The sequence below is a fragment of the Brassica napus genome, chromosome C5 (assembly GCF_020379485.1).
Source record: "Brassica napus cultivar Da-Ae chromosome C5, Da-Ae, whole genome shotgun sequence".
NCBI classification, from domain to species: domain Eukaryota; kingdom Viridiplantae; phylum Streptophyta; class Magnoliopsida; order Brassicales; family Brassicaceae; genus Brassica; species Brassica napus.
Genome location: NC_063448.1, coordinates 42489726 through 42611621, shown reverse-complemented (window position 1 = coordinate 42611621; position 121896 = coordinate 42489726). Strand labels below are relative to the sequence as shown.

Sequence of the window (121896 nt, the reverse complement as noted above, 5' to 3'; positions counted from 1 at the left end):
CCGACTACCCGGTTGACCGAACATCTGCGAGTAGTGAGCAGTACGCTGGTTTAAATTTCTAAATTAAAATCAAGAGTAAAAAAAAAATTATGAACAATATTAACTACTTAATTAATAAAATTACGAAACCTAAATTTTCTAAACTAATTTCCTAAACTAAATTCCCTAAACTAACCACCTAATCTAAATTCCCTAAACTACTTAGAGAGGAATGAGAGACTTACCATGGCGAGAGGAAATAGAGAGGCTGTAGAGAGGAAATAGAGAGGAAATGCAGAGGGCTGCGGTTTCGCCTATATATAGGATTAGGTTTCGTCGAAGATTCGTCGCAAAATGACGAGGAAAGACAGAGGCCCGTCTTTCGTTTCGTCGCAAGGCCCACGCAAATTAACGAGGAAATACAGAGGCCCGTGTTTTTTTTGCGAGGAAATACAGAGGCCCGTGTTTTATTTTACGTCGTTCTTGCGACGATTTTTGTTTTTATCATCGACATTACGTGCAAATAGCGAGGCTTTTTTTGCTAACCCCTAAAATCTTAAACCCCAAACCTCAAACCCTATCTTTCTTATCTCCAAACCTCAAACCCTATCTTTCTTATATTTCTTATCTTATACTTCATATATTTCTAACCCTTTAACTTCAATATATATATTTTTTTGAATTTGAAAGGTTTAATACGTTGAAAAACTATTTTACAAATTTTGAATTTGACATATCACACAACAAATCAAACACACTCTACAAATCAAATATGAAAGGTTTAAAAACAAAAAAAAAAGAGAAGAAGATATTTGAATACAAATGATGTAGATTTATGTGGGCTACACTTACGTATCTCGTCATATGTGTTTCCAATATCTTTCTTCTTTTTTTTTTTTAAGTTTATATAAAATAGAAAATAATTTTTTTTTAGTTTATATGAAGTAGGATGGGGAGTTTTAGGGTTTGCACATTTGGGGTTTAGGGATTTGGGTTTCATTTTAGTTTAGGGTTTATATTTACCGACGAATTAACGACGAAAAGTAAAATAAAAAAGCGGACCTCGCTCATAAGCTGTTGAAGACGACGTTTTGATCTTACGTGGAATAAGCGAGGTCCGCTTTTTTAATTATAAAGCGTCTCTTATTCCACGTAAGTTCACGAGGCTATTACGACGTTTACTGTTACCGTGGAATATGCGAGGTAATGTATTATAAATCGTCGTAAAATTCCCTTGAGGTAACGTGGAAAGTACGACGACTGTCTCTAAACCCCTAAAACGAAACCCCAAACCCCAAACCACATCTTCTTTATCTTCTACTTCATATATCAAACACTTCTATCCTTTAACCTCAAGCAATTCATTCTAATCCAAACCGAAAATTATAAAAACACAATTCCTTTACTTATAATTAATGTCGATATCTTATTTATAAATAAAATCCCATTATCTTTAATTATATATAATAAATCAAACTCATACAAATATCAAATACATTAATCGGATTCATCGACATTCTCGTCATCACTTGAAACATCATCATTTTCATGAAACTCGTCTTCAACAGCTTCCTCCGTGGGATCTTCGGTAAGATCTTCATACTCGTGATTATGCGGATCAATGAGAAGGATGTCATCAATTTCTTGTTCAGGTTCATGAACTTCATTTATTTGTTCTTCTTGCAATGGTGGTTCTTCTCCTATGATGATTCGTCCTCGAGGTGTAACTTTGATCACGGCTAACCAATTTATACCCGACTCTCTCATCCGAGGGTATGGAAGGAAGCTAACTTGGTCTGCTTGTGAAGCTAAGATGAAGGGCTCGAATTTGTTGTACCTCCGGCCACCGTTGACATCTACTACACCGAATTTGTTCAACCGAACACCTCTATTGACGACGGGGTCGAACCATTCACACTTGAAGAGGACGCATTTTAGCTTCAATATCCCTGGGAATTCGACTTCAATAATCTCCGTCAAGATTCCGTAGAAATCTGTTTCTCCTTTCACACAAATTCCATAGTTACTGGTTGCCCGCTGTTTACCATACTCATATGTGTGAAAAGTATAGCCTCGTGTGAAATACATCTGTGATGTGGTGACCTTTACAAGTGGAGATTGAATTACTTCGTGTAACCACTTAGGATAATCTGCATCGTCGTCATAATCAACCTATTTAAAAATAAAAAGAACGTTGAAATACAAATCATTCATGTATGAAAATTTTAAAAGTATTTGATTAATACCTGATTCTTCAACCACTTAACAAAGTGTTGATCTTTTCTTTTGTCTACGTCACTTGTGGATATACCAGGAAATGTTTCTTCGACTTGTGAAACAAACATGCTGTAAAATCACATTTTACATGAATTAATCTCTCTCAATTATATAATGTATACTCAATTTAAGTTACCTTTCAAAATAACGCATCAATGGATCCTCGCAATTGAGTAGAATATAGGTGTGTGCACTATGAGCGTCTTCTTCACTCGACCACCAAACCTGTTTTGATTTCCCACCAAGTCGTCCAATCTGGCTAAAGATTTCTGGAACACCAACAACTGCATATGTGGGCGCAACGCCACCATCATCATATCTTCTTGGAGCTCTTCTTCGGGTACGTACTTTTGACGCAAAGTAGTACGATGTGAAGTGAGAAACTTCTTCTGTCAAACTTCCAGCAATTATAGAACCTTCAACTTTGGCGAGGTTCTTTGCTTTTCCCTTCAAATATTTCATGGCTCGCTCGTACTGATACATCCATCCGTAATGTACCGGTCCACGAAGCAATGCCTCATATGGGAGGTGGATAGCTAGATGCTCCATCACGTCAAAAAAGCCTGGAGGAAATATCTTCTCCAAGTTGCACAATAAGATAGGAATGTTCTCCTGAAGCTGTTCTACGACTTCTTCTTTAAGAGTGCGTGTGCTCAAATCCCTGAAAAATGCTCCAATGCCTATTCCAAAAACAATTAAACACATTGTTAGTCAAATACTATTATTGTAAACTAAACCAATTTAATATTATTGTCCTATTGTAAACTACCTGCAAGTGCTTCATGTACGTTTGTTGGAAGTAGCTCCGCAAATGCAAATGGCAGAAGTCGTTGCATAAAGACATGACAATCATGACTCTTCATCCCGGAGAACTTTTGACCCTTTTCAACACATCTTGAAAGATTTGAAACATACCCATCAGGGAACTTCACTTCTGATGCCACCCAATTGAACAAAACCGACTTTTTTTCTGAAGACAATCTAAAAATTGGAACGGGAACTTGGCCATTGCTTTTTATATGTAACTCACTTCTTGAGCAAATATCCGGCAAGTCCAACCTCGATTTTATGTTGTCTTTTGTCTTCCCTGGGACATTCAATATTGTATTCATGATGTTCTCAAAGAAATTCTTCTCTATATGCATCACATCAAGGTTGTGGCGCAGAAGAAGATCCTTCCAATATGGTAACTCCCAAAATATACTCTTCTTGTGCCAGTTGTGATGAACACCGTAAGAATCAGGCATATTACGAGGGACATGCCAATTACCACCCCAGCGAACTGTTTCGTTAGCTCCGTGATAGTCGATTTGCGCTTCAATTTGTTCTCCAGTTAGATATGGAGGAGGAGTGTCTCTCACAACCTTTTTGTGCCTAAACAAATTCTTGTTTCTTCGGTACGGATGGCCAACTGGAAGAAATCGACGGTGACAATCGAACCAACTTGTCTTTCTACCATTCTTCAGTTGAAATGCATCTGTCGTTCCATTACAATATGGACAAGCTAATCTCCCATGTGTAGTCCATCCAGACAACATCCCATAGGCAGGAAAGTCACTTATGGTCCACAAAAGCATAGCTCGCATCGTAAAATTCTTCTTCGTTGAGCAGTCATACGTCCTCACCCCTGTTGACCACAAATCCTTCAACTCTTTTATCAGTGGTTGTAGGAAAACATCAAGTGACCTTTTTGGATGCTTCGGACCGGGTATTAATATGGTCAAGAATAAAAACTCCCGTTGCATGCACATCTCCGGTGGCAGGTTGTATGGCGTAAGAAAGACTGGCCACAATGAATATTGTCTCCCTGACATTCCAAATGGACTAAATCCATCTGTGCATAATCCGAGGTACACATTCCGGCTATTGCTAGCGAAATTCGGATGTACTTTGTTAAAATGTTTCCAGGCTCTTGCATCTGATGGATGAGTCATCTCACCATCCGTCTGAGTATGCTCGGCATGCCACCTCATCTTTCCAGCAGTCTGCTCCGATTGGTACAATCTTTTCAATCTATCTGTAATTGGTAGGTACCACATCCTTTGGTACGGTACCCTATTACGTCCCCTTCCTTGCGGCTTGAATCGTGGTTTCTTGCAGAATCGACATTCTTCCAACTTCTCATCATCTCCCCAGTAGATCATGCAGTTGTCGATGCAAACATCTATCATCTCCGAAGGCAACCCAAGACTATAAACCAGTTTCTGAATCTCATAATAAGAATCAGCAGACTCATTGTCTTCCGGCAAATACTCTTTAAATAAATCTGCCCATTCGTTCATGCAACTTTCAGGTAGATTGTGATCAGTTTTAATATTCATCATTCTAGCAGCCAATGACAATTTAGAGAGACCTTCTCTACAACCACTGTAAAGTGGTTGATTTGCCGCATCTAACATTTCATAAAACTTTTTTGAATCTATGTTAGGTTCTTCATCTTCATCATCATGAGCTACGAATGCATCAGTTACCATATCATGAACCCTATCATAATCTACCATCGGCTGATCCTCCTGATGGTAACTATGTGCATTATGCAATTGATGATCAACCGGTTCTTCTTGAAAGTTGCTATTACTACTACTAGCTTCATTCTGATCATAACTATAACCTTCTCCATGTTGAAACCAGATATAATAATTTGGCGTGAAACCTCTATTTACTAAATGCTTCCAAACATTTTCACGATTTGCCAACTTTGAATTGTTACATTTCCTACAAGGACAGAATATTTTACCGCTTTCTTGGGCGAGCGGTGTAGAATCTGCTTGATGCATAAAACGCTCCAACCCAGCAAGATATTCTTTCGTCACTCTCCCGTTAGCATCTCTATGCATATACATCCACCTCCGCAACTCGAAAATATTTCCCAAGCCCGACATTTTTTTCACGTTTTTTTTTCTTGTTGGTGTGCTTAAAATTATGTTCAAACCTCCATATTTATAGAAAATTTTCGAATCTGGTAGTTGAATTTTGTTAGGAATTTACGACGAAATATTAGGTTGGTTGCAAAAAAAACGTGTTAAGTTGGAAGATTTCTCGTTCTTTCCTCGTAAGTTATTTCCTCGTAAAAATCATGCTAATCTTACGACGAATTTGCGACGAAACACATTTTTCTCGGAATAACCACGTCAACTTACGACGATTTTACGAGGAATCGCTTTACTCGGTATTTTACAAGGCCGTTACGAGGAAACTTTATTTCCTCGCAATTTCATCGTTAAGTCAACGTAATTTCACGAGGATTAGTTTTCCTCGTTAAATTTCCTTGCTAAAACTGTGTTTTCTTGTAGTGAAAATGACACGGTCGATTTTCGATGGTCGATCCGAAGTTCTCAGAATACTTCCGATCGTCTTAGACCAACAACCAAAGAACTCCTATCGGATATCACTATAGGCTTTTCAACCCGACAAAGCAATACCCGATAGTTAGTTCGTCCGGACAAGGACTAATATCATATGAAACCCATACTTTAAAAAATATACTTTATATATCATTCAAAAGTATCTTACAAAATTTGTTATAAATTAACCTCGAGGTCTTCGGTCAACAAATCTTATAAATAAAAAAATATCAAAATGACTTTACAAGGATAATAAAACTACCGCTGGCTAATGATGTTCCTTCCCGTCTTCATGTAAGGTCTCACGCCTATTGGTTACCTGCATCATAAATGAGTCATGAGTAACTAGTTTACTCAGTGAGCCTAGTCCCGTACCTCAACGTACATTAATAATATCTCAAACAATCAACTCCATTTGTATGCAGTGGAAATATATTCCATAACTAATAAAAATACATATAAAAGACCTATCATTCCATCGATGTGAATCTTATCTTAAACATCACCTCCATGACACCCGCCATTCACTCATACATATAATATATATATATATATATGTATAAACTAAACCCGGAAAACCACCAAGGCTAACCGAGCCTAGCGGGTAAATAAATATAACCATCATCTCCATTAGATATTCCAAGATCGAACATCTAACGTTGCATGCAGTTACACGGCCTCCAGGGTGCGACCCATCATCGTGTCTCCGTGACCTTGTTCCTTATCGCATGACCAATTCACGGTAATGAGGGACTATCAGGAGAGTGAGTATACAGTAAGACTTCACATGAATTATTCTTACATACTTAATTATATACATATATAAATTAGTACTTGAGAACAAGTACTAAGGCTCGGGATGAACCTCAAAGAATAAATCATAATAATTCTTAAGTGTTTACCTCACATTTCAAAATATATAAAAGACTTACTTATCAATCAAGCATAATAAGTAATTTCAATCAAGCAACACTCAATCCTAAGCTCACTTCTCTTCCCTGATTTTTTTCCTGAATTTTCCATGAATTTTCACTGATTTTTCTCTGATTCTTTTCTCTCTTTCTCTCAGAATATTTCTCTGGTTTTGCTTACTGATCCAGGATGTCCAGAGGAGAGAAGAAGATATTTTATAGGTTAAAGAGTTACTTCAGATGAAGGTTTCACTCAGAACAAAGCAAGGAAAAGAGTAGACAGGTGGTGACCAGCTTCATCACTATCAGCAGCGAAGCAGCTCTCCTTTCCCTCACATGAAAAAAGCTGCAACAGCTGGAGCGAGTAGCTTGTGACTTGCACATGACTGACTTATCCAACATGTACACATGCAGCTTGTGACGTACACATGATAATTTAAATAAAGCAAGCAGTCAGGCAACACAAGACATGCACATGATTCGCAAGCGGCTGAAAGTATTCCCGGTCAGTTCTTGATCAAATGTTTCCCGTCCATCGATTTTCGTCTCGCTTTTATATAAACCCTTACAGCTTGAATAAAACTCGACCATAATAATTAAAACTCGACCAGAACTATCAAAAGTAGGTATTTCAGCCACAAGACAGTTCCGTCGAAACATTAATTCACCGGACCGGTTTTTTATTTTCAATTCTGGTCGAACCAACTCCAAACTGTTCGAGCGGAATTTTTCTCTACCAAAATCTTATCCACTCGTGAGGGTCCTTACATTGCCAGAACTAGATGCTCAGTTATGTCTCTCCCAGAAAGAAACAACACTTTATATCAGAATTTTCTTTTCAAGTAAAGCTCAAAAATCATATTGTCAGAAGATAAAAAGTAAAGCCCAAAATATTACTTTTAGAAGTGGAAGGGTACTTCGAGAGACACCAAAGTTGAAACTCTTTCTGGTATTGTGCGGTACATATATCTTGTGATGATGTGGAATTTCTAATCCCTAATAATAAGATTGATGAAGATCTTTGCATTCTGTGATTTTTATATTGCTAGCTATAGAATGGATGTTCCCTGACAGGAGTTGAGCCAAATTATATATACGTTATTTTCAGTCTGTGTCAGCTTGATTTGAATATTGTTCGTTTGAAATATGAGGAGGACTAGTCAGCACCACTAGCTTTCCATCTCTCTCCATAATCTTGAATAGTATGATTGATATTCCCAAAAACAGTAGAAGCAAGCAGGCAAAATAAATCAACCTTCTCAATATGCAACAATAACCACCTGAGCTAGTGAGCATTAACATTAATTACACCAGCTCCGGTCGTCTATCTAAAGCCTAATATTTTGTCATTGTAGTCATCTTCTCCGATAGCTATGGTTGGTTGTTTTGCATTTTTTTCCATAGATGGAATGGATAAACCTGAAGAAAAAGACATACTTTGAGAGGTACTTTGAAATATTCCCATGATAAATGTAACCACCACCACCTTATTATCAACCAAACAAAGATGCTTCAACTTTTAGTTTTACATTACAAACACGAGGCAACAAACACAACAGTTAGGTATTAAGAATAAAGAATCAACATTACTGTCATGCAACAATTTCATAATAATCTGGAGTCTTCCTACGCAATCTAAAGCATCTCACTCTAACTATATAAGTCTCACTAATCTCTGCTCTATGCACTTCATTCACAAATAAAACATAAAAAAATGAAGAGTCACTACACAAAGACCGTTTCTGCTGTATTTCTCTTGTTTTGTCTCTTCATCACGTCTGGCTCTTCAAGTTCCTTCATACGGCAAGTCACTGATGACTTCAACACAAACTTGCAACGTAAGCAAACTCCTTTTCTCTTAGATTTATCCAATATTGAAGAAAAATCTATTTATATCTTATAGTTTGTGTGTGTTTGAGTCTTTTAGACTGTATTTTAAAACATTGCGACACATTTCTGTCTCAAAACAGTTGAGGATGGAGATGGACCAGACCCAATCCAGGGAGAAGCTCATTACTTGCCTAAACATGTTCAAGATGGAGATGAACCAGATCCAGTCCAGGGAGAAGAGCATTACTTACATAATCATGACCAAGAGATCTCCTCACGTGACTATAAAGTCTCAGCTTCAAACGCAGTAGTGAAGGGTCTCAGAAGTCGTCCTCCATCTTCTTACTCTCTAAAGATGGAGTCGTTCAACACCCTACTTAAGTCAAAATACTCAGAGAGATATGTATCTCGTCCTTTCTCGGCCGCTGGCTATAACTGGTATATACTTTTTGCTGTATGATCTTTAATTATTCACTCAAAACTAAATTATATATACTTAAAACCATCTCAAAAACCAAAACAGGACACTTGTTGTGTACCCGAACGGGAACAAGAATGATAAAGGTTCAGGGTACCTCTCACTTTACGCAGCCATAGACAACTCCACTCTCGCTCCACATGAAGAAGTTTACGTTGATCTCAGGTTTTACGTCTTCAACAAGAAAGAGAAGAAGTACTTTACCATCCAAGGTTTTTTTACTAATAATTTTTTTGTTAATTTAACAAGAAAGATGCTATTATGTGCGCTAATATGTATCAAAATTATGTTTTTTGTTACTGAAGATACCGATGTATGGAGATATAATATCTTCAAAACGATGTGGGGGTTCTCTCAGGTTCTCCCTGGTTATACATTTAAAAGTCCCTATAATGGATACCTCTACGATGGAGATCACTGCGAGTTTGGTGTTGATGTGACCATTCCCACTGTCTTTCAAACATCAGAACTTTTCACTGTTGCTAACAATTTCAAAACCCCGACATTCACCTGGAGACTTCTGAAGTTCTCCACGTTGCTCGGAGATACTTACTTCTCTGATGTGTTCTCCATTGGAGGAAGACGTTGGTGAGTTTGGCATTATTTCAAAATAAATGCTCTTTTGAATTAGTTGAAGTATAGTGATATAGTATATAGTGTTGATTCTCGAAATGCGACTTAAATCTCAATGCACAAGTATGGTATTTTTTTTAGGATTAGAAAAAGTATTTGATAAATAAAATGGAAAAAAGAAATAGCAGATTTTGAAGTAGTAAATACGGATCTAATTGATTGAAAATTATTATTTCACATGATCAATATACAAACTTTAAAACAAGTATTCGCTTTAATGTGTTTTTCTCTATTAATTTCTTTGTTTTCTATGTGATTAATTCGCGTTTATCCTCGACATATAGTATAACAAGTATTCTTCTGTAATAAGGAATATACAAGTGAATCCAAGTGGTCGTGACAAGGGAAAGGGAAAAGCTTTGTCCATGTATCTTATAGTTAATCCTAACGAGGAACTCAGACCCTATGAGAGAATTTATGTTCGAGCCAAGCTTCGAGTTCTTAACAAATTCAAATTCAGAAACGTCGAAAGGCAAAGTAATTAAGCAGATGATTATATTTATATATATCTACACATATTAATAGCTATGGACTACTAATCAGTGCTTTTTTATGTGATATTTTGGTAGTTGACAATTGGTTCAGTCATCGGGAAACTGGACGTGCATATGGTTGGGGTTCTAGTGAATTTGTCACTCTCTCCGATCTCAGAGATTCATCAAAGGGGTTCCTTGTTGATGATAAGTTGACTGTTCAAGTCGTGATTGAAGCTGTTTCTACAACCAAGTACTTTCCTAGTTAAGACTTAAGAGTGTCTCTAACCACGTACGGACCTGCAACTACATGTGCTTGCTTTGTTATCAACCACCCACCTAAGTAATAATAAGTCAATTAATATTCAAAAGAATAATACTCGTGATAAAAAGTCAGTGTATGCGTTTCAATAAATGAGTTTGTATTAATAAGTCAGTGTATGCGTTTCAATAAATGAACGTGTATATTCTCAATCTATCAAAAACATCATCTCTTTTCTTTATGCACCAAGGAGTTTACCGCAACTTAAAATACGAAGCACGCCGAAAATTGGAACTAAAGTTATATTAATATTGGAATTCAAATGCTCCTTGCAATTCTTTGACTGAAGAAAAAATAGCAACAAAATGGAAAAGCACTATTTTTAAAAAAAATTACTTGTGTTCAAGCAAAGATCGTTACAAAATATACATAGCAATGGCGACAACAAATCGAATCTGATTCTACAAAATCTGAATGATTTCTCTTATTGGAGAATCTAATAATATTATCTAAAGGCTTCTCAACAGTATTACAATCTTTCTATGTTTGACGTGGGAGAGACGTTTCATCTTCTGTCTGTTTGTTCGCTTTGCTCAGGAGACATTTTCATTTTTATTTATCACAAATTTTTTTTAAAAAAATTACGAGATGTTGAAACTAATAAAACTTCGAATTCCAACATCAGATGGAACCAAAGTCGATGATAATCTGACAAATATTGTACTCAATACTTATTAAGTCAACAGCACAGGAAAGTCCTAAAATAAAACACTTAAAATCAATCACTTATTCTTGATTAAAGGTAGTAGGGGGGTTTAGGGTTTTGCAACCAACCTAATGGTTGATACGATAAAGCCCCCAAAACCATGGTTTCCTCTTATTTGTTCTCACAATTTCCGAATCTAAAACCCTTCCTGGAGATTTGATGGAGTTCTAGAGTGTAGCAATACACTCAATCTCGATCTTGGCGTTAAGTGGCAAAGCTGCGACTTGGTACGTGGATCGTGCTGGAGAAGGAGCAGGGAAGTCTGCACCAGAAAAAAGGTAAAATGGTTCAAAATGCTTCCCACCAGTTATATAATGCCGTTTTAAGAACACTAATGAATCTTATGAATGAACTCACATTTGGCGTAAATCTCGTTCACCTTCTTGAAGTCACCCAAGTCAGCAAGCCTGTACAAGAGAAACCAAAGAGATAAGTTTTGTTTTAGATTCAACACTCATGATTCTGTTGAGTAGAACGTACATGATCGTTGTCTTCACCACGGAGGAGTAATCAACACCACTAGCTTTCAGTATCTCCCCCATGTTCTTGAGTATCTTCGATATTCCAAATAAAAACCAAATAATAGAAGCAATCAGACAATATCAGGAGAGGAAAACAGAGAAACTCAAACCTCGCTACAGGTACACACTAAAAGTGAATCTGAAGACTAAAATATACCAAATGAAACAGTTCAAAAGTAAACAAGCTCACAAGTTCCAGAGGCTTCTTCCAGTGTGGCGAAGGTAAAGATTAAACTAAGCTTCAGTTAGGCACACTAGTTACTTTTCATTCATATTTTCACACTTCAATTTGTCAAACAAAAAACATCTAAAACAACCTAACATCTCCTTTTACTCTGGATAGATCACCCAAACACAAAAAAAAATTAGTGTAAACAAAAGCAATCTTTGTAAAGACAATGATGACAGTTTAGAAGCAACTTCACCTGCTCAGTCTGATCTTCAACGTTGTCCGAAACAAACTTTCCAGTCTAGTACACACACAGAGAACAAAAAAAAAAAAAAGAAGAGAACTTAGAACCCATAGTATTGGTTAATTTTCATTTTGCAGGTAAATATAATTCAAAGCCGTGAAACAGACCTCAGGTATAAGACCAAGAACACCGGAAACGAAAACGAGATTGTTGGCTTTGATGGCCTGAGAGTATGGTCCCAAAGCAGCTGGTGCTTTCTCTGTCGCCACAACTTCCTTCTTCTCTGCATTTTTTTTTTACAAAATTCAGCACTGTCAATAACTCTCATTATCCTCCTAAAAACCCCACACACAACATCACACACTGTCTATACTTACCAAACTTAAAAAAAAAAAAAAAAAACTAAAACACTGAAAAGCTTTAAGACCCAATCCTAATAAACAGATGAGTTCAGCATAATCGATATCAAAATCAAAACTTTCGATCGGGGCAATCATCAAAAATCAAAACTTTAGCAAATGCCACCAATAATTGGAAACTTTCAAGCCAATCGGAGAGAAGAGAAGAGAGATAGATATACCAGAAGCGGAAGCTGAGACACTGAGAGAAGCGAAAGGAGGAGATCTCGAAGACATTCGGAAGAGAGAAACACCAGCGAGTGTTGCGCAGCCTGCACCGGCGGCGAACAATGGAGAGCGAGTGGAGCGAAGGGCGGCGGAGAGGTCGAGAGTTGGAGAGTTTATGGATCTGAAGACGGACCAAGTCATTTCACTCTCTCTCTCTCTCTCTCTCTCTGTCAAGAGGTACAAGAGAATGGTAGGTGAAGGAGGAGGAGACTTTAAGCTAATAATGTCCGAAGCGATGGGGATTTTAAGCAGATGATACTCGTGCTCCTCCTGGTCCTTTTGTCTACCCAAAACATTTTTTTACATTTCCGACTTTACCCTTAGTTAGGTACACGTATTACTGAGCAAGTGAGAATAATAATAAGGCTTTTTATTAATACAACTGGATAATAATTTTTTAAATTATGGAGTTTGAACCCACTAGACTATGAAGCCCATATCTATCTTTCCCCATGAGTTTATCCATAATGTGTTATTTACTTCCAATTTTTAAAAAACATCTTACATGGAATTTTTGTTCATTTGGCATGTTAACTCTGACACGAACGCATTTGGTATTATCGAGTTGGATTAGACCACTAAATTGTCGGATCTGAATTTACAAATTTTCCGATTAATATTAAGGAATAGCAGTATCGCATGTTACTAGATTATCATGTAAATTGTCTTGACTAAGGTCCAAGTGGAATGATGTGAGAAATGTTTTAGCATATTTTTACATGGAATTGCTTAGGAAAATACATATTTAATTATGTAAAAATGTTATGCAAGATGGTCTCTACAAATGGGGCAACTGACTTGCCTAAGGAACCACTCATCTATGCATTTCATATGAAACGTGTGGCCACATCTCTCTAGCTTTCTTCCCACTTGTCCTTCTTCCCAATCCTACGCACCAATCAATTAATATAAGTACGTATATGATGATGGCAATATGATTACATTTAATAACGTACGTCCTCATTTGTAAATGTTTTTGGTTACAAATCACTACCTGTAAGCAAATCGAACAACTCGAAGTTGTTTGATGATCACCTGAACAACTGAAGTAAAACGTGGGGATGTCCTTGATAGAGTTCACCGATAACACTTTTGGTTCTTGGTCATAGTGGTACATGTCTGATATCTCCAAATAACTTGTGTCCAGTCCTATTATCTGCAATAGTTGTTTTGATCTTTTAATCTTGTTTTTAAAAATAAAAAAAAACTCAACTTTCTTGGAATTAAATTGAGATGGCGACACAATGAACTAGTACAAACTATTATATTAGACATGGTCAAGTTTCACAGCGGAAATTAAAACTAAAATGTTATAGAAAATGGACTACTTACTTGCCATTGATATGCTTTGAGCACAGCTGGTCTAACCAATCCCATGATGGCTTTCCCATTCATTATTCTCCTCATTAAAGCATTAACCTGCTCAGATTTTCTTATTATTGTCACCAAACTAGTGTTACCAAAGCATATGATTGATTAGCTTTTAATTGGTTATATATAGAATGACAATAACCTTGGACAAAGACTGATCACCATGTAGCATTAGTCCAAAGAGTTGGACCGCGGTGATAACTCCAGCTACAACTCCTAGCAAACCGCCTCGAATAAATCCAATATCTGTGGTGTGACCTTCCGTGGCTCCTGCAATGGCGGCAACCACAACACTAACTGCATCAAAAAGAAAAATAGTGGCAATTAGTGGTCTTATAAAATTGTCAGACATAAGAATGTGGATAAAACCTTGCCATGTGATATGTTAAACAATACACTAGTAAAAGGAAAGTGTCTTTTGTAAAAGAATGTATAGAATTTAAGATGTAGGGAATCCATAGAGGAGATAACTTATTGAATTCAATTAAGGTAGGCATGAATACATAGTGGCTGTGGCCATATCACACCAAATTTGGACCCCCACCATCTTATGTACACTATGAATTAATAAGCTTATTGTACTGTACATTCTGGTGTTTGTTTATTTTTCTGTCAACTGAAATCTTAGTAAATCAAATTTCAAATAGGTTGTCTTCTCTGCCTCGACAACAAGTCATTTAGGTGAAAACTTTAAAGCGACGGAAATGAAAACAAAAATGCCGACTTTCAGATGGTGTCTGGAAAGAAAAAAAAATGCTTTACGATTGAACGCTCTAGAAAGCTTGAGAAGATATTATTAATGCTTTTATCACAGGAGTACTGTTAATATTTTTTTTTGCAAGTAATCTTATAATGTAGTTTAGTAAAAAAATCTTATAATGTAGTTAAGCAAAAAGATGTAACCTTATAATGTACCTAACGAAATGATTTTTACGTTTTATCTTTATAAGTATGTTAAACTAATGGGCATATATGCCGAAGAACAAAAATATAACAAACCATAAAATGAAGATAAGCTGAATTAAAATATATCAAATTAAGATAACTTGTATAATTACCAGACGCAAGAATGAGGATGAATAACCCCAAGAAAGCTCTTTTTATCGTTCTAATTAACATGATGCAAACCGTGCTAAGAATACAAAAGGGAACATCGTCTGTGAACTTTAGAAGAATCATCTGAGCAATGCACATGAAGAACTAACTTTTTATTTATTTTTATTTTATGTGAACTAGTTTATGCCATAAACTTTATGGGGTGAGAGTGGAGTGGATAGTGAGAAGAAGAGCAATTTATAGAGATTAAAAAAGGAGGAAGGACAAGGATTTGCATTTAAGAAGCTAACCTACCCATACTCATAATCATACATTGCATAGAGCGTATCTATTGGTGCATGCATGAATTCGCCCACAGAGTCTTAAAGTTTAAATAAGAGAATTAAATGGAGAATTTAATGCAGCCTTTGAAAAATGAATGGGAAGGTATGGGATAAGCTTGTCATACTCGGGGTGATATATATACAATTTTGTTTTACAGAAAATAGTGAGTAAAATGCAAAAAAATTAAACTTATATAATTTGTGTAACTTCGTACATACAAAATTATTGTATTTTAATTATTGTATATTTTTATTACCAAAAAATATATATTGTATTTTGCAAACGAAGCTTACACACATGACAATGTATGTAATTAACATCTAAGGAATCAGAAATTTCATACACGATATATCAGTCGGTTATTGTATATTTTGATTACCAAAAAAAAAAATTTATTGTATTTTGCAAACGAAGCTTATACACATGACAATATATGTACTTGTCATTTAAGGAATCAGAAATTTCATACACGGTATATTAATTAGTTGGTTTCTATATGTATAGTTAGGAATCTGATATGGGAATACATTTAAACTAATATATTTTTTTAAATGATATAATAAATGATAATGATATAATGAATAGGGGTTAATGACATATGTCGTAATTTTTCTATTAAATAAATAATTGTTTAGAATGTGGTATAAGAAAGCTCGAAGTGTTGACACATAAACATAATGACAAACTTGTTAATAATACATAAAATTAAGGTTGTTTTTTAAAAATATTTCTGTTTAATAATAAGTGGATAGATGTGAAAATGAGTTGTTGTTTTTTAATTTGCCAAATCAGATCAAGAGTCCCTTCTTTAAAAACAATCATGGTTAAATTCTTACAGTGCTGTTGCATGTATAAAAGAAAAAATAAAGTTTTTTACCAATGGGTTTTGAAATTGGCATTAGTCAATCTTATTATACTAATTTTTATTTTATTTTTCAAATGTAATGTAACAACAGTAAAAATTGTAAAAGAACACACATATATATATATATATATATATATATATATATATATATATATATATATCTCCAAAACATTTTGAATATTGATACTCTTATGAATATAAGTTTATTTTTATGACATTGCATGTATCTAAAACCAACTAAAAATATTATACACACCAAGTTAAAGATGTTACCCACTGCGTACTGTACAAGTAAATGTAGAAAATGCAAGTTCAAAGCCCTAATTGGTAAAACTTCAGCTGAATCTGGAGTAAATGTTTTTTCATCCGTAACATTAGGCCTGGACATTTCAGATATCAGTTCGGTTGGGTTCGGGTATTTCGGGTTTCAGGTAGTTCGGATAGGGGGCTAGAGGATCCATTTACTACTTGATATATTTTCGGTTCGGTTCGGATAGTTTCGGGTTCGGTTCAGTTCGGATACTAAATGTAAAAACCAGAAAATACCCGAAAAAATTTGGTTCTCATTTGGATCCGGTTCGGGTTCGGGTAGTTCGGATAATTTAGATAAAATATCGTTATTTAGGGTAAAATATCAAATAATTAGGATGATTTAGATAAAAAAAATTGGATATTTCGGATTACTTTGGATATTTTGGATAAAACTATTCGGATAGTTTCAGATATTTTCGGGTAGTTCGGATACTTTATAATAATTTAGTTATCCTTAACTATTTTCAGATACTTTTAATAGAATTTTAAATAAAAAATATATATTTAGTTATGTTATATGTATATATAATTAATATTTTTATATATTCGGGTATCCGTTCGGTTTTCGGTTCGGTTCCGGTATCAGTTCGGTTATTTTGGATATAAAAATATAGGAACCGTTCGGATATTTGAAGGTATTGGTCCGGTTCCGGTTTCAGGTATTTCGGTTCGGTTCTGGTTATTTTGCCCATGCCTACGTAACATTATTGTTATATGTGTTATTCAGTCACACCCATAATCTTTTTTCTTGCCTTCTTGGAACTTTGGGCTAGAGCTAGAGACAACATGAACCTGATTAACCGCATTATAAATAAGTAATTGTCTGATAAAGTTCGATGTCATCATTTGGTTGTTTCTTCATGTTATTATCTACAGGAAAAGTGTATAGAGATATAGTTGGGAGTGCATACTATGTTGCCCCTGAAGTCTTACGTCGTAGATACGAGATAGAAGTTGATATATGGAGTGCTGGAATCATATTAAACATGGCTGCCACGGTTTTTAGGAAGGTAATAGGATATTCTATCTCTCTATCTGTCTCTTGTGCACTCGCTTTTGATTGCATAAAACAGCTGATATGTAAAATATACAGAAACCAAGAAAGGAATATTTGATGCTATATTGGAAGGCCAACCTTGGCCGTCAATCTCCTATAGTGCCAAAGATTGGTTGCCTAGAATGTTGACTGCTGATCTAAAAAGGCGGATTTCTGCTGCAGTTCTTCGTAAGTAACCCTGTGAAGGATATATAATCTTGAAACATTATTGTTATGTTTTTTTTTAGGTTGGTACATTATGTAGACGCCGGAAAACCGGACTGACATAAACGAAAAAATAAAAGCGATGTTAAGGAAATAGACGAATGTAAAAAACGAATACAAGAACCATAAGAAATCGTATTCGCAAAGAGACATGGAGTCGAGATATGATCTATTTCCTTAACTCAAAATATTCGCTCCATTAGTGAGACGGGACAGTACGAATATAGAGTCCCAGGATACAACCATGGCAGACGAATCACGCCTCACTCGTGATCGTCCTATCGAACTATAAACTCTACGAAACACTCTCGTATTTACGACTTACGCTAAGGGATTTTTGCTGTTGGTTCGATGCGAAAAAATTTTATCCATGAAGGAAGAGGAGAGACGATAATTAAAGAGACGGAGAAGACCCACTTCCCGCAACAGCTGCTGCACGTGGGCGAGAATCTCGCGGAGATCGAGGAAAGTTGAGTTCCGAAACTTCTTCCTCAAGACTCTCTCTTATCTCGTTTAAAACTTTCGAGAGGATAAAATGCATGACGTTTTTATTTTCTAAACAAACTACTTGTCGTTTTCAATAAGAATATTCTTATTGGGCCGGAGGCCCTCCACCAAGACCCAAGACCCAAGACCCAAGTTCAAGCCCGAGCCGGACGGCGGCGGCGGCGCGCGCGTGGGGAGCTATCTCTTCCTCTAAGCCGTTTGAAACAAGGTAAGTGTAATAACTTATATATACAACTCATCCTCAGCTCTTGTAAGCGATGTGGGATGTTTCCCAATCCTTCATTAACTTATGCCATTAGGCTTTGATTACATTGGCCCATTGGCCCATTTCTTTTCACACTTTAATTAAACCCATTTGGTTTAAATTGATCCAACAATCCCCCACATGAATAGAAATGACTCTTCTAAACATATGCAGACTAAATGCAGACTCGATATTCTCTATAAACTATACTTATTCTAATCCTGACTAGACTAGACAGACTTATCGAGAGTGTTTACGAAAAATTCACTGTGTTTGAGTTGGTGGCATTTTTAAGCCTTGAACCACTCATAGTTAATATCTTTCGGGTTTACTTTACCAGAAGGTGAACATGATGTCTTGAACCAAACGGTGTTTTATGTAAACCGAGACAACATGCATAACGCAGCTTCATTTTCTCGTAGAACTTAGTTCTCTATTGTGTTCATTTTGGCCATGAACTATTCCTGGTTTTCATGAGTGAACTTAGAGAATATAGTCTTGCATTCATTCTCCTAGAAACAGCCTCATTTCACACTCATTAGGTGATTAACCATGAAAAGTATTGAGTAATACTCCGCTTAGAAGCTATGGAATCATTAAAAGCTTATGCTTATCCTTCACACATTTGTTAGCACTTTTATCATCTTAGGAGCTGAGAAGAGACTACTTTGTCTCAAGTGCTTTGGTTAGATTCTGCTTGATTTTGTTTTCCCTTTGAACCTACGTCTTGGGATCTCCAGTCATGATAGGTAGGGTTGTAATCAAGCATCCTCATTCGTTATAGGCTTTAAACCCATTCCTTTTGATGATTTAGCAACAACATCTCGTGGCAAACCTTTAGTAAATGGATCCGCTAGGTTGTCAGCCGATTTGATGTAGTATATTGTGATTACACCAGTTGAGATAAGTTGTCTAATGGTTTTATGTCGTCTTCTGATGTGATGAGACTTACCATTGTAGAGATTATTCTGAGCCCGAGCTATAGCTGATTGACTATCACAGTGTATGCGTATAGCTGGCACAGGTTTCTCCCACATAGGAATATCTTCCAAAAAAATTCTAAGCCATTCAGCTTCTTCTGCTGCTTTGTCTAAGGCTATGAACTCAGATTCCATGGTTAATCTGGCTAACACTGTTTGTTTGGTAGATTTCCATGATATTGCTGCTCCTCCTAGTGTAAAGACATATCCACTCGTGGATTTTGAGTTTTTAGAATCTGATATCTAGTTAGCATCACTGTATCCTTCTAAAACTGCTGGTTCTTTACCATAGTGAAGCCCAAAATCTTTGGTATAGCGCTAGTAATTGAGTACCCTCGTTATAGCTTTCCAGTGTGTATGACCTGGATTACTTGTATATCGACTAAGTACGTTTACTGCATGCGCTAGATCTGGTCTTGTACAATTGGTCAAGTACATGAGACTTCCGATCACACGTGCATACTCGTTTTGTGAAACCGCTTCACCTAAATTCTTTGTCAAGTGCATTTGGGGATCTAACGGAGTTTTGCCGTACTATTAGAGTAATTTTTAAATCTCTTTAATATTGTTTGAGCATAATGAGATTGGGTTAAGATAATTCCGTTTGAATTTCTTGTGACTTTAACCCCGAGAATTACATCTGCTAATCTCAACTCTTTCATCTCAAATGTCCCTTTGAGCATGTTCTTTGTTTGATTGATGTCTTTATTGCTTCCAATAATGAGCATATCATCTACATATAGACATAGCAAAACATACGCATTTTTGATAGTTTTGTAGTATATGCATTTGTCAAATTCATTTATTTTGAAACTATTTGACATCATTGTATTGTCAAATTTTTCGTGCCATTGTTTAGGAGCTTGTTTAAGCCCATAAAGTGACTTTACAAGTCGACATACTTTGTCTTCCTCTCCGGGAATGACCAAACCTTCAGGTTATTTTTATATCCATTTGATGGATTTCTAAGTCTCTTAAGGATGTGATTGTTATCATCAGTCTTATTGATGTTATTCTCGTCACTGGAGAATATGTATCAAAATAGTCAAGGCCTTCCTTTTGTGAGAATCCTTGAACTACAAGCCTAGACTTGTATTTACCACCAGGTTTTCGTGTCATTATCCATTTATTCCCTAATGCTTTGCAGCCAGGTGGTAAATATGTTATGTACTAAGTAAAATTTTGCATGATCAAATCAAATTCACTCCTGACAGCTTCGTTCCAAAATGGAGCTTCTGGTGAAGCCATGGCTTCTGCCAAAGTTTTTGGAATATTTTCTACTAAAAATGCCAGTAGGAAATCTTCTCCAAAATATTTTTCTTTTCGAGCTCTTTTGCTCCTTCGAGGTTCATCTTTTTCTTCATTTTTTGAAATATCATTTATAGACAACTCGACATTTGTCTCAGTTTCTGAGTTTTTGTCATTGTCTCTTTCTTCTCGAGTTCGTTTTGAACCTTGTTTTTCCTTGTATGGAAAAATATTTTCGAAGAAAGATGCATTTCTCGATTCCATGACTGTATTTTCATGAATGTCTGATATTTCAGATTTATGTACCAGAAATCAATAAGCATTACTGTTATGTGCATATCCGATGAAGATGCAATCCACTGTTTTAGGTCCAATAGTGATATTTTTTTGTGGTGGTACCGCAACTTTTGCCAAGCACCCCCACACTTTGGGGTATTTATACGAAGGTAAATTACCTTTCCATAATTCATATGGAATTTTGCCAGTTACTTTGTGTGGAATTTTGTTGAGGATATAATTAGTGGTAAGAAACGCTTCCCCCCACATGTTCTGGGGTAACCCAGATTCCTGCAACATTGCATTCATCATCTCTTTTAGAGTTCGATTTTTGCGTTCAGCAATTCTATTAGATTCTGGTGAGTAAGGAGCTGTAGTTTGATGGATTATTCCATGTTCTTTACAGAATGCATTGAATGGACCATCATACTCGCCTCCTTTGTCGCTTCTAACTACTTTAATAGTTGTTTTAAGCTGATTTTCGACCTCGAGTTTAAATTCTTTAAATTTTTCTAAGGTTTCGTCTTTGCTATGTAATAAATATACATAGCAATATTTTGTGTAGTCATCTATGAAGGTCACAAAGTACTTTTTTCCACCTCTAGTTTGTATGTATTTTAAATCACATAAATCGGTGTGAATTAAATCTAGAGGTTTATTAGTTCTTTCAACACGAGGTGATGACGTTTTTGTGAGCTTAGCCTGTACGAATACTTCACATTTTTGTTTACTTGTTTTGCATTTAGGAATTAGATTTAAATTCATTAATCTTTGTATAGATTTGTAGTTTACATGGCCTAATCTTTCATGTCATATATTAAAAGACTCAACCAGATAAGCAACTGGCTCTTTCTTATTCATTGAAACTTTTGGAGCTACAACTTTCGGAGGGACTGTCATTACGTTCAACTTGACAAGTCCACCCTTAACATACCCTCTTCCCAAATACATCCCATTCTTCCTAATCACGAGCTTGTCCGCCTTAAAACTTGTGGCGAATCAATTCTTGCTGAGCAAGGTTCCCGATACCAGGTTCTTCCTCATGTCAGGCACATGCTTCACATTCGTCAGAGTGACCTCACGTCCAGATGTCATCTTCAAAATCACATTGCCGCATCCTTCAATCTTGGAGACTGCAGTGTTTCCCATCCTGAGCTTCTCTTGAGTCTCGCTTTTCTGATAGGTGCTGAACATCACCCTATCGGTGAAAATGTGGGTGGTTGCACCAGTGTCATACCACCATTCCTTGGGGTTGTTGCTTTCAACCATGTTGGCTTCAGTCACCACAACAACGAGATCCTCCTCAGTGAGATTTGCCTGAGCCTTCTCATCCTTGATCTTTTTGCGACACTCAACAGTCTTGTGTCCCACTTTGTGGCAGTAGTGACATTTCCCCTTGAACTTCTCCACATTCGCATTGATCTCAATACCTTTGTTTTTGAAGTTTTTTCCAGAAGCCTTCAAGGTTGCAGCAGTTTTGGAAGGCTTGGCAGGAGAATTAGCGTGTGCCTTTCCTTTGCCTTTGTGCTCAGCCATGTTGACACTGTGCTCCTTAGCAGTGACCTTGTCAGCAGTTTGGTTTCTGGATTCTATCTGAAGCCTCATGATGAGCTCCTCGAGCCCCATATTCTTCTTATTGTGCTTCAAGTAGTTCTTGAAATCCGCATAGCTTGGAGGAAGCTTTTCAATGAAGTTGAGAGTTGTGAATGTCTCGCAGATGGATATTCCTTCAGCAGCGATTTCATGGCAAATGAGCTGAAGCGCTTCCACCTGATCCATGATGGGTTTTGAATCCACCATTTTGAAGTCGTGGAATTTTGAGACCACATACTTTTGGCAGCCAGCGTCCTCACCTCTGTACTTCTTGTCCAGTGATCTCCATAGCTCTTTCGCCGTGGGGATATCACAGTAGACACAGTACAATGAGTCAATGGGACGACCCAAAATGTAGCCTTTGCAGATGAAGTCGGAATGCACTCATATGTCAACAGTTGCGAGACTGTGAACATCATCAATCCCATAAGGAATAAGGGGCTTGTCCTCCTGGATGAACTTGTCCAGCTTCATCGTTGTCAGGAAGAACATCATCTTCTTCTGCCACGTTTTGAAGCCTTTGCCATCAAACTTGTCTGGCATCAGTCCTTGAGTGAACAAACTAGGGAAAGCCGGAGGAGTTTGAACTGCCACCGGACCACTTGCAGTTGCTGAAACTGAACCCATCTGATAAAGACCAGCACCGAATAGACTCCGGCGAGTGGTTTCATCAGCAGCATTTCCCACAGGGAGGATAGTGCTTGTTGTTGCTGCAGCGGTTGACGTTGTGATGTTTCCAGCGGTTGTCACAGTTGCATCAGTGGCTGCGACGTTGAGTAGAGTTGTTGTGACATCAGTGGTGTTAATGGGGTTGTTGTTATCGTTCGTCATTTTTCTGTAGAGAAAACATAAAGACGGATTAATACTCCAATCAACAAATAACATATTATTTTTAAGCAAAAAATAATAGTCTAAAATCGATTTTCATTTTTGGTGTTTGAACCAAATCATATCGATATAAGTCTCGAGAAAAACGTTTTGCAAACTCGCTTAAAAGCGTTCGCAGAAATCGTTTTGTATAGACTTAGAATGTTTCACAAACTCGCTTAAGAAAGCGGTTATTGAAACGATTCATGTAAATAACATTTTGATAATGTATCAAAAACGTTTCGCGATAATTCTAGAAAGCAATCCGCAAAGCGTTATGAAACAAATAGGAAACGTTTCACGGAAGGGCTATAAAGAAAATCGTAAACTCGTTTTGAAAGGAACATAGAAACGTTTCGCGGAAGTGCTAGAAAGAAAATCGCAAACCCGGTAATAAGATAAGAACAAACGTTTAGCGGAAGTGCTAGAAAGCAAATCGCAAACAAGGTTCCAAAACCCGTTTTTATTAATCGTTTTTTTAACCCGATTAGAGCTTTAAACGTAAAGCGATTTTGAGTTAAGATTGTAGACGCCAGAAAACCGGACTGACATAAACGATAAAATAAAAGCGATGTTAAGGAAATAGACGAATGTAAAAGACGAATACAAGAACGATAAGAAATCGTATTCGCAAAGAGACATGGAGTCGAGATATGATCTCTTTCCTTAACTCAAAATATTTTCTCCGTTAGTGAGACGGGACCGTACGAATATAGAGTCCTAGGATACAACCATGGCAGACGAATCACGCCTCACTCGTAATCGCCCTATCGAACTATAAACTCTACGAAACACTCTCTTATTTACGACTTACGCTAAGAGATTTTTGCTGTTGGTTTCGATGCGAAAAAAGTTTATCCATGAAGGAAGAGGAGAGACGATATTTAAAGAGACGGAGAAGAACCACTTTCCGCAACATCTGCTGCACGTGGGCGAGAATCTCGCGGAAATCGAGAGAATTTGAGTTCCAAAACTTCTTCCTCAAGACTCTCTCTTATCTCGTTTAAAACTTTCGAGAGGATAAAATGCATAACGTTTTTATTTTCTAAACAAACTACTTGTCGTTTTAAATAAAAATGCATGTCGTTTTTTTTCCCTGAATTAAATGGCAAAACGTTGAGCTTAACTTGGTCCAAAAAAAATATTCTTGACCAAGCCCAAGCCCAAACCCCCGAACCGGACGGCGGCGACGGCACGCGCGCAGGGAGCCATCTCTTCCTCTAAGCCGTTTGAAACAAGGTAAGTGTAATAGCTTATATATACAACTCATCCTCAGCTCTTGTAAGCGATGTGGGATGTTTCCCAATCCTTCATTAACTTATGCCATTTGGCTTTGATTACATTGGCGCATTGGTCCATTTCTTTTCACACTTTAATTAAACCCATTTGGTTTAAATTGATCCAACACATTATTGTTAATGTTATAAACCATTTAGTGATCGACCCATTTATCAGTCCGTGTAGCAAGACGGGCCAAGCCCATCCACAGGATCATACTGGCGCCTATCTACTCTTGTGTTTATCTACATTATAGTTGGTGTTTATCTTACGTATTGCTAGTCATTATCTAGTTAAGGATAAGTACGATCTCATGTCGATCCAGTACTTAGACCGTCATTACCATATGTATATAAAGACCAGTTGGTCGACCTAATAATACACACAAGTTCCCCTCTTCATTCACAACACGTTATCAGCACGACGTTGCTCTCATAAACCCTAACCCTAAAAAACCATAAATAAATCCGAGCAGTAAAAACCCTAATTCCTGACAAACTTCAAACAGCTCTATCCCTCAACTCCGGTGGATCCAGACAACGAGCCAGATACCAAATTAAAGCTCTTGACGAGACGAAGCCAACACCGCTAACCCCGCATCAATCGGAGTTCGGACGCGTCCTCACGCTCAGCTACAATAAAGGCGGAAAATTTGATCCAGAAACCAAAATCTCTCTCAACCATATACCAGTCTCCTATTCCAACAAGCAGCAACAAAAACAATAATTCCGAGCAATCCATCAGCTAACCAGGAAGATCTCTAACTGATAGACCGATCAACCCATCAAAAGTTTTCAGGTATCATCGAAAACTCATCTAAAACCCATAAAGTTTTAAATACCCTCATCCGCAGCCATGTAGCTATATTTAGCAATATGTCTCTGCAAATAAAATAAAACCATAAACCATAAACTCTTTAAAATCTCGAACCTGAACTTGTTTTGAACCTGTTCTTAATCTGAAACTGATTTTAAAATTGTTTAAAACTTTTCCTGATGATAGTTTCACATTAGAACTGTTTAGGATTGAAAGTTAAACAATTTTTTTTAAAAATCTGACTGTTATATGTTGAAAGAAACCGACTGTTACTTGCTTAAACTTATCATTATTGTCCTGTTTAATGTTCTTATCTGATCTGAATCAACTAGAACTGCTAAGGACTGCATGTTACATAATTTTTTTTGAAAATCTGATCATGGTTTCATAAATTAATCCGAGGTTTTACCTCATGTTCTTGTCTGAGAAATTTGTTTTCCTGATGATTGATAACGACTAGAACTTGATTAGGATTGAAAAAAATATTTTTTTTTAAATCGAAATATCAGAGATATATCTGAGAAAATATATTTATTTTTAAATTGAAAAGTATATAATAAATTGCTTGAATAAATCAAATCTTCCTGATTTATTTTTTTAAGTCACAATAATTTCTGATTTGATTATTTTTTCGAAAAAAATAATAATAAATATATGGTATATTTTTCGAAAACCCTAACCTGATTTCATGATTGAATTGGTTTATTTGTTATTCATTTATGTTATTGAAAAAATAAAAACGATTTTGTTTTTATATATTATCTTGCTTGGTCTTGCTTGATGATTCTTGATTAAATAACAAATAAAACCTTAATAAAAGGATAATCAGTCCACTGATAGTTGATTTCATGCATGGTTTAACTTTACCTTGATTGTATAGGTTTAACTTTACATTCCTGCAATCACATAAAATCAATTGTTGGGTGTAGACTAATGAGTCAGTTCACTGATAGATTGATTTCTCGCATAGATTTAACTTCATCTTGATTGTATAGGTTCAACTTTACCTTCCTACAATCACTTGAAATCAATTAATTGGTACTGACAATGGCAAAAGACACGACATTATTCAGACCCATTGAGTTATAAAGATTTAACCAGTGAGCAAAGAAAATACGATTCCTTTCAGATTTTTGAAAAATCGCCTAAAAGCATTATGAATGCCTATACCCATATTTTCTACTAATTTATTTTATGCTAAGGATCAGTATGAAAGAGGCATAAAGCCATGGTAACCAGTATGGTTCACCACGAAATAAACACTTATGGCATGACCAGATTAGCCATCTTGATCCAAAACATGATGAAAAATTAATTAAGGCACAAAAGTGATCCCATAAAATCTCACAATGTGTTATAAGTACACAAAAGGGAAAATCACTAAAATAATTAAGGCTCCACTGTCCTAAGCACTACGAAATTATGAGTATGTTCATGAGGGGGAGAGAGGACTAAACCCCACAGTCCATGATCATATCATAAATTCGGATTCCATGGTTTACAACCATAATATACACGGTTGGAAAGCTTTAAAGCTCTCACTAATGGTACATCACCCACGTCCAGCCTAAAGCTTAAGGACATTATGTATATAAATATTGATTTACATCAGGACATACATGTAAGCATAGACATTCCCACCTCTGAATGATTAAGGGTCATAAACCAGACATATACACAAACCATCTTAAGAAAATACGAATATTCCACCACATATATGTGTGCCATTTAAGATGGAACCTCAGATGAGGATTGAGAATATATATTAGATAAATAAGACTTCCTCCACGAAACTATAATGTATCTTGTGCCAAACATGGATGATTTAATCAAGTGGCCAAGAACACAGATTACAAAAGATAGTAATCTGATTATCCAACTTTGAAAGGAGAAAGTTATCAGGCTGATAAAGAGTAAAGAGTAAAAGAGAAATATAATGGTATCAACCATAGTTGTCTTGGCAAGATCCTCAGACCAAAGATTATGATCTAGACGTTCTAAAAGAATATGATCAAAAGATATAAAAGCTAGCAGAAATATATGCCAGACACACTGACCCGAAAAGAAAAAATGACTATGTCATACCAGCTTAAGCACCACGAATTTGATGTCTAAGAGACACAATCAAGTTGCTACAATGTCTATTAGAGATAGACAAATAAGTTCCAAATAATAAGGAACCTCGGAAAGTAATGAAAGGTGCTCAGAATCGTACAAATCCGAGTTCATAAGAGAAACCAGTTCAGACAGAGAAATAAGGTTGCGCAACCACACATCTAAGGTACCAGACCATGTAGTTTGGGACGCCAAACTGCAAGGTATAAAGGTCTTGGATAATAAGATCTCAAAATCTAATTAGAATATGTCTGGAACAGTATGAAATTAAAGATAAAGAGTGTTAACACCAAAGATGTATTTACATACATAAGAGCTCATAAAAGATTGCAGTACTTGGGATTTGAAGGATATAACCTGAGGATCATGAACCCACGTAGAGTACTCATAAAACCTATATAGGGACGTGGGGTGTTCAAAGAATTCAAAGTAATTATAAGACAGATGGGCGTAGTAACCATGTACATACAGAAAAGCCATCTAAGAAAGAAACCAGTGAATGGATCTTGTGAGATAAGAAATTCAGTGAGATTAAAGGACATGAACACATGGTATAGTGTGTCCATGTTCCTTCTAAATAACGTTCAAGTATAGCTTGATTACACAAGGATACTCACAAGGACCAAGGAACAATTTATAAAGAGATATGCTCCTATATGGTGGATGCTACTACAGAAAATCAAGTTTGATTTTGTCTGGATATTTACTAAAGAAATAATGGTGTAGTAAGCAGAAAATGCATCACTGGATAAAGGTATCAACGTACCATAGAAATATGAGAAAGAAATTCTCATAGAACAAGCTTTGTTCCTAAGTTGTTTATGGATTGTAATATACAGTAGCTGTAAGTAATATGAAAGACTAAGTATTTACTTAGTGCAGTCAGTCCATACAGAAAATATTATAATTCCTTGTGATCATAATAAAGACTAACTGAGAGAAAAAAGTTTAATGGTTCAAAGGTTCAATGATACAAGTTATCGATTGATTAAACAGACTATGTTTTACATATGGAAAGTCTGTAGAAAAATCATAGCCGTGTGTGTGTGTGTATGATTAAGTCAGCACGCCTAAGTGAGAACCATAAACCAGGATAGTGACCAGAAGGATGTCTGGTCGTGGCTTAATGATTATAAGCATTGCTAAAGCAAGAAAAGATCGATAACCATGTACAAAGGACATGAGTGTATGACTGCGAATTCATTGTGTGATGAGTTTCATTGCAGCAAATAATTATTGATGGTATGATCTTAGACACTCATGATTATGAACGAATATAGACAAGGTCTATAGCTCAACATGGATCGACAAAAAAAAATAAAGAATGATTGGTTACAATGGATAAAGCCATTGGCACATACGAAGAGATATAAGTCCGAATGAACGAAAGATATGAAGTAAAGTTGTTCGTATGTGTTCTGGGTCTATGACTCAATATATATTGAATGTCCACGTTTTGGGAAAGCCATATAACCAAAGAGAATCCGTGGGACATGAAAAAGGACCTGCAAGTAAAGTTTTATTGCAGATTATAAAGTCCATCCGAGCACCGTTTGAAGCACCATCAGTTCAACCAAGACATGGAGTGATCAGCAGCAAAAATGTACATCCTGACCACATCTTAATGGAATTCCAAAAGACATACCAACGTCCAAGACTTACAAGTTCATTCAAGGAGAATCCAGCTGATCATCTTCACCAAGTCATAGGCAACTTCAACGTTCAAGAAGACTCGGATACCAGATGGGAATGCGTCTACTACAGTGATGCATTCATCAGGGGGAGTTCATGTGTTGTACTCTTTTTCCTGTCTTGTTTTCCCTTTTACCACATTGGGTTTTGGGTTTGTCAAGAGAGGTTTTAATGAGGCAACATCCAAAGCATGAATGAACCTTGACCGGATGTGTCGATCAAGGGGGAGTGTTATAAACCATTTAGTGATCGACCCATTTATCAGCCCGTGTAGCAAGACGGGCCAAGCCCATCCGCATGATCATACTGGCGCCTATCTACTCTTGTGTTTATCTACATTATAGTTGGTGTTTATCTTACGTATTGCTAGTCATTATCTAGTTAAGGATAAGTACGATCTCATGTCGATCCAGTACTTACACCGTCATTACCATGTGTATATAAATACCAGTTGGTCGACCTAATAATACACACAAGTTCCCCTCTTCATTCACAACATTTAGGTTACTTTCCATTATCTGTTCTTTCTTGATCATGAGTCTTGCTTGAAGCTTGATTGTTTTGTACAGAGCATCCATGGCTTAGAGAAGGTGGAGAAGCATCTGACAAGCCGATTGACAGCGTTGTACTCTCAACTCTTAAGGATGAAGAGCGATGAATAAGTTAAAGAAACTTGCTCTAAAGGTTAGACTTCCAAGACACTATAATATGAAATGTGTTTGTCCTTGTCCTTTTCTGTCTGAATAGGTCATTGAGGAGAATATTATAACACGGAAGAGATCCAAGGATTGAAGGCAATGTTTGCTAACATAGACACAGACAACAGTGGCACAATCACATATGAAGAACTGAAAGAAGGTTTAGCTAAATTGGGATCAAAAATTTACAGAAGCAGAAGTAAAGTAGCTCATGGATGCTGTAAGTTGGTTGAAAAATGAATTCCAAGCAAGTAAAAAGTAAGAACTCATATAACCATGATTGTGATTAAACCAAGCTGATGTTGATGGACATTGCTCAATGTGGTTCAAATCTTTTTTTCTTGTTTTCTTGTAAAACCGAGAATTCACAAGATCAAGAGAAGAGACGGTTTGTATCCAATCCAGAAAATCAGGAGCTGTATTGATGATATTTATTCCGGAGAAACAGTAGATAAGAACAGGAAGATACTCAAAATTTTGATTGCTTGTGTTTTGTACTTTCTTGTGTTCTGTGACGAGGCTGTTGTTATAAAGAGAGAAGAAGAAGGTTGCATTCTTCTTATAAGATTACGGTTGTAACAGTGATTATTAACCTTTAAGGAAGATTTGAAACACAAACCAAACTCCAATCCTCGGACAACAACACTTAAGAAGGAGGACATCCCATCAATTACTTATGTAACAAAAACCAAAGTAATACCGACTACTACAACACATACAGACATTTGCCTGACACAAGACAAGAGTTCTTCTTCTTCTTCTCAACTATCACCCTGATAGAAGTTTTTTTTCCTGAATGACTCAGATTGCACTTTTGTAACTTTACAACAACATCATTCAAGAACCCCCTAGAGATAATTAGATTTCCTTAGAGCTATTATCATGTGGTAAGCTGAGGAGTTTTCAGCTTTCTTTTTCTTGGATTCTTCATCCCCCTTCATATATAACGGACTCTCTTCACTAGGGATCTTTATTCTAGCTGAACACACAAATCTCTTCCCATTTGCCGACCCTCTTTCTTCCTCAATACTGAGAAAAAAGTCAGACACAGTAACTAAATGGTTTAAGCAAAGCAAACTATGATTAACTAGCAAACATGTTCTGCTTCCCAAATATATAACACTCTAGAACTAGTGAAAGATTTGAATCAATATACCTGTAAATTGGTTTAGGCCACTTTTTCTTGGAGCAAATCTCATACAACTTCCTTTTGGCATCTTCAAGGTCAACCTCTACATTACCCTCATCAATAACCATTGCAATAGGCGAACATTCTGAAAACTTCCCTAGTGCTTCCTTAGCAGCTAACAGCTTGGCGGTATCTTTGTTCTCAGCACTCCCAGAAGCAAAAAACTCGTCATCGAGATATACACCAGCGATATTTCTTTTGCCCTCTTTCAGATACCTGATGGCGAGTCTCTTGCCGTGTTTATGACATAACTGGAAAAGCATACTAATAGGCTGAGGTTGCTGCTGGAGATCATCCAGTGTAAATATAGGTTCCAAAAGACCCCTGAAGATCTGCAAATCGAAAATTAGGTAAGCCTTAACATTAAGCAATCAATGTGTTCTAAAAATCGGTCTAAGCGATTTTTCTAGAACAATAAAAATTGGTGTAGGGCTCCGCCTAATCAATAATCTCATATAAAGCGCCTAACTATATGGCCTAGCAATTATTTGAGAATTTTAAGTATGATAGAAAGAGAGACAAGACACAAGACACAGACCACCCAGAATCTTTGCAGATCAAAGTTGACATCTATGTAAACGGCTCCGGCTACAGACTCTAGGAGGTCAGCGAGAACTTTGGGAGCTTTCACTAATCCACCATAGTAAACTGAATCGTCTTCTTTGCACACCGCCTCTGAGAACTCTGTAACCTATCAAAACGACACCAAAAGTACAAAAACTTGATGATGACATCAAACAAGAACACGTTCCGACAAAAGTCAAGATTCAAATAAAAAAAACAGAACAAGATTTGGATACCTTTTCATCTAAAGAAGGAGCGTTGCGACGAAGAAAGCGGTAGAGACCGTGTTTGAGTGCGACACGGGCGAATTTCTCGGTGCTAACATTAGCAGCTCTCAACTGAGACAGCTCGTGCGGTTCGGCGTTAGGGTAAGTGAGGTACAAGTAGTTCGTTAAGGCAAGACCTATGGCGCTGTCTCCTACGAACTCAAGCCTTTCGTACGAAGGAAAGTCGACGCAAGAAGTGTGCGTAAGCGCTTCCTCGAGAAGACTCTTGTTAGCGAAACTGTAGTTGACGATCTTCTCCACAGCTTGCAGAGATTCCATCTTCTCCGGCGATAGAGGAGGGCGAGTGATCGCCCGATAATTGACTGAAGGTGAGAAGTTAGAGGGAGTGATCGTCGGAGAGTTGAAATCCGGCGAGAAGAAGCGAATCAAGCGATCCATGGAGAGAGAGAGAGAATCTTTAAGCAAAGTCCAAGTGACGCGAGTTCTTTTGTTTTCTCTATATTTAAAACTTTATTTCCCAATTTCATTACTTTTGAGTTTTGACTCTCTTTTGACTTTTTATTGATTAACAGAAAAAACATTAAATACAACAATAAAAAGATATTAAATATGACTCGTCGTCAATGTTTTCAAAACCGGTCTTGGTAACTGAACTAGAAACTCCTTTTTTGACTGAAATTCAATTAAGTTCAACTATAGTTTAGACCCGCGCGATAGATATTTTTTTCATTTGTTTTTGTAATGTAATTAAATGTTTTTATACCATTATATACTTTATATAAATTATAATACAAATGCTGACAAAAAAAAATTATAATACAATTATTTCTGTAACATAATTTTTTTAATAATCATGAATTTATAAATAAATAAAAAGCAAACGCGCATTTGATAACACAAAATTGAAAAAAAGAAAAAAAAAGATTATGATTTGTTTATGGTATGTTTTGATTTGAACCAAAGAAATAGGAAAGGCTAAGATTTGCTAGCTTTTTTATTCTCTGCTTTGAGATCCAATTAACATGTTGTATGTACTTCTGTTTGAAATCAATAAAGGCTAAGATTTTGTGATTATTTTGAATTTGTGATTGTTCCTAAAATTGTAGTGTAATTGAGTTGTGATCTTCCAAATTTGCAATGAATTAAAAGTATAATATTTTGGGAGGTGAATTTATATAGAAAAGCAATGAATTGTACATATATGAATTGTTTTTGTTTCATATCGTAAGTAGTTTTAGGGAAATGTTTTTGTTTCAAAATGTAAGTAGTTTTCGTATTTTTAGGTAACCTTTACATTTATTGAATACAATGTGACCAATCAAATTAAATAGACTTATTTTTTATTGGTTAAATTATATCTAACCTATTTATTATAAAATACTTTTTAAAAACATAATGATTTTCTTAATCTTCGTGCTTTTAGCCAAAACTACTTATATTATAAAACGGAGGGAGTAATAAGTTTCTCGCTTTGAGATATAGAAGTAAGACCTTGTTGAAATCAATCCAAGCACGAGCTCATATTTTCCAACGTATTGAATTATTTATAAAATTTACATAACTTTTCTGTTGGTTCAAGTTAAATAAAGTAAAAGAAAGTATTATCAACATATAAAGTATAAACTATGCTTTAGTGTTGATAGTGGAAAGAGAAATTGTTTGGCGGTAACGGAAATAATTTTCTACGTGGACCAGTTAGCGTCGTTTTAGGTAGGACAGATCATAGCGCGGATAATATATTTAAATTTGTTACATTTATCATTTTTATTTATATGTGAATTTTTGTATATTAAATTATATATAACTAATTTTTAAATTTGATTTTTTTATATTTTTAGTTTGAAGTAAGTATTTCTATTATATGTAACATAATTAACTAATAAAATATAAATTTAATCAATTACACAGTAATTTACATAATTTAATTGGCCACACAATATCCAACAAATATAAAATTACATTGAAATATAAAAAACAATTTATATAGTGAAACAAAAAATACTTTTAAATCATTATATTATAAAACAAAGGAAATATCCAAATTATATTGAAACATTAGAATAATAAGAATCAGAAAAGCTGAAATCTCAACGTCGATAATTTACGCCAGTCATGCCTTAGACCATCTCCAATGTATTCCTCTATTTTTTTTTCTAAAATAGAGGAATTTCATAATAGAAATGGATTTGTCTCCGATGTATTTTTCTATTTTTTTCTTCTAAAAAGAATATTCTTGATAAATTATTTTCTAAGTTTACAAATAATATTTTTTATTTGTGAAAGTTGAAAACCAGCCCAATTTATTTTAATATTTTATAAAATTATGATATTATTTACACTAAATATTTCTTTACAAACTATTTTGTAAGAAAAAAATATAATTATATTTATATAAATAATATATTTCACTAAAAAAATATTTTCGGTTATAATTGTTTAAGTAAAAAGTTAAGGATCATTTTGTAAAAAAAAATAGAGGAGGTGACATGACAAAAATATAGTTTCTCATAGGCCGATTATTTTCGCCTACGTGGACACTCTATCCGAGGCTTATATCCTCCAGTTTTAATTAAAATCTGTAATATTTAAAAATTATTACTTTAGAAAACTGTCATTTAATATATAAATTTAATCAATTACACAGTAATTTACATAATATAATTGGCCACACAATATCCAATAAGTATAAAGTTATATTGAAATATAAAAATAATTTATATAGTGAAACAAAAAATTCTTTTAAACCATTATATTATAAAGCAAATGAAATATTCAAATTATATTGAAACATTGGAATAGTAAGAATCAGAAAAGTTGAAATCTCAACGTCGATCATTTAATTCGGCCATGCCTTAGACCATCTCCAATGTATTCCTCTATTTTTCTCGAAAATGGAGGAATTTCAAAATAGAGTTGAATTTGTCTCCGATGTATTTTTCTATTTTCTCTCCTGAAATAAAATATTCTTGATATATTATTTTCTAAGTTTACAAATAATACTTTTTATTTGTGAAAGTTGAAAACCAACCCATTTTATTTTAGTATTTTATAAAATTATGATATTATTCACACTAAATATTTCTTTACAAACTATTATGTAAAAAATATTTTTCTATCCTACGTGGACACCTCTCCATGGCTTATATTTGCCTTTTAGTATTGTATACTTAGTGATTCTTGTATATGTGTCCAATAAAGTTTCAATGGCTTAGTGGTGACTGATCTATATTTATGCAATATTAACCCATGTTCGATCTTTTCCTTCGCATTGTTTTTTCATTTTTTACGAAAAAATAAATGAGATGACGTGGCAACTTCGGGCTCTCTGATTGGTTAATTTTTCTATCGTACGTGGACACCCTCTCCATGGCTTATATTTGCCTTTTAGTATTGTATTGTTTTTCTATTTTTTACGAAAAAATAAATGAGATGACGTGGCAACTTCGGACTCTCTGATTGATTAATTTTTCTATCCTACGTGAACACCCTCTCCATGGCTTATATTTGCTTTTTATTATTGTATTGATTTTACAAAATGTTACGATTTGGTTAAATCTTATATTCCATTTATTGCTGTATGTGATCGTAAAGATCAATAAGAATATTTACATCATAAGGTTTCCCAACCGCATTTACAACCAACTTATAGTGATCCTCGATGACACTCGGTTGGCCATTGATAAGGAAAATACTAATAAAGATCAATAAGAATATTTACAAATTCATACACTGGAGAGTTAGATTTGGAATTTCGAATATTAAATTTCGGTTGGCGCCTGCATAATTTCGTTATACAAATCTGGCAACATAAATCCCAATTGTGAGAGTGGATTATCTCATATATTGGTGTCACACATACCTAGCAATGTATGATTTGGTCGAGAAATCCGCCTGGAAACATAATTATCGTGTTGATAAGATATGTGTTCTAAGTTCTAACGTTCATATGCTTTATAGGTGGATGGACCATCTATATCAAACATAACGATCACAAGACAGCGAGATCAACGCGTTAAAAAGTTAAAACGTATGTCTAAAGCAAATATTATAAGAAATTCCTCTCTATTTATTCAAATAAAAGCATTTGAAAAAAAAAAAGAGAATCCTTAAAATTTGAAGAAAATCCAAAAAATTAAATGTAAAGTACCTCAGAACAGAAACCATAAAGAGGAATTCTAAAAAATCTATATTTTCGGTTTAAACGCAACAGAAAGAAATTACGTAAACCAAATTCCTTAATATCATATAGATTAGTTTATTCTAGCTTGAATTGTTTTTTTTAAACTTTGACATAGGACTCAGTGAGGACTCAAAAAATTTATATGTGAATGCATATGTAAATATATAATCCAAGCGTTAAAACAATCAAACAATCACGTAGTAGAAATGTTCAAACATCACAGATCCTGTGGTGAACGAAGAAGAGAACTTATGTGTATTATTAGGTCGACCAACTGGTCTTTATATACATATGGTAATGAGATCTTACTTATCCTTAACTAGATAATGACTAGCAATACGTAAGATAAACACCAACTATAATGTAGATAAACACAAGAGTAGATATGCGCCAGTATGATCATGCGGATGGGCTTGGTCCGTCTTGCTACACGGGCTGATAAATGGGTCGATCACTAAATAGTTTATAACACTCTCCCTTGATCGACACATCCGGTCAAGGTTCATTCATGCTTTGGATGTTGCCTCATTAAAACCTCTCTTGACAAACCCAAAACCCAATGTGGTAAAAGGGAAAACAAGACAGGAAAAAGAGTACAACACATGAACTCCCCCTGATGAATGCATCACCGAAGATCCTTCAGTCGACGCATGCCTATCTTCCATATGAGCTTCTTGAACGTTGAGGTTGGTAGTGACTTGGTGAAGAGGTCGGCTGAATTCTGACTCGAACGGACTTGCAATACTTGGACCTCTCCTGCCTTCTGAAGCTCGTGTGTAAAGAAGAACTTAGGAATAATATGTTTCGTCCTATCTCCTTTAATGTATCCATCCTTAAGCTGTGCGATGCATGCTGTGTTATCATCGTATAGGATGGTCGGTGGATCCTTTCCTTTGATCATACCACAAGTGGTACGAATATGCTGTGTCATGGATCTCATCCATACACTCTCACGGCTGGCTTCATGCATGGCTAATATTTCTGCGTGGTTAGAGGATGTGGCTGCCATGGTCTGCTTCATGGACCGCCAGGATATAGCTGTCCCACCGTGTGTAAAAACATAACCAGTATGAGATCTAGCATAATGTGGATCAGAGAGATAACCTGCATCAGCAAAACCAACTAAATCTTCCTTAGATTTGTTAGTAAACATAAGACCCAAGTCTTTCGTTCCTTGTAGGTAACGAAGTATATGTTTAATCCCGTTCCAGTGCCTTTGGGTCGGACAGGAGCTGAACCTAGAAAGTAAGTTCACAGCAAAGCTGATGTCTGGTCGTGTGTGGCCAGCTAAATACATCAGAGCTCCTATGGCACTGAGATAAGGCACTTCGGGACCAAGGACTTCCTCATTTTTCTTCTTCGGACCAAATGGGTCAGTGTCCGGACCAAGACTTCTCACGACCATGGGGCTAGTCAATGGGTGAGACTGGTCCATATTAAATCTTTTGAGTACTTTTTCTGTATATGCCTTTTGATGCACAAGAATTTCATCTTTCATATACTCAAGTTGCAATCCCAAACAAAACTTTGTTTTTCCAAGATCTTTCATCTCGAATTCTTTCTTGAGATATTCAACAGTTTGGGAAATTTCTCCAGAGGTTCCTAGGATATTTCAATCATCTACATATACTGCAATGATTACAAAACCCTTATTGAACTTCTTTATATGCATGGGCAGATCTGGTCGTTTTTGTATCCTTCTTTCAGGAGATATTCGGACAGTCCATTGTACCACATTCGACCTGATTGCTTTAATCCATAAAGAGACTTGTTCAATCTGATACAATGTTGTTCTCGAGAACTCTCTTTGTTTTTCAATTCAATACCATCTGGAATTTTCATGTATATCTCATTATCCAGTGGACCATATAAGTAGGCAGTTACAACATCCATTAACCGCATATCAAGACCTTCTCTTACAGCCAGACTTATTAGAAATCTTAAGGTCGTAGCATCCACCACAGGGGAATAAGTTTCCTCATAATCTATTCCTGGTCTTTGTGAGAATCCTTGTGCAACAAGTCGTGCTTTATATCTCACAACTTCTCCTTTCTCATTTCTTTTTCTCACAAAAACCCATTTGTATCCCACTGGTTTTATGTTGTGAGGTGTCCGGATGATCTGTCCAAACACTCCTCTCTTTTTCAGTGATTCTAACTCCACATTAATGGCTTCTTTCCATTTCAACCAATCTGGTCGTTGCATACATTCTAGTATAGATGTGGGTTCTAGATCCTTATTATCCATCAATTCGACTGCTACATTATAAGCAAATATATCACTCATGTCGACATGTTTTCTGTTCCATTTCCTTCCAGACATGACATAATTTATTGAGATCTCATTATTGTCAGGAACTTCATTACCTTGATTCTTAGCGTCCCAAGTATCTTTTGGTGGTACATGAGTTTCCTTTTCCATGTCTAGAGTTTCCACTTTGTCGGATTTCTTTGCACTCTTTCTTTTCCGAACTTCTTTGTCTTTGGAACCTACTGGTCTACCACGTTTCAATTGTGGTTTAGACGTAGTAGCAGCCTGATTATGTCCATCACGGACATCAAGTCTTATTGGTGCATTTGCAGCTGGTATGTATGACTTGGTTACTCTATTTGGGTCAGCAAAGGAATCTGGCAATCTGTTAGCTAGCTCTTGAAGATGTATAATCTTCCGGACTTCTAGATCACAATCTCTAGTCCGAGGATCCTGCCATGTTAAGGATGTTTGATTCCATTTTATATCCTGTACCAGCTTACCATAATCTCCCCCTAATGCTGGATACTGGGATTCATCAAAATGACAATCCGCGAACCTGTCCTTAAACAAATCACCTGTTGTTGGCTCTAGGTACTTAATAATAGAAGAGGAATCGTATCCAACATATACTCACATCCTCCTCTGAGGTCCCATCTTTGTTCTCTGTGGTGGTGCTATAGGCACTTGGACGGCACATCCAAAAACTCTTAGATGGGATATATCTGGCTCATGACCCGTTAGTAGTTGGGATGGCGAGTATTTGTGCTCACTAGATGGCCTGATGCGAATTAGCTCAGCTGCATGTAGTACTGCATGTCCCGAAGCTGATACTGGGAGTTTGGTATTCATTAAGAGTGGCCGGGCAATCAGCTGGATCCGTTTTATAAAGGATTCAGCCAGGCCATTCTGAGTATGGACATGTGCTACAGAATGCTCCACACTTACCCCATGGACATACAATAGTCATTAAAAGCTTGGGAAGTGAATTTACTTGCATTGTCTAGACGTATAGTCTTTAATGAAAAATCTGGAAAATGTGCTCTCAGTCTTATTATCTGAGCCAGCAATCTTGCAAGTGCTAGATTACGAGTTGATAGGAGACAAACATGTGACCATCTTGTGGATGCATCAATCAGGACCATAAAATATCTAAATGTCCCACAGGGTGGGTGTATTGGTCCACAAATATCAACTTGTATTCTTTCTAGGAAATTTGTCACTTCCTTATTCACTTTGGTACGTGATGGCTTAGTAATTAGTTTCCCTTGTGAGCATGCTTCACATGTGATATTCTTAGGGATAACTCTTTTTGTTTTCAAACTGTGACCATTTGAATTTGATATGAGTTTTCGCATCATGTTCGAACCGGGGTGTCCCAGCCGATTGTGCCAAAGAGTGAACTCTTCTTTGAATTCTTTATTCAAGACGGCATTAGCCTCAACAAGACTGGTCTGGGCATAATAAAGACCAGTCCCACACGCAGGTATAGTCTCAAAGACTTTCTTATTGCCTTGGGTGATTTTATAAATCTGTAGGAATTCTTTACTTCCTTCACCCATTGTTTCGATGTGGAAACCATTCAGTCTTATGTCTTTAAAGCTCAATAGACTTCTGTTTGAGCTAGGTGAGTACAAACCATCTTCAATCTCAAGATGTGTACCTTTTGGCAATAAGATATTGGCGTGGTCATAGCTTTCAATTAAGCTAGCCGTGCCAGCTATAGTGGTGATGTTAGCTACTTTATGTGTGAGATGTATGAAAAATCGTTTGTCTCTCAAAATGGTGTGGCTGGTGCCACTGTCCACCACGATTGTATCCATTCCACTTTTCATTCTTCAAAAACAATAATCATAAAGTTAATGAACAATAATAAAATTTTCAGAGATGGTATCTTTAATGATCTAATTCTTAGGCATATGAGAAATGAAAAAAATTTATTCATTCATAAGGATAAAGTTAAATCCAAAGCCAAACACTGATAAACAATCTTAAAGAACACCAAATCCAGGGGAAAACAATAAAAAAACGATATGGAATTTTAATTCCTTATTTCAGTATGTCTGAAGTTTCAAACTCCATGTGATCAACTTTGTCTGACTCGTGCTGGTGATCCTGGACGTCTTCCAAGTCATCATCACCATCACCATCATATCCCGGGTCTCGAACCATGTTAGCTTCCGGGTTTCTTTTTAAGCTCTCCATGTAAAGCTCACACAAATGCTTAGGAGTTCGGCAATTCTTTGCCCAATGATTACCCATACCACATCTATGGCATCGATCAGCTTTGATCTGTGGTTTAAAAGACACACTACGGCCTCGGCCACGACCACGGCTAAAGCCGGGTGTGGTACCGCGACCACGTCCTCGCCCGTGTGCTTTAAAAGAACCACGACCTCGTCCTTGACTTCTTCCACGGTTTGGACTGGGATGGTCATTGTGTTGGAAAAGGTTACTCTCTTTCTTTGGCTCTATAGCCAGCTTAGAGATGTCGGGTAATGGAGCTGCACCAGGAGGTCTCATCTCACTGTTTTTCAATATCAGTTCGTTGTTAGCTTCAGCCAACAAGAGATATTCTATCAACTTAGTATATGTGGCGAAATTCCTCTCTCTGTACTGCTGTTGCAATACCATGTTGGTTTGAGGAAACGTGGAGAGAGTTTTATTAAGCATCTCTTCCTCGGTTACTTTTTCACCACATAACCTTAACAAGGACACAATTCTGAACAGGACTGAGTTGTACTCGTCTACTGATTTGTAGTCCAAGAACCTTATGTGTTTCCAATCATATTGAGCCTTTGGAAGCAACACCGTTTTCTGGTGGTCATATCTTCGCTGTAAAGCGATCCAAAGGTCATATGGATTTTCCATGGTCATGTACTGAGTTTTCAAGTTCTCTTGGAGATGGTGGCGTATCATGTAGATAGCTCTATACTTGTCTTTGTCACTGGAATTGTTGTCTTTGGTGATTGTGTCACCAAGATCTTTTGATCGCAGCATGATCTTTGCATCAAGCGCCCATTCCAGGTAGTTGTCACCATTGCTTTTCAAAGCACTGAAATCAAGATTCACAATCTTTGACATCTGAAAAATATTTGTAGTTTATCCCCATTAGTAAGAAAATAATCGGATCATTCACATACTCTTTCAGTCGGATACAAGCAATGCAAGTAAATAACAATATTTTTTTTAATGATCCAAACGATTTCATGTATATGCAGGAAGGTAAAGTTAAACCTATACATCTAGGATAAAGTTAAATCCATTGCATGAAATCTGATCAGTTTTATCAATTTTCGACATGAAAGTAAACTAATCAGTATGAATGATCTATCCTAATCAGATGATTTCATGTGATATGCAGGAAGGTAAAGTTAAACCTATACAAAATCGAGATAAAGTTAAATCCATGCATGAAATCAGATTAGTATACATTTTCAAAAAAAATGCAATCATTTCTTACTTTTATTTGTTTTTGATATTTGTCAGATTAAATATAATGATTTGATAATGCTAGTATACCAGTAATAATCCAAAATTTATTTATTTTCAGATAAATACTAGCAATTTCTATTCCTAGTAGGATTAGGAAAAAAATAAATCGATATTTTCTAATAAATGCTGAAAATCCTTTTTTTTTTTTTTTTAAGAAAAAGATATGAGGTTTTTTTAAAAATAGGAAAATCGAATTAAAATATATAATATATTGTTTTCAGTCGGATTTATCAAAAAAATCGGATTTATCTTTAAAATTTCAGATTTATCTATAAGAAAAATCAGATTTATTTTAAAATATTAAAAAAAAATCTTTCAAATTTGAGACAAGTTCTAGTCGATTTCAACATATCAGAGAAAGACTTTAAACATTCAAGAACAAGTTTCTAATGCAAGCAAACAATCAGATTAAGTTGATGCAGCAGTCAGATATGTAAAAAAATTGGTGTAATTGTCAACCTAAAAGGTTCTAGCAATTAACTCACATCAGGAAGATTAAAAAAATCAAACAAGCTTAAACAGGGTGAAACAAGACGAGATTTAAGCTTTGAAAATAGATTAGGGTTTTAGATTTTATTCTGCAAAGACATACGGCTAGATGTAGCTGTATGTATGCGGCTGAGGGTTTAAATCCTTTTTGGTTTTGTTTTGAGTTTTCTGAAGATACCTGAACCTTTTGTGATGAGTTGAACGGTCTGTGAGGAGAGAGAGTTGCTGCTGGTTGCTGACTGAGAGAAAATGAGACGACTGGAAGAGCTTTAGGAGTCGCCGGAAAATAGCAAGAGATCGTTTGGTTTCTGATTTATGGTTGGTGGATTTTTGGAAGGGTTTAGAGACAAGGTCGTGCTGATAACGTGTTGTGAATGAAGAGGGGAACTTGTGTGTATTATTAGGTCGACCAACTGGTCTTTATATACATATGGTATTGACGGTCTATGTATTGGATCGACATGAGATCGTACTTATCCTTAACTAGATAATGACTAGCAATACGTAAGATAAACACCAACTATAATGTAGATAAACACAAGAGTAGATATGCGCCAGTATGATCCTGCGGATGGGCTTGGCCCGTCTTGCTACACGGGCTGATAAATGGGTCGATCACTAAATAGTTTATAACAGATCCATTATAGTTTTTTTTTTGGTAAAACAGATCCATTATAGTTATTGACAATGTATATGTATTTTTACTTTTTTATTGAGTCATATTGTCTAGACGTTTTTTTTTTTGAAAATATATATTTTATAGAACTTAAATGTATTAAAAATTTAGAAGTCAATAACACAAACGAAACTGGCAATTGTAATAAGAAACATAAAATGATAGCTACGATAACACAATCATGCATTACTTTAAACTTCCTACTATATATTACTTAACGAGTCAAACTTTGATCAAATTTTCGAAATAGCATCAGATCCAACAAAACTAAAATGATCAAACATCAAACCAAAGGAAAGAAATTATTAAGTGCAGCCAACATAGTTTATAAGAAAGATAGTTTAATGTTGCAAAAATAAAGTCTGAGATTGAAAAAACCAAAGCATAGAGTTTTAGTAACCATAAAAAACAACACTTAACACATCCTAGCCACTTCTGGCTCGCTTGGGATCTTCTACCTCAACATTATCAGCAGCCCTCTTCACACTCCCAAAGCTTGTGGAAGGATCATCATCAGCAACTTCCTTGTGCAAATTTCCCTGTGCGTCTGGCACAACCACATTTCCTTCTAAATTGGCTTCAACTTCTGGAACTTCTGGAGTGAGCACCTTTGTCACAGTCAGAGCTTGAGTCTTGCCAATTAAATCGTGATTTGACACCTTCACAATGAATTTGCGAGTCTGTCCTATGGTATCGATAAGAGCTTGAGGTACCGGAACCAAGTGATCATCTCCTACATTCTCATTGGCCTAACATACAGTAATCAATTGTCACTATATACCTCTAACTATCTTAGAAAATACAATCTTAAATAACAAAGGCACACAGGTTTGTTATTACCTCGAAATAATTCTCAACCAACTCAGAAGCTTTCTTTCCAGATAACTCATGTCCAGCACCACCAAGGAGCACAAAAAACGCTTGATCATCATTATCATACACGGAGATCTTGGCCAGGTACCTGTGTCATGAGCAGAGTAAACATGGTGCATTGAAGTATGAGTTTAAGTAGATCTGAGTCACTTACTGTGCAACCCCAACAATATCGGTTTTCCCACATTTCTTACACATAAGGCTGGTAGGCCCTTTGGTTGCCTTAGTGTGGCACCCACCACAGCCTATATAATACCATGATGAACCGTGCGCAACATCACCAATGGTTGCTATGCACTCAAACCAAGCAACCTGCAAAATGTTAAACGATTAAATAAGAAACTGAGACTATCATATTAAATGTGTTACCAATTGGTACTGAACAACCTTGGCATCTTCCTGCTTCATATAGGAAAAGAGCTCGCCTATGGTCACTGTCTCAGTCTTAGTGACAATGTCTGCATCAACTCTGTTAGCAACAGCTAGGTTCTTGTTCATCCTGAAGCCAACGTACAAACATCAAGAAACAATGATGGAATAACAACGAACAATTTTAAATAAAGGAATGCTTACCAAGTGAGATAATCTCGGGTTTCTTGAATATCAGTGTCCAAAAACACACGTGATGGCGTCACAGAGGAGATAGCTAGGGCACCTATAACAGATCCATTGTTATAATACAAATGCAAAGTTATAATGTAAAATGATACGTAGAATTTGCTATCTCCGAACCCATCAGTTCCTCATGGCCATAAAGCTCCAATTTTTACCAAATGCAGTTCTATTACTCAAAGCTAACCTAACCAGATAAGATTCCTTGACCATCCTATGTACTTCTAAACAATAAAAAAAAGTTGCTAATACGGACCTCCAAAACGTTTTGGGTTTAAGGTAGTGACTAAAATAACACGTGCAGTTCCTCCAGATGCTTTAAATTTCTCACTAAAGTCGGAGGCAGCCTTGTCTCATAGGTACAACTTCATCACTGGACCGCTATAACATACAAAACACGTGTGATAAGAGAGACAACACATGAATATGAAAACGATACATATTAGCTTACTCGTGTGTTTGAACATGAAGGAGAACTCGGCGTGATGAAGCTTTCTCTGCATCATCTAGCACGAGACTGTCACTGAGAATCTGCCCATTCACAAGCTTGATGTGGCCAACAAAATCTGCAAAATAAAACAAACAAACTCAATGCTTTATGTATCATAAACCCAACAATGTAACCTAAAAACGTAAGTATGGATCATAACACTATCCTAGACAAAGAGTGCTGAATATATTTGATCGAATTAAAACGGTTGATCCAAGATTAGATTAAATATTATCCTATAAAACAGTTAGAACTTACCATAAAGATCCCCTTTCAAGTCGCATGCAGCATCGAACTCCTCATATCCATGGAACCGGAAACGGTCCTCAGGGAAACATACCGAACTGTCCTCTAGATCAGAGAGGACAGAAGTCGATGAGAATGTGATGGTGAAACTTGGTTCCGCAACACGATACAAAGTCTTGTTGTTAGACCCGAAAAAACTGTTGAGCCTGTAAATGCCACCAGCTCTCATGTGTGGCAAATAAGTGTCTATCCTCCCAGCTGGGATGTAACCCTGGATGACAGTCTCCTATTTTCAACATTAAAGAAATTAAATCAGAAATGCATCAACAACAAAATTATAGTTATTGTACTATCAACAAAAGCAAACACTTGCTATAAATCAGATAAAGAACAAAACAATAGAGCGATAAGTTTGAATCTAAAATGTTTATCAGCATCTTGTCTGAACAATTTCTAAACTAAATCGCAATCAAGAATTCGGTTTATTGTACTATCAACAAAACCAAACACTTGCTATAAATCAGACAAAGAACAAAATAATAGAGCGATAAGTTTGAATCTAAATTGTTTATCAGCATCTTGTCTGAACAATTTCTAAACTAAATCGCAATCAAGAATTCGGTTTATACCTCTTGCTCGATGAGAAGCATCTCGAGACCGATAAGCACCTTCGTCACAACATTTCGAGCTTCCCAAAAATGGATCAACCGAAACCTTAGCTCGCCGTCATGAGGTCCGTATTTCACATCTTTGAAAGCCATCACTTCGGCGGAGACAATGGCTTTTCCCCTGACGCCAGAGGAGACAGCGGCTTTGCCTCTAACGCCTGAAGAGACACCAGTCTTCGTGTTGTGATTGATCGTACCTGCATAGGAATACGAACGTTGCCATCATCAAAAAAGGATACTAAACTCCGTACCACAATATATATGTTTTTCTATTTTCTGTAGTATAAAAATTATCTATTATAAAAAAAAAAATTATTTTGTTCATTCATGGTTTTAAATCTCAAAGCTTCAGACTTTTTTTTTTTTTTTGGTAATCAAACGGACTATATAATTTGATAAGGAAACGATAAGGGTTCTTACCTTTGCGGTTCTTTGAATCAGGTGTGCCGATGGGCTTGATCGGTCCGGGAAAGGAGTCAGCCTTTAATTTCGTCAGACCGGAGGAGACCGGCGCTTCGCCTTTGGCTTGCTTCGAGTGGGGATCGCCGATGGGCTTGATCGGTCCGGGAAAGGAGTCAGCCTTTGATTTCGTCAGACCGGAGGAGAAGGACGCTTCGCCTTTGGCTTGCTTCGAGTGGGGATCGCCGATGGGCTTATCGGTCCGGGAAAGGAGTCACCCTCAATGCATTGTGGTTTCTCCGAGTTGGATTTTCCGGTGGAACTCATCGCAATATACGAATGAAAATTTACGACGAAGCTTAATCGAAACGAAACTCCGTTTAAGAGCTTTATAAACAAAAGAAAAGAAAAACGAATCCATAAATGAGAGTAAAGGGAGAACGAAGTGGAGGATGAATTGATTGTTCATGAATCATATCGTGGAACAGATCAAAGAAGAGGAAGAGGAAAGGGGATGAGAATCGATCTGATTTAGGGTTTGAAGAAACGTGAAAGGGTGCGATTGTTTGTTCGCCGTCTATAATGGTTTCATGGGCTTGAGCCCAATCGTAACAAATACACACCAAAAAACCGTGAGCCCAACAAAGGTAGTGACATGGCAAAACCTTGCTCTCTGATTGGGTAATTTAAATGTCCTACGTGGACAGGCTCATTGAGGCTGATATTCAGTTTTTATTATTTATATAGATTGATCATTTTAGAAAAACATTTAATAGCTGAAAAAGAAAATCATTTTTTAATGATATGTTTATTAAATTCTCAGTGCTATTGGATTGTAAATATTGTGCAACTCTAAAAGGTATTCTTTATTTGTACTTATGTTTTAATAAAGTTATATAATTAAATCTAAATAGTTTGTTAGTTACCTTGGACGAGTTTTACATATATAATTACTAGGGCCAGTTCGCGTAGTATGGAATATTTTGTATTCGTTTTGTATAATATGTAAATTGTTATCTAGATCATCCGCAAAATTAAGAGATGCAAGTACGGTGTAATATTTTCTCCATACAGGCGGATCAAAATTTTAAATTATAAAATTGAAAACTGATTCAACCTCATCGGGACGGGTCGAGTAAGATGGGTTTAACCCACTTTCCACCACTCATTTATTCGACACAAAAATAGCAAATTTACTATGGGTCTATGGCAAAAATTATTTTTAGTTATGTCTGCAATATGATAACATAATATTGATTGTTACCAATTAGAGTACATTTGAATTTTATATAAAATATTTATTTAATACCAGTATACTATGTTATCCGAATAAATAATTAAGGTTTTAAAGATAAAGGTGATGATTAATTTTCAAATTGTGATTTTTAACATTCGTTTTCTTATATCAACTTTGTTAATTATATATTAACAATCTAATATAACTTATCGTTAAATTTAAATATTTTTATGTATTAGCTATTATGGTTTTATTACAAAGTAATTGCTTAAAATGTTAAATTTACTATACTATAAATTTTGACTAAATAACATTAGTCATCAAATAATTTTTTTTTTCAATTGAAAACTGAAAGTCTTATATAATTATATTAGTATAACTACATTTATTTTTTTTAAATAAACTATGTTAGTTTTTATTTTTAATAGGAAGCGGTAAATATTTTTCGTAATCTTTTCAATTGATTCAATGTGTCTAAATTACAAAAGATGATAAATAAATTTAATATTCATTTCAAGTCAATTTATTTACATTTACATAATACATAACATGCACATATATATATATCTTTAAATTATTAAAATGAAATATTAAAATATGTGACATACATGTTGATGATAATACTGATTATCTTATTTTTCTTTTTGTTCAAAATTAAATTCAAGTCATAAAAGAATTAAAAATAAATATATTTATATAACTAATTAATTAATTTTACTATTTGTTAAAAACCATGTTGAAACAATTTATTTCTATTTTTAAAAATAGGCAAATCTCCAAAATAGCACATTTCTAAGTTTATATCACAAAAATAGCACTCAAAAACTAAAATGACCAAAATAACACCTTTGTAAGTTTATCCTTTGAAAATTTTAATTTTTTTATTTTTCAAAATTTGAAATCTTATCCCCAAAACCTCATTTATCAACTCTAAACCCTAAACCCTAAACTCTAAACCCTAAACCCTAAACCCTAAGCTCTAAACCCTAAACCCTAAACCCTAAACCCTAAACTCTAAACCTTAAACCCTAAATTCTAAACCCTAAACCCTAAATCCTAAACCCCACCCTTTAACTCTAAACCCTAAGTTTGTGACTTTTGATAAAACATTAAGTGCTATTTTGTGATTTTTGACCTTGAGTGTTAGTTTGGGAACAAAAACTTGATTTAGTGTTATTTTTGTCTTTTTCTCTTTAAAAATTACAATTGATTTAAGATGAAAATGTTCAACTGTTTATAAAAAATATTTATAGACTATTTGATATTGTGTAAATATTTTTCTTATAGGAGTATGAGATATGAAAAAATTCATAAAAATTTAAAGGATTGTGATAATAATGTGTCGATTTATGTTGTTTCAATTGATGTTGTGGTTTCATGGCTTCATAAAAAGAGATTTTTTTTTGCTATGTATATTTTTAATTATAGACTTATTATTACACTTTCAAGTTGTCCGTAAATTTTAAATGTTAAATTTTGAAATATAAGGATACTTTATTTATTTGTAAATCTGATTTCTTGAATTCATAAAAAATCTTAATGTCCAAGCATAATACAGTGAATTACATATAAGTGGAAGTAAATGGAGAAATGGATTTAAGACAATCGCAAAATTTACACAATATAAAATCCATTGATGACATAAGTGGCCCATTAGTTGATTCATTTAAGTTTTTAATCAGAGCATTTCCTAAAATTTAAAAGAAAATCAAAATAAAGCGAACATGTTATCCACTCGAATACAATCATCTTTAGCCTCTCAATCTTTTACGCCATGGTACGCACAACTTTCTCTGCACAGAACACCATGTAATCAACTTTCCGTTGCCGGTCTCTTCTCGGAGAGACTAACCTCATAGTCGGTACCCTCCAAAACCGCACAATCCACTTCATCTTCGACGAAGGCATTAAACAAATTCTAATTTTCCATCTTTTTGCAATGATCCGCTGGTTAACACCTCTCTTTCCTTGCATTGCCCTAGCCGCCTAGGATCTCTGCAACCGCGGCCGTCAGATCTACCCATCTCCTCTCTCGTCCCTGCCCGAAGACAACAAAGACATCCTCAACGATCTCTAAATGTTGTGGTGGTTGTTTAAAATGGCAACGGTTTCATCACCAACTCAGCAAAACATTTTATTAGGAAAGTCAATCATGACGTGCGTATCCTGGATCATCTCAAATTGCCATTTCGAGGCTGATGAGTTCACCGCATTTTTTGATGTTACGCGTCTCCAGAAGAGAAGGGTCACTACGTTTTGATAACAACGACCATCTTTTCAGTCGAGAGAGCAGGAGTTGAGAGGATTTCATTGCTGTAAACAGAAATTCAGAGGAAAGAAAAAGTTGAGAATGGGATAAAATGGTGAGAATCATGGAATCGGACATCCGTATTTATAGGTAAAGTTCCAAGAATCGCAAAGTCGGTCAAGTTGGATAATTAAATGCTAAATAGTAGGAGGTAAATGTTTGGCTTCATAATTATGAGCTTTATTAGATAGATTGAATATAGACACTTCAATGGCGTCTAATAAATTATTGTGGGCATCTGAAGAGACAACGATGATGATATGGGTTTGCCGACAATTAGCCCAGTAAATACAATAGCCCAGTAAATATATTTAATTTTCAATATAAATAATTATGAAATAAATTTTAAATACAAACCAAATAAAATCAAATACAAAATATAAAATTAATATTTTATTTTACATATTTATATATTACTGCGAGTTATGAAAATTTAAAAAAAAAAAATCAAAAATAGTAAATTACAAATAAATTTGATTTTTATCTAGAGAGAATTGGAAAAAATGGACACTTTGAACTTTTGTTTGTCAAGACTTCTCATATTTTTGGCAATTCTGGACATGTTTTATCCTTCTCTAATGGGAAAATAGTAAATTGAAATTTATAAATGTAAAAAAATATGAAAAGTGTTGGAAACATAAGTATGACAATATATATGTTTAAACTTTTTTAAAAAAAAATTAGAATTATATTTTATTCTATCTTCTAGCTACAGTTAGAATACTCATTCTGGTAATCTATCTAGTTTATATGTCTGATTCTAAGTTTTAAACATAGATATATCAAGGGTATATACCGTAAACTACCATTTCTTGTATATTCTAGCAAAGATAGATTTGGTTACGTTATAATCAAGAAAGATGTCTTCGGTATACCTATAGCTTGATAACGATATATAGCCACAACTCGATGATATATGTCGGTTATATTACGTTACATAACTTGTTCTGCCTTTTACCTTATATGACGCCTATAGGAACAATACATCTCTCACCAACTATACGGTGTTCTGCTTAGGTAGTATACATATTCTAGGCAAATCGTGAAAATATGGAAACTTCCATATTCGGTTAAAGAAGTTTCCTAAATCTAAACTAAATCTACCCTAAATCCCTCAAAATATATTTGAGAATATTTTCTCCACGTTCTTCTCCTCCTCCTCCTCCCACGATCTTTTTTTCTTCTTTGTGTTTCTCTCTTGTTCATCCAGAAAGTCATCTCTTCTCTCTATCAACACAACATGGTTCTAATCTATGTTAAATCTGGTGAATGGGTGTCTAGTTGCAGTGAAGAGTGGAGTTTCGTGGTAGACACATCAAGACGTGGTTGAATGGTAACATTAGAAACTACTACTCCATTGGAGAAGCTCAAGAGGATCGTGTGTGAGGATTATGGGGTGGACCATATTGTTCTTAATACCGAGTTCAGTTATTCGATGGTGAATCAAAGAGGGAATCCTCCAATTATTATCACCAATGATCGGCAAACATCTAATTTTGTGGCGTATGCAAAGAAGGATTCATCTACTATCTTGTGTGTCACGTTCTATGGTTTGGGTGTAAATCAAAAAGAACGAGTCAATATTGATTTGAATAAGGAGCCGTGTGATTCAAGTAATGTTGAGGATGAAGAAGTTCCTGAGATAACTCGAGCAGATTTTGTGAAGCCGTCAAAGGAGTCTTATGATACAAGGAAAGATGATGTCGCTGCGGATGGTTCCGGTGATGCTGGGTTAAGGATTGAAAACAATGGAGACAGTGAAAAGGATGGTCGAGCCTGGAGAGGAGATTTCGTGAAGAAGGATCAAATTTTCAGAAGTAAAGAGGTTCTGAAGGCCACAATGGAAATTTTGGCGATGAAGAATAATTTTGATTACACTGTTTTCAAATCCACGAGAAAATGGTGGTATATTCGATGTAAAGATGCATTGTGCAACTGGACTGTGCGTGCAGAAGGTATAGATGGGTCTACATATTTCATGATCAACCAGTGCGAGGGAAGACATTCATGTGCTCCTTCAAAGAAAAGGAAATTCGGGAAAACAGCATCGGCAAGAACAATTGGGACTCTGATACAACATCGATTTGGTGATGCAAACGATGGCCCAAAAGCAAATGAAATCATTCAATTTATGAGATTGGAGCATAGTTGTGAGATTACTTACTGCACGCTTGGGAAGCTCGTGAGTTTGCTATTGCAGCTGCTAGAGGTATACCGGATCGCAGTTATGCTAAAATACCAGCATATTTGCATATGATTAAAGAAGCTAATCCTGGTACGCATACTCACTATGAAACTAATGAGAAGGGAAGATTCATGTATCTATTTATGTCATTTGGGCAATCAGTTAGAGGATTCTACAATGCAATGCGAAGGGTGATTGTTGTTGATGGAACTTTTCTGAAAAATAAATACAAAGGAGTTCTACTTGTTGCTATTGCTGTAGATAGTAACTCTAATTTGTATCCGATTGCATTTGGGGTTGTTGATTCGGAGAATGACGATTCATGGGGGTGGTTCTTCAAACAGTTGAAAGTGGTTATTGCTGATTGTCAAGACCTAGCTTTTGTCTCAGATAGAAATGCATCTATTTCTAAAGCGATTGGGACTGTCTACCCTTAATCAGCACATGGAATTTGCATTCATCACTTGTTGACCAATGTGGTTGCATTTTTCAAGACAAAAGGGTTGACTGCCTTGGTGGAAAAAGCTTCACGGGCATATAGGGACATTGAATTTCAGGAACGTATCACCGAAATTTTTGAAATGAGTCCTGAGCTTGGAAGATATCTGCGGGAGGCTGATGTGCGCAAATGGGCTTGTTCTCTCTTCCCTGGTGAAAGGTATGACATTAGGACCACAAACCCTGCAGAGTCGATAAATTCAGTTTTGAGAATACCTAGAGAATATCCGGTTATTCCTTTGCTAGATAGTATAAGGGAACACTACAAGAAAACATCAAGGATTCTGAGGGAAAAAATCGTCGGAATTTCGTCGGAATTTCGTTATTCCGACGCAATTCCGACGAAACACGTCGTCGGAAATAATTCCTCGGAATTTCTTTTTTCCTCTGAAATCCCTCGGAATTTTCCGACGGAATTCCGAGGAAATAAATTTCCGAGGAAATTCCGAGGATCCCTTGTTTATCGGAAAAGTCCTCGGAATATACCGAGGTAGAACTTCGTCGGGATAATTCCTCGGAAGTTCATCGATCGATGCGTGTTTGGACATATATACATCGATCGATAGGAGTATACCGACGGACTTTTTCCTCGGTTTATTCCGAGGAACTGTTCCCTCGGTATATTCCGAGGGATCCGTTCCTCGGAATTTTCCGAGGGAGTTGTCCCTCGGAAAATTCCGAGGGAAATGTCCCTCGCTATATTTTAAAAAAAAACGGATCGATCGATGCGTTTTTGTTCAAAAACGCATCGATCGATGTAGTGAAAAATATAATTAATTTCCTCGAAATGTAAAAAATATTAATTTTTTTGAAAAAATAAAATTTCTGAAATTTAAATTCGAAAATATGAAATTAAAAGTAAAATTGAAATCATACTAATTAATATTCAAAGTTTCACAAATAAAAATAAAACATTCCGAGATTGGGGAAAAAAAAAACTACGGGTCTGGCACGTCCGGGAACACCTCGTTCGGGTACATCCTCTGCATCATCTCCATCATTTGCTGGTTCAGCCTCCTCTGTGCCTCATAGCCCGCCTGTTGAGCCGCCATCTGGGTCTCCAACAAAGATATTCGATCATCTTTGTCCTTCAACTGAGCCGTAAGTACTTCTGGATCAACAAAGGGCGGTGGTGCAGAAGAAGGAGGAACCGACCGGGTGCGACGACCCAAACCGAACAAACGTCCCTTCTTCTTTGGAACCGACTGAATAGAAAAAAGCCAAATTTAGAAATTTAAACCAAGAAATAAATGAATTGAACTTAAAAAAAAAAGAACTTACGGATTCAACGATTTCGTTGATTCGAAACCGGGACAAGTTGGTCGAAGCCGTCGAAGCGTCATCCTCGGTTTGAAGCTGAGACACTTCGTCTACCACCTGAGTTTGGACCAGGTCGACCACGTCCCTCACAAGACCGTCATCAATCTGGCCGGTCTTCTTGTTGGTATACGCCCTCCTCATTAGGGCGAGATCATCGACCGGCTCGCCATCATTTTCTTCCGCCTTGAAAAAAAACATAAAATTAAAGAAACATTAGAAATTAGAAGAAATGCACAATAAATTTAAATTCTGAAACTCAAATAATTGAAGAAAAAGCGGTTGAACTTACCATGCGATCTCCGAGAGTGGCAATAGATTGAGCACCCAAGTTATGCTTGTAGATGCCCTTCCCTTTACGGTCGCTCCTGCGGTTGGTGGAGTTGGTGGAAGAAGTTTCTTTCGTCTCCTCCTTATCCCAATGCGCACACAACTCCTTCCAGACCGTATCGTTCATCGACTTTGGGACCTTTTAATTAAAAAAAAAAAAAGTTTAATAAATTAAAAAATAGTTTAATAAATTAAAAAATTGTTTAATAAATTAAATCGAACCTTATTGATTTCCCACTTCTTCTTCCACTCGTGGATCTGCTTCCCATAGTTGTCCATTACTTTATGGACGAAGTGGTGATAGATAAAGAGCGTCTCATCGGAATTCCAGTTGAACTCTTGCTGAAAAAAAAACACAATTAGTAGAAAATTTATATTAAAGATTAAAAATATAAGTAAAAAATTAGAATACTTACCGCAAACTGACGAAACCACAGAACCTGCTTGTCGGTTGGGAAGTGAGTGAAAGTCGGATGTCCACTGTCGAGGGCCGAGTACATCATACGGTTGATCCATGCGCTGATCCCGTTCCCGGATCGGTTGAACCTTATTAAAAGAACAAACGGTTAATAATGAATCCAAATTTAAAGAAAAAAAAATGTTTAATTACCATGTTTGACCCCGTCCATGTGGATACGGAGTGAGATACGGAAGATGGTCACGACCGGGCTGTTGAACCAACTCCGCAACCCTCATCACTCCCGGAGGACCCGGAGGAACAGGAGCGGATGCAGCAGCGGGAGCGAGAGGAGCATGAGCGGGTGCAGCAGAGGGAGATGTATGGTTGGAGCTGTGGGGCGAAGGGGAATCCTGAAAATGGCTGGAATCCCGAGACTGGCTCCCCGTACCACCACGACCACGACGCTGTCGAGGCCGGGTCTGATCATCATGAGACCTGTAAATTAAAAAATATATTTAATAAATACAGAAATATATAAATTAATTTTTTTTTAAAAAAAAAATCCCAAATAATTTAATCACAGAAAAAGATTTATATATATTAAATTTTTTTAATAAATATATAAAAATAGTTCTAATAAACAAAAAATAGTTTAATAAATAAAAATTGTTTAATAATTAAAATGTTTTGTAAAATCCAATAAATCGAATTTATATAGAAATTTTTTTTGTAAAATCCAAAAAATCGAATTTATATAGAAAAATCGTTTTGTAAAATACAAAAATCGATTTTATATACAAAAATCGATTTTATAAATACAAAAAATAAAAAAATTATAAAAAAATTCTAAATCAATTCAACAAAACAAATTATTCAACCAAATCACAATTCTAAACCTATTATACAACCAAATCACAATCCTAACCAATCACCCTAACAAAAATCTATCAAAACTACACAAAAACCTAACAAATAGAACCTAAGAGAGTGGGATAGGGTCCTTACATGATTTGTGTAAGAGAAGAGGGAGATCGCCGGAGATATCGTCGGATTTCAGGGGGAAATCGCCGGAGAGAAAGAGAGGAGTCGCGCAGAGGAAGAAGAGAGAAATGGGGAAGAAGAAGGGGCTCGTGGTTATAAAACCTAGGGTCCGACGGACATTATCCGTCGGAATTCCGTCGGAATTCTAATTTCAATTTTCGCGAAATATTTGCCCGGTAAAATGAAAATATTCCGAGGAAATTCCGACAGATAGTAAAATATCCGTCGGAATTTCCTCGGAATATTCCGAGGAAATACCGAGGAACTAGTGTTTGGGGTTTCAAAACATCAATTTTTTTTGCCGTATTTCATTTCTTATACAATTGTAATGCATACCATTGAGGATTCTTTGTATACATGAGCATAAACCATGAAATAACAAATTTCAAAACTAATTGAAAGTATTCCCTTTACCGTTCGTTAAAAGGTATAAGTGTTTCTCTTATGTTGCGAGATTTCGTTCATACAATCGGAAAAGTGTTAATTATACGGTAAGGAACAAATTTTTGACTTCATAATGAACGTAAGACACTTAATAAGGGTTATATAGGTGTTATTCAAACGGCAAAACGTTGTTTTCGGTTTAAAAACCCTATTTCCTCGGAATTTCCTCGGATTATTCCGAGGGAACTCCGACGAAACCCTCTTCTTCCTCGAAATTTCCTCGGAATATTCCGAGGAAATTCCGACGAACTAGTGTTTGGGGTTTCAAAACGTAATTTTTTTAAAAAAAACGCATCGATCGATGCGTTTTTGAACAAAAACAAATCGATCGATTACTAAGATGGCCCGGGCCGTAAGATTGTGATCGATCGATGAGAGTATCCCATCGATCTATCGACAATCTGAATTGTTCCTCGGAATTTCCTCGGAAAATCTTGTATGTTTTTTTAAAAATGCATCGATCGATGCGTTATAGAACAAAAACGCATCGATCGATTACTAGGATGGACCGGGCCGTAAGATTGTGATCGATCGATGAGATTAACCCATCGATCTATCGACAATCTGAATTGTTCCTCGGAATTTCATCGGAAAATCTTGTATGTTTTTTTAAAAATGCATCGATCGATGCGTTATAGAACAAAAACGCATCGATCGATTACTAGGATTTACGGGGCCGTAAGATTGTGATCGATCGATGAGAGTAACCCATCGATCTATCGACAATCTGAATTGTTCCTCGGAATTTCCTCGGAAAATCTTGTATGTTTTTTTAAAAATGCATCGATCGATGCGTTATAGAACAAAAACGCATCGATCGATTACTAGGATGGACCGGGCCGTAAGATTGTGATCGATCGATGAGAGTATCCCATCGATCGATCGACAATCTGAATTGTTCCTCGGAATTTCCTCGGAAAATCTTGTATGTTTTTTTAAAAACGCATCGATCGATGCGTTATAGAACAAAAACGCATCGATCGATTACCAAGATGGCCCGGGCCGTAAGAATGTGATCGATCGATGCGTTATAGAAACAAAACGCATCGATCGATGCGTGTTCGGAAAACAGAATTATAAGGCAAAACCCGACCTTTTTTGGATCTAAACCTTAGAACTCTCATCCCCTCCGATTTCCCCTATAATTCGCCCCCCCCTTTCTCTCTCTATAATCATCCGATTTGAACAATTTTGGGCTCTATTCCACTTGATTTTTCGAGCTCTACCTGATTCCTACACTCGTCTTCACCCTAAGACAGGTATACTCCGCGAATCTCCACATTCTGAAATCGTGTTCTTGAGCAATTTTTTGGGTTTTGTGAATTTCTTATTTCCGTGTTGATTCCTTGATCAAATATGCATGAAACAGATGTTTAAACATGGAATAGAACACAATTGTCTGTGATCAACGAGTTTGGAACATGATTTGAGATGATTTAGGGATAGAGAATTTTTTTCAATTTCGTTTTTTTTTATCACAACTCGATTTTGCTTTTCATTTTCATGTTCAGCTTTGCCTTCTTAATTGATTATAACCATGTTGAGAGCAATGATTCTATTTTGTAGAGAATGAAGCGCACGAAAACATCAGCAAAGAAAAACACACAAGAAGCGGGTTCGTCACAGCTGGAGAAGCAAAGGCCAAAGAAGTGGGATAAGTCTGATACCACCCACTACAACAACATGAAGAAGGTAGCCGTTCCGGCTACACAACTAGCATGTCCTGAGACGATGACAATATTGGGAATCAAAGCAGACATTGAAGGACTGTTCCAGAACATGGGTCTAGGCCAACTATGCAACCTCAAGGAACCCACTTATCCGGAGTTGGTACGCCAGTTCATAGCATCCGCATACGTCACCCGTCCCGATGATAGCCATCAGGAAGGTTTTCTGGCATTCGTAGTGCAGAAAGTATACTATGAGGTATCTTTCACAGACCTCTGCGGACTATTTGGATTGAGTGCGGGGGAGAGGACATATGGTCTTTATTGGACTTCAGAGCTGTTGAACTTCTGGGAAACGATTGGCACAGGGGTTTATAGATCTTCTCAGGCAAAGGAGTCACTTATCCGGAGCCCAGTACTGAGATATGCGACACGCCTCATTGGCTCATTGCTATACGGGACAACCACAGCCGCATCAGTCACGCAATGGGAGTTGTGCCTCCTGTACCAAGGTGTGAGGCATTTGCTACCGGCATTTGGAAACTCTACATTCCCACCTGCTACTGCCTTCAACATGGGAGCGGTGCTGGCCGCAAACTTAGCAGGATACAAGGGGAAAGTAACCAAATCCAAGAGCAATGCATGTGGATTTGGTGCAGTGATTACTCGGATCCTTAGACATGTGGGTGTAGACTGTGAGAACCACCAGGTAGCACTGGACAGATCGAACAACATTGCTTGGAACTACCTGGATGTCATTTCTCTAGTAAGTAAGGAGTTCATAGCTGGTCCCCACTCGAGGATCGATCGGGATGGTCCTTACGTCTACGTATTCCAGGACCGAGCGAAGAAAACACTCTACTGCCACCTGCCTCAGATCGGCCTGACTGCTCTACTTTCAGAGGCTGCAGTTGAGTTTCTACCCCCTGCTACCGCACTAGTAGACAAGCCATCCTTCTTCACGCCAAAATATCAGACCAAAGGCAAGGGCGTGGTTGATGAAGAAGGACAAGATGAGGCTGCACAAGCCATTCCAGATGATTCACAACCCCATCAGCTACTCCCATCAGACTCCAGCCAGTACAAGCTGCAAGAGCTTCCACCGAACGCCACTTCGCGCCAGCAACAACATTGGAGAGATCAGAGCATAAAGACAAACAACGACATGCTACACAAGATCTGGGCTGCCATTTCACGTATCAGGCCGTGTCGTTGCCAAAAGGATGATGTAGTTCATCGGGACAACTCTCCATCCAGCTCTGGTTCGGGTTCGAGTGGTACACACAGGGTAAGAAAGAGGTCCAAGAGACCCAACGATGCAGGAACATCTGGAGCAGGAGACGAGGAGTAGGAGCTATCACCGGCTATTTTATTTTCTTTTCTATTCTAACGTTTTATGGTCTTATTTTCTGTTAATTTTGAACTGAGTTTTTTTTAGGTTTCTTAATTATGAGTTCGTATTTCTTTTACATGGTTTCTTTGTTTTATTTGGTTGTGTTTTGTGTAGCTTTTAATTCGTATTCAGCTTTGCCTTGCTAGATAAACCAAATAACTATTATCCGAGGAAAGAGGTTATATCAAGTGTTCCTCGGAATTTCCTCGGTATTTCTTAAAAAAAAAAAAAAAAAAGTTCAATGGTAGTCTGTTTCCGAGTCATCATCACCAGATGAATCTGAATCTGGATCTTGGTGAAACTCTCCAATTACTGGTTCATCCTCTACGTGAACGACGGCTTCCTCTCCAAAGTCGGTTAAATCGACTACAAGGCCAACTCCAGCTAAATCTTCTGCTGCACTACAGTTGCCGGATGTGCTTGGTTGTAGTGGGTCTTCCAGCTCAGAACTTCCCTGAACTCGGCCTCTCGGGTTGAGTCTTGTAACAGTAACCCATGGATCATCTCTGTTCCTTACCCGGGGGTACTTGATATAACAAACCTGTAACATTTAGAAAAATTATAAATTAATACACATGATGATGAATCATTCTGAATAATTAACATTTAATTACCTGATCGGCCTGGGAAGCAAGAATGAAAGGATCATAATATTGCAGCTTTCGCCTCGAATTTACTGATGTAACACCAAATGCATCTGTTCTCACACCTCGATCTGGGGTGTTGTCGTGCCAATCACAATAGAAAACAGTACAGCGCAATCCAACCATGCCCAAATACTTGATTTCCAAAATCTCATGTATGTGTCCGTAGTATACATCATCTCCTGATGCAGAACAAACGCCAGCATCATAAGTCGTACTCGAACGTCTCCTCTTCTGAGTTGTGAATGCATATCCTCGAGTACAAAATCTCGGATATGACTTCACAACAAAGTTTGGTCCAACGACCATCTCACGTATCCAATCGTCAAATGTTTCACCTCTGGCCAAACCAGCAGACACCTATTAATAGCACATATATATATATTATATCAATAAATGTGAATTAGTATAAATATGTGATAAAATATATTTTAATTTGTTTAAAGCACTCACATAAGTAAACATCCATCCAGTAAATTCTCTCTGCTTCATTTCTTCTAGTTCGTCCTCTGTGGCGTATCTATACTCGAACCGCTTTTCTGCCATGAAAATCCTGTATATGATGACAATAATGTAATTAATTAAGATTTAAATTTCAACTTGTTAAAATAAAAATTTGTAAGCTCATTTATTTACCTCTCATATTGAAGAACGTCTTCGCAGTTGGTGAGCAAATATGTTTGCAAATGACTGCGCTCCTGCTCAGTAAGTCGACGGTCCTTTGGTTTTCCGCTAAGTCGTCCAACGTCTGTGAAAATGTCTGGAACCGTAACATGATATGTTGCCCGTTCGCCTCTATCATCATGCCGAGCAGGTCTTCTGTTTTTGGTCTGAACTTCTGCTGGAAAGTAGTACTCGGCAAAGTTTGAAGTTTCTTCATTGATCATCTGTGCGACTATAGAACCTTCCACCCTACTTAAATTTTTCACCATCTTCTTCAAATGGAACATATACCGCTCATACAGATACATCCATCTATACTGCACAGGACCACCAAGTTCCAATTCTCTTGCCAGGTGAATAACAAGATGCTCCATAACATCAAAAAATGAGGGAGGAAATATCTTCTCAAGGTTGCACTGAATCACGGCTATGTTAGTCTTCAAATTTTCAATACCTTCAAGAGTCACTGATCTCGTGCATAAATCGCGGAAGAAACCACTTATCCCTGCAATTGCTTCATGAACATTTCGTGGTAATATTTCCTTGAAGGCGAACGGAAGGAGGCGCTGCATCATTACATGGCAATCGTGGCTTTTCAAGCCAGTAAACTTTCCTTCCTTTCTGTCGATACAGTTACGCAAATTTGATGCGTAACCGTCTGGAAATTCCACATCGTTTGAAATCCAATCAAAGAACGCATCTTTTCCCGCTGCATCAAGTCGGTATATGGGAAAAGGAGCCCTACCATTCTCATCAACATGAAGTTCTGAACGAGCACATATATCGACTAAATCCAGTCTTGACTTCAAATTATCCTTTGTTTTACCTTGAACATTAAGGATCGTGTTCATGAGATTGTCAAAAAAGTTCTTCTCAATATGCATGACATCTAAATTATGCCTTAGCAGATGATCCTCCCAGTATGGCAGATCCCAGAAAATACTTTTTTTGTGCCAGTTATGTAGTTCTCCAACAGCATCTACCGGAAAACGCTCATGTCCACCGACTTCTGGCGTCCTTTCTGCACCAAAATCTCTTAGTTGTATCTTCAAATCTTTCCCACAAATTTCCGGAGGTGGACTGTCAAACACCCTCTTGTTCTTCGTAAACAAATTCCTACTCCTACGATATGGATGATCAGGTGGTAGGAATCTCCTGTGACAGTCAAACCAACACGTTTTCCTTCCGTGCTTTAGTTGGAAAGCATCAGTGTTATCTTGACAATATGGACATGATAGCCTTCCATGCGTTGTCCATCCAGACAACATACCATATGCTGGAAAATCACTTATTGTCCACATTAGTACTGCCCGCATTTGAAAGTTTTCTTTACACGAAACATCGTATGTTTCAGCACCTTGAGCCCATAGTTGTTGCAACTCATATATTAGTGGCTGAAGAAACACATCAAGTGATCTCTTAGGATGCTCTGGTCCGGGAACGAGAATCGAGAGAAACAAAAACTCTCGTCGCAAGCACAAGTTTGGGGGGAGGTTGTATGGTGTAAGAATGACGGGCCATAGAGAATACTGTCTTCCACTCTTGCCAAACGGACTGAAACCATCAGTACATAATCCAAGGTAGACATTTCTTCTCTCATACGCAAAGTCGGGATACTTTGATTGGAAATGCTTCCACGCTTTTGCATCTGAAGGATGTCTGATCTCACCATCTGTTGAGTGCTCCGCATGCCATCTCATTGGTTGCGCTGTGCGTTCAGACAGATACAACCTCTGCAACCTTTCCGTCAAAGGTAAATACCACATCCTTTTATATGGCACTGGAACTCTTCCAATTGTATCTTTATAACGAGGCTTTCCACAAAATTTGCATGTAACCCGCTGTTCATCCACCCTCCAATAAATCATGCAGTTGTCGCTGCATACATCTATTACCTGATACGATAAACCAAGACCAGCTACGAGTTTCTGAACCTCGTAGTATGAACCAGGAGCTACATTATCCTCGGGTAGAATACCTTTTACAAAATCAGCAATCGCATCCACACAGTCTTCAGCCAAATTATAATCTGTTTTAATGCCCATCAATCTTGTAGCAGATGATAAAGCTGAATGACCATCTCTGCAACCTTCGTACAATGGTTGCTTTCCAGCATCCAACATATCATAAAATCTCCTAGCTTCTGCATTGGGTAAATCTTCCCCTCTAAAATGATCATTTACCATCTGCTCAGTACCTACACCATAATCTACATCCGTTCTAATTGGTTCTTCTAATCTAACCGCTGGCTGAGGTTCACTAGTACTACCATGTTCATAATCAGTTTCCCCATGATGATACCAAATTTTGTAACTTCGTGTAAACCCACTCAAATATAGATGAGTCCAAACATCCCACTCTTTAATAACCTTTCTATTTTTACAATTAGAGCAAGGACATCTTAACATACCTGTTTTTGCTTCCGGTTGTCGGTGAACTAACCCCATGAATTCAGTTATACCTCGTTGGTATTCTTCCGTAAGCAATCTCGTGTTCGGATCCAAATGAGGTCGATCGATCCAAGAACGAAAATAATTTGAAGAAGACATATTTTTTATGAATCAAATTCGTGTGTAAATAGAGTAAGAGGGAGGATGAAGATATGAAGTGAATGAAGAGGAAGAGGAGTGCTTGTATTTATAGTTTAAATCCTGCCGACATACCGAGGAAATTCCGACGGAATTCCGACGGACAAAACTAGTTCGTCGGAATTTCCTCGGAATTTTGTAAAATCCCCCAACGGCTCTCCAACGGCTATAATATTTCCTCGGAATTCATCGGTTTTTTCCGAGGAACAGAGTTTTCCTCGGAATTTCCTCGGAATATTCCGACGGACTGTAGTTTCCTCGGAATTCCGTCGGTATATTCCGAGAAAATTCCGAGGCAACCCAATTTTGTGTTTCCTCGGAATTTCCTCGGAAATTCCTCGGTATATTCCGAGGATTTCATTTTCCGTCGGAATGTCCGTCAGAATATCGCTGTTTTCTTGTAGTGGAACTGTTGACTCGATGGTTCTATGAGCGTCGCTTGGTAAGCTCTAAGCATCTTGATCCTTTAACCACTAAGGTGGAGAAAAAGATTGATAGGAGAATTGTGAAGGCAAAAGGGTTTCAAGTCTACAAGGTTGACGACTTCAAATCGCTTGTGAAAGGAGACATATATGATTGTCATGTTGATTTGGAAAGAAGAACATGCACATGTGGGAAGTACAATATAGGAAAAATTCCTTGCCGACACGCCATTCTTGCCATTTATTCACGAGGTATGGAAGTATAAACACATGAACTTGGGACATATTTATTTTTGTTAATTTCAGCATATCGACTCCAATCAATCACGTTTATGTTGGTACAGGCATGGAAGTGCACAGATTTACTGACGGCTTATACACCACTGCAGCGTGGAGAACCGCCTATGCGGAATCCACTAATCCAATAGTAGTTCCAGAGTGTGAATGGAATGTCCCTGCTGAGGTTAAACTTGCTAAGGTTTTACCACCAGAGACAAGAAAGAGTGCTGGTCGGCCAATAAAGAGAAGGTATGAATCAGTAGAAGACAAAATAAAATCTTCTCAAGGATCAAGAAAGAATAAAAAGCACAAGTGCAGTCGTTGTGGTACCGAAGGACACAAGAGAGGAACATGTGATTTACCCATCTAGTTTGTTCTGCTGTCTCTGTTTTGTTTCTTATTGATCTTGAAACATAGTGATCTTCTGTTTAAGATCCTATTTGACCATTTGGTATTTGCTAAACTCTTGAGACTAATCGATCTATGTTTGTGACAATATTGGTATTTGCAAAATTATTGGTTCTAGTAGATGATAATCACCAAGAAATAACAAGAAACATAGTCTTAAACTTGTTTGAAAAGAAAAACAACAATTTGAGGCAGCACATGAACATCATGCATATGCAAGGTACATGAAGACCATCGCCAAACAACACACAACCAAAGCTTTTATGATCCTTAATTCCCTAATGCATTCTGTGATCTTCTCTTCACAATGTGCAATTGCATCTTCCATTTCTTCAATTCTACTCTCATGGCCTTTCATCATGGCCTCACCATCTCTCACTGATTTCTGAAACGCAATATTGTCAACAAGAAGCACGTCAAACAGGTCCCGGAAGTTTTCAATCTCCACAACAACCGACTTATCAGTCCACTTGAACAAGTGGGTTTTGTCCTTCATCATTAACATCGAATAAACGGTTAGATTGGAACAAAGACAAAGTTTCATGATCATAAGACTAACCTTCTCAGATCCCATCGGACAACGATGAAATAATCTTCCTGGATTTTTAACTGTGTTTGACGTGAAAAGAGACACTGCCTCACCGCAATTGCATCTCGTGGGAATTCCGCGTTGTTTGGCGACTCGATCTGTTGGAGTGGATGAAGAATTGGCCGAAGACATGATTGGGTCGATCTCCAAATTTTCGCCGCTGCTATTCTCTCTGTCGAGGAATAATGAGGAAGAAAAGGGAGTAGGTAAAAAAATTAGCTAAACGACGTCGTTTCATACTTCTATAACGTGTATTCTACCAAAGGCAGATCAGGAAAAAATCACAAAAATACGTCTACAACCTACTATCAAGCGTATGTACTTTGTCTTCAAATCCTCTAAATTAGTTTCAAAACATGGAGCAAAGAAAGTGGCATGACAATTGATAATTAGTATAAGATTTACATTACAAGTGAATAAATAGATGTAATGTGTGTTTGGGGTTATGGTTTTGACTTTTGTTTGAGTTAAGGGTTTAGGGTATATTTGAGGTTATGGGTTTACGGTTTAGGGTTTAGTTAGGGTTTAGGGTTTATTTAGGGTTTAGGGTTTGTTTTTGAATTATGGATGTATTCTGAATGTGTTTTTGGTCCTCAGGTTTTATGATCATGTAGTACACTATTCTTTGCAGAAAATCAAATTAGAATAACTAAAAATCCTACAAAAACAAAGATAGAATTGTCGCATAATTCCTAGAAAATCCAAAGTTAGAGTTGTTACAAATTAAAATTTCCAAATAAGACACATAATCAATCTTCGAGGTCAAAGACCTCTTCTCTCTCCCACGGTGAAGGCACATATCGTGTCATTGCCTCAACGTAAATGGGATCGTTTGCAGCCTCCCATAAGTCCACACCAATCTTCTGTCTGCAACTCATGATTATTTCATCATCCAATAAACTGAGGTCGATACCAAGCAGATTGCATTCCAAGTGCTTGAGTGCGTATGCACCGCAGTCACAACAAGACTTGTTCAATCTCGTCTTCATAGGTACATCCACGATAGAATATGATGCGAGGAGTAGCTGTTTCTGTCTTTCAGGTGGTGCAACGGCCTTCACTGTCCTAGGAATCATAGCAACAAACTTCTCGACGTACTGTCTATTCTTTCTCCCACCGCAGTCAAGGACTTCCACCTTTTTTTTCAATAATGTTGACACAGACAGCAACCCAGTGATTACCTGTGTTGGACAATACTAAATTTGTAAAAGAAAGCCAGCTGAAAACTAAGACGTCTAGAGGAGTGTTGATTACCATTTACAAACAAAGGAAAGTAGAGACGATCAACATCGATACCCCAAACTTGATCAGTCCGCCCATGAGATGGAATCTCTCCTCTGTCATAGCCAAGAAGAAAACCAAGCAATTCATAGGCTTTTTTGTTAGGAAGGAACTTGTTGTATGCAGCGTGGATTTGGAGGCAGAACATAGCATTCATGAAAGCAACACGGCTTGGAACCCAGCGCTTGAAAGTTGTGTTGACTCGCCATATAAACATAACTGCATCCATTTCCTGAATATGCACAATGAAAATAAACTAATGTAGCAATGCAGATGTGTAACAAAGATAAATTCAACAAATTAGTAAAAGAAAACATCACCTCGTTGCCAAGCCATTTTCCAGGACTTACTATCCTTGTAGCTATAGACAAATTTAAGATTGACGGACCAAGTGGTAAAGGTGTTGGTTTCTTAACCCATTCTGTGAATCCTAGCCATGATTCTTCGGAGCAATAATACAGTAACGACTGCGGAGAACCATCTGTGCGCAATGGTGAATCAGTAAGCTGAAGTCCTTTTCCTTTATTCCATTTTCCCAATGTGACGGCAGTGGAGCTATTGAATCTCGGACTGAAGTCCTTGGAGTCCACCACTCATCTCCCTTCTTGGTCTGAGATGGATCAAAGCCGGGCACATACGAGGTCTGAGAAAGACCTTCAACGCCTTGTGTTCCTATCCCGGGAATGAAATCATCTGCTTGGCTAAAATTCACGTCAAATGAACTTTGTGATGCTTCCTGTTAACAACATAATATTAACAACATCAACATCAACATCTGCTTGGCTAAAATTCACATCAAATCAATTAACAACATAATATTAAGCACAAACAAGGTCATTGCATGAACATTTTATAAAAATCTAATATTTTACACACCAACATTTTACATAAATTTCAAAGTACACGCTTACAAACCAAGGAGTCTTAACACACCAAGCACACTTACAAACCAAGGAGTCTAACACACCAAGCACACTTACAAACCGAGACCTTATAAAACACCACAAAATTCAGGCCGATATCATAGATGACATTAAGACAAACAGACACGCAAACATTTAAGAGAGTGGTGAAGACTAGTGTTTCTTCACCCCACGTGTGGACCTCCTCAATGGTGGCTGGCTCGTTGAAGGCTTCTTCGATGACGGCTTCTTCGGTGAAGGCTTCTTCGCTGAAGGCTCTCCAAGCTCAACGTCAACGCTTGCTTCCTTCCGTGAATCTTTAAGCTCTGTCCTCATTTGCTCAAATGTCTCAGCCATCTGTTTTTGTAGCCGCTGTTCCATTCCAGAGAAACTCTGCTCAAACAACTGTGCCACAAAAGCCTTCATGTCTTCATTAAAAGGCGCTTGCTTAGGTCTAGTAGAGAGAACCTTATGCTTCTTTTTTTCCATACCACGATCCGGAAGCCTCTTATTACCCCTTCTTGATGTAGCGCCTAGGTTCTTTGATCCTTTTGGAGTATGGTAGTCTTCACCACTCTCAGCCGCTTCATCATTCACAGCCGATTCATCATTCACAGGTGCTTCGTCATGAAGATCTGAACAAACCTCTGGAGCTTCTTCGATTTCCCAAATATGGTCACTAAAATCATGTCCTGTTCTTATCAACTCCATCAGGTTCTTGACTCTATCATCCTACACATCATCATCTCTGCGAAAAGCATCAGATTGGACTACATCATAATTTCCTCTCCAGTCGATATATGCATAGATGTCATCCTACACAAGAAAGGTACAGAGAGTTAGATCCTATAAAACTCATAGAAACCGGATGGACTCAACTTACATAAAGATAAGAGATTACCTCAGGTGTCTGTATTTGCTCCAACCGAATGATCTCCTCATATGACACCTTTCCAGCTTCCATCCAGTTTATGCATCTAGGACCGTTCGTGAAACCTTTGTCAAGTTTTTTTCCACAAAGCTTCCCAATCTTTGGTACAGCTTCCATTGCCCAAATCTGGAAGGCGTACGAGAATCCATCCAACACATAACTAGTAGTTTTATCCTTCAGATTGTCACGAGTTTTGGTTATTGAGTTGTAGAGAAGGTCATAAGCAGCAACTCCTCAAGGATACTTTCGAACCTTCTCAAGATCCATGACCACCTTGATGTATTTGAGGGGGATATTAGCCTTCTCATCTCTCGCTAAAACCACACAAAGAATGATGGCCAGATAGATCAGTCGTATGCGATCTGCATTCTTCCACTTCTTAACAGCTTCCTTGTCCTTATTCCACAGGTTGAAGAGTGTAATTGTTCCATCTTTTCTCCTCAACACATTGCTCCAGAAACCACCGTCATATTTCCACTCTTCGAACTCCTTAAGAGAGATATGAGTATTGCACTCAAACCCGGTTACTGCGTGGAATTCTTGTAATGAAAATCGGAGTGGTCTCCTCGCAAAGATGAACCAAAGCTCGTGCAATTTGTAAGTCACCAGCTCCCTACACAAGAAGCTGTGTACCACTCTCGCGGAGAACCCAAGACCATTCTTATGGAGCTTAAAGATCTGAGAGAAAACCAGATCTTTCTTCACAACTGCCAACTCCTTTGGCATCCACTCAGTGAACTTTCGCATAATATATTCAATCCTGCAGTTGTTATTGATCTGAGTCACTTGGGGCTCCTCGCCCTCCTTAAAAATCCTCTTTGGTAACTCTAGAGACATATCTAAAAGCGCAAAAAAAACTTGTTAGTTCAACAGGTTAAAGTATCGATATCATAACACAAATAAGGAGAGCAAGACAAATGCCTTTTACATTTACATTCTCCTTATCCTACCTAGTTCTAATTTCAGAAAGAACAACAATTTCTTCAATTGATTCAATTAGCAACAATCAATCGACCCATGGCCTATATTACAATCGGACAATATCTACTCTACTTGAAAACATACACAATCGGACATCAACTAGTATAAGATTTCAAGAACCAAACTTTCCCCCTTTCCAAAAACCTAAATCGATATTTTACAACTACAAATCTAAAATATTAACATGCAAACAGTTAATCGTGATGTATGAGATGTTTAATCAACCCGTAAATCGAATTTACCTTAAGAAATATGATAAATCGATTTTAAAAAATCTATGTAAAAGGGAAGAACAACTCGATTTCGTCTTAGATGAGAATCAATAGAACTAATTGAATACCTTGTGTGAAGAACTGAGACGAAAATGGAAGAACACGTCGTAATTCGATTTGATCCGTCCGACGAAGAGGAAGAACACTTGGATTTCGTTGTATCGTCAGTGAAATCGAAGAGGAAGATGACAAAAGCAAGATTCGAAACTACCGGTAGATGAAACTCCGACGAAGAGCAAGGATTCTCTCCGTTGAACCCTAAATCGCCATGGAAGGGGCTTTTTTCTACGGCGGAGAAGAAGAGGAGGAGAAAACGAAATTAGGATATCGGGGTAAAAGCTTCCTTTTTGTTATTTTTTTTAAAGTTTTGTTATTTTTATTTAAACTTTTAATATTTACTCATTGAAAAATTATTACGAAAATTTTAATATATAATTTTAATTCTACTTAATTGTTAAATTAAAGGTAGTTTGGTATTTAGAGGAACAAAAATCCTATTTTCCTAAAAAATCTTCTACAAATCTTAGTGTGACAAACCCAAGTTTAAAGTGTCTTTTTTTTTTTTTCCAATTTTCTCTTTTATCTATCCAATCCAAGTGTTGAACAAAAAAAAAAATCTATCGAATCCAAATATGTTCCGATTTTCGGTTTAACCCGATCAGACCGCCGGTTCCGTGGACCCTTGTGGTCGTCGTCATTAAAAAAAAGGGTAAGAAATAAAATAAGGCTTGAACCCTAAACTGATGGTTGTCTACCTCAGTATAGCGTTGATGAGGTGCGCTCTTTGATGATAACTCTGAGTATAGGTCAGAGAAGATCGTAGGTGAATCCAAGGTTAGCTCCCGTCCGTGTTTATCTCGCGATCAATGTACAAGTATTGATTTTGAGATTTTTTTTTGTTTTTACGATTCATTTATAAATATCGTTCGTAAAGCGATTTCTTTCAAGGAAATAGCAATCGTTATTTTAAATGGGGTTTGCTGGAAAAATTGGATTTGAGTGGATTAGGGTTTGTAGAAGGAGAAGAGAGTGTTGTTGTATGTGAGGCTGTGTTGTTGTTGGAATTGTAGGTGTTTGATCATGGAGGGAGAAGAGAGTGTGTTGGATGCTATATATGAAGATGAAGACGGGTTTGAAACCATGGAAGATGTTGATATGGTTGATGTGGAAGAAGGGGAGATTGCTGGTGACCATGATTTACATTCTGGAGAGGGACAGAATGGTGGCATGGATGGAGACAAGGATAAAGATGGGATCTTGGGTAACAAGGATGGGCAGAATCAGCCAAACAAGAACAAGAGGAAGAAGAATAAGAAGAAGAAGAAGAGAAGAAACGGTCCTGTGATGGGGAAGCCCATGGATTTAGACAGGTATATCTGAATCCATTTCTCTACGCCTTTGTTGTTCTGTATCTCTTGCTGGTTTTGCCGACCTAATGTCTGATATTGAAGGTTTGTGTTCTTTATGTTGGATGTGGTTGAAACATTATCTGTTATGGCAGGTTTGTTAGGGATACTTGTAGACGCCTCAAGGAGAAGAAGTCTTACATGGTATACACTGCTGTTGGGTGTCTTGGAATTCCTGCCTTAAGTGATCTTGTCAATGAGGTATTAAAACGTTTTAGCTTACTTCAAGATGCTTTCTATGCTATTTCAATTGGAATTCTGTTTAATCTGTTTTGTTTTTTTTTATGGGAAAATGAGGCTAAGTATAAGTGTTTAACCAGCATGAGTGGCAATCTTGTGTTAGCTATATTGTTTCATCTGCCGTCCAAGATTAGATGTTTCTTGGAGCCTTCTCTGCTGTTTCAGATAATGCCTTGTCCTGAGATATAGCTGGTGAAAACTTCGTATATTAGGTTGATATTTTTTCCCCTCTTTTGTACACAATGGTGTTATTCTCTGTTTCTATTGATTAGAAAATGTGAACCAAACCATGAGTAGATAGATGAAGTTCTATAACAATCGCATAGTGTGTTTCATTTCATCTATGAGTGAAATCAACAGTGTCAAACATATTGTCATGATCGAGAGATGATTGTCTATCAAACCACGCTTTGTGGATTGTTCCCTATGTTGCTCGCTCAATTTGCTTGAACTTGGTTCTAAATATTTCTGCTCCGGTTTGCAAGAGTCCTGCTAACGTTATTTAGATATGATTGGTGATGAATAGGCTTATATGTTTGTCTCAGGTGGAAGCAATCGAGACATGTGGAGGTCAGGTGACTGCTGATGGTAGTAGGAAACGATCAGGAGGTGGTGTGTTGTGGAACATCATCAAAGCGAGACAACCCGCATCTTACAGAGAGATAATGAAAAAGACCAGGGATTTTGAGGTTTGTTCTTGCCTATCGTCTTATCACAACATGCTTTGATATATCCTGTTTCTTTAGCTTAATTGAAGAAGTGTCATCATGGAGATTATGTGATGCCATGTTTTCTTTTTTACGCCTCTCTTATCTCTGTGTCTTACACTTTTGAAACTTTGCAGAAGCAATTCAGGTATCCTAACACAAGACCAAAGTTAGGGCCAAAAAAAGATGAGGGTAGCTCCTCCGAAGGACTTGCCTCCGCAAATGCATCTTCTGATGAAGCTCTGATCCCTGACATGTGTGCTATGCCGGTAGCTGAGCAGACTGAATCCAACCCGCAAAAAGAAAGGAAATCTGTTCATGAGAGGATCAGAGTACCTGTTTCGTATGATGACCTTTTTTTCGGAGAAGTACCTGTGGATGCTTCAGAAGCACAAGCGCAAGACTCTTCTGTTTAAGCTCTTCATTTATAACATGTTTGCCTTGGAATTTTTTTTTTGACTTGGTAAACAATTATAAGTTTATATGACTAAGAAGCTGGGTTACTTGCGGAAAGCAAAGGTTTTGTTGAGAAATATAATTAACCCATCTATATACCCATTACCAAAGGCTCAAAGTACCTAAAACTTCATTACATTGCATCAGTGAAAGCCATAAAAAAAATGTTCATATGTTAAAACTTTCCATTACATGCAGCTGGTTCAATAGATTTGTTTTCTTTTGATGTACACAAGGAGGCACGAACTTCTTGTTTCTTCATCGCTCATCTGTTAAGGCTATGACTGACAATCTTCTCTATTCCCATCAGTGCTTGCAGGAGACATGTCTATGTAGCACTCTCGTGCTAGTGTTTCTCATAAAAACATGTTTGGTGCTTGTATACGCCATACATAGGGAGCGGATCATATTCGGAGAATCCGGGTCAACTTGTAAACCTGGAAATATAAAAATGGAGTTTGAATCAATGTATGAACTTGTAAATAGGAAGCAACATAGATATATAGAGAAAGAGAGAACTGACTTGTGCAGTCCTGCTTGGCAAAAACACCTCTAAGCAATTTCTTTGACCATCAATTCTGCACAAACGTGGATATGGTTCAGAATGAAGAACAGACCACATCTTTATTTCAATGGGAACTAGCACTTTTAAAAATAAACTATGTGAAAATTATAGACCTCTTGCTAATCGACCGTTGAAGATACTGGTCCTCCTTTAGAAGTCCCTGACCCCCATATTTCGCTTCATCTGAGTTCAGTATCATCTGCATAATCCAGGTAATATTCCCAGGTTAAATGCATAAGAAAGCCTTTACAGTAATTATAGGCTTTCATCATGTGGTGGTTGAAGGGTGGAATATATATATATCTGAAAGGGAAAATAACTTACGGTGTATTCACCAGCTTCCTCTACGCCGGCACCATACTTTTCATATGAATTCGATGGGTGGAAGTTAAAGATAAACAAGAAAGGACCCCTCGAGAATGAAATTACCTGTAGATGATGAACAATAAGTTGTAAGTACATTTTCCAAACTCTTTTATTCATATTGTATATAGAAGCATATGCAAACACTGGCATGCCAGTGGGCACTTTGAATATATATCTTCTGGTTCATACCCTGAAGCCAAACAACTTTAAGTTGAAAAACACAAGCAAAAGGAGTCAAATACCATATTTGTATCATTAACATGGTGGATGCTGGGCAGACCTCTTGAAAGGATGCCCTTGCTTTTATCCAAGTCCATTAGGTCCTACAAATAAAAAAATACGATCACTAACTATGAAGCATTTCTTCTGATCCAAGAGCAGATAGGGTTGCAACATTTTCTACTCCTTACATGTATGACCAGTACAGTATTGAATTGCTACGACAGTTTGGTAGCAGTTTTCCAGAGAGGCTACCAAATTGATGGATATGGAAGCAGTAGTTGTATAAGTAAATGTCACGGCAGATACCTTGTCAAAGGAAAACAACTGATGATGGATTCCACTTTCCAGCAGGTCCCAGCGGCGGTTAGCCAGTGAAAACGAGAATTTATTGCTCTGTGTAGGAAACTCAACCCTCTGACACAAGGATGACAAGTCAGAAACATGACAATGATGTCTTTAGAACAGTGAGAACATAGATAGTTAGTTACCTCAGGATGTCCAAATTCATTTCCCATGAAGTTGAGGTAAGCACGGCCACCAATTGTAAAAGTAAGAAGTCTAATCATCTGGTTTAAGCAAAAACAAGAAACGCACCTTTCAGAAACCAAGTGAGATAAAAGCATGAAAAAGAACCAAAGGAACTGGAACCAGCTAAATGAATTGTGTATTTGTTTCCTCCCACAAGGTGTAGAATAAGAAGTATGCTAAGTTGTGGATGTAGTGTGTAAAGGAGTAGAAGATATCTAACGAAAGGGGTACCTTATGTAGTGAAACGCCCCTGTCTAGCAACTTATTCTCATTTTGGACTCCACCTAACAAGATTTCAGCAAATGAACGCCCTCCTGATATGGACTAGTGGGAAAATTAGAACACACAAGAATGTCAATACAACCTAAAAGTAAAGTGGTAATAGTAGATTGCATAAAGGTTTAGACATCTAAAGTTACAAAGTAAATACTTGGTTGTGACTTTCGGCATAGCTGAGCATCTTGTCTGCATACTCTTTGTTAGCCACCAATGTACTGACAATCTGCAGCACTGGCAAAACATCAGAGAAAGGGACCAATGTCTTGTTCTGTCATATCTAACAATGAAACTTAAAAAAGCTAAGACCTTGCTCATGCTCCATTCACTATCCGGTACGCTGTCAAGGAGAGAAACCCACATTTCTGTCGCAGAAAGGTTCACATAATAATCAAATCCTAGTCCACCTTGAGAAACTGGCTCACACAACCCAGGATAATATGTTGCCTGATAGCAAACAGAAACTTCATTAAGTTCCACAGTGATTGCATAATGTAATAACCCCAATGATACAGATCAGCAGAAAAAATAAACTGAATAAATGTAGAATATCAACAAAAACTTATTATTTTTTAATCACTAATACAGCTGGGAGTTCATAAAAAAAGATAATTTGTCAGAAATATTTTTTACTGCCTATGGTCAACTTAATTGGGCATTACACAAGCCAGTCGACACAGTGGTTGCTGTTATGGGTTGTATATGAGAAAACACATATACGCATGTTATCTGTTACTCATCGATCTTAAACAAGGATTAAGGAACATTAAAATGATGTTTAACTTATGGATAGAAAAGGAATGATGTGTAGCTTACATCTTCAGCAATTGTTATTATATCTGGATGTAGATCGTGCAAGATTTCATTGGCCAAAATGAGGTACATCAGAGCATCTCGGTCAACATACTGATTGCAATAGCTGCAGCAGGACAAACATCAACAATTTGACCTAACTGTCACCAAAATCTAAGACTACACAAAGCATCTAAAGAATGTAGATGTCTTACTCATCAAAACCGCTATTAAAAGGAGCAAAACCATTGTGCGTGTAGATCATCGAGGCAAGCGAGTGAAATTGGTAACCATCAACTTGATACTCTGTAATCCACCTACAAAATCCAATTGCAACAGCATCAGATACCTTATCCCAACGAAGTGCTAGATACTTTTCTAGTAGACCAAAAGAGTGAGTACACCCAAAACATTATTCACAAACCACCTAACAATGTGGTTGCCTTTACCAGTTCAGATTTGAAATGAGAAAATGAAAAACATCCAAGTCGCCGTATTTGAACATCCGTGTGCCCCAGTGTTTGTGATGCCCCCTTTTACCTATTTGCAAGATTAAGAATGGAACATGTTGCTTTAAGAAACGCTCATCCATGTTCAACTACATCGAACATATTTGAGGCCATCGTTAGACTTCAAAAGGATATGAATCTACATTGATTGTCGCACAATAACTATGTTGCTTACTTTCCAGTTACATATGCAAGAACTCTGAACATCCAAAGGCATGAAAGATGTTAAAGTAAATTGCCATTATGGAACATTACCATGATGAAAATAGCAATCATTTGAACCATCAAAAAGCGAAAGCCCAACCATTTGATCAGCTGCTGCATAAGAATGCACAATGTCTAAGAAGACAAGGAGTCCTAGGCCTGTGTGTAGATTAGTTCAATTTATTATATACTTCACCGACATGTTTGAATCAAAGGTTCAGCAACATTAAAAGAGACGCGGGCAATACTTACCATGTGCTTCATCAACTAAGCGTTTGAAGTCATCTGGGGTTCCAAATCGGTTACTGACAGCAAAGAAATTAGTAACCTGAAATGGTGATGGATACGTATTATGGCAAATGAGGAATAAATACAATCTTTTCATACGCCCTAGCATTTTCAGTTCAAAGATATCAGTGAAGTAACTAGTAATTTCTTTAGTATTTGGTAAAAAGCTGGGATGTATTCTACATTCTAACAAAATAGTGAAATAGTAATTCTGGTTATGAACTTGACTCTAGTTCCATAGCTGTTATTTCTTCATATTAGCGTATTCAAGTTTAACTAGTAGGAGAGACTAGCAGGAAAGACATGATTAAATGAAATTCACATTGCCCCCTAACAAATTGTTTCTCTCCACTTCATTTCGGTTAAGTTATTCACTTCTCGCTTCATATCATTCAACCTATTCTCTCCATTCTATCACTACTTTCTATTGTTCTCTTTTTCCAAATCATTAGGCTCAAAAGCTTTCATGCACAATAGACAACAAAGCCAAAGATGATGTATAAATCAGCACTAGCCCAATAAGGATAGAATCAGTCCATCAAAAGATAAGTTAAAGAGAGAGGAGTTTAGCCTGCTGACCCTATAGCCGACAGTATAATAATCCTTGTGCTCAGGGATACCAATCAACTGGATCGCATTGTATCCTGCTCTTTTCACATGAGGAAGGACCTGATGTTTCATAAGCCACAGAAAGACTAAGATATGTGCATAACAAAATTGCATTTGCAAGAATACAATGGATGCATTAGGAGGTATACCTTCTTGGTAAATTCCTCGAAAGATGAAATTTTTGCCTCAGACCCACTGATTCCAACATGACATTCGTATATGCGCAAGGACTTTGGTTTGTCCGGCTTGGTGCGTTTCCATTTGTATGCAGACTCAGGAGAAGGTTCCCAGTGAATTGCATAAGCTTGCTTTCCCTCGTCCTCTGTTTAGAGATCAGTGACTAAATGCTTGATACATTACCATGAAAACATCAACATAACAAATAAAGATAAGCAGATGCTATCTATACCTGGTTGCACATATGTAGCCCAAGCAGGCACCCTTTCAAGCGGACCATCAGGAGTGTTGAAATACAATCTATACTTGCTTCCATGTGGAACAGCAGGAATGTACTTTTCCAACCACGCCTTCCTTCCTTTACGCGTCTCTAACCAATATGGAATCGGAGGTGATTTCTCATAAAACTTCTTAGTCCATTCCGGAGATGTCACGACGTTATAGATATCATATGGCTTGCCTCGACCGTCATCAATGATGTCGCACGGTGGTAGATTACTTGGTGGATCATTCTTATGCTCCTCTTTGTACTGCTTATACCTCGTCTCTGCGTCCGGTATCTCACCTAGATCTTCTAACGTCTGTGGACTGTTGGGACCAAACAGCTGCTCGTATAGTTTCGCAGGAACTTCGTAACGGTTCTTGATAAAACGGTCCTCACCAGGCTCCCAGTACTCATCATTGGCTCTCTGAAAAACCTCTTCCGCTGTTACACCGCTGTCGCCTTTATCATAGTCATCGACGTAGTTGTACTGCTGGAAGTATAGTTCCTCTGGCTCCTCGCCTTCTCTTAACTTATCTTCAAGGATAATGAACCAATAGCCAAAGTCATCATGGCCAAATAGGCCTTCTCTGGCGGAGTTTTCTGTTGGAGACCATCCGTTGAAGTCTCCGATTATAGCACCGTAACGAGCACCTGGACCCCAGTCCATGAAATCAACACGGTGTTCCATGTGTCTATGCATCCCTAGTAACTCAAACCTACACGGAGAAGAGTGCAATTCGTTAGACAAAACCATCTTGCTAGCTAATAGTAAGTGGCGATACTAGGATGCTGGGATACATACCCTGAAGCAAGATCTCTGAGATCGAAGTGACGTTTGAGAAGCTCATCTTTAAGGTCTTTTAAAGCTTTGTGCCTACAGGATTTAACAAAAGGAACACGCTTTATATAAGACAAGTGGAGGAAAGATTACAACTTTAAAACTTTTTCTTCTCTATTTGATTGAGATAAGTGTAGCTAAAGAGCTGAAGTTTCGAACTTTATAAATCAACTCGTAGTGTAAGATGTGTTTTAGAGTGTAACTCGTGTAGAAAGATTACAACTTCTAAGCTCTTTGTTCTACCATTTTCTGATCAAAGATGAGGTTTTTTATTAACCTTTCACGGAGAAACTGAGCGAAGATTCTGTCAGCGATTCCGAGTTTGGTGAGAAACCCAACTGGGTCGACTCCAGACTCGGCATCGCTATTAGTGCTCTGACTCTTCTTCTTCTTCTGTTGCTTTTGCTGGCGCGGTTGGTCGGCGGCGAAGCATGTGACTTTCACCTTGATTTTTCTGGGAAAGTTGATTCCGGGGATGCCCAGGCGGGTCTTGTCGGAAACGAAAACGTTGTTTGGGTAGAAAGAAAACGAGGTTTGGTTAGAGAGGGAAACCATTTTTCTCGTTGGTGCCAGAGAGAGCTCTACTCTACAGCAGAGGATTTGTCAGGGTTTAAGATAAGAGGTTTTTTTGAGTCAACTCGTGATGTGAACGAGTTCACTCTCCCTTTGGATTTTTTTCCTGGATTTGAACTTGAACCAAACGGAGCGCAATGAAAAACCGGTTCAGTCTTACACACCGATTGATAAGAATTACATCAGTAAATCTGTAAATGGACTAAGAATTTCAAAAGTCTCGAACATAAAGGTTTCAACACTACAAGAAAAATGGGTTTTGATAGCGGCAGAGGATAGCGTTTTTTGTCTTTCTGCTATGGTTGACATACATGTTAGTTTTAGATAGCGTTTGTATATTTAGAAACGCTACGATAGAATAGTATAATTGGAAACGTTATGATAGCTTATGTTTAATAGCAAAATAATTAAAAACGTTATATTTGGTTTTTTGAATCCCTAAACCCCAAATAAGTTTTTAAACCCTAAACTCTAAACATAAACTTTAAACTCTAACACACTAAGAATCTTTATCATCACTACAAGAAAACATAATCTTAACGAGGGCGGTTTTCCTCGTGAATTCGTCGTAAAAGAGGCTTTACGACGAATTAGCGAGGAACCACGTTTGCTCGTTACTCATCCGTCGTAACACATATTTCCTCGCTAATTGCGTCGTAACTTAGCGAGGAATATATTTCGTCGTAAAGACGAAGTAGATCATTTCGTCGTAAAGACCACGTCAATATTCCACGTAAGGAGGTCGCTATATTTCCTCGTAAATACCTCGAAACGAGTTCCTCGTAAACGACACGTAAATACCTTGAAAGTGTTTCCTCGCAAAATACACGTAACGACCACGAAAGTATTTCCTCGTAAAATACTCGTTTATCTTCCCTCGTTATTTCCTCGTAAATGTTTTCTCGTAAAATACTCGTTTATTATTTCTCGTCATTTCCTCGTAAGGTTTCCACGTAAATAGGTCGTACATTAGCTACGAATTTACTTCGTTTTTATTATTTTGCAGAATTTAAAAATATAAATAAAAAATAATTAAAATTATTTAATTTATTAATAAAATTATAATTTAAAATATAAATAAATCAATACGAAAATATTTTATATATAAATAAGTTTTGAATTTATAATACAACAACCGGAAAAAAAAACTAAGGGTCGTTCATCGCCTGGTAGAATTCATCACTCCTCCTCGTAACATCTGCCTCGTTATGTACGTCGGATGACTCGCCTCGAATGGGATGTTGTTGTTGTATGTTCCTCAACATGGACTCCCATTCCGGATTTGTGGCCGCTATAACGTCCAAGAAGCCCTCGACTCCACCCATACGAGATTTTGTCGCGGCCAACTCGTTACGCAGCTCAGTGACTTCATCATCCCGTCGCTGACCATAAGACGATGTCGCTCTCGGAACATCGTTGTCGGAACCAATCCCCAACGTCCGTCCCTTTTTTTTAGGGACAACCTTAAAAACAAAAAATAAATATTGTTAGGAAAAATTTAAAGTTATATTAAATGAATAATAAAAAATTAAAATTTTTGAAAATTTACCTCCTCGTAAATCTTATCCACTTCAAGTGTGGATAAGGTGACGGGTAATCCGTCGGTAGACTGCTGGGTCAGCTGGGTCTGGCGGTCTTCAACCCGAGCAACCACGTCGTTGTAGATTTGTTCGGACTTGCCATCTACAAATACGCCCGCCTTGTTCTTGTGGGTCCTCTCGTAAAGTTCCATAAGAGACGGGGGATGTCCCGTCTCTTTGGCCTAAAAATTATTTAAGAAAGTTAGAATAAAAATATATATATTAAAAAATTTATTTAATAAAATATTTAATTACCATTTCCAAACGGACACCGGCGTGGGGTTTTTGGCCCGGAGTGTGAAGCATCAGCCCGTTTCCGTGCTCATCGACCGTGTTACGGAAGTTAGAGCAAGCCTGGGCGATTCTAATGGAATCATGAAGGCGCCAATAACAGATGAGGCCATCCCACACATCCGTGGTGAGCTCAGCGGGTTTGCCACGCTCATACCCCTTCACGATCCAGTCACCCTTCCAGTTGGAGACCGTGTCCAACAAGCGAACTTTCGCCTTCGCGTTAAACTTCTTCCTCACCCTCTCAGTGATCCCCAAGGCCCAATTATATTTTTGCTGTTGGAAAAAATAAATTAACAATTAGTTTTTTAGAAAGTATATATATAAATCATGAAAAAATTAAAGTATATATAATTAATTAAAAGAAACTTACAGCGTAAATTTTGAACCACGTCTTTCTGACGTAGTGAGGCGTCTTACTCCAGTTCGGATGTGCCATGGAGAAGTAACCTTTGATCGTGTCGGTTACGTCCGATGCAAGACATCCGTCAACCCCCCACTTGGAAAATACAAATTATTTTTTAATGTTATAAAAGAATTTTAAACGAATTAAAAAAAAATTAATGCAACATACCACAAAGTTCCGTCCGGTCGGTCGGGGTCGATGACTGGTAAACCTTCTCTGCCTGGCAGACGGAGAATGTCCTCTACAGTGTACTGCAAGTAAGGAGCACTCGGAGGCACCATCAAATCGGGATGAATATCGGCGGCCATCGGAGGTGCCATCGGAGGAGGCACAGGAGGAGGCATCGTCGGATGAGCCATCAGGGAAGGCACATGAGGAGCCGATGGTGCACTAGAAGAAGTAGACCCAGAGACTCTCTGAGTGTACTGAGTCTCGGGGACAGTCTCCTGACCCGAAGAACCGGGAGCTGAAGAAGAGGCCGGGTCTAAACGACTACCCGGCTCACCGAAGATCTCTCTGTAATGGGCAGTAAGTCTTCCTTTTCAAACCTGAGAAAAAAATTAAATTTTTAAAATTAACATCAACAGTATATTTCCCAACATTATCCACCTAATGAACACTAAATAACATAAAATCCGTAAACCTATCTAAATTCCCTATACTAACCACCTAATCTATCCTAAACTAACCAAATTAGAGAGGAATTAGAGAGGCTTACCATTGCTAAGAAATGGAGAGGAAGTGGAGAGGAAGTAGAGAGGAAAGAAAGAGTGAGCGCTCGGGGGTATATAGAAGATTACATATCGTCGCAAATTCCTCGTAAGGTTACGACGAAATAGCGAGCAGTTACAAAGGCCCGTGTTTTTCAATACGAGGAAATTGCGAGGAATCACAAAGGCCCGTATTTTTATATACGAGGTATTAACGACGATTTTGCTTACGTGGAATTAACGAGCCTTGCTTTCCTATAAATATACCCACAACTCTCATTCTCAAACCACACACAAACTCCCAAATCACACCCTATCTCAAATCACATTCCTCAGCAAAATCCTATTCAAATTATAAATATTTGAAAAAAATAGGAAAAAGAGAAGATATTAGAATTCATGTGGGCGAGACTTACGTATTATAATTGCTGAAAGTCTTGCCACATGTTAATCTGGTATTTTTCTCCTTTTCCTTTTTTTTCTAGTTTTTACACTACGAGGTATTTACGACGATTTCTGCTTACGTGGTATTTACGACGATTTCATCCTACGTGGTCTTTACGACGATTTGGGCTTACGTGGAATTAACGAGTGTTTTGTTTAAATCCTTTTACGTGGTGTTTACGACGATTTCTGCTTACGTGGAATTAACGAGCATTATGTTTAAATCCCTAAAATCCGAAACCTCTAAACCCCAAACCCCAAACCTGAAACCCCAAACCCCAAACCCCAAAACCCAAACCCAAAACCTGAAACCCCAAACCCCATATTCCTTATTTTCATATATTCCAAACCCCATCTTTATTTTTAAATTTCGTCGTTATTTCCTCGTTGGCTTACAAGGTATTTACGACGATTGCTCATACGTGGTATTTACGACGATTTCTTATACGTGATCTTTACGACGATTTGTGCTTACGTGAAATTAACAAGGTGTTATGTTTAAATCCCTAGAATCCGAAACCCCAAATCCCATATTCCTTATTTTCTACTTCATATATTCCAAACTCCATCTTTATTTTCATTCCAAACCACAATTCCCACATTTGCTTATTCATAAAACAAACTCCCACATTACCTTATTCATAAAACAAACCCCACATTATCTTATTCATAAAACAAACTCCCACATCTTATTCATAAAACAAATACATCAATCGGATACATCGACATTCTCGTCATCACTAGAAACATCATCATTTTCATTAAACTCGTCTTCAACAGCTTCGTCTGTGGCATCATCGGTAAGATCTTCGTACTCGTGATTATGCGGATCAATGAGAAGGATGTCATCAATTTCTTGTTCAGGTTCCTCGACTTCATTTATCTGTTCTTCTTGCAATGGTGGTTCTTCTCCACTAATGATTCGTCCTCGAGGTGTAACTTTGATCACTGCTAACCAATTTATACATGAATCTCTCATCCGAGGGTATGAAAGGAAGCTAACTTGGTCTGTTTGTGAAGCTAAGATGAAAGGCTGGAATTTGTTGTACCTTCGTCCACCGTTGACATCAACTACACCGAATTTATTAGACCGAACACCTCTGTTGACGACGGGGTCGAACCATTCACATTTGAAGAGGACGTATTTCAGCTTCAGTATCCCTGGAAATTCGACTTCAATAATCTCCGTCAAGATCCCGTAGAAGTCTGTTTCCCCTTTCACACATATTCCATAGTTACTGGTCGCCCGCTGTATACCATACTCATATGTATGAAAAGTATAGCCTCGTGTGAAATACATATGTGATGTGGTGACCTTTACAAGTGGAGATTGAATTACTTCGTGTAACCACTTAGGATAATCTGCATCGTCGTCGTCATAATCAACCTGCAAAAATAAAGAGAATGTTAATGAAATACAGATCATGTATGAAAAAAGAGTTTGAGTTAATACCTGATTCCGCAACCACTTAATGAAGTGTTGATCTTTCCTTTTGTCTACGTCACTTGTGGATATACCAGGAAATGTTTCTTCGACTTGAGAAACAAATAGGCTGTAAAATCACATTTTATAGGAATGAATCTCTCGCAATTATACAATTAATTATATTTATATGTGTTTCGAAGTGTCAATATATGTTACCTTTCAAAATAACGCATCAATGGATCTTCGCAATTGAGTAGAATATAGGTGTGTGCACTATGAGCGTCTTGTTCACTCGACCACCAAACCTCTTTAGACTTCCCACCGAGTCGCCCAATCTGGCTAAAGATGTCTGGAACACCAGCAACTGCATATGTTGGCGCAACACCACCATCATCATATCTTCTTGGAGCTCTTCTCCGGGTACGTACTTTTGACGCAAAGTAGTACGATGTGAAGTGAGAAACTTCTTCCGTCAAACTTGCAGCAATTATAGAACCTTCAACTTTGGCGAGGTTCTTTGCTTTTCCCTTCAAATATTTCATGGCTCGCTCATACTGATACATCCATCCGTAATGTACAGGTCCACGAAGCAATGCCTCATATGGGAGGTGGACAGCTAGACGCTCCATGACGTCAAAAAATCCGGGAGGAAATATCTTCTCCAAGTTGCACAATAAGATGAGAATGTTCTCCTGAAGCTGTTCCACAACTTCTTCTTTAAGAGTGCATGTGCTCAGATCCCTGAAAAATGCTCCAATGCCTTTTATATTCCAAAAAAAAAATTAACACATTGTTAGTCATATATTATTTTGTAAATTATTGTGATATAATACACTACGTACCTGCAAGTGCTTCATGTACGTTTGTTGGAAGTAGCTCCGCAAATGCAAAGGGCAGTAGTCGTTGCATAAAGACATGACAATCATGACTCTTCATCCCGGAGAACTTTTGATTCCTTTTCAACATATCTAGAGAGATTCGAAACATACTCATCAGGGAACTTCACTTCTGATGCCACCCAGTTGAACAACACCGACTTTTTTCTGAAGATAATCTGAATATCGGAACGGAAACTTGTCCATTGCTTTTAATATGTAACTCGCTTCTTGAGCAAATCTTCGGCAAGTCCAACCTCGATTTTATGTTGTCTTTTGTCTTCCCTGGGACATTCAATATTGTATTCATGATGTTCTAAAAGAAATTCTTCTCTATATGCATCACATCGAGGTTGTGGCGCAGAAGAAGATCCTTCCAATATGGCAACTCCCAAAATATACTCTTCTTGTGCCAGTTGTGATGAACACCGTAAGAATCAGGCATATTACGAGGGACATGCCAATTACCACCCAAACGAACTGTTTCGTTAGCTCCGTAGTAGTCGATTTGCGCTTCAATTTGTTCTCCAGTTAGATATGGAGGAGGAGTGTCTCTCACAACCCTTTTGTGCCTAAACAAATTCTTGTTTCTTCGGTAAGGATGGCCAATGGGAAGAAATCGACGGTGACAATCAAACCAACTTGTCTTCCTACCATTCTTCAGTTGAAACGCATCTGTCGTTCCATTACAATATGGACAAGCTAATCTCCCATGTGTAGTCCATCCAGACAACATCCCATAGGCAGGAAAATCACTTATGGTCCACAAAAGCATCGCTCGCTTCGTAAAATTCGTCTTCGTTGAACAGTCATACATCCTCACCCCTGTTGACCACAAATCCTTCAACTCTTTTATCAGTGGTTGTAGGAAAACATCCAGGGACCTTTTTGGATGGTTCGGACCAGGTATTAATATGGTCAAGAATAGCAGCTCCCGTTGCATGCACATCTCCGGTGGCAGGTTGTATGGCGTAAGAAAGACTGGCCACAATGAATATTGTCTCCCTGACATTCCGAACGGACTAAATCCATCTGTGCATAGTACGAGATACACATTCCGGCTATTGCTAGCGAAATCCGGATGTACTTTGTTGAAATGTTTCCAGGCTCTTGCATCTGATGGATGAGTCATCTCACCATCCGTCTGAGTATGCTCGGCATGCCATCTCATCTTTCCAGCAGTCTGCTCTGATTGATACAATATTTTCAATTTGTCTGTAATTGGTAGGTACAACATCCTTTGGTACGGTACCCTATTACGTCCCCGTCCTTGCGGCTTGAATCGTGGCTTCTTGCAGAATCGACATTCTTCTAGCTTCTCATCATCTCCCCAATAGATCATGCAGTTGTCGATGCAAACATATATCATCTCCGAAGGCAACCCAAGACTATAAACCAGTTTCTGAATCTCATAATAAGAATCAGCAGACACATTGTCTTCCGGCAAATACTCTTTAAACAAGTCCGCTCATTCGTTCATGCAACTTTCAGGTAGATTGTGATCAGTTTTAATATTCATCATTCTAGCAGCTAACGACAATTTAGAGAGACCTTCTCTACAACCACTGTAAAGTGGTTGATTCGCCGCGTTTAACATTTCGTAAAACTTTTTTGCATCTATATTAGGTTCTTCATCTTCATCATGAGCTACGAATGCATCAGTTACCATATCATGAACCCTATCATAATCTACCATCTCCTCCTGATGGTAACTATGTTCATTATGCAAATGATGATCAACCGGTTCTTTTTCCTGAAAATTGCTATTACTACTACTAGCTTCATTCTGATCATAATTAAAACCTTCTCCATGTTGAAACCAGATATAGTAATTTGGCGTGAAACATCTATTTATTAAATGCTTCCAAACATTTTCACGGTTTGCCAGTTTCGAATTGTTGCATTTCCGACAAGGACAGAACATCTTACCACTTTCTTGGGCGAGCGGTGTTGAATCTGCTTGATGTATAAATGTCTCCAGGCCCGCAAGGTATTCTTTCGTCACTCTCCCGTTAGCATCTCTATGCATATACATCCACTTCCGCAACTCGTAACTAGTCCCGGAGCCAGCCATTTTTTTTTCTTTCACGTTTTTTGTTGTTGGTGTGTTTAAAATGATGTTCAAACATCCATATTTATAGGAAATTTCGAATCTGGTAATTGTAATTTTCCTATGAATTTACGACGAAAATTAATTAGGTGGCAAAAAAAAAACGTGTAACACCTACAAAGTTGGTGGATTCAAAATTTCCTCGCTAAATACACGTAAACTATTTCCTCGTAAATAACACGCAAAGTTTACGTCGTATTTACGAAGAAATAGTTTTTCCTCGTAAAATACTCGTCAAATTACATCCACTTTACGATGAAACACTTTTGTCGTTACGTTACGAGGAAATAACGATGACTTTAGTTTTCCACGTAAGTTCCTCGTAAAATCGACGTAAATTTACGAGGATTGTTTTTCCTCGTTAAATTTCCTCGTAAAGCATGTGTTTTCTTGTAGTGCATATTTTAAAACTTAAACCTCAATTTTTAAATATTAAATTATAAATTTAAATCTTTTTAGATTAAACACCAAATCCTATATACATGAAATCCAAACCCTATAATCATACATAATCTTTAAATCTAAAATCCTAAACTTTATATGTAATAGTCCTAAAATTTCAATCCAAAAAACATACACATTAAAACCAAAATACATTTATTATATGTACACTCACAGAATTTTAACACAAACGTTATACTCTTAATCCCTAAACAAACCCTATACACTTAGGAACCTTGAAATTTAAATTCTATTTGTTTTAACACAAACACAAAACTACCAAATCATTTTTTCTTTAATTGTATAACCACAAAATTCAAATCCACAATTTTATATTTCACATGTTAAATATGTTATCTAATTTTTAAGTTCAAACAATTTCTAAAACAACCATAGATAAAAAAAATGTGGTTTTTTTTCGTGGGCCATTGATTAATTATGATCTAAAGGCCACAAACCATTATCTTTGTGCTGTTTTGTTATTGGTTGATTCTTGAAATTATGGATCACTATTTTTGGCCATTGGATTACATAAATCAATGGCTAAGAATCAATGCGTTTCTTTCTCATCTATCTTACTTTGTACGTTATTCTCTCTATCTCACTTCATCTAACAGATTCATCTTTCTTCATCTCTCTGCACGGGGAGTCCAATACCAGCCAAGCTCCGTCAAGAGAACTCTCAGAGATTTCGCCACCACCGGAGAGTCCAGCGGCCTGAAATCACCGGAAATCCAAAAGAATCGGTTCCCAAAAACCTAACCCCCGTATCTTGCTTTAGAGACTCGCCGCGGCACAAAGTCCGAGAAGAATCGACGCCGTCGGAGGCAAACCCTAGAACCCCATCGTTCTCGAACGGAGGCAAACCCTAGAACCCCATCGTTCTCGAACGGAGGCAACCGCCATCGACAGACCGAGACACCAAGACTCCGGAGCTTTTGTAGAGAACCACCGCACAAGGCCCACCCGACACACGAAGACTATTAGAGAAGCGCCTCCGATCTTCACTGAATCTCGTCTGCTCCATCAGGTTGAGCGGATTCCGAGAAGCAAGGGGGGGGGGGAGGTAGACATCTACGCAATGATCATTTTGTTTGTGGCTGGTGGTCGTGACAGAGGAGGTGGTGGCCGTGAGCGAAGAGGTGGTGGTCATGGGGCTTGCGGCGACAGAGAAGCTGATGAGGAGGCGGGCCTAAGAAGATTAGGTTTTCGTTAGGTTTAATTAGGATTTGGTTTAGTTAAGATTAGGTTTAATTTTTTACAAAATCTGGTTTAGTGTAAACAAATTCTTATTTTATATCGAATGTAATTTATAATGTTTGATAAAAAATCGTTTATTATCTTTTATTTTTTAATAATTAACTAAAAATAAATAATTTTTAAAATAAATAATTTTCAAAATAAATAATTTTTAAAATAAATAATTTTCAAAATAAATAATTTTAGTGTAAATAATAACAATAAGGAAACGCTATTAAAACATCTTTAATTGCATACACAAAAGTGCTATAATATATAACAATAAGATAGCAGTGCGAAAAAGCGCTATCTAATGTGTCTGGCCTATTATGACGGGCGATGATAGAGCGCTTCTAAAACCGCTATCGTATCGTTAGATAGCGTTTTCTGGCCGCTAAGAAAATCGATTATTCTTGTAGTGCAACGCCGGCCTATTCAATTAATAATATTTTTATTCAGTTTTTCTTTAGAAATTAAATCAAAATGAATATGAAATTAGGTATTTAAATTGTTTGTTTAGGTTTCAAAAACTTCTTTGAAATTGATTTTTGGATTTTTATATTTTTTGGGGTTTTTTTTTGGATATAAACTTGAATTCTGATCAGATTATGATTATACTTTATACTCGAAATGCTGTCCTACAAGATCAGTTCGAATGCGTTGATAGATCGGATCAGATACATAATTGAGTTTATCGATATGGGTTTTATAGAGGATCTTGATTCAGTTAGAAATGTACATGTGTGATTTGAAATTCAAATCAATTTTGATAATTATTTACAAATTTATAGTTGAATTCTAGATCTCAATTTTTTTGCATTAAGCAGCTGTTTTGGTCTTCTTTACTGCAACCTCCAAGTTTCTTCTTGTGATTTGAAGCTCTCTGGTGTAGTAATGCATTCTGTCCATCACCAATGCCAAGAACAACACAGTCCCTTTTCACACACACCAAAGATTTTTTTTTTTTTTTAAACAATCAAATAAAACGCAAGAAATGGTGTATTAAATGTAAGTTGTGTATAATACTTGTGTTCCAAAAAAAGAGTTTATAATATTATTTACCCACGCTTTTCAAAAATAAAATATTATTTACCCATGAGGAAAGATTCGAGGATGCGATTCGCAAACATGACTTGATCAGTCGGGTTAGCTACACCACCAGACTCAGAGACTCTTGTGTTGATCTGAATCGTGCTGAACAGAACCGAGCCAAACAACACAAGCATAGTGGCTGCAACCGTCTTTGTAACCAGTGGTCCTCGGCCTTGCTTCAGCAGGTCAAGCAATTTCACCACCACTCTTCTTACTGGAGTCCCAAACCCGAGTGTTAAGATCAGGGCGGCTTCAACCGCCACGATCGTGAACAGAAGCTGAAACATCTCTATGAACATTATTTTTGTAACACGGAGAGGTAGTTTAACATGAATCAAATACAAATTTGCTTGAGTTTGTTATAAACAGTGGTGAAAGAGAACTTGTTGTTGAGTATAAAGAATATAAAGTTGCTTGATGCCAAGCCTTTGGAATCAAATGATATTTATAGGTTATGCTGTCAAGAAACGTTCGACTTTGGTTTTGTAATCTTTATTTATATCTTTATCTTGCGATCAGTTTGCCATATATACTAGAAGGTTCAAACTTTTGAAGACTTTTTAGATTACCATAAAGTTTTCGGATGAAGTTCATAATCTCTAACCTAAAACCACTACATGTAATATTAGTTTCATCTAAAACATTATTTGATTATACGATTTTTAGGTTTTGCTTTGAGTACTTTTTTGGCGAATGCTTCGAGTACTTTTCTACTTGAATTAACAACATTTGGTTGGTTGAAGTTTTCAGATGTTTTGAATTAAGACATTAAAATCATCACTGTTGTGGAATGTTGGAATCCCATCACCCAAATATAATATCATATGTGATTTGATAAAAAGAAAATCAATTAATTCTGTAATATTATATGGTTTGGATTTATAAAACGCAAATCTAATAATGCAAATGCTTTGCATAAGCTATATATTAAAATCATATTTAAACATTCAATGCATGGCTGTACATAGATTCGATAGATAGATGGAATTAACATTTTATCTGTCTGTGATATCGAGCCGGTCACATTCATGCTCTTCAGAATTCTTGATATCTTATATATACGCATGAACATCTTCTTTACTAATTTCAATTCATTATATATAAAACTGAGAAAAACTATGAACATAAAGTATGTGTTGTAACTTTTTTTACTTGCTTAAGAAATCTAATGATATCTTTATACGCTTGAACGTCTTGTTTACCAATTTTATTATATATAACCGTGAGAAAACCTTGAGCATCAGGTATGTGTTGTAACTTTATTTATTTGCTTGAGAAATCTTATGATGTCATACAAATTGTAATATTTAACACTTTGTAAGATTAAAATCTATTATACAGTATTAATTTATATCATAATTACCAAAACAATATCAGCTGGAAATAACTTCTTTTCCGGTAGGTGATCTACATAAATATTAACAAAATAAAATCATATCCGTGTTATTTGGAGAAGCAAAATGGTTTCTTACTATTATATATTGAGATTTTATTGATGTTTAAAAACAAAACTAAATGTTATAAAACTGTGCGACATTGGAAGCATAAAAGGTGTCTTAGTGTCTATCCACTCTGTCGACTCCACGTCTCGGATGATTTCCAAATTAAACTAACTTTGCCATCGTTTAGTCGTGCTAAATAACAAAAACACTGAGTCTACCCAATTGTTCAATGAGTTATTCTTGGTTCACTCCCTAGGGTTTTACTAGCCAATAGAATTTCATTATTTCAAATTCGATATCTTTTAAAAAATAAATATATATTATCAAATTATATTATGTTTTTAAAATAAAAAAGTAAAAAAAAAAATAGCAGCTACAGAAAAAAAATTAAAAAAAAATTTTTAACGTCATCAGCAAAACACTAAACCCTAAATCCTAATCGCTAAACTCTAAATCCTAAATCCTAAACCTCTGAGTAAACCTAAACCCTTGGGTAAACCCTAAACCCTTGGGTAAACTATAAACCATGGGATAAACCCTAAACCCTTGGATAAATCTTAAACTCTAAATAAAAACACTAAACCCTAAAATTCTAAACCTTAAATCTTAAACCCTAAACCCTTGAGTGTTTTAGTGTTTAGTGATTTTGATTTAGAGTTTAAGATTTATCCTAGAGTTTAAGATTTATCCTAGAGTTTAGGGTTTACCCAATGGTTTAGGGTTTAAGATTTAGGGTTTAGGGATTATGATTTATGGTTTAATGTTTTGCTGACGACGTTAAAAATATTTTTTTTTTGTAATTACTACTATTTTTTATTTATTTCTTTTTACCTTTTAATTTTTAAAAAATAATATAATTTTACAATATTTTTTTTTTTTTAAGATATCGAATATGAAATAACACAATTCTATTGGTTGGTGAAACTAGAGAGAACCAAAGAATAAGTTCAATTTCATAAATCTGAGAAAAGTATGCATAAGCATAATAAATGCACCACTAATCCTACGCAATTAATTGTTCTAAATCCAAATTTATACCAGGTCAGTTAATTATTAATATACGAAATAATATTATATTACCATTTGATGTAGTCATGTAGACCCATAAATGATAAAACACGTGTTATTTATCTCTCATTTTTCCACAACTTGGGTCATTTGAATGGTTCTATGTGCAAGTTTGTTTATACTTACAAATCTCCTCGTAATTTGTCATTTCTCATACACATTAAATGGAATTAACCCAATAATGCTCTACTTAAGTTCTCTTTTCTTGTAAGAAAAAAGGTATCGCTCTCAGTAATATTGTCTCTCAAACTGGTGCTCACAGCCATGGGAAAAGAACCATTGCTTCAGAAAGTGAGGATTCAAGAAGACATCGAGTCAGATAAGAAGACTCGTGTCAATGGCGGAGACGATGACGGCCCCATCACGTTTGTTTTACTCCTCACAACCTTAACTGCTCTATGGGGCACTTTCTCCTATGGCACTGCCGTAAGTTTCCACATCTTCACTTTTCATGCTTTCTCTCTTGTGTTTGCTAGGGTTATAAACCGGGTGCCTAGCTAATAGATTAATAGATAAAGAACAAAAACTATTGACGTATGTTTCATACATAATTATATGTTATAACTAATAACTTAATTTGTTGATTTGGTTATGTCATGTATAGTACTAAGTAGGTTAGATATCCAGTGACAAATCATTTATGTTTGGAAGATTGCTGACTTACATGTTTTTTTTTTTTTTTTTTTTTTTAACTTACATGTTTTCTTCTGTTTCTATTTCTCTTTGGAGTGTCCATTTTCAAGAAAATTGTTTATCATTTGATGTAGATTTTTGCTGTCACACGATAGCTGACATTTTTAGTATAATTTTACAAGACTTTTTAGCTTTTAACTTGTTTTTTTTTTTGGCAGGCCGGCTTTACGTCACCAGCTCAAACTGGGATGATGGAAGGACTAAATCTCTCGTTGGCTGAGGTCAGTGTTGAATTGTTGATTTTACTAGCCGGCTTGCTGATATTCAGTGATTTTTAAAAGATTTTTATTACCAAAAAGAGAATATATTATTACGTTGAATAACAAATAAAAAAAAGTAATCAAAATTATTGTTCTTTATACGGATGCAGTTTTCATTCTTTGGATCTGTATTAACAATTGGTGGACTCGTGGGAGCCGCGTTGTCGGGAAGATTCGCCGATCTTTTTGGTCGGAGAGGCGTAAGCCCATTTACTCATTTTCCTAAAACTAATTTACAATCCCACGTCTATACATTTATATTCCAAGAAAACTAGGTTTTGATTTTATCAAAAAGAAAACTAGGTTTTGATGAGTGATTCAATGCGCAGGCTTTGTGGGTGTCAAACTCATTTTGCATGGCCGGCTGGCTTATGATAGCCTTCTCTCAGGTTTCTAAAAATCAGTCAAAATTTCTTAATTTCTTATATATAATGTAATTTGTCGCATATTGGTGTTAATTAATGTTTACGAAATACTCCATTTGTTTTAATATAATCCATATTTTAGAAAAATAATTTGTTTCGTTTCTAAAAGATATATATTTCACATTTTCAATATAAATAATAATAGTAAATTGTAAATTTGAAAGACATTAATTATGTTTACTAAATTTTGATTAGCTAGAAAATATAAGAAATAGTTAATCACAAGAAAATAATACATTTAATTAAAATATTTTCTTAATTGATGTAAAAACTCTAAAACATACATCTCCGGTTTGGAGTTTCCACATTAATGTATATAAAACAAAATATATCTTGAATCAAAAGTCTAGACTAGTTTATCAATATTAATGTATCTACTAATAAATGGTTTAATATAATAATATGTTAGGCGACTTGGTCACTTGATATTGGACGATTTCTTCTCGGAGTCGCATCTGGCGTAACTTCTTATGTGGTATGTTCGCTAATTTAATACTCTTTTGGTTTCAATATAATACATATTTTAAAATTTCCATACATATCAATTAAATATACATAATAAATGCATAAATTTTATAGATATATTTTTTTTCATAATTCTAACTAATACTCTATCTATTTGTTTGATTATAAGTATCGTTTAAGATTAATTTGTTGTTTTGCTCATATTTAATATATTATTTTATTTTATTTTGTTAATTAATGAGTTAAAATTAAGGATAAAAATTAGAAAATGAATTATTTCATATTTGTCTTGAAAAGTAAAATGACATTTAGAATAAAATAAAATTTAAAAATTAAAACTGACGCTTAATATGAAACGGAGAGAGTAAGAATTTAATAATTTCAATTAAGTTTTTTTTTTAAGTTTGCAATTATCATTATTAGTTGATAAAACATACATTCAAAATACACAAATGTATTTGTTAACCAATTTTCATTTGTTAACCAATTTTGTTTTCTAAAACATGTACTTTATGAAACAGAGTAACTGATAATTAGGGTTTAGTGACCTATAAGGCTAGAAGCAAAGTTTGAGTTAAGTAGGGTCTAGTAACCTATAAGGCTATAAGCAACGTTTGAGTTAATTATTAACTCCAAATATATGCAATCTCGATCTCCAGGTACCCGTCTACATTGTAGAAATTGCACCCAAAAGAATCAGAGGCGCGTTCTCTGCGGTTAGCATGGTAATACCGCTAAATACGATGACTACTAATATATTTAAAAAGTTTCTAATATTTTTTTCTTACAGCTTGTGATGTGTGCTAGCATGGCCTTCAGTTTCCTTGTTGGATCAGTAATTTCATGGCAGAACTTAGCTCTCTTCAGTAATTTGTTTTTACTTTTTCTACCAAAAATGATAAAACGATTTAATTAAATTTAGCACCATGTTCTTATAATTTTAATTGTACTCTAAATCAAGTTGATACGAGTTGTGCAGGTACAGTTCCTTGTGTTTTAGAATTCGCCGGTTTGTTCTTTATACCGGAGTCTCCTAGGTGGCTGGTAATTAATTAGTCTTGTAGTTTTGTCATGGTCATGTAGCTCCAACGTGCATACTTGTGAGTAAGTAGCAACATTTTTAATAGGTTTGATGGTTTTGTAATTTATAGTCTAGAAATGGTCGGGTTAAAGAATCGGAAGTTGCACTCCAACGTCTACGAGGAAACAGCACTGATATCACCAAAGAGGCTGCAGAAATCAAAGTAAAAAATACGTTTACGAAATTGGCATCTTTTTGATTTTTTTTTTTTAAATAATCTTCTTCTTTTTCAGAAATATATGGAAAATCTTCAAGAATCCAAAGAAGATGGTTTTCTTGAACTCTTCAAACCGCGATATTCTCGTGCTGTTATTGTAAGTGTTTGATGAAAAATGTAGTTTCTTTTAACAAAAACGTGTTACTGAATGAATCGGTTATCTTTAGGTGGGGATTGGATTGCTAGTACTGCAACAACTCGGAGGTCTCAGTGGCTACACATTTTACATGAGCTCGATTTTTAACAAAGCGGGTACACAGTAAAATTTAAGTCCCCTACTGGACAAGGATTAATTAAAAATTAATTTTTATAGAGGAAAATAATCTGCAATTTAATTATTTCACAGGGTTTCCTAACAACGTAGGAGTGACGATAGCTACCGTGGTGCAAGCCACGATGAGCGTTTTCGGATTAATAATCGTGGATAAATTTGGGAGACGACCTCTTTTAATGGTTTTGGCTGATTTTAAATCCCTGTTGTTAAATGGTCCTAGTGTTAAACGAAACTATATAAAATATGTTTAATGTTAAAAACGATATTAAATACAGTCGAGAAATAAGATATTAACGTCGTTTTGTTTATGTGAAACACTTGTAGGTTGCGACGGGCATGATGTGTTTGGGGTCATTCATCACAGGGCTGTCGTTTTTGTTTCAGGTGTTTTTGTTTACCCAAAAGAATTACTATATTAGTTAACAAAATGGCTGATATTTTTTTTTTTGAACTTAATTACAATATGGCTGATGCCCAGTTCAAAAAAAAAAATGGCTGATATAAATTCAGCTTATATTTTTTCCAATATAAATAACTGAAGCAATCAAACTAATTTGCAGAGTTATGCTTTACTCGAAAATTACACCTCGATTTCAACACTGATCGGAGTGCTGGTACGTAATAAGTTTCTTCTGTTCAAAGAGATTAAATAGTCTTGCTTTGATAATTTTAATTTTAACTAATGCTACTATCTATTTTTCAAAACGAATGTTTTAAAAATACAAAGATTTTAATGTTTTTATTAACTAACAATAAAAAATTATAAATTTAAAAACATAAATTTATTGAACTACTATTAGTTTAAATTTGTTAAAAATATTTAATCACAAATAATGTATTTATAAGTAAACTTTAGTTTGTTTTCTTAAGATATACTCCCTCCGTTTCATATTAAGTGTCGTTGTAGAAAAATTTTTTCGTTACAAAATAAGTGTCGTTTTCGATTTTCAATACAAAATTTATTAATTTTATGCAGTAATTTATTTTTCTATTGGTTGAAATATGGTTAGGTGTATAGGTAATTGTGTTTTTATATAAGAAATATATAAAATTAATTGTTTCCTTTAATCTGTGTGCATAAGGTCAAAATAGTACTTAATATGAAATAGAATGAGTAATACATACTATTCGATAAACAATTACGGAAAATTATTGCAGGTGTTTCTAACTTCGATGACAATTGGAATGGGAGGTATTCCATGGGTCATTGTCTCCGAGGTAATCGTGGTTTTCAATATGATTGTAACTACATAATTAAATAGTTAAACAAAATAGTTAGGTTTTAATAGGCACAACAATAATATATGTATGCCGTCGAATTAATTTTAGAAAACATAACTGATGACTGATATACACTTTACCAAATATTAATTTCTGTATTTCAATTTTTCAATTGTGGTATAATTAGATGACACCGATGAATATAAAGGGTTCATCAGGGACGCTATGCAATATAACTAGCTGGTCCTCTAATTGGTTCGTTTCGTACACATTCAACTTCCTCTTCCAGTGGAGCTCTTCTGGTAATTCACTTCATTTTTACAAATAATTAAGTAAATCCAGTTATTTAATTATTGACCAATTTAATACTTTGTTGATGTTCGTAAAATCACAGGTGTGTTTTTCTTATATTCAACGATATCGGGTATGGGCATCCTATTTGTGATGAAAATGGTACCAGAGACTCGAGGTCGTTCCCTTGAAGAAATTCAAGCCGATGTTGCCCGATAACTTTGTAAAATGTCAAAGGTTCTAGCCATTATCTTGACCAATGCTTCATAATATTAACTAATAACACAAACACTTCTTCTTTGAATAGTTTGGACTACATCTCTATTTTTCATTAATTTAAATATAAAACTGGTTGGACTATCAACTATACAAGTAAAGATAATGGAAAATGTAGAAGAGAGTTTCTTAAACAAAAAGTCAAGAAGGAACAGAGAATTCAAACAGCACCATTTGTAATATTTTTGTTGATGTTTCAAGCGCGTGTAAATTAATGGCTTCTACTTCAAAAGGCACAGTTCATAAAGCCATTGTGGAGACGACTTATAAGCTCAAGCAGAACATGGTATATCGGCCATTCTTGAGGTTTACAAATCACTATAATCATAGCTTGGTAATTTGATGTAATCATCCCATATTAACATCCGAGATATGCAAATCTCATAAATTTTTTAATCACGTAACACACCGAAGTTCCGTAACAATTCTGTTTGTGGAGCATGTGAAGGCTTCTATAACATGAAATAATACCGATCCAGTATGGTCTTTAACGATCTAAGCATGATCTACTTAACATTCTTACCAAAAAAAAATAAAATCTAAGCACATCTACTATGTAGACATGATTTCTCCAATTGGCATGTACTATAATCTTTGATTTAATAGTGGATTTTAAGTAAGATATAATTGCCTATTAGAACGAAATATTTCAAAATAAAAATACAACCGCTCAGATCTATATAAGAATTAACTTTGTTATTTTGACTGGGGTAGTAATTAAATACTAGTTATTCACATGTCTTATTCTTAAAACAATGAATTCTGCAATGATTTTTAAATCTTGTGGATTTTCAAAATGGCATCCGTTAATTCAGCGATCATGTCGGAGGTGACTTGATCAATTAATTCGGTATATTGATGCGTAATTAATAAATGCCAATGATATTACAGAAGCCAAATATTAAAGTGAAATTACATCCTGTATACACAATTTTTTTTCTAATTAAATCAATATCCTAAATTCCATACCACGATACCTTGGTTGGTAGAGACAAAACTTTTCCATCAAAATAGTTTACTAATTTCATCATTATTTTTGGATTTTAAGTTAATTCACTCAACTATCGCTTTGCACAAGAAGTTTGGAAGTTAAGACCATGGGAGAGCTATATGGATCACAATGCACTCAGCACCTTCCGAGGACTCCTGGTGGGCTCACAGAGAAAGAAGAACCTCCCACCATATGGAGTCTCCATCAATCTTCTCCCCTGGATTTGCTGGTTCATTTGGTGTTCTCGCAACCATCTCCTCTTCCAAAATATGACATATTCACCACATGAGACCTTTAACAAAGCTATCTATTTGGCGAGGGAATGGGAAAATGCCCAAAAACCCAAGTCAGCAAGAGGACCTTTTACCATCGCAGCCCCGCAGCTCCCGACTGAAACGAGCTCTGCAATCCGATGCAACACAGACGCGGCCTGGAGATCGGACTCAACAACAGCAGGAATCTGCTGGATCTTCACAGCTCCATCTACAGTGGAAGTCAATAGGAGATTGAAGATTCAGATGCATGTATCCTCCCCGCTTCTCGCAGAAGCCTTAGCCATCAGGGAAGCTCTCCAACAGGCGATCTCCCTCAAGCTCACTCATATCTGGGTACGCTCAGACTCTCAAGTGCTCGTTAGAGAAATCGACCGGAATCGAAATTCATCGGAACTCCACAGAGTTCTCTCAGACGCCGTTTAATTTCTGTTTATTTTCTTTCATTCCTAGGAACTCAAATGGGCCTGCAGATGCCCTAGCAAAAGCCTGCCTTGCAAACTTTGTATCACGTGGGCTTTAAGCTACTTTTTATTGAATGGAAGTATTAGTGTTTCAAAAAAAAAGTCAATTCACTCGATATTAAAACTATATATGAACATTCAAAAAAATTCTGTGTATAGATTTGCTGATGGACATATGATATTGACGTTTTATCTATCAATAGCTTTGATCTAGTCATATTCTTGCTGTTCATGAATCTTATGGTATTTATGTGCAGGAACATTTTGTTTACCAATCATGTTATGTATACAAATGAATAAATGATAAAATTGTGAACCTTCGAACAAAAAAAAAAGGATAAAATTGTGAACCAATCAGATACTCAGTGGTTGTGATATGTCTTTGTTTTTGCTTTCAGAAATATTTGTAATGTCTAAATAAACAGAAATATGACCGATCTTATAAAAAGAATATTGGGTGCAATCTAAATAAAATTATGATATCTGGAACTTTGTTAGATGAAATATATTATGAAAATAAATCTTTATTGTACTGTCATTTTCTATTAATCATTTAGCTAATAATTAACTTTATTATATATATATTGTCATCAGCAACTTATATAAAAAACTCATTTTCTGATGTTATTTTGCAAAGCTAGCATCAAGCAAAATATAGATTCCCTTTTCAATTATATGGAAACGTAGTGCCTGTATGGACTCCATGTCTACCATGATTTCCAAATTAATGAACTTTGGTCCATTTTAGTCGTGTCTCCCAATTATAGTCGTAAATAACAAAAGCATGCATAAATTGATAGCTCTTCCATTAAATCCTACGCGATATTGGTAGAATCCAAAGTTCCAAACTCTAACCAAGTCAATTAGTAGTTATTAATGAATGAATCAACAACCAACTACTATTTCATATCATAACTCATAATCATTTAGTTGCAGACCATATATGAGAAATCACATTATTCATGTGGGTTAATTTAATTACTATTTTCCCCCAGTAGATTCCAGGATAAAGTTTACAGTCTTTTTTGAACCGCTATAGGAATTTCGCTATTGCCAGAAATGAAATTGCGTTTAGTAAAACTCAGTATGGTAAAACTACATCATTGGTCAATACTCCAACAACTAGGTAATAATCCGCGCCTTGCACGGAATATGATTATTAGTTTCGTTATTTTTTTATAAAAATGCATTAAATCTGTTTAATCTGGATATTGGTTCAGTTTTAAGTTTTTTTTTTGGTTTTTAATTTTCTAGAAATATAACTATTATTTTAAATTAATATTCATTTTAGTTTATTCGGTTAAAATGTTTGATATTTTGGTTTTTTTTCGGCAAAAACGAAAAAATAATATTATTTATTTATTTTCATGTTATGAATTTTAGATAGTGGTCATGTTAAACCAATAGTTTCATATTATAGTTTCTAAACAGATAATAGTTTAAGAAAAAAAAAATTATTAAGACAAATAATTTCACTACAGTTTGGTCGGTAGTGAAAGAAGCATTAAAAAAAAATATTTCAACTTTCAAAAAAATTAGATATTTCAGTTATGGTGAATACTTAGTTATAAGGTGCTCACATCAAGGTGCACTTATATGTGTATATAAAAAGTATATAAAAATAGTTGACAAATATATAAAAATATTGTTAATTAATATTAAATGACATTTTTTTTCAAAATAATACATGAAAGATAAAATTAAAATTAATTTAAAATAAAAAAGGTCTTTGCATTAGTCATTTTTTCATATAAAGAAAATAAAATTGTATCCGTAAATAGGGGTGGACACATATCGAATATCTAGGTATTTGAAAGCATTCGTGTTGATTCTATCTTTAGCCACCTAGATATTCGGTGACTCGGATATCCGAAATGTTTTAGAGTTTTAAAGAATATCCGATTTGTTCCGTAAATAAAATAAAAATTTAAAAATAATCAAAAATTTTAATAATAACATTTTATTACAAAAATAAAACATTATTTAACTTTTTAAATTCTAGTACCTAATATAATAAATTTAATTCATAAAAATATTGTAAAACTGATATAAAGTATAATATATATATAACATATATATATAATTCTTTACATATATGTATATATGCATATAAGAGATCAAATTAGATATATGTTCCTAAAAATATTGGTATTTATGATTTGCTTCTTTTTTGGATATTGTTTTTATTATTTGATTTGTTTCGTAGAGTTACGGATATCCAGATTTTTTGGTTCAAATCAAAACGGATAACGATTTAAATAAAAATTTATTAATATTTTGCTCAACTTTATCCGTAAATAATAAAAATAATATATATATATATATAGTTTGGCTTTTGATTCGTTATCTATTTTTATTCGAACCAAAAAATCCAGAATTTTATTGGAACCATGTATGTGAGTTTTATATTAAAAAAAACGCAAAGTACATAGTGTGAACATATTTATAAATATAGTGTGAACGCGTTAGCATATATATTATCAAATCATTGTGAGACTGTCACATGTCTATTATAGTGTGAATGCATTTATTACAATGTTTCTTTTACCCTAAACTATATTTGCGAAGTGATTTTGCCAGATGTCCTTTCTACAATCAATTTCACAAAACAAATATGACATGACTACTGAAATTGATGACATGGCTTCCGAAAAAATATGACATGGATAATTTCATTTAATGTTGATTTATATTTTTGGCAAACTTATTAGAATATGGTAATAATTCATATATTACATTTAATATTGATATTTCTTTTTGGTAAACTTCTTAAAAATATGGTAATAGCTCATACATCATCTATAAAATAAATATATTCATATATAACATTTCAAATTCCGAAATATTATTATTTTGCATACTTATACAATTTGTATTACTAAAGCTTTCAACAATTTCTACAATTTTTTAAAATTTTAAATATCTAATCGTAAGATCATTAGTTTTATATATGTACAAATTTTATAAATATTGTTTAGGTTAAATATTTGATAATTGTACAATTTTATATTATTTTTATTAGTTTTATACAAATTTATTTAATATATATCAAATCTATATTAAATATTAGTAAAAAAATGTTAAAATCTATAATATTTAATAAAATTTATTTTTAAATATAAGTTAGATTTAAAAAAAAATTTACTGCACTTGGTGCAGAAAACACCTAGTTTAATATATAAGGGATAAATAACCAATAGACTAACGTCACCTGGTTCCAGTTTTTTATATATATTTACGTTACCATATTTCTGTAAACTATTTTGGCGAAGAATTGTATACCACATGATTATGTAAGAAGCGGAGGAAGATTGAATATAAATAGAAAATTATTTGAAGAAATAGTTTAACGAAGATCAAAGTTTGACTCAGCGATTAGAAGCGGGCCCATAAAAGTAAGGTTAATTTGGTGGTTAATTAACCCAATTTGATCTATTAATATGCTTTTATTTTGTTATTTTAACACCTTCATTTTACAGAAAACACCCGGTAGTGGATTTAATATCACAATTCTTTTTTCTTTGAGTGAATATACCCACTATTCACGAATGGCAGTTTTTTTACTAGTGTACTAAGTGTGTGTCCGCGCATGCAGACATAAATATTTATAATTACTTATTAACTAGGTGTTTTGTCCTGCGATGCGGCCTTAAACATTTGCATAAATTTTTCAAAAGTTCTCTGTACTCCATATTCATTATACTAAAATAAATCTTAAAATAACTCAATATTCTATTTTTAATTATATAATTAACAAAATTTATTTGATTAATATTTAATTATATAATTTATGTTTTTTTAACTTTTTACTAAAAGACTTTTTCAGAAAACAATACAATATATATATATATATATAGATATTATCTTTTTTTTTAATTATATTTTTAGTTTTTGGATAACTCAATATTCTATTTTTAATTACATAATTAATAATTTTATTTGATTAATATTTACTTATATAACTTATATTTTTAAATTTTCACTAAAAGACTTTTTCAGATAACAATACAATATATATATATATAAATATATATATATATATATATATAAATTATCTCTTTTTTAAATTATATTTTCAGATTTTGGATAATTCTTACTATTATTAATTTGAATCAATTATCTAATCAAATAAATTAAAATTTTGTTTTATTTTTTAATTTATTTATACATTTTATTAATTAAAGGTATAAACAATATTAACCACTCTAACTTTTAACGTGAGAGTTCGATTCCGAAAATTTACTTCGCAAATAATAGTATACATATATCATTAATAATTAAAGACTAAATGATAAATTATTATTTATATTTGATTTGAATTTTTTACGTAATACAATTATTTTGAAAATTTCTTTGTATACTAAATTCATTATTAATGAATAAATTTTAGAAATCACTCAATATTCTTTTTCAGTTATATAAAAAGAAAGAATTTGACTTGATTAATATTTAGTTATGTGTTTTCTTTTTTCAGTTTTTAACTTTTTATATTAAAAGATAGTATTTGGATAACAACGCAATATATATAGGAATTGTCTTTTAAAAAAAAAATATTCTTAGTTTTTGGATGATATTATTATTATTATTATTATTATTAGTTTTAATCTTTATCTAGTTAAATAAATTTTTAATTCGTTTTAAAATTTAGGCGAATTTTATTTAATTTATATATTTTATCATTAAGGGTAGCATCATATTTATCTAATCAAATTAATTCTAAATTCTTTTTAGCTAATTTATATATTTTATTGATAAATGGTAGTATCATATTTAGCCGATCTAACACTTTGCAATGTATTATAAATATTTTGAAAGTTTTTTGTATACTATATTCATTATTAATAAATAAATTTTAACAATCATTCAATATTCTTTTTCAGTTATATAAAAACAAAGAATGTTATTTGATTAATATTTAATTATGTATTTTCTGTTTTTTAGTTTTTAACTTTTTTTATTAGAAGATAGTTTTTGGATAATAACACAATATATATAGGAATTATCTTTTTATTTTGAAATATATTCTTAGTTTTTGGATAATTTTTTTTTATTATTATTATTATTATTATTAATTTTAAACTTTATCTAGTCGAATATACTTTCATTTCGTTCTTAATTTTATCTATTTTATATATTTTATCATTAAGGGTAGCATCGTATTTATCTAATCAAATAAATTCTAAATTATTATTTTTAGCTAATTTAGATATTTTATTTATTAAGGGTAGTATCGTATTTAGTCAGTTTAACTTTTAAGATGAGAGCTCTGTTGTAAAATAATTATGATTTACATTCAGTTTTCAAAAAAATATATTTGAAACAAAATTAACGCATTGAGACCAGATGAGAGATAATCAATTGGATAATATGTAGTGTTTTCTTAAGAATTTAGGGAAAATTGCCAAAAATACCTCATTCATAATACTTTTTTTCATGTTTACGTTAAATACCTTTACCTTCACTTTTAACGAGTGAAAAGACATTTATAACTCTAAATTTAACTAATTTAGACTTAGGGTTTAGAGTTGAGGGGTGAGATAGAGTTTTTGGAATGTGGAGTTTAAGGTTCTAATAAATATATAAATAAATACTTTAAAAAAATTAAAAAGTAGTTTCAAAAAGAATTTTCGAATTTCAAAAAGAAAATTTGGAAAGAAAAGTTTTCAAAAACAAATTCAATTTTTTTTTTTTTTAAAGTTTGAATTTGAAAAAGTTTCATTCGAAAACATAAAAAAATTATTATTATTTTCTTAATTTTTTATTTATTTAAATAATTTTTATTATATATATAGAGTAAGAGTATAATAGTATTTTGCCTCTTAATGAAAAATGCATTTTTGAAAATGTTTCATTAGTGATGATAAACATTAATAATGGTACCAATAAAGTGGTAAACATGAAAATTCCCCAAAATTAAGTTCAATCAATTCAATAATTTAATAAACCATTGTAACTTTTTAGATGAACATTTATAATTATTTAAATGCATCATTGCATTCTCAGATAAATATTTGCAACCGTGTAAATGTTCTATTACTCTGAAATAGTTAAACATTACAATATTTGATGATCAACCATCGCAAAATTTTAAATATAATTGTTTAAACTTTTTGTCTATATTAAGAGTTGTGGACATTGATACATACAAAGAAACAAAAAAAGAGAGAAATATATGTTGTTCCTTTTTTTTTTTTTTTTTTTTTTAACCAGGATGGGTTCGGGCCTTCGGCCTTAATCCCCCTAGGCCCGGGGCCGGCCTGCGCTGATACCGATAACATGGCGTAAAGCACCCCTCCCCATGGGAATCGAACTAGGGGTGCAATGGAACCTACTCCAAGCACTAAATCACTAGCCCAACGCACCTTGGGTATATATGTTGTTCCTTTTCCAAAGATATTTTGTATAACCTCAAATTGACAAATGTTATAATATTATTTTTAAAATGTGTTCATGCACGCTTAATCATTATCTATTTTCATATTTTATGACAATTTGATAATTCATTAAGTTAACATGTTTACCCTTATGTTAGCCAATTATATAAACTTTGAATGTTAATTAATTATATTAAATGACCTAAACAGTATGAGAATATTTTTACAGTTGATGGTATAATTCTTAGTTCATTTAGAAATGTATATACATTTACGAGATATTGATAAAAAGTGGTATGAGTCAATATTCGTTTATGTATTCTATAATATATTAATTTTAGCCTAAATGTCAGAGATATATTCTAAAGTTAAAATGTTCATTTTTCTGTATCATCATTTTTATTATACTTTTATATATAATTATTATTTTAAACTATATTTAAAATTTAATATTATTTTTTCCGCGAACCGCACTCGCTGATTTAATAATTTTACAAAATTTTGTAAATAAATATATTATCAGTTCAAAAACCATTAAATCAATTATTTACTTTCTTTTTGAAATATTTTATATTTAATTAAATATCAATTTTATATACAATATTATGATGTAAAATATTTTTTGTATAACATAATATATTTTAAATCTTAAATATTTAAAAATTTTAATCTATTTTTAAAATGTATTAAAATATATTATCTCCGAAAAACAACAAAAAATATATAAGAATTATCTTTTATTTTTAAAATACATTTAATGTTTAGATAACTTTTATTATATCAATTTTAATGAATTATCTGATTTAATAAATTTAAAACTCGTTTTTATTTATGGCTAATTTTTATAAAATTAATTTATAATCAATAATCTAATCTAACAAATAAATTTAATCATTCATTAAAGGTAACAATGACTTTAACCACTCTAACTTTTAATGTTAAAGCTCGAATGCGAAAAATTACTTCGTAAATAATAGTATTAATAATAGTATAGATAGATATTGACATATTGTACATGACTTGAGATTACTGGAGATAAATGTGTAAACGTTTTTACATATATATTGAAACTTTCACAAGTTTCTAACACACTCGTACGTGTGTACAATTTGTAAATATTATTCAATTTAGTTAGAACGTCAATTTTGTGGGAAACTTTCACACCTTTTAGGAGACGACATCCGCAAGTTTCTATGAAATTTTAGTTATTTCTTTCCATATAATTTCTTCGTTTTCTTCATTTTAAAATTACGTTTTAATATCTTAATCTTAAACTCTAAAATTGAAATTTTATTCTAATATCATAAAATTAAACTGTTGTAATAACACTAGCTAGCTGTAACTCATAAACTTCTAGTCAAAAAAATCACAACACTCTTTTTTTTGTCTGATCAGTATCTCTCCCCCTTATTTTTGTTCTCATAGTATTTTCAGGATAATTTTGGAAAACGTAGTTTCTTGTAACACTACAAGAAAAATCACTTAGGAATATTAAATCTCAAGTTCAAGCTATTCCTTATTATAGTAATAGGGGTTAATCCTGCATCAATCTTACAACATAAATATTTGCCTACGTATTCTAAAACCTGGCAAGTTGGTTACTGAGAATATCACAATAACATATAAGAATGGTTCAAAGGGAACAAATATTACTTGTTTCTTTTAGAAAAACTTTTTGTTAAGACTTGCACGTCATACCTTGCTGTTTACATTATTTTATTACACATTAAATTGAACTAGCTAGCCCAAACGAAACTCAGTCTCTCGCTTCTTTTTTTTCGAGAAAAAAAAACACTTTTAACCACTGCACCAGGTCTCTCGCTTCTTAATCTGTCTTCTCTTCAATCTATCTTTCTATCTCACCCTGATCAGCCATGGGGGAAGAACCACTGCTTCAGAAACTCAGGATTCAAGAAGACATCGAATCAGCCAAACACAAACTTGTTAATGACGACGTTGACGACGGTGATGGTCCAGTCACTTTCATTTTACTCTTCACAACCTTCACCGCTCTCTGCGGCACCTTCTCTTATGGCACTGCCGTAATTTTCTTCATCTTCATCTATTTTTTTTTTTTTTGTGTGGTGATTTTTCTGTTTCATGTTAGATTAAATATATAGCTAGAATGCTCAATAAAGCTCGAAAACAAAAACTAAAATCAACGTAAATTTGAAAAGAATAATTTGTTCTTTATCAAAAAAATACTTTTTTTTTATTTTCATACAGCAAAAGTAAAATAAAATTAGCAACATAAACAATGTTTTCTTCTTCTTTATTAGACAAAAAAAAATGCTTTCTTTCATTCTTTTTTACTGAGCACGAAAGTTGGTTAAGATTTATGAGTAGGTCATATATCAAATCGTTAATCATTAGTTTTTGGAAGATCATTGTGGTCATATCGAACAACAGAAATGCTTTTCTGTTTTTATTTCTCTTGGAAGGTCCAAATCAAGAGAATGATCTATCAGGCTCTCACGAAAAGCAACATATATTTATGATAAATATATATCCACATGATTTTTTGGTCTTATTTTATTTTGGGAAGGCCGGCTTTACGTCACCAGCTCAATTTGGGATGATGGCAGGACTAAACCTTTCTTTGGCTGAGGTCAGTGTTGAATTGTTGATTTTATTTCCTGCATACTAATATTATTTTCAGTCCTCTTCTTAAAAATAATTATTTGTTATCTAATACAGGAGATAATTTATGAGTAAAGGGACATATGTCAAAAATGTAATAACTATTTCATAATCGGAATATTAGTCAACCTGAAACATTCAATAAGAAAATACGAATGCTTCTACCTTAACTTTTACACACCGTCTAATTAGTAATTACTTAACCACTATACTACTGGGTTCATCCGTTTGTATTAATTAGAGTTTCTACTTAAAAGTACATGTCAGTGTCGTAGTAATATAGTTTTGCTCAGTTATCATTTAAAAAAAAACGAATATAGCTAGTAATATATAAATAAAATTGTGTTATCTTATAGAAGAAAAAGGCAACTGATTGTGTTATCATGTAAGCTATTGTTCATTACATGAATGTAGTTCTCTTTCTTTGGATCCATATTAACAATTGGTGGACTTGTGGGAGCCGCGTTGTCCGGAAAACTCGCTGATCTCCTTGGTCGGAGAGGCGTAAGTTTTTAATCCATTTTTAAAATTTATTTTATCATAATGACTAAACTTACAATTCAATTACGTCATTCTTTATAAATTCCAATAAAAATAAATAGCGTCTTGATATATGAATATACGCAGGCTTTATGGGTTTCAAACTCGTTTTGCATGACCGGCTGGCTTATGATCGCCTACTCTCAGGTTTCTAAAGATCATTCAATGTTCTTTTAAGTTTTTTAGTACTCCCTCATTTTTTTATATTTGACGCTTTAAAATTGTGCACATAAATTAAAAAACATTTACTTTTTAAAAAAAAAACATCATTAATTTTTTACCTAACTACAATTTAACCAATAATAAAATATAAACTATAATATCATTGGTCATCTAGCATTAGAAAATTGAAAACGTCAAATAATTTGGAACAAAAAATTCCTCTAAAACGTCAAATATAAAAAGACGGAGGGAGTACTGTGTTTTTATATGGTATTAGCTTAACTGGTTCAAATGTTTTAATTTTTACCAATATAACTTTGGTTTATTATACCCCCAATATTGTACACAAAAATAATTCAGATAAAATTACAAGATTTAATATTGATTGTTAACTGTTTCTAATAATATGCTACATACTATTTAAGGCGGCTTGGTCCCTTGACATCGGAAGACTTTTTCTCGGCGTTGCAGCTGGTTTATCTTGTTATGTGGTACGTATAATTTCACTATAACTAGGGTTAGTGACTTTCACTCCAAGCAACAAATAAGTTAGTCATTAACTGCAAATCCAATCCCAATGTACAGGTACCAGTCTACATTGTAGAAATCTCACCCAAACAAATCAGAGGCGCGTTTACTGCGGTTAATGCGGTAGTTAATATACGGCCCATTGTTACTTTTTGCTCATTTTAATTAATTGTTTTTTTTTTAACTTAAAAAAGAGATTCTTTGATCGTTTTTCTTCTTCTGCAGCTTGTGATGTCTTCTAGCGTCTCCATTACATTCCTCGTTGGATCAGCCACTTCATGGAAAACATTAGCTCTCATAAGTAACATATAATCTTTTGCCAACAAAAAAATTTACATATACTTTATTTAAATTTAACTCTGTTTTCTTATGATTCCAAGTGACCAAGTTGATACCAATGAAATTAATATTTTTTTTTCGTTTGGAATTGTGCAGGTACGGTTCCTTGTGTTTTAGAATTCGTTGGTTTATTCTTTATACCGGAGTCTCCTAGGTGGCTGGTAATGAATTAGTCTTGTACCTATTGATTAAATTTTAACATATACATATACCATATTAAGAAACAGTATTGCAAGTAAATCAAATAATTTAAGAGCTTATTTTGTGTGATTTATAGTCTAGAAATGGTCGGGTAAAAGAATCGGTAGCTGCACTCCAACGTCTGCGAGGAAACAACACTAATATCACCAAAGAGGCTGCAGAAATCAAAGTAAAAACAAAATGTTTAAGAAACTCAATTAGTAAAACATATTTCCTGACTGAAGTATTTGATTCCATAGTTATAATACTTCAAGTATATTTTCAGATATACATGGAAAATCTTCAAGAAGAATTCAAAGAAGATTGCTTTTTCGAGCTCTTCAAACCACGATACTCTCGTGTTATTAGTGTAAGAACTCGACTAAAAATCTAGAGTTTATGAATAGAACTGAATTATCTGTATCTTTTAGGTGGGAATTGGATTGCTAGTACTGCAACAAGTCGGAGGCCTCAGTGGCTATACATTTTACATGAGCTCGATATTTCACAAATCGGGTATATTCAGAATTTAAACGAAGCATCTGTATGAAGTATAATATAATTATCAAATAATGATGATAACATACAAGTTAATTGTCTCACAGGGTTTCCTAACAACATAGGAGTATCAATAACGAGCGCGGTGCAGTTGGTGACAAGCATTTTAGGATTAATAATCGTGGATAAATATGGGAGACGGTCCCTTCTAACGGTTATACCTTATTTTCAGTTATTGAAACTATATAATATATGGTGGATAAATTAGAAGTTAACACAGTTTTTGTTTATGTGAATTTCTCATATGCAGGTTGCGACGGTCATGATGTGCATGGGGTCATTAATCACAGGACTATCGTTTTTATTTCAGGTTTTTATTAGAAAATAATCACATTAGTTAAATTATAAGGTATACATTGGTTAATGTAAATTATGTTTCCATTTTTTACCAATATAATTGAAGACATCAAACCCAATTTGCAGAGCTATGCTTTACTCAACAACTACACCCCAATTTCAGCACTCATTGGAGTGTTGGTACGTACTACATCCAAAAATTATAAAAATCCTTCGTATCTCTTTTTGTCAACTACATTATTATATTTTTTCCTTAATATATTTACCGGCTTTTATAGTATTTTGTCGACCCTAATTGCAGGTTTTTTTCGTTTCCATCACAGTCGGAATAGGAGGTATTCCATGGGTCATGGTCTCCGAGGTAATGTTTTGTCTTTAAATGATCGTGACCAGACTAATAACAATATAGTTCTGTATCAAGAAGCACAAGAACATTATTGTATGTCGAATTCAAAAGCATAAAAACATATAGATGCTCTTATAAAAAAACATATAGACGAGACTGCGTTAGATTGAATAAAACGTAGATACATTTCGAAAACAAGAAAACTGAGTTATGAATTGTATTGTATGTACTACTTCCGCATAGTATAGTTTATATATGTCAAACCATGGAGATTTTTTTTTCCTTGAATTTTTTTAATATATGAGTTATTCTTGGGTACACCCCCTAGGGTGAACCTTTAGGTTCACCAACCAATAGAAAATTGTCATTTTAAATCTAGTATCTTTTAATTAAGGAAACCAAATAACTTGCAAATTATATTATTTTTTCAAAATAAAATTTAAAAATAAATAAAAATAATATATAAAAAACGAATTCAAAAAAAAAAATGTTGTCAACAAAACACTAAACCCTAAGCTCTAATACTAAACCCTAAACTCAAATCCTAAACCCTAAATCTTTGGGTAAACCCTAAATCCTTGGGTAAACCCCTAAACCCTTGGAAAAACACTAAACATGTTGTCAACAAAACACTAAACCCTAAACTCTAATCCTAAACCCTAAACCCTTGGGAAAACCTTAAACCCTTGGGTAAACCCTAAACCCTTGGGTAAACCCTAAACCCTTAGGTAAACCCTAAACCCTTGGAAAAACACTAAACATTTAGATAAATTCTAAATTATAAATCTTAAACACTAAACTCTAAATCTTAAAAATAAATATTTTTTTTAAATAATATTTTTTTAGAACTATTGTTATTTTTATTTATTTAATTTTTTATTTTTTATTTTAAAAGCATAATATAATTTGGCAAGTTATTTTGTTTCTTTAATTAAAAGATACTAGATCTAAAATGACAACTTTCTATTGGTTGGTGAACCTAAAGGTTCACCCTAGGGGGTGAACCCAAGAAAAAGTCTTAATATATTTGAGAATATAATTAGGTAATAGTTCTTTTTTTGTTTCTTTTTTTTGTTCACAGGTAATAGTTCATTTAATTCAAACTAACCAGTCGTTTTTAACATATTTAATTGTTTTATTTTGTGGGAAATATAGATGACACCGATAAATGTAAAGGGATCGGCAGGAACGCTATGCAATCTAACGAGCTGGTCCTGCAATTGGTTCGTCTCCTACACATTCAACTTTCTCTTCCAATGGAGTACTTCTGGTAATGTATATGGTTTTTCTTTCCAATAAATAACTAATTCTAATTCCACTTATTAATAATTTTCTATACTTTTATTACAGGTGTGTTTTTCATATATTCAATAATCTCTGGTTTGGGCATTCTATTTGTGCTGAAAATGGTACCAGAGACTCGAGGTCGTTCACTCGAAGAAATCCAAGCTGATATTACCCGATAATTTAATTTGTACGTAGTAATATTTCTTTTTATTTGGTATCCAGTTCATATAGCATAAATGGTCTCACTTATCAGTCAATTCAATCCTCGTCTGGCCATAATTAAATATGCATAATTTGCACATATACCACCAAACAATTGGTTGGTTCTTTTTTTTTTTTGTAAGGTCGATTGATCCAGTTTATGTATGGTTCTTTTTTTTTAAGGTTGATTGGTGCATTTTTATGTATGGTGACATATATTACAAGATAAATTAAAAGTTAAATCGCATTACATTACTTATTAGATATTGCTATATAAAGTCGAACCAATACGAAGTTTTTATATTTATGTATTTAAGGGTACCTTCTATTTTGTCCTAATAGGAAAGTATTCTTATTTACCCACAATTTTTATTCTTATTATCCCACTCTTTTTCTAACTACCCCACCTTTCTCCACCATTATTCCCTTTCCCTTCTTACCCTTTTTTTTTTTTTAAATTTTCAAATACTACGGGATCCACAACCATTTTTTTTTAATTCCTTTATTTATCTGGATGGATCCCATATTATTTTTTGTACAGACCAAATTATTTTTTAGAATTTTTTTAAAAAATTTCAGCTGGATCCTAGATTTTATTTTCCAAAACAAATTGTTAAATGATTTATATAGCTAAAATTTATAAAAGATAAAAAATTTCTATTTATCTTGAAATAATATTTTCATAAACAATTAAATAACAAAATAAATTATTAAAATAATATCTTAAGCAATAATTAATTTTCAAGAATAAATTTAATAAAATATTTATATAAATTAATTTTATTTAACTAAAATTTTATGTATTTTATATAAAGCAATCAAATTTAGAATAAGATATTTCATATTTAAATCAACTATTAATTTCAAAAAACATATATATATATATATATATATATATATATATATATATTTCAATAATATTTCAAAAATACAAAATTTAATAAAATGTTATTTAAATAACATTTAAATCAATAATTAATTTTAAAATGAAATTTACTAAAAACTTTATATAAATTCGGTTTAAATAAAACTATTTCAAAACTATAAATTTAATAAAACATATATTCAATAATATTTTAATCAAAACTTAATTTCAGATTTATTTAATTTAAGTTTTTATATATTTTATATGGCCTTCAGATTGAAAAATAATATATTTCATATTTTTACTATATATATTTGTAATTAAATTAACAATATATATATAAACTATAAATAATATTCTCTTTGTTTTATAAAAAGTAATTTTGACACTTTTTCTTGTTACGTAAAGAGTATCATTTAAGATTTCAATTCAGTCATATATATTCTAACTTTAATACTCCCTCCGTTTCTGAAAAAAGTGTCGTTGTAGAGAATTTTTTTCGTTACAAAATAAGTGTCGTTTTCGATTTTCAATGCAAAATTTATTAGTTTTATCTAGTAATTTATTTTTCTATTGGTTGAAATATGGTTAGGTGTATTGGTAATTGTGTTTTTATATAGGAAATGTACAAAATTAATTGTTTCCTTAATCCGTGTGCACAGACCCAAAACGACACTTAATATGAAACAGATGGAGTATTATTTATAAAATGCTTTGATTTTATAAATAATTTATCTTTCTTAAAATCTTTTGACTAAATAGATTTTTAATTAGGAGCATGAATGCACTCAGATCATTTTTAATCTTTGTGAAAAATATCAAGATTACATTCTTAGAAACGGAAGGATATACATTATGTTATATAAATTTGAAGATTTTATATTATATTTTTAATATAAATGTGTATGTGGACTACTAGCACTACTAGGACTACTTCGTACTACCTTGTATTACTTTGAACTACTATATATTATACATATTTTTAAGAACTTTATTTTTTTGGCTTATTATATATTTTTAGCAGATATAACTTATATATTTTGGATTATCTGTCCACATATGTGTTTAGATATAAAATTAGAGATGAAAATTTTAATATTTTTAAAGTTGTTTGAAAAATTATCACTTGATTTTTGTCTTATCATTTATTTTTAGAAGATATATATCATATATTATGTGATAATATGTCAATATATGTGTTTATTTGTCAAATTAGATATAAGATATTCTTAATTTCCCAAGTTGATAGAAAACTTCTCATTTCCATAGAAAACATTCATATACTTCCATATTAATGTCTTGATGAGAATGTCATAATGAAGTGAATAACAGAAAAAAAATATTTTTGAAAACAAATTATAGCAATGTGTTATATACAATTTAAAACTGTCTAAATACATTGGTATTACTAATAAATTTGATTTTTTGATGTTGTATTACTAAAAGATGTTGTAATTTGCAAAAATATTACTACGAAGAAGAAAATATTACTATCACCTTGAGTACTACTAAGTGTAAATATTCAAACATGTGTTCTCTCTCTTTTTAACAGGTTTTGATTGCTAATACCTCATCCTATGAGATTAGCATATTCAAATCAGAGATATACATATCTATTTTTAAATATGATTTAAAATATTTTTTACATTATTTTAATTTTATGTTCAATTAAATCAAATTTATATTAAAATATTAGTAAGAAAATAATAAAATCTAAAATAATGATAAATTTTATTTTAAATTATAATTTAAATTAAAAAGTTTTATACAGGAAAACACTAGTTACTAATAAATGTTGAAATTTGCAAAAATATTAATATAAACAAAGTAATATTAATACTACATTGGATACTTATTAACTGTAAATATAATATTAATTAAATACTTTTTCAGGCATGTGTGAAATATGTTTTTTTGGTCAAATGGTTGAATATGTTTATCAAGTTTTAAACATATACAAAAACCAAATTCCTTAAATAACATTCTTAAATAAGACAGCAATTTTTTAAGGCATATTCAACCATCTAAGCTTTTGTTTTAGACTTTTTCTTGGGTTCACCCCCTAGGGTGAACCTTTAGGTTCACCAACCAATAGAAAATTGTCATTTTAAATTTAGTATCTTTTAATTAAGGAAACAAAATAACTTGCCAAATTATATTATGCTTTTAAAATAAAAAATAAAAAATTAAATAAATAAAAATAACAATAGTTCTAAAAAAAGATTATTTAAAAAAAAATATTTATTTTTAAGATTTAGAGTTTAGTGTTTAAGATTTATAATTTAGAATTTATCCAAATGGTTAGTATTTTTCCAAGGGTTTAGGGTTTACCTAAGGGTTTGGGGTTTACCCAAGGGTTTAAGGTTTACCCAAGGGTTTAAGGTTTTCCCAAGGGTTTAGGGTTTAGGATTAGAGTTTAGGGTTTAGTGTTTTGTTGACAACATGTTTAGTGTTTTTCCAAGGGTTTAGGGGTTTACCCAAGGATTTAGGGTTTAGCCAAGGATTTAGGGTTTAGGATTTGAGTTTAGGGTTTAGTATTAGAGTTTAGGGTTTAGTGTTTTGTTGACAACATTATTTTTTTTTTGAATTCGTTTTTTATATATTATTTTTATTTATTTTTAAATTTTATTTTGAAAAAATAATATAATTTGCCAAGTTATTTGGTTTCCTTAATTAAAAGATACTAGATTTAAAATAACAATTTTCTATTGGTTGGTGAACCTTTAGGTTCACCCTAGGGGGTGAACCCAAGAATAACTCTTTGTTTTATGAGAAATTCTTGGGTTCACCCCCTAGGGTGAACCTCTAGATTCACCAACCAATAGTGTTTGAGTATTTGATATTTGATATCTTTTAAAAAAAGAAATAAAATTGAATATCCAAATTAGATTATATTTTTAAAATAAAATAATAAAAATACATAAAAATAGTAACAAAAAATAAATTAATTAATATTTTTAAATCTTCAGCAAAATACTAAATCCTATACCCTAAATCCTAAACCCTAAACCCTAAACGTTAAACCTTAAACTTTGGATAAACTCTAAACCGTTGGAAAATCTTAAACCCTAAATCATACATTAAAAACTAAATTTTACTAACACTAAACCCTAAATACTAATCACTAAACCCTAAACCCTTGGGTAAACCCTAAACCCTTGGGTAAATTCTGAATCCTTGGATAAATCATAAACTCTAGGGTTTAATTTTAAATATTTTTGATTTAGAATTTATGATTTATCCAAGGGTTCAGGGTTTATCCAAGGGTTTAGGGTTTAGTGATTAGGGTTTAGTGTTATTAAGATTTAGTTTTTAATGTATGATTAAGGGTTTAAAATTTTCCAATGGTTTACACTTTATCCAATATTTAAGGTTTATAATTTAGGATTTTGGAGTTTAGGATTTAGGGTATAGGATTTAGTATTTTGCTAAAAGTTTATCAATATTTATTTATTTATTTTTTGTAACTATTTTTATGTATTTTTATTGTTTTATTTTAAAAATATAATCTTATTTGGAAATTCAATTTTATTTCTTTTTTTAAAAGATATCAAATATAAAATACTCAAACACTATTGGTTGGTGAATCTAGAGGTTCACCCTAACCCAAGAATTTCTCTTGTTTTATGCTTCTTCTTTGGCCGATCATTAAATAATTACAGCTTTTGAGGAGCTCTATATCTCTAAGCACTTAGCAACCATTCTAAGTATTTGTTCACGTGAGCTTAAAATTCCACTAGGAGACTTGACCATCAGCAGGTAAAGATCTTATGCTTCCTGCACTGAAGACCAAATGAAGACCAAAACAAAACAAACCCGCCGACTTCAGTTTCTTCAAAACAAATCAAGACGACATTGATTTTACAAGTAAATCAAGACACGGTGACATTAAAACCAGAGAGACAAAAGAATGTCTTCACGATTTATTTTATCTTCTGTGTCTCAAACATTTACCAAAAAGATACGAACTTTATTATAAAAAACCCCTTGGTAAGGTCAGACCACAACAGAAATTGATTCTAGGACTAAGGCACCAAAAGATTAAAACTTTACTCAAAAAACAAGCAGGAAGAAGCTCGACAAGCTCATTAAGAGTAGCTCCTATACTACTCTTATCATCCACCTTACTACCCTTCTTAAAGTGAGGTAGAACTGATACCACTTTTCCACCTTCCTCGTGTATCAATTTGGCTGGCCATGTTCCAACATTCTCAAAACCCTGTCACACACCAGCCAAATCTCTCAACTCTCAGATAAACACAACATAAAGCTTTAGAGGTGAGGTAGCTTTACTTGAACTACAAATGTCAACCCCCTAATCGATTTTCCGTATTCAGCAAGAAGAGCTTCAGTGGCATAGACGACACCATGTTCGGATGTTCCGCCGTATGGAATGTCAGCTACATCCATCTTCCAATTCATGAGCTAAACTAGTGCATTGACTTCATCGAGATCAACCTTACAAAACCAAAAGTTCAAAACTTTGAGATGCTAAGAATCTCAAGATCCACGGAGATGATTGAAAGAGAGAGTAACCTCGGGGTGATATCTAATTCCTCCTTTCATGGGTCCACGAGCATTGTCGGGTTGAACCGTAAACCCGACGTAGGCAACAAGAGTTCATCGCCCTTGGGGATCCTGCACTTCACCTAAATCACAAAGTCAAGATTAGTACAGGAAACAGATACGAGAAGGAAAAAAAAAACAGAGAGCTTGAGATCAAGGTCAATCCTTTGTGGAGATGGAAATTTGGTTTCTTTGTGAAGATGAGATGATGCGAAAAAAGGATTTCAATCTCTTTGTTGGCAGCAGAGAAAAAGGAGAGAGAAGAAGAGACAATTTTTGTTTGAGAGATTGATGAGGACGAGGATGAGGAAGAGAACACGTGTTAAGGGGAGGAAGGTACCCGGATTAGATCCGATTGAGCTCGGATCGAATGGGTTAACTTAGGTTGGATCTGTAGATAAGCAAATTCATTAAGGGTATTTTTGCAGTTAGCCATGTTTTCAATTTAAAAATAAATGAAAAGAATTGATATATTATAAGTTGGTATTTAAGAAATTTTCAGAGAGTTTGTAGGGTGTATTAGAATATTGTCCATTTTAATATCGATCGACTGTGATTCATAAGTATCAGAAAAATATGAGTTGTTGCTATTTAATGTTCTTTCGTTTTCAGATATATACTTATTGCACTTTTTCCCATTTCCAGTTCCTTTGTGAGTTGTCGGACATTAGACCATGATTAACGGAAAGTTCTTATGATGAGATTCTTAGCGGAATATAAGAACCCGTTTCTTAACTTTTAACTAAAAAAGTTAAGAACCGGCTCTTAAATATCTTATTTAAGAGCCAGTTCTTAGCTTTTTTAATTAAAAATTAAGAGACATGTTCTTATATTCCGCTAAAAATCCATCCTAAGAACCTCCCATTAATCATGCTTTTAGTATCAGCAGGTCTAACAACCGTTTCTAGCTTGCGTTTTTAAAACAAACAAATATTAAAATAATGAAAAAGAACAAAAAAAGAGTAGATTGTATTCTTAAAGTGGAGCTTTGAAAAACCGCTTCTGATCTTCATGTGTCATTTGGCAACTTCTGATTGGTTTATTTTTCTAAGAAGAAATTAATTTTAATTCCAAAACTACACATGATTAAATTATTATTATTTTTGATATTAGAACCTGTTTTAAAATACTTGCCGATGGGGTTGCCCTAAGTAGGTTTGCCATTTCCGTGTATTTTAGCTTCATCTATATATATAAGTCCATGTCGAAATTTATTTATTTGCTGGAGTTCATATCAGATATAACTACGAGTATGTCTGAGTATGTCGGAATAGGATGATTAGACATTATCCCACACATTTTTTTACTACGGCAAGGTTTTGGAGAAAAGGAGGTTTTAGTTATTGTCGTGCCTCGTTGTCACATTGTTAATGTTACATCTATTTTGTTTAGGGTTTTATAAGTTAATTTTTTCACTTTGTGCATTGACAAATAGCCGATTGAAATAAATGATCAAAGAAACCATTGAATAAGGCTAGTATACTATAGCTCGATAAATTATTATTTTAACTAATTCGTTTATTTCTTAAGAGCTCGATAATAATGACAACGTAATGACACAAAATGATGGAATGAATGACTTAATTTAGTTGAAATCGTTTTTTAGTGTTTTTTGTAATACGTTGCCATGCATTGCACTCCATCCTTTAACGTTACACATATAGATCTCATCATGGAAGTCCACTGGCGCCGTAACCACCACCAGCACCCGCTCCACCACCGAATCCACCACCTGCTCCTCCTCCAAATCCACCACCGGCTCCACCTCCACCTCCGAGTCCACCTCCACCACCAGCTCCACCTCCAAATCCACCACCAGCACCTCCACCAGCACCACCTCCAGCTCCTCCGCCAAATCCTCCTCCTGCTCCACCACCAGCTCCTCCACCTAAACCACCGCCACCTCCAGCTCCTCCACCTAAACCACCACCGCCTCCAGCTCCTCCACCTAAACCGCCACCAGCTCCTCCGCCAAGGCCGCCTCCTCCGCCAAGACCACCTCCTCCACCAAGGCCGCTTCCTCCACCAAGGCCGCCTCCTCCACCAAGGCCGCCTCCTCCTCCAAGGCCACCGCCTCCACCAAGACCACCGCCTGGATGGTGGAAGAACGTCTTTTGATCCTCGAGACCACTCTTAAGCTTCCTGTTAGGGACACTAGCAAATGAAGTGAGAGCTAAAGAACCGACAAGTAAGGCAACAAGAAGCATTGACTTGGAAGCCATTTTGAACTTTGTGTTTTGTGTATGTGATGATGAGGAACTCTATCCGCTGAATAGGCCTTTATATAGATCATGTAGCTAGAGATGAAGAATTTAAAAATTAAATAAAAGGTGAGAATAGTAAAGATTTAGAGTGAATAATGATCATCATTAATTCATCTGCCCATCTAATTCATGTTGGCAAATTTAATGCAATCCCTAACTACCAAATCTTGACTAACTAGTCACTCACCCACATGTAGTAGACCCCTTCTTCAGTCTTTGTGCTAGTACTACTTAACACCATGGTACTAACTTTCTTGCCTTTCACATATAAATTTGTCTATAGGGTTCTTTGATGCGTCCGAGTTTTTAATTATTCTATGTTCAGAGTTATTAAATGTCTTCTTAACATGTTTATTATATTTGGTAGTATCCATATTATACATGTGTTTATACATTGTAATCTTGACGGTATTTCTTTTGGGGAATTTGCCAAATATAACCGAAAACTTGATTCTAACTCCAAAACTATCTCAAATTTGAATGAAATGCAAAAATAACTCAAAATGCTAGTGAAATTACAACCGGCTCTTTATGACCAAACAAAAAACCATAATTCATTTTTATGAATATAACTCCGTAAAGTCTTCTGAGATTTTGCAAGTCTTCGGAGATTCTGTAAGTCTTCAGAGATTCTGTAAGTCTTCTCATATAGCAGATCTTAAACTTTTTTTTTATAAAGTTTGTAAAAAATATTTTGATAGGGAAAAAAATTGAAATCATATAAATATAAACAGTTGTAAGTGATATAAATTAAAATATAATAAATTTGAATTATTTTCAATATAGATGAGTGAAAGTAGTGAGTCATGATATTTCTTGGTTTAGGATTTGATAACATATGTTGTAGTATTGTATGTATTCTTGGGTTAGATTTTGGAAGCTTAACATTTTTTTTGAAAAATTAAATTTTGACATATATGTGTTTAGTTTTGTGTATATTAAACACTTTTTATTTTCAATGAAGTGTTTGTTTCTATTTAATTAGTTATTTGAGTTTAAGATTTATATTTAGGGTCTAGACGACTTCCAGGAAGTATTATGGTGATTAGTATTTTATCACTTAGAAGACTTTCAGGGAAGTCTTCTAACTCCCGCTAAAAATATTTTAGTTTCTAGAAGATTTTCAAGTAAGTCTTCTAGGCTGTTTTCTATTAGAAGACTTAATTCAAAGTCTTCTGAATCGAAAAACTTTAACCTTGTTGGAATTTTTGTATCCCTTTATAAAGAAAATTACACATTTTATTTCTTCCTCTTAAATGACTGCAACAAAAATGTAATGTTTCTCATTCTAAAACCCTCCAACCTCTCTCTAATCCCTTTGAACTTAAAAACACCAAACTTTATACCAATTTATAGTTATTTCATGTCTTCTCACTGATTTATGTTGTTTTTGCAGGTTTTTCATTACATGGTTCTCATCTTCCACTCCTTTAAAGGTAGATCTATAAATCATATTTTCTTATTTGGTAACCTATTGTTGCTTAAAGCTCTTATATTTTGAAAACTCTTTTGGTTGTTTTAAGCTCTTACCTTATTTTTGAAGTTTTTCTATGTTTTGAAGTCATTTGAATGCTTTTGGATATGCTGATTTTTCAGATCTGAAACAGATGTGAAAGTCTTCTAACATTTAATGCACTAGAAAACTTCCTGAAAGTCTTCTGGATGACTTCTTGCGGAGTCTTCTCTCATGTCTCTTCTTTTTTTGTAATTACTAATATTTTGTTTTCTTTTATAAAAGATATCGAATATGAAACAACACAATCATATTGGTTGGTGAACCTAGAGGTTCACCCTAGGGGGTGAACCCAAGAATAAGCCAAGTTTATATGTCTAGTTTTTCTTCGTTTGGTAACATCTGGTTGCTTAAAACTCTTATCTTTTTCGTAATTTATCTTTTTTTTTTGTAAACACCAAACTTTATATCAATTTATCATTTTTTTTATCTCATGTCATTCTCACTAATTCATCTTGTTTTGTTGATTTTTCATTATATGGTTCTTATCTTCCACTCCTTTAATGGTAGATCTATAAATCATATTAGTCTTATTTGGTAACCTCTTGTTGCTTAAAGCTCTTACTTTTTGAAAATTCTTTTGGTTGTTTTAAGCTCTTATCTTATTTTTGAATTTTTTCTATGTTTTGAAGCTATTCGAATGCTTTTGGATATGCAGGTTTTTCAGATCTAAAACAGACTTGGAAGACTTTCAGAGGAGTCTTTTTTCAGTCTTTTAACATTTAATACACTAGATGACTTTCTGGAAGTCTTCTCCCATGTCAAATGGAGTTTAAACTTGTCTTTGTAGAGGAATGAACTATAATAATTTTGTTTATGGTCAGTTTTGTAATTTGTATTTGTAGTTGTGAATTCTTTTGTAAATTTGAAAAAATATTAATGAAAAAATTTGGTAAATATGTTCATGTCTACAATATTAATTATCTTGCCAAAAATACTTAACACTATTGAAATTATTGATACAACTTCAATAGCAAATAACACAAAAAAATAGTCAAATTTACTAC

General features: G+C 34.8%; 12 protein-coding genes and 2 long non-coding RNA genes across 18 annotated transcripts; 5 read left to right on the top strand and 9 right to left on the bottom strand.

Annotated features, from left to right (window-relative positions):
* The first annotated feature begins 8100 nt into the window (after positions 1-8100).
* BNAC05G31680D lies at positions 8101-10428 on the top strand. Its single transcript, XM_013873207.3, has 6 exons — positions 8101-8349; positions 8482-8779; positions 8865-9031; positions 9125-9407; positions 9763-9929; positions 10022-10428. The coding sequence occupies exons 1-6, from the start codon at positions 8226-8228 to the stop codon at positions 10192-10194; spliced, it is 1212 nt and encodes a 403-aa protein (XP_013728661.1). The 5' UTR covers positions 8101-8225; the 3' UTR covers positions 10195-10428.
* Positions 10429-10838: 410 nt separating this feature from the next.
* LOC106432369 (reactive Intermediate Deaminase A, chloroplastic) lies at positions 10839-12793 on the bottom strand. The gene is made up of 6 exons (XM_013873202.1): positions 12468-12793; positions 12055-12170; positions 11900-11944; positions 11434-11507; positions 11311-11360; positions 10839-11215 (listed from the first exon to the last, which is right to left on the bottom strand). Exons 1-6 carry the CDS (start codon positions 12652-12654, stop codon positions 11121-11123), a joined length of 567 nt encoding a protein of 188 aa, XP_013728656.1. The 5' UTR covers positions 12655-12793; the 3' UTR covers positions 10839-11120.
* A 362-nt stretch (positions 12794-13155) lies between these two features.
* Positions 13156-15171, bottom strand: LOC106432368 (NEP1-interacting protein-like 2). Of its 2 annotated transcripts, none has more exons than XM_013873199.3 (5): positions 14943-15171; positions 14027-14181; positions 13846-13932; positions 13508-13669; positions 13156-13401 (listed from the first exon to the last, which is right to left on the bottom strand). In XM_013873199.3, exons 1-5 carry the CDS (start codon positions 15076-15078, stop codon positions 13276-13278), a joined length of 666 nt encoding a protein of 221 aa, XP_013728653.1. In that variant the 5' UTR covers positions 15079-15171; the 3' UTR covers positions 13156-13275. The 2 variants fall into 2 exon arrangements, with proteins under 2 accessions (XP_013728653.1, XP_013728655.1); XM_013873201.3 differs by having other exon boundaries at positions 13549-13669.
* Positions 15172-30583: 15412 nt separating this feature from the next.
* LOC106432367 (ribonuclease 3-like protein 2) lies at positions 30584-32488 on the bottom strand. The gene is made up of 4 exons (XM_013873198.3): positions 32006-32488; positions 31744-31896; positions 31173-31537; positions 30584-31045 (listed from the first exon to the last, which is right to left on the bottom strand). Exons 1-4 carry the CDS (start codon positions 32432-32434, stop codon positions 30865-30867), a joined length of 1128 nt encoding a protein of 375 aa, XP_013728652.1. The 5' UTR covers positions 32435-32488; the 3' UTR covers positions 30584-30864.
* A 7987-nt stretch (positions 32489-40475) lies between these two features.
* Positions 40476-41510, bottom strand: LOC106432348. The gene has a single exon (XM_013873184.2). The coding sequence runs from the start codon at positions 41508-41510 to the stop codon at positions 40476-40478; it is 1035 nt and encodes a 344-aa protein (XP_013728638.2).
* Positions 41511-43396: 1886 nt separating this feature from the next.
* Positions 43397-48448, bottom strand: LOC106432366. The gene is made up of 5 exons (XR_007323360.1): positions 46396-48448; positions 44533-46172; positions 44347-44458; positions 43927-44271; positions 43397-43835 (listed from the first exon to the last, which is right to left on the bottom strand). It is a non-coding gene; the product is annotated as an uncharacterized LOC106432366 (long non-coding RNA).
* Positions 48449-51249: 2801 nt separating this feature from the next.
* Positions 51250-64160, top strand: LOC111206182. The gene is made up of 5 exons (XM_022702555.1): positions 51250-52128; positions 52227-52529; positions 52599-52762; positions 63537-63763; positions 63856-64160. Exons 1-5 carry the CDS (start codon positions 51250-51252, stop codon positions 64158-64160), a joined length of 1878 nt encoding a protein of 625 aa, XP_022558276.1.
* Positions 64161-69756: 5596 nt separating this feature from the next.
* BNAC05G31630D lies at positions 69757-72020 on the top strand. Of its 2 annotated transcripts, none has more exons than XM_013873206.3 (5): positions 69757-69988; positions 70225-70524; positions 70656-70761; positions 71346-71489; positions 71645-72020. In XM_013873206.3, exons 2-5 carry the CDS (start codon positions 70235-70237, stop codon positions 71921-71923), a joined length of 819 nt encoding a protein of 272 aa, XP_013728660.1. In that variant the 5' UTR covers positions 69757-69988; positions 70225-70234; the 3' UTR covers positions 71924-72020. The 2 variants fall into 2 exon arrangements, with proteins under 2 accessions (XP_013728660.1, XP_048614864.1); XM_048758907.1 differs by lacking the exon at positions 69757-69988 and adding an exon at positions 70006-70028.
* Positions 72021-72040: 20 nt separating this feature from the next.
* Positions 72041-78293, bottom strand: LOC106432370 (1,4-alpha-glucan-branching enzyme 3, chloroplastic/amyloplastic). Its single transcript, XM_048758906.1, has 20 exons — positions 77880-78293; positions 77567-77638; positions 76732-77480; positions 76472-76644; positions 76293-76382; positions 75678-75753; positions 75477-75584; positions 75162-75252; positions 74928-75029; positions 74737-74839; positions 74230-74367; positions 74075-74146; positions 73876-73968; positions 73605-73682; positions 73423-73530; positions 73137-73217; positions 72853-72957; positions 72642-72727; positions 72487-72541; positions 72041-72400 (listed from the first exon to the last, which is right to left on the bottom strand). Exons 1-20 carry the CDS (start codon positions 78155-78157, stop codon positions 72368-72370), a joined length of 2691 nt encoding a protein of 896 aa, XP_048614863.1. The 5' UTR covers positions 78158-78293; the 3' UTR covers positions 72041-72367.
* A 10089-nt stretch (positions 78294-88382) lies between these two features.
* On the bottom strand, positions 88383-89158 carry BNAC05G31610D. Its single transcript, XM_013873194.3, has 2 exons — positions 88791-89158; positions 88383-88632 (listed from the first exon to the last, which is right to left on the bottom strand). Exons 1-2 carry the CDS (start codon positions 89086-89088, stop codon positions 88517-88519), a joined length of 414 nt encoding a protein of 137 aa, XP_013728648.1. The 5' UTR covers positions 89089-89158; the 3' UTR covers positions 88383-88516.
* Positions 89159-91073: 1915 nt separating this feature from the next.
* Positions 91074-97014, top strand: LOC106432344 (putative sugar transporter ERD6-like 13). Its single transcript, XM_013873181.3, has 17 exons — positions 91074-91725; positions 92151-92213; positions 92363-92452; positions 92582-92641; positions 93087-93152; positions 93802-93867; positions 93933-94008; positions 94122-94186; positions 94294-94386; positions 94457-94537; positions 94608-94692; positions 94787-94893; positions 95039-95098; positions 95275-95328; positions 95873-95932; positions 96123-96237; positions 96330-97014. Exons 1-17 carry the CDS (start codon positions 91564-91566, stop codon positions 96443-96445), a joined length of 1419 nt encoding a protein of 472 aa, XP_013728635.1. The 5' UTR covers positions 91074-91563; the 3' UTR covers positions 96446-97014.
* An 8570-nt stretch (positions 97015-105584) lies between these two features.
* On the top strand, positions 105585-112356 carry LOC106432364 (putative sugar transporter ERD6-like 13). Of its 3 annotated transcripts, none has more exons than XR_007324149.1 (17): positions 105585-106645; positions 107149-107211; positions 107658-107747; positions 107871-107930; positions 108371-108436; positions 108531-108596; positions 108699-108774; positions 108909-108973; positions 109090-109182; positions 109279-109362; positions 109424-109508; positions 109598-109704; positions 109801-109860; positions 109954-110027; positions 110149-110208; positions 111349-111463; positions 111544-112356. XR_007324149.1 is itself a non-coding variant. In XM_013873196.3 (17 exons), exons 1-17 carry the CDS (start codon positions 106478-106480, stop codon positions 111657-111659), a joined length of 1428 nt encoding a protein of 475 aa, XP_013728650.1. In that variant the 5' UTR covers positions 105589-106477; the 3' UTR covers positions 111660-112352. The 3 variants fall into 3 exon arrangements, 2 of the variants coding, with proteins under 2 accessions (XP_013728650.1, XP_048614862.1); XM_013873196.3 differs by having other exon boundaries at positions 105589-106645; positions 109974-110027; positions 111544-112352; XM_048758905.1 differs by lacking the exon at positions 105585-106645 and having other exon boundaries at positions 106680-107211; positions 109974-110027.
* A 4091-nt stretch (positions 112357-116447) lies between these two features.
* Positions 116448-117470, bottom strand: LOC106432341. The gene is made up of 3 exons (XR_001286397.3): positions 117083-117470; positions 116840-117004; positions 116448-116765 (listed from the first exon to the last, which is right to left on the bottom strand). It is a non-coding gene; the product is annotated as an uncharacterized LOC106432341 (long non-coding RNA).
* A 1139-nt stretch (positions 117471-118609) lies between these two features.
* LOC106432359 (glycine-rich protein 5-like) lies at positions 118610-119384 on the bottom strand. Its single transcript, XM_013873193.3, has one exon. The coding sequence runs from the start codon at positions 119332-119334 to the stop codon at positions 118783-118785; it is 552 nt and encodes a 183-aa protein (XP_013728647.2). The 5' UTR covers positions 119335-119384; the 3' UTR covers positions 118610-118782.
* Positions 119385-121896: the final 2512 nt, after the last annotated feature.

Bases quoted from the DNA above. Each gene is read 5' to 3' on its own strand.
- BNAC05G31680D (XM_013873207.3), top strand. From the start codon at position 8,226: ATGAAGAGTCACTACACAAAGACCGTTTCTGCTGTATTTCTCTTGTTT. The intron at 8,350-8,481 runs GTAAGCAAACTC...GTCTCAAAACAG, and splicing joins CTTCAACACAAACTTGCAAC to TTGAGGATGGAGATGGACCA. The intron at 9,408-9,762 runs GTGAGTTTGGCA...TTCTGTAATAAG, and splicing joins TCCATTGGAGGAAGACGTTG to GAATATACAAGTGAATCCAA.
- LOC106432369 (XM_013873202.1), bottom strand. From the start codon at position 12,654: ATGACTTGGTCCGTCTTCAGATCCATAAACTCTCCAACTCTCGACCTC. The intron at 11,508-11,899 runs GTGAAGTTGCTT...GGAATATCGAAG, and splicing joins TTGAAGATCAGACTGAGCAG to ATACTCAAGAACATGGGGGA. The intron at 11,361-11,433 runs GTACGTTCTACT...TCTCTTGTACAG, and splicing joins GTGGTGAAGACAACGATCAT to GCTTGCTGACTTGGGTGACT.
- LOC106432368 (XM_013873199.3), bottom strand. From the start codon at position 15,078: ATGTGCATTGCTCAGATGATTCTTCTAAAGTTCACAGACGATGTTCCC. The intron at 13,670-13,845 runs GTAAGTAGTCCA...CAACTATTGCAG, and splicing joins TCAAAGCATATCAATGGCAA to ATAATAGGACTGGACACAAG. The intron at 13,402-13,507 runs GTAGTGATTTGT...ATTGGTGCGTAG, and splicing joins GTTGTTCGATTTGCTTACAG to GATTGGGAAGAAGGACAAGT.
- LOC106432367 (XM_013873198.3), bottom strand. From the start codon at position 32,434: ATGGATCGCTTGATTCGCTTCTTCTCGCCGGATTTCAACTCTCCGACG. The intron at 31,897-32,005 runs GTATCCAAATCT...TCGTTTTGATAG, and splicing joins CTCCTTCTTTAGATGAAAAG to GTTACAGAGTTCTCAGAGGC. The intron at 31,046-31,172 runs GTATATTGATTC...CTTTTTTCTCAG, and splicing joins TGGCCTAAACCAATTTACAG to TATTGAGGAAGAAAGAGGGT.
- LOC106432348 (XM_013873184.2), bottom strand. From the start codon at position 41,510: ATGTCAAAGATTGTGAATCTTGATTTCAGTGCTTTGAAAAGCAATGGT.
- LOC111206182 (XM_022702555.1), top strand. From the start codon at position 51,250: ATGGTAACATTAGAAACTACTACTCCATTGGAGAAGCTCAAGAGGATC. The intron at 52,763-63,536 runs GTATGACATTAG...TCGCTTGGTAAG, and splicing joins TCTCTCTTCCCTGGTGAAAG to CTCTAAGCATCTTGATCCTT. The intron at 63,764-63,855 runs GTATGGAAGTAT...ATGTTGGTACAG, and splicing joins TCTTGCCATTTATTCACGAG to GCATGGAAGTGCACAGATTT.
- BNAC05G31630D (XM_048758907.1), top strand. The intron at 70,762-71,345 runs GTATTAAAACGT...TGTTTGTCTCAG, and splicing joins TAAGTGATCTTGTCAATGAG to GTGGAAGCAATCGAGACATG. The intron at 71,490-71,644 runs GTTTGTTCTTGC...GAAACTTTGCAG, and splicing joins AAAAGACCAGGGATTTTGAG to AAGCAATTCAGGTATCCTAA.
- LOC106432370 (XM_048758906.1), bottom strand. From the start codon at position 78,157: ATGGTTTCCCTCTCTAACCAAACCTCGTTTTCTTTCTACCCAAACAAC. The intron at 75,585-75,677 runs GTAAGTATTGCC...ATCTACACACAG, and splicing joins CTTAGTTGATGAAGCACATG to GCCTAGGACTCCTTGTCTTC. The intron at 72,728-72,852 runs GTAAGTTATTTT...TGGATTATGCAG, and splicing joins AGGAAGCTGGTGAATACACC to ATGATACTGAACTCAGATGA.
- BNAC05G31610D (XM_013873194.3), bottom strand. From the start codon at position 89,088: ATGTTCATAGAGATGTTTCAGCTTCTGTTCACGATCGTGGCGGTTGAA. The intron at 88,633-88,790 runs GTAAATAATATT...GTGTGTGAAAAG, and splicing joins CCTCGAATCTTTCCTCATGG to GGACTGTGTTGTTCTTGGCA.
- LOC106432344 (XM_013873181.3), top strand. From the start codon at position 91,564: ATGGGAAAAGAACCATTGCTTCAGAAAGTGAGGATTCAAGAAGACATC. The intron at 91,726-92,150 runs GTAAGTTTCCAC...TTTTTTTGGCAG, and splicing joins CTTTCTCCTATGGCACTGCC to GCCGGCTTTACGTCACCAGC. The intron at 95,933-96,122 runs GTAATCGTGGTT...TGGTATAATTAG, and splicing joins CATGGGTCATTGTCTCCGAG to ATGACACCGATGAATATAAA.
- LOC106432364 (XM_048758905.1), top strand. From the start codon at position 106,861: ATGTTTTCTTCTTCTTTATTAGACAAAAAAAAATGCTTTCTTTCATTC. The intron at 108,597-108,698 runs GTAGTTAATATA...CTTCTTCTGCAG, and splicing joins CGTTTACTGCGGTTAATGCG to CTTGTGATGTCTTCTAGCGT. The intron at 109,183-109,278 runs GTAAAAACAAAA...GTATATTTTCAG, and splicing joins AAGAGGCTGCAGAAATCAAA to ATATACATGGAAAATCTTCA.
- LOC106432359 (XM_013873193.3), bottom strand. From the start codon at position 119,334: ATGGCTTCCAAGTCAATGCTTCTTGTTGCCTTACTTGTCGGTTCTTTA.